General features: G+C 39.2%; 3 protein-coding genes across 4 annotated transcripts; all 3 read left to right on the top strand.

Moving 5' to 3' along the window:
* Positions 1–23,645: 23,645 nt before the first annotated feature.
* On the top strand, positions 23,646–47,768 carry AMD1 (adenosylmethionine decarboxylase 1). Its single transcript, XM_058566458.1, has 9 exons — positions 23,646–24,075; positions 40,377–40,463; positions 41,454–41,580; positions 42,625–42,727; positions 43,856–43,898; positions 44,002–44,146; positions 44,268–44,360; positions 44,444–44,599; positions 45,533–47,768. Exons 1-9 carry the CDS (start codon positions 23,966–23,968, stop codon positions 45,671–45,673), a joined length of 1,005 nt encoding a protein of 334 aa, XP_058422441.1. The 5' UTR covers positions 23,646–23,965; the 3' UTR covers positions 45,674–47,768.
* Positions 47,769–79,127: 31,359 nt separating this feature from the next.
* On the top strand, positions 79,128–86,251 carry GTF3C6 (general transcription factor IIIC subunit 6). Of its 2 annotated transcripts, none has more exons than XM_058566455.1 (6): positions 79,128–79,221; positions 79,883–79,963; positions 81,006–81,069; positions 81,171–81,215; positions 82,762–82,875; positions 85,885–86,251. In XM_058566455.1, exons 1-6 carry the CDS (start codon positions 79,156–79,158, stop codon positions 86,184–86,186), a joined length of 672 nt encoding a protein of 223 aa, XP_058422438.1. In that variant the 5' UTR covers positions 79,128–79,155; the 3' UTR covers positions 86,187–86,251. The 2 variants fall into 2 exon arrangements, with proteins under 2 accessions (XP_058422438.1, XP_058422440.1); XM_058566457.1 differs by lacking the exon at positions 79,128–79,221 and adding an exon at positions 79,239–79,555.
* Positions 86,252–100,836: 14,585 nt separating this feature from the next.
* Positions 100,837–134,919, top strand: RPF2 (ribosome production factor 2 homolog). Its single transcript, XM_058566454.1, has 10 exons — positions 100,837–100,930; positions 102,989–103,121; positions 105,967–106,004; positions 112,439–112,478; positions 115,467–115,548; positions 116,206–116,282; positions 119,927–120,026; positions 128,284–128,386; positions 133,634–133,778; positions 134,540–134,919. Exons 1-10 carry the CDS (start codon positions 100,908–100,910, stop codon positions 134,717–134,719), a joined length of 921 nt encoding a protein of 306 aa, XP_058422437.1. The 5' UTR covers positions 100,837–100,907; the 3' UTR covers positions 134,720–134,919.
* The last annotated feature ends 9,260 nt before the right edge of the window (positions 134,920–144,179 follow it).

The following is a 144,179-nucleotide window of genomic DNA, read 5'->3' as shown; positions in this document are numbered from 1 at the left end:
CCCACAGTTGCATTAACTATTTCAATTAATACAAAGTCTAATAAGATGCTGAACAATTAACTACTCATTATACATGCTGTGAAGGCTTTACATTAGTTATCTCATTTAATCTTCAAAACAACTCTATAGTAAGTTACTACCAATACAATCTCCATTCTGCAGATGAGAAAGCTGAGGAAAAGAGAGGTTAACAAATTTGTACAATGTCACTTACCTGGAAAGTGGCAGAGCTGAAATTTGAATCCAAATGCTACACTACCTATCATTTTGTGTGCAAATTATGTAAGCCAGAAATCCTGAAAGTTTTTTTCTTTATTTTATATTGAGCTTAATTCTGTAATAGTCCTGTCAATGAGTAGTTTATTTTGAAGTATTATAAAAACAAACCCAAACTTTTTATCAGATGTCATAACACAGAGCTAAATGTCATGCTACATTTTCATGCACAGCTATAATCAAAATATGTTTTCTTCATTATTTCGGGTGAAAAGCAATGTTTTTCCAAGTTTCCCTAATGGGAATGCTTACCTAGGAGATTGTCTGCAACAGAGATTCCTGGGCCCTAATCAAGACTCAATGAATCAGGATGTCCAGGGGAGAGACTTGATAATTTGAAATTTGACAAGTGGCCCAGGTGCTGGGGATGTTTGGGAAACCCTAGTATAGAGGAAATGGGCTCCTGGATCCTACATGCCCTTAGCTTGGCTTAAGATTTATGTTTTTCAACTTTTTGACTATCCCTTTCATAGAAACATGTACTCTTATCACTCCTTAGAAATTTAAAAAGTCATTTCATGATTTTAATATGGTCTATGATGAAAAGCTGATTTTAAATATAAAATATTTTAGAACTATTATTAAAAATGTTAGTTCAGGGCCGGTCCCATGGCTTAGCGGTTAAGTGCACGTGCTCCACTGCTGGCGGCCCGGGTTCGGATCCCAGGCACACACCAACGCACCGCTTCTCCAGCCGTGCTGAGGCCGCATCCCACATACAGCAACTAGAAGGATGTGCAACTATGACATACAACTATCTACTGGGGCTTTGAGGAGAAAAAAAGGAGGAGGATTGGCAATAGATGTTAGCTCAGAGCCGGTCTTCCTCAGCAAAAAGAGGAGGATCAGCACGGATGTTAGCTCAGGGCTGATCTTCCTCACAAAAAACAAACAAACAAACAAACAAAATGTTAGTTCAGGGGCCGCCCGGTGGTGCAAGTGGTTAAGTGCACGCATTCGGCTGCAGCGGCCCGGGATTCGTGGGTTCGGATCCCGGGCGCGCACCAATGCACTGCTTGGCAAGCCATGCTGTGGCGGTGTCCCACATAAAGGGGAGGAAGATGGGCACGGATGTTAGCCCAGGGCCAGTCTTCCTCAGCAGAAAAAGAGGAGGATTGGCAGATGTTATCACAGGGCTGATCTCCTCACACACACGAAAAAATGTTAGTTCATTTTAATATGTTGTTTAATAATATCAATCACATACATGTTCCTGTTTAAGGGAACACAATAAACATTATTCCTCTTCACCACCTGAGTTCTGAACTAAATGAGAGATAAGACAAAGAATATGCATATGAAGAACCAAGATATCCTCTTTATTAATGGTAAAAGCAGATATTAGAGAATATAGCTTACATCTGTGGCCATGTGGGCTTCTTAATTCTGAACTCCAAAAGTAGGCAGATTTGCCCATCTTGTCAAACACAAGCGGCTTCTGCCATACGACAGTACTCAGACGCTCCTTGAGGCTGCCAGCTCTCAGGAGAATGGAAGAAGTGAGTGGAATACACAAACCCAGTTTCCTCCCCCAAATACAGTGACCAACTTACTAACCTTTGCTGGGAGGCATAGGGGAGAGTAGCAGGGATTAAGTTAGAGAAACCTTCACAGGAGAGGAAACATTTCCCATTTCACAAGTGATGTATGCTGTTTAATTTACTTTAAATTCATTATGTTTAAAAAACAAGTATAGTTTGTTGATTTTAAAAAATCTTTAGCATATTTTTGTTTTTAGGACAAAATATGTATAAAATGTAGACTGAGACAAAGCTTCATGTTATGGCATCAAAAGTAAATAAAAACCAAACAAACAAACTTGTTTGTATGTCCTGATATAAGAATTCATGAATTTTTCCCTTAAAAAGTAATGTCATTTATTTTTATAATTTCAGGTGCTTTGTTTCTAACTGCTATAAGAGAAAAGGTTTTAAGCAGTTTTTTTTTTTTTTAGCTGATGAAGATTCACCCTGAGCTAACATCTGTGCCAATCTTCCTCTATTTTGTATGTGGGTTGCTGCCACAGCATGGCTGATGAATGGTATAGGTCCACACCCAGGATCCAGGCCTGAGAACCTGTGCCACTGAAGTGGAGCGCATAAACTTAACAACTAGGTCATGGGGCCAGCCCCAGGCTGCTATTTTTAAGCACTTCTCTGTGATTAAACACATTGTGGATAGGAGTGGATTTTTATTCCCAGTAAAAGACTAAACTTTTATTCCCAAACTGCATTGACTAAACACTATAGTTCTCTAGTTCAACACTTTTAAGTGCTAGGGACATCTTAATGTACCATATGAGATTTTGATTAGATGACTACAACAGAAACTCATGGGGAATTGTATAGCATAGTGATTAATGGGGAAGGTTCTGGAAACAGGCCCAGATTTGATTCTGTAGCTTACTAGCTGTATGACTTTGGCCAACTTATTTAACCTTAGTTTTACTATCTGTAAGTAGAGATAATGACAGTATCTTCTTCTTAGAACTTAAATGAGATAAAGCACATAGTATTTAACATCATTCCAGTTTGTATAAATTAAGTACTCAATAAATATTAACAGTGTTTGTATATTTTAGGCATATTAAGTTTACCAGAAAAAAAAAGGAAAGTTATCCGAATAGGATAGGGGATGAACAGAAAAGGAGATAAATATACAAAAGTAAATAACAGATGCAGCTCACTTTAGACAATAATATGCTTTTTTAAATGTGTATAAATCAGATTAAAGTCAAACTAAGAGCTTCTTGTTTAAAAGGGAACTCTGGTAAATTCTTTATTCTTTTTTTTGTGTGTGTGAGGAAGATCAGCCCTGAGCTAACATCCATGCCAATCCTCCTCTTTTTGCTGAGGAAGACTAGCCCTGGGCTGACATCTGTGCCCATCTTCCTCCACTTTATATGGGACGCTGCCACAGTGTGGTATGACAAGCAGTGCATTGGTGCGCGCCTGAGATCCAAACCCTGGCCGCCAGCAGTGGAGCTCGAGCACTTAACCACTACGCCACGGGGCCAGCCCCTAGTAAATTCTTCTATAACATCATATACTTTCCAAAATTTATTATACAGTTATTCATGTTTAGACTTCCTCCCTACCATCCTTAACAATTGGGAAATAGCTGTTTTGTAACCCATAGCTGTATCAAATAAAGGCTCATATTCTAGACTTATCTTTTTTTTTTTAAAGATTTTATTTACTTATTTTTTTCCTCCCAAAGCCCCAGTAGATAGTTGTACGTCATAGCTGCACATCCTTCTAGTTGCTGCACATGGGACTCGGCCTCAGCATGGCCAGAGAAGCAGTGTGGAAGTGGTGTGTCAGTGCGCGCCCGGGATCCGAACCCGGGCCGCCAGCAGCAGAGCACGAGCACTTAACCGCTAAGCCACGGGGCCGGCCCAATTCTAGACTTATCTTAAAAATAAAATGCAACAGTAATATATAATTCAAGGAAGTACTGATTTTGATCTCTATACTTTTTCATTTTTGTAACATCTTCTTATGGAAACCTCACAATATCAATATCGAAGTCTCAGTTTTATTTATTTATTTATTCTATTGCAGTAACATTGGTTTATAACATATAAATTTCAAGTGTACATCATTATATTTCAATTTCTGTGTAGATTACATCATGTTCATCACCCAAAGACTAATTACCATCCATCACCACACACATATGCCTAATCACCTCTTTCGGCCTCCTCCCTCCTCTCTTCCCCTCTGGAAACCATCAATCCAATCTCTGTCTCTATGTGATTGTTTGTTGTTGTTTTTATCTTCTACTTATGAGTGAGATCATATGGTATTTGACTTTCTCCCTCTGACTTATTTCACTTAGCATAATACCCTCAAGTTCCATCCATGTTGTCACAAATGGCCGGGTTCCATCGTTTCTTATGGCTGAGTAGTATTCCACTGTGTACATATACCACATCTTCTTCATCCATTCATCCCTCTACAGGCACGTAGGTTGCTTCCAAGTCTTGGCTATTGTGAGTAATGCTTCAATGAACATAGGGGTGTGTGTATCTTTTTTTTTATATATAATTTTATTTATTTATTTTTCCCCCAAAGCCCCAGTAGATAGTTGTATGTCATAGTTGCACATCCTTCTAGTTGCAGGTGTGTGTATCTTTACACATTCATATTTTCATGTTCTTTGGATAAATACCCAGCAGTGTAATATCTGAATCATATGGTATGGTAGTTCTTTTTTTTTTTTTTTTTAATTTTTTGTTTATTGCAGTAACATTGGTTTATAACATTGTAAAAATTTCAGGTGTACATCATTGTACTTCTATTTCTGCATAGATTACATCATGTTCACCACCAAAATTCTAATTACAACCCATCACCACACACATGTGCCTAATTATCCCTTTCACCCTCCTCCCTCCCCCCTTCCCCTCTGGTAACCACCAATCCAATCTCTGTCCCTATGTGTTTGTTTATTGTTGTTATTATCTACTACTTAATGAAGGAAATCATGCGGTATTTGACCTTCTCCCTCTGACTTATTTCACTTTGCATTATACCCTTAATGTCCATCCATGATGTCACAAATGGCTGGATTTCATCGTTTCTTATGGCTGAGTAGTATTCCATTGTGTATATATACCACAGCTTCTTTATCCATTCGTCCCTTGATGGGCACTTAGGTTGCTTCCAAGTCTTGGCTATTGTGAATAACGCTGCAATGAACACATGGGTGCATGTACCTTTGCAAATTGGTGTTTTCAAGTTCTTTGGATAAATACCCAGCAGTGGGATGGCTGGATCATATGGTAGTTCTATCCTTGATTTTTTGAGGAATCTCCATACTGTTTTCCATAGTGGCTGCACCAGTTTGCACTCCCACCAGCAGTGTATGAGAGTTCCCTTCTCTCCACATCCTCTCCAACACATGTTGTTTCCTGTCTTGTTAATTATAGCCATTCTGACGGGCGTGAGGTGATATCTCATTGTAGTTTTGATTTGCATTTCCCTGATAGTTAATGATTTTGAACATCTTTTCATGTGTCTGTTGGCCATCTGTATATCTTCTTTGGAGAAATGTCTGTTCAGGTCCTTTGCCCATTTTTTAATTGGGTTGGTAGTTTTTTTGTTGGTAAGATGCATGAGTTCTTTATATATTTTGGAGATTAAGCCCTTATCAGAAGTATGGTTTGCAAATATCTTCTCCCAATTGTTAGGTTGTCTTTTCGTTTTGTTGATGGTTTCCTTTGCTGTGCAGAAGGTTTTTAGTTTGATGTAGTCCCATTTGTTTATTTTTTCTATTGTTTCTCTTGCCCGGTCAGACGTGGTGTTTGAGAAGATGTTGCTAAGACTGATGTCGAAGAGCGTACTGCCTATGTTTTCTTCTAGAAGTTTCATAGTTTCAGGTCTTACATTCAAGTCTTTAATCCATTTGGAGTTAATTTTTGTGTATGGTGTAAGGTAAGGGTCTACTTTCGTTTTTTTGCATATGGCTATCCAGTTTTCCCAACACCATTTGTTGAAGAGACTTTCTTTTCCCCATTGTATGTTCTTGGCTCCTTTGTCAAAGATTAGCTGTCCATAGATGTGTGGGTTTATTTCTGGGCTTTCGATTCTATTCCATTGATCTGTGTTTCTGTTTTTGTGCCAGTACCATGCTGTTTTGGTTACTACAGCTTTGTAGTATATTTTGAAATCAAGGAGTGTGATACCTCCAGCTTTGTTCTTTTTTCTCAGGATTCCTTTAGCTATTCGGGGTCTTTTGTTGTTCCATATAAATTTTAGGATATTTTGTTCTATTTCTGTGAAAAATGTTGTTGGAACTTTGATAGGGATTGCATTGAATCTATAGATGGCTTTAGGAAGTATGGACATCTTAACTATGTTAATTCTTCCAATCCAAGAGCACGGAATATCTTTCCATTTCTTTGTGTCTTCTTCAATTTCTTTCAGAAATGTTTTATAGTTTTCGGTGTACAGATCTTTCACCTCTTTGGTTAAGTTTATTCCTAGGTATTTTATTCTTTTTGTTGCAATTGTAAATGGGATGGGATTCTTAATTTCTCTTTCTGCTACTTCGTTGTTAGTGTACAGAAATGCAACTGATTTTTGTATGTTGATTTTGTATCCTGCAACTTTACCATATTCGTTTATTACTTCTAAAAGTTTTCTGGTGGATTCTTTGGGGTTTTCTATATATAAAATCATGTTATCTGCAAATAGTGACAGTTTCACTTCTTCCTTTCCAATTTGGATCCCTTTTATTTCTTTCTCTTGCCTGATTGCTCTGGCTAGGACTTCCAGTACTATGTTAAATAGGAGTGGTGACAGTGGGCATCCTTGTCTGGTTCCTGTTCTTAGAGGGATGGCTTTCAGTTTTTCACCATTGAGGATGATATTAGCTGTGGGTTTCTCATATATGGTCTTTATTATGTTGAGGTACTTTCCTTCTATACCCATTTTATTCAGAGTTTTTATCATAAATGGATGCTGTATCTTGTCAAATGCTTTCTCTGCATCTATTGAGATGATCATGTGATTTTTATTCTTCATTTTATTAATGTGGTGTATTACGTTGATTGATTTGCGAATGTTAAACCATCCCTGCATCCCTGGAATAAATCCCACCTGATTATGGTGAATAATCTTTTTAACGTATTGTTGTATGCGATTTGCTAGTATTTTATTGAGGATTTTTGCATCGATGTTCATCAGTGATATTGGCCTGTAATTTTCTTTTTTTGTGTGTTGTCCTTGTCTGGTTTTGGTATCAGGGTAATGTCAGCTTCGTAGAATGAGTTAGGGAGCTTCCCCCCCTCCTCAATTTTTTGGAAGAGTTTGAGAAGGATAGGTATTAAGTCTTCTTTGAATGTTTGGTAGAATTCACCAGGGAAGCCGTCTGGTCCTGGACTTTTATTTTTGGGGAGGTTTGTGATTACTGTTTCGATCTCCTTACTGGTGATTGGTCTATTCAAATTCTCTACTTCTTCTTGATCCAGTTTTGGAAGGTTGTATGATTCTAAGAATTTATCCATTTCTTCCAGATTGTCGAATTGGTTGGCATATAGTTTTTCATAGTATTCTCTTATAATCTTTTGTAATTCTGAGGTGTCTGTTGTAACCTCTCCTCTTTCATTTCTGATTTTACTTATTTGTGCCTTCTCTCTTTTTTTCTTGGTGAGTCTAGCTAAAGGTTTGTCAATTTTGTTGATCTACCCAGCAGTGTAATATCTGAATCATATGGTAGTTCTATTCTTAATTTTTTGAGGAATCTCCATACTGTTTTCCATAGTGGCTGCACTAGTTTTCACTCCCACCAGCAGTGTATGTGTGTTCTCTTCTCTCCACATCCTCTCCAACACTTGTTATTTCCTGTCTTGTTAATTATAGCCATTCTGACGGGAGTGAGGTGATATATCATTGTAGTTTTGATTTGCATTTCCCTGATAGTTAATGATGTTGAACATCTTTACATGTGCTTCTTGGCCATCTGTATATCTTCTTCAGAGAAGTGTCTGTTCAGCTCTTTTGCCCATTTTTAATTAGGTTGTTAGTTTTTTTGTTGCTGTGATGTATGAGTTCTTTATATATTTCAGATATCAACCCCTTACCAGATATATGGTTTGCAAATATCTTCTCCCAATTGTTAAGTTGTGTTTTTGTTTTGTTGATGGTTTTCTTTGCTGTGCAGAAGATTTTTAGTTTGATGTAGTCCCATCTGTTTATTTTTTCTATTATTTCACTTGCCTGTTCAGACGTGGTACTTGAAAATATGCTGCTAAGACTGATGTCGAAGAACATACTGACTGTGTTTTCTTCTAGAAGTTTCATAGTTTCACATGTTACATTCAAGTCTTTAATCCATTTTGAGTTAATTTTTGTGTATGGTGTAAGATAATGGTCTACTTTCATTCTTTTGCATGTGGCTATCCAGTTTTCCCACCACCATTTATTGAAGAGACTTTTCTTTCTCCATTTTATGTTCTTAGCTCTCTTGTGGAAAATTAGCTCTCATTTAAGATGTGTGGGTTTATTTCTGGGCTCTCGATTCTGTTCCATTGACCTATGTGTCTGTTTTTGTGCCACTACCATGTTGTTTTGGTTACTATAGCTTTGTAGTATATTTTGAAATCAGGAAGTGTGATACCTCCAGCTTTGTTCTTTTTTCTCAGGATTACTTTGGCTATTTGGGGTCTTTTGTTGTTCCATAAATTTTAGGATTCTTTGTTCTATTTCTGTGAAAAATGTTTTTGGAACTTTGATAGGGATTGCATTGAATCTGTAGATTGCTTTAGGAAGTAGGACATTTTAACTATGTTAATTCTTCCAATCCAAGAGCATGGAATATCTTTCCATTTCTTTATGTCTTCTTCAATTTCTTTCAACAATGTTTTATAGTTTTCAATGTACAGATCTTTCACCTCTTTGGTTAAGTTTATTCAGAAGTCTCAATTTTAGTACTTAAGACCCAACACAATGCCATAATAGGTACTGATGAATAGTTGTTGAATGAATGAATGATTGGATTAGTTAGTTAATTCATTAATACATAAAGATGACACCTAAATCTAATAGTGTTCTGGGAAAAAAATAAGACTAACAAGAAAACTTTGTAGGTATAAGTAACCATATCATTCTTAAACTACCTGACCTTTTAGAACTAATATTTGAGGTTAGGAATTCTCTATTTTGCCTCTCTGTGTCCACATAATATTGCAACTCTTTTATTATATTATGGAATGATTGTGAACCAGCACAAGACTCAAGTTTGTGTCATCAGATAGGCCCACCACACAACTGTACCCAGATGTTACTTAGCAACATTTCTCTGCCCCTCTTTCTCACCTCCTGTTATGAAATCTGCTCAGAGGCTGTGAAACTTGGCAGGAGTGAAGGAAAATCCAGTGACTGATACTTTATGTCCAGGAATTTTCGGAGGCTATAGATGACTTAGTTTTGGATGATGGTTTTTGTTTTTCTTTCTAGCTTTTTCTCTTTATTTAAGGATTAGAACATATATTTTAGAGAGTTTACTGCACAATGGAAGATTCGGAACAGAAACGTGTTTGACTGGAATAGGGTTCTTTAGCAACGGTGATGCCACACCTTAATTGCTAACGGCGGTACTGTTGTGAAACGTGAAACTCCCCATCCTATCAAGTTAAGCAATACACTACTTCACACTGGAGACTTGAATTTAAATGAATTACAACTAACTTCTATGTAGGTCAGCAAAGTGCATAAAAGGGAGAATAAATGAGTATAAAGGAGAAAGGAAACACTCCTTTCTATATAACTCCTTGGGTGTAAGTATAAATCTGAGTGGATAAAGTAAATACTCTCATAATTATAATTCTGAGTGAATAAAGTATATGCATCAATTCCAGCCTATTTGGACAAAGCTAAGCTAAAATTACTGCAATACCTTGTTCAAATAATTGCTTTCTTGAGCCAGCCCTGATGGCCTAACAGTTAAGTTTGGCACACTCTACTTCGGTGGCCCTCATTTGGTTCCCAGGTGAAGAACCACATCACTCCTCTGTCAGTAGCCATGCTGTGGTGGCGGCTCACATAGAAGAACCAGAAGAACAAACAACTATATACAAGGATGTACTGGGGCTTTGGGGAGGAATAAGGAAGAAAAAAGGAAGAAGATTGGCAACAGATGTTGGCTTAAACAAATCTTCCCCTGCAAAGAAAAAAAAATTGCTTTCTTAAAAAAAATTAAGCTTTAAAATATCCTTTGGAAAATTAAAGTAATAATTAGATAAATTGAAGTGATTATCTCTTTAAATATTATTTTTCTTAGGAAAAGCTTATGTTCCTTTTACTGCTAAGTGAAAGTAATGCTAGATGTGAAATAGGTTGTAGAAATATCAAAGTGAATGAAAAGTTTCACATTTGGTTTAGGTATGAAATGAAATAAACAGTATTGTGACTTCACTATTCAGAGTAGATAAGAATTAGATTGTCATATGTAGTTAAACTCATAAAATATTCTAATTTTTAATTATCCAAGGGTAGAAATAATTTATTTCCTTTCACCCAAAATATTGATGATTTTCATTTTTGGTCTACCTTACTTTCATAAGGATTTAAAGATTGTAAATAGTTTGACAGATATATAAATAAATGTATGGTTTTTATTATCTCAGAATTTGAAAGTCATTTAAAGAGGAAGCTGCTTTAAAAGTTCATACTTTGTGGGCCAGCCCTGCTGGTCTAGTGGTTAAAGTTCGGCACTATCACTGCTTCAGTGGCCTGGGTTTGCTTCCCAGTCACAGATCCACACCACCTGTTTGTCAGTTGCCATGCTGTGGCGGTGGCCCACATAGAAGAACTGGAAGGACTTACAACTAGGACATACAACCATGCAGTGGGGGGCTTTGGGGAGAAAAAAAAAAAAAAGGAAGATTGGCAACAGATATTAGCTCAGGGTGAATCCTTCCCTGCGTAAATAAATTGATAAGTAAGTAAATAAAAGGGCATACTTTGTGATATGACCAGATACCAATGTATCCATAATCATCTGATGTTTGCCCATGCAAAAAGTTAAGTACTTTACTATTCTTTTTTTTTTTTTTTTTTTTTTTGCTGAAGAAGAAGAAGATTTGCCCTGAGCTAACATCTGTGCCAATCTTCCTCCATTTTGTATGTGGGTCGCCGCCACAACATGGCCACCAACAAGAAGTATAGATCCAAGCCCTGGAACTAAACCTGGGCTGCCAAAGTGGAGCACGCCGAACTTAACCACTAGGCCATGGGGCCAGCCCCACTACTTTACTGTTCCTACCAATGGGATCTCCCCCACTTCATATTTTTGTAATTCTTTAGAATTTTGTAATTGTCTACATTTTGTGGAATAAATTCATTAGTTTACACTGAAGTGTATAAATTCCTAGTTTCATGCATTTTATGTATACTCCTTTGAAAGGTCCTAATCTCCTTTCACATACTGCTAAGTACACAGTAGACACAGCAAAATTTTTCTGCGTTGAAAACTACAGTTGCGGATTTTGAATAAGTAATACTAAACTGGTTCTGTAAAAAATGTGAAGGTTAGGTATGTTTGTGAATGTCTACCTGGGGAGGTTCTCTCTACAGTCTCTGAGTGCGTGGCTGAAAATTCTCTATTTTGATAATTTCTCAGCAGAGGCTTTCTCAAATAGAGATCTCAATACCACATAGTTCGTTAAAATAAGGTTTCAACAAGGGACTAAGAAGAAAAATCCATTCCCGCACAAAAAATGTAATCTTACATTTTTTAAAAACAGGAAAATAATTTAAAGGAAATATCTTGACTGTGATGTAGAGCAGTGTTTTCAGCATCTGGTGGTGGGGAGCTGAGAGTATTGCTGTCCAGCAAAGCATTATCAGTCCCTTTAATTATGTCAATGTACGAGGGAGAGATTTATCTTGTTTTTACACTTTAATTTACTGAATGTATTATGGTAATAATTTTAAACAATAACTTTCTTCATTGTAAATTCCCCATTATTGTTTTAGAATCTGGTCTCTCTGGCAGATAGAGTCTATCTAGGTTGATAGTTTTAATCAAATTCATTTCTGTTTTTGCAAAATTCTTTTTTTTCCAGATTTTTAAGAATCCTTAGATCAAGGAAATAAATGAAAAATTTCTTAAAATGTCCATGTATATTAAAACACCATAACTATATATATTAAATCTACAGAAAAACTTATGGTTGGCACCCGGCAACCAAGATTTAATAATTTTACAAAAGAGTACTGAAACAACAAACCATAATAAATTTAATAATTTTATTACAACATTTACTCACAAATAACAGTTTGATATAATCATAAATTAATAAGTGGTATCAAATTATATAGACTATTCATCAGGTGGCTGATCCTCCGGTTTCTTCCAACGTGTACCAGAACTGCTGAGGAGCAGGTTGAGTCTTGAAGAAGGTGATCCTATAAGCACCTCTCAATCTCTGTAACTGGAAGGATCCAGACGTCTCGTCTGCAGAATATTGCAAGGAAATGTGTTCTCTCTGGTATTTCCCTGCTCCCAACCAACTTAAAAGAGATTGCAAGGGATCTGTAGGATCCGGGTTGTTACAGAGAGGTATGAAAAAGTAGAGGTGTGGGGTGCCAAAGATGAACTCTTTAAAACTGTTGAGTCAGGGATTCTTTGGTTACAAGTGAAAGGAAGCTATCCAAATTAATTCAAGTACAAAGGTAGTGATTAGAAGTCCAGAGAATCTCATGGATCCCAAACACAATTATAAAGATCATCGAACTTGTCAGACCACTATTCTCTCCATCTTTCACTAGGGCTGTATGATTTCTGCTTCCTTTGGCACATCCAAAGGATTGTGGCTTGTCTCTGAAGACCAGATTTCTCAGTTTATTTGCATGTGTAGAGCAAAAAATGGCTGCCACTCCTGAGTCTACCTGACCTTACAGCTCTAGTGTCCTCCACAGAGTTACTGACTCAGTGTCTAGGTCTCTGAGTTCAAATAATCAAGCAAAAGAATCTGATTGGGTTAGGTGTTCTCCCCTGGTCCAATCAGCCGGGGCTCAGGAGACAAGGTGTAATAGAAGTAGGGCTGCCCTTTCCAGGGACTATGGGAAGAACAGAGTCTCTGAGAAGAGGATGTGAGTGGAGATGAAACAATTAATATCTCAAGTTCCCAGATACCGGATAGGTTGAAGTTGGACTTTCTCAGTTGGTTCAAGTCTCTTTCAAGTTGAGATTTCAGGCTATGGATGGCAGAAGAGTCAGATCATATCATTATATTCTCCTTATTTCAAAACAAGGCAGGATGTTGGTATGTGGCAGGTATACCTTGGTCTGTCAAAATGGGAGGGGCCGGGTGTACTAAGGGTTCTTGGTTCCCAACTACCTCTCTAGCTTCCAGAATGAGTGGAAGATTTCAGTGACCAATGAAAACCTGTTTCCAGATGCCAAAACAGCTTTTATTCTTCAGCTCCAAATAAAGATGTCCTAAGAGAGATAACATATTGATAGTGATAGTCTATTGCTCTAATTATTCTAGTTATTATCTTTCTCAAACAAGAAGAGTACAAGAGAATAAGCCATGAACAGAACCTAAACAATTCTTTGGTATTTTGGTTTCTTGCCCGTATTGTAATACCATTCTATGTGTGATAAAAACAGATTTTACTTCTGATTTTTAATTCTTTGTAGAGATCACTTGCTTTTATTAATTAATTATTAATAGGTTATAATAAGCTGTAGTGACAATTTGCTTTTACTAACTCTTTGCATGAAACATGATATATTCAGTTTAGCACAGTGCCTGTCAAGAAACCTAGGTATCAACGTACAGCATGGTGACTACAGTTAATAATACTGTATTGCATATTTGAAAGTTGCTAAGAGAGTAAATTTTAAAAGTCCTCAACACAAGAAAAAAGTTTTTGTAACTATGTATGGTGACAGATGGTAACTAGATTTATTGTGGTGCTCATTTCACAATGCATACAAGTATCGAATCGTTACATTGTACACCTGAAACACATATAATGTTATATGTTAATTATACCTCAATAAATAAATAATCAATTGACCAAAAAACAAAAGAAACCTAGGTACTGCCTGAGACTGAGTATACAGTTCTCAGTTAAAAATACTTTTTCCTCAAAATTTTGAAGGTATTGTTCCATTGTCTTTAAGCTTCCAGTGTTGCTGGTGAAATGTCCAATGCTTTCTGTTTTTTTATCCTTTGATAGTGGCTTTTTTTTACCCCCCCTATGGAAGATTTTAAAATCTTTATCCAAAGTGTTCTTCAATTTCACAATTATGTGCCTTGGTTTGGGTTTGTTTTTTTATTTTTTTTTCATTCATTTTTTCATTTTTTTTTTTCATGTGCCCCATTCATTGTGTGGGGCACTAGGTGAGCCTTTTCAATCAATGCCCTCTTGTTCTGAAATTTTTTATGATATTATTTTTTTGATAATGATAATTACCTCCTCTCTCTTTTTTCTTTCTAGAACTCTTACTATTTGGGTAATACTCTTGGATTGATCAACCGATTTTCCTATCTTTTCTCTCCTATCTTTCCTCTCTGGCTTGTCCTACTTCCTTAGAGATTTCTTCAAATTTATCTCTCACTTGTTTTACTTTCTTAATCTCAGCTATCCTATTTTTTTTTTTTCGTGAGGAAGATCAGCCCTGAGCTAACATCCGATGCCAATCCTCCTCTTTTTTGCTGAGAAAGATTGGCCGTGAGCTAACATCTGTGCCCATCTTCCTCTGCTTTCTTTATATGGGATGCCACCACAGCATGGCTTGACAAGCAGTGCATCAGTCCGCACCCAGGATGCGAACCTGCGATCCCCAGGCCACCAAATAGGAGCATGCGCACTTAACCACTTGAGCCACTGGCTGGCCCCTCAGCTAACCTATTTTTAATTTCCAAGCACTCTTTTTTGTTCTTTGAACATTTCTTGTTTATATAGTATTCTGTTTTTGTTTGTTTTGTTTTGTTCTTATGGATAGAATATCTTCTCTTATTCCTATGTAGGAATAAGAGAGTATCATTATGGTCTTTTTTTCTTGAAAGTTTACTTCTACTTCCTACATTATTTCTGTTTCTTCTGGTTTCCTTTCTTTCCTATTTGATCTCTGTCTCTTTAAATGTTCAAGGCTTTCTTCAAATATCTGATACTTGGCTATTAGTATTTAAGTGTGAAGCACTACAAAACAGATTGTAAGCTCTCGGCTTCTGGCTTTTGGGCTCATCACAGGAAGACCAAGTTGAGTTTTTCTTATTGAGCTGAGCCTCAAATGTCAGTTTAGAGATAGAGGTCTTTCACCGGGAGCTTCTCAGTTTCTGCAGAGTAGAGGCCTCCAAACTCTGGGAGGTATAAACTTAACTCTGCTTTCTGAAATCAGACATTAGACTTGGGGGGAGAGGGAAAAAGGGGCTAATTTTCCCTAAGAATTTATAAATTAAATATTCAATAGAACTTACTTCCCATAACACCTGACTCAAAAATTTACCGTAAGCAATAGACATAATAACTGAATTTCTGTAAATATTTGTCCTCAGAAAATGTGGGCTTTTTAATATCAATCTGACAGGTTTTTTGAGATAGAGTAGCTGGTGGGACCCAAAAGATTAAAAACTTCTACTCTAAGAAAAGTTTATGTCTACCAGTGGCATAAGAAGACTAGAGAAGAGTTAGGGGTTTGGGGCTTTAAGTTACAGCTATAAAAGGCTTTTAGAAGCTACAGTTTAGATAACAATTCTGTGAACTCGGGAACCAATATCTTAGACCCAGAAAGAAGGGCCCTGCATGTCACAAATTTACCCAAGAATGCATTTATTAAATAGCACAAAGGCGGGGGTGGGGTGGCGGGCAGCTGGGCTGGTGGCACAAGCGGTTAAGTGTGCGCACTCCGCTTCGGAGGCCTGGGGTTCGCCGGTTCGGATCCCAGGCGCGCACCAACGCACCGCTTGGCAAGCCATGCTGTGACGGCGTCCCATATAAAGTGGAGGAAGATGGGCATGGATGTTAGCCTAGGGCCAGTCTCCTTCAGCAAAAAGAGGAGGATTGGCATCAGATGTTAGCTCAGGGCTAATCTTCCTCACAAAAAATAAATAAATAAATAGCACATGGGTACCTCTGTCACTTGGAATCCAGTGCACAGTACAGCATAGTATGACTCATAAACTTAAATATCCATTCTGGGACACCACACCAATTAGACTCCAGGGAAATACTTCGCCACGTCTCTTAGCCTGTCCACAATACAAAAGGCAACTGAATACACATGCCACAAAGGTTTATGGTTATGGTGCTGTTGACATAGGAGAAAGAACTTGCTTTGGAATGTGGGGAGGATTTGAATGGCAGGAACAATTAGATAAGAGAAAAAACAAAATACAGGCATTAACTTGTCAAATTCTTCCTCTCATTGTGAATGCAGTAGTGTTTGGCCTAATGAAGTATCTTTTTCTAGTGCTAAGTATCCATTTTCTTGCTTTTCTCAGAGATACTCACAAATTAGGATGAAATTTTAAATAATTGAATATGGTGGCTGAGAAACATTTTGCAATACTGAATACTGTTATGGTTTTCTTAAATTTGTGTATATGTAGGTATAGACATAACATATATGAAGTGTGATATAGACTCTTTACATTAGTGCCAAAATGGACATATTATACCAGAATTGCAGACAGTTTAATTTTCATAAAAATATTTAAAAAGATTTCATTAAATTTTCAAAAATTAAATTTAAAAACTTTATAATTGTAAATTTAAAAATTATTACTACTAATTATATTTATTGTCTTTAACAGATAATTATACATTTTGGAAGAAAAACAGCTTTCTGAAATATCTGAAGAGAGTTTTAATTTGTAATTTTTAAAATTTTAATTTATATTTTATACACATTCAAAACAATCACTTTTTTAATCTTTTAGATGACAGAATGAGTACAAGTTGAGATCATGCTAGAAAAGAAAATACAAAAGTGGAACTCAAAAGTGGTAAAAAAAAAATCTCAAGAGAAAAAAAAACTTCAAAGAGGTTATCTGCTTAAATATTTAAAAACTCAGACAATGAATGTGTTTATGAACCACATGAAATTTGCGAACAGCACATTACAAAATCTTTGTTTATTGAATATTTAAGTACTGATGAAAATGAGTAAGAAAATTCGGTTGGCATATATTGCCAGGACAGTGGTCAACTACCCTGTTTATAAATGGCTTTGTTCATTTCCATTAAGTCCATTGTCTATTTTTTCTTATCTTTAACTTTATATCTGTTGTTAAATACTTTTTTTAAAATTTTTTATTTTTTTCCCCCCAAAGCCCCAGTAGATAGTTGCATGTCATAGCTGCACATCCTTCTAGTTGCTGTATGTGGGACGCGGCCTCAGCATGGCCGGAGAAGCAGTGCGTCAGTGCGTGCCCGGGATCCCTGCCAGCGGCGGACAGCACGCGCTTAACCGCTAAGCCACAGGGCCGGCCCTGTTGTTAAATATTTAATTCAGCCTAGGAAACATCGTCACTAAATTTGTTATATTCTGAGTTTCTTATTCTGTCTTATTAGTTTCACTTTCTTCTGTTACTTGTCTTTCCCCAATGTCTGATAAGTTGAAATTCCATACGGAACATTAAGGGGAGTCATTCCAAATAAAACTGCATTTTCATTTTTGGCATATTTCTTCTTATCCACATCAGTCACACCAAAGGGGTCAAACAGCCTTTGGGACAGATGACATCTGGGCACTTTTCTTTCACAATTTATTGTAAAACATCTCAGGCATTGCAGTGTTGTTCCCCCCTTCAGTACTTTCGCGTCTGTATTTTGCAATAATAATACCATACTTTTCTCTCTATGTTGTTCTACAGTTTCCAAAACACTTCTATCACTTATAATCCCAATGAAGCCCCACAACAGTCTTGGGTAGTGGGACTCACGTTTATATTAGAGAAAACCATGTTTTCAACACCATTATAGTGACAGATTTGTGAGAACCAGTGGTGTACTGGTAAATGTTTAACAACTGCCTCTTGGAGGGTATGGAGAGCACTGACTGTAGTCCCCAATTTCCCTGAAGTAAATACTCCCACCATGGCCAATTTCAAGCTACCAATATGGTGTCAACTGCTCCTAAAACTTCTGGAAACTTAACAAACGGCTCTTGCAAACAGGAAGAAGCCAGCTCCAGCACACCACCCAGTCACTTTAAATTCAATCCAAAAGTATATGAAAATTTACCTATGTGCCTTGTTTTGAGATTGGGATATCAAAATAAAAGATTTGGATGTGCCAATTTAGTTGGCAGATTAAACCAATAATGAAGCTATGAAGTGGTAAATTATGTGGTCTTAATGACAAATGCTTTGGGAGTTCTCAGAGGGTGGTGAGTGTGGTGGGTAGGTTCTAAACTGGCCCTCAATGATCACTGATTCTCTGTAGGCATGCGCTTGTGAAGTCTACGCCCCTTCTGTGTGGGTGGACCGCGTGACTTTCTCCTAACCTTAACCAATAGAACATGGCAAAGGTGCAAAGGTGATGGATGCCACTTCCTTGATTATATTAGATTGTAACTTCTGTCTTAACAAGCAGACTCTCTGTTTCTGGCTTTGATGAAGCAAGCTGTTAATGTTGTGAACTAACCTATGGAGAGGCCCACATGGTAAGGAACTGAGGTCCTCAGTCCAATAGCTTGTAAGGAACTGAATTCTGCCAACAACCATGTGAGCTTGGAAACAGATGCTTTCCTAGTCAAACCTTGAGATGAGACTGTGGCATGGACCAATGCCTTTATTGCCGCTTTATGAGACACCGTAAGGCAGAGGACCCAGCTAAGCCATGTGCAAACTCCTGCCCCGTACAAATAGTGGATAATAAGTGTGTGTTGTTTTAAGCCACTAGGTTTGTGTAATTGTTATGCAGCAATAGATAATTAATACAGTCAGGGTATGTGCTGGAGTATTGTCACAGAGAATTTTATGTGGAGTTGTAGTTTGTATCGGAAATTGAATAAGATTTTGATAGTATAGAGAATGGGGGAGGGGACTTTGAGGGCATGTTGGGAGATAAAGTTAGTTTGAAAGAGTAGAATCTATTAGGAGGGCACTTAAAAATTCATTTATTCATTTATTCAACTAATATTGATTTAATACCAATCTTATGCCAAATACTTCTTTTGGGCAATGCTATACAGTATTGAGCAAAGACAAGCAATGCTTTTTGTAGCTTAAAATGTAATTGAGGGTGAGAGGGAGGTGACAATCAACAAACAAGTAAGTACAAGAGAACAATAAGAATTATACAGAAAATTAAAGCAGAATGGTGTGTTAGGGAGTGACTAGATGGCTACTGTAGATTAAGTGACAGGCATGACAGGCCTCTAGATTGTCCCCCACATCCATTCTCTCCCTCCTTCCTTTTAGTAATAGAATCCTCCAAGTTTTGACCAGGCAACTAGCTACCCAGGTAGCAACCCTACTTCCCTGCCGCGCATGCAGCTGGGTGTGAACATCTGACTAAGTGAGCAGAAAATATGTTACGATTTCCAGACCTTGTTTTCATAAGGAAACTGTTTTTTTTCCACTTTCTCTTTTTCTGCTTTTTCCAGGCTGGAGTGTAGACAGTTGTGGGGCAGCTTCAATCATGTGAATTAAGATTGTACCCTATGGTAAGAACAGGCTAGAAAGAACCTGAATCCCTGAATGATCTCATGGAGCAGAGCTGCCCACTTACCTGTTACTACCTGCCTACCTCTGGCTGTTATGTGAGAGAGAAATAAACTTCAATCTTTTTTTGAGTTACTATATTTGGGGATCTCTTTGTTATAGTAGCTTAGCCTGTCCCCCACACTACAGGTGACCTCTCGCAAGAGGTGACATTTAAGCTAAGACCTAAGCGACAAGGATGAACAAGCCATACAAATGAAGAAGACCTAAAAAGGAGAAAGGTCAATACACCTGGGTCACAGGGTGTGAATGGTGGAGATGAGCTTGGAGGAGAAATAGTCCAGGACCAGATCATGGAGGCATTTGAAAGCCAAGGTAAGGAATTTTGATTTTAAGTGTGATGGGAAACCAATGGAGAATTTTAAAATATTAAAATGAGAAGTGTTATAATTGGATTTATATTTAAAAAATCACTCTAGCTGCTCTGTGGTAAATCATCTGAGAGGACCAAAGTGAAAGCAGAGAGACTGGTTAGAAAGCTACTGCAGTAGTCCAGGGGAAGCAATTTAAGTGCTCCAAACTAGGGTCGTGGCAGCAGTGAAGATAGAAGATAACAAATTCTTGAAATGTTTTAGAAGTATCATCCACAAGGTGAATGATAGATTGGACGGGTAGGGACAGTGCAGGAGATAGTGGAATCAAGGATGGCTTTGGGCTTGAGCAACTGCTATTTCATGAGATGGTTGCTGGGTGAAGGGTGGGCCATAAGGAAGCAAGAACAGAGGCAGAGAGGTCAGCCAGGGAGTTTGAGTTCAGGACAGCTAAGTTTTTTGTTTGTTTTTGTTTTTGTTTTTGTGGGGAGGAGCCAGATTTTGCTGTGAAAAGGAACAGCTCTCTTTTAGTCACGTTAGCTTTAATATGCTTATTAGACATTCAAATAAAAATGTCAAGGATGCAAGTGTGCCAAAGGTCAGGAATTCAAAGGAGATGTCTGGGCTAGAGATATAGATTTAAAAGTCATTAAGTTATGGATGGTCATATGCCACGGACTGGGTGACAAAAGTCACTTAGGGAGAACATGCACGTAAAGAAGGGGGCGGACGAGAAGCCAAGCACACTGCAGCGGTGGGAAGAATACCCAGATGTATAGGGAAAAACAAAAGAGAGGTGTTACAAAAGCCTGGAGCACCGTTTCGAGAAGGAAGGTGTAGTGAATTGTGTCACAAGCTACTGAAAGACTGAGTAAAATGAAGAGTGACACCATTCTTTGAACCATTGGCTTTGACAAGATGTGGGCCTTGAGAAGTGCCATTTCAGTCAAGCGGTAGGGAGAAATACCCATTTGGAGTGTTTGAAGAAGAGATAAGGAGGGCCTGCCCGTGGCTTAGCGGTTAAGCACGCGCACTCCGCTACTGGAACCCCAGGGTTCAGATCCAGGGTGCACACTGACGCATCGCTTCTCCGGCCATGCTGAGGCCACGTCCCACATACAGCAACTAGAAGGATGTGCAACTATGACATACAACTATCCACTGGGGCTTTGGGGAAGAAAAAAAAAAAGGAGGAGGATTGGCAATGGATGTTAGCTCAGAGTGGTTCTTCCTCAGCAAAAAGAGGAGGATTAGCATGAATGTTAGCTCAAGGCTGATCTCCCTCACAAAAAAAAAAAAAAAAAAAAAAAGAGATAAGGAGGTGAAGACCAAAAGCATAGATGTGTCTTTATGTCTTCTGGGGGTTTTGCTGTGAAGGAGAGCAAAAAAATTGGGTGATAGCTGAAAGTGGAAGTGGGGTCAACTGTGGATTTTTTAAAGATTTAGGTAAGATCTCAATAGGAAGGATTACTAACGAGAATAAGGTGGAGGTGGGGTACAATTAGAGGTGCCTTAAGAAGGCCTAGGGGATGGGAATCTTTTAAGTCCTTGAAGCAATCCTTTATGTTCAAAGTGCAAAATGTTCAATAAGCCGTTTTTTTTTAAGTGGGAAAGTGGGAAAAAGGGTCACTTTGATAGAAATGGGACTGATGATAAAGGCATGATGATATATATTTTGGATATGTTAAGTTTAGAGAAATATTTAAATAAGAATTTACTGACCAACTTAGTAAATAGTACAAGAGATTTGGAGCTTCAAGATACTAATGATGCTTAAGAAAAATAATATATTTTACAAAGGACCAGTCCAGTTGGTAGACACTATTTCAATTATCCTATATCAAATTAACAAGGACTTACCTTGCCAAGATTCCTGGCACTTTTATACTAACTTAAATTGCATTGGGGAAAAGCATAATAGTAATTGAAAAGCAACTAATTATAAGCAATTATAGGCCAAATTATGTTTATACCACAATTAGTGTTTGAGGTGGTTTAGTAGACTGAACCTTCACTTCAATAAGCAACCATCAAATAATTGAATAGCTTGTAAAACACAAATACTTCTTTTATCTTTATTCCAAGTATAACCACCACATTCTTTGAATTATTATTATTATAACATAAGCAACATTATCTTTTGTCCCAATCCCCAGTTTGAGTTGCATGCTTTTAAAAAACACGGCCCGAGTAGGACATGTACCTACGGGACAACATAGCTTCTTTCAACAGGTTTCATGGAGATATGTGAACAAATTCAGTTGTTGTTAGACAAGTACTACCCTGCAGGGAATCTGCAGTGCAAACTGAAACCGTGTCTTTTTTTTTTTTTTTTTTTTTTTTTTTGTGAGGAAGACCAGCCCTGAGCTAACATCTGAGGCCAATCTTTCTCTTTTTTGCTGAGGAAGATTGGCCCTGGGCTAACATCGGTGCCCATCTTCCTCTGCTTTATATGGGACGCCACCACACAGCATGGCTTGACAAGCGGTGTCTCGGTGCACACCGGGGATCCGAACCTGTGAACCCTGAGCCACCAAAGCAGAGCGAGGCACTTGAGCTGCTGAGCCACTGGGCAGGCCCCAAACCGTGTCTTTTTTATTAGGTTTTTCATGCTTACAACATCATCTTGTCTCACTTTTAGTTGAGGAAAGTCTAAGGGATGATAAGGAAAAGTCTTTTGTCTTGTGATAATTGTAATTTTTATGTCAGGTTGGGGTTTTTTCTTCTATATTTCTGAGTAAACGTCATAACTTTGTTACCACATTTTTGCCACCTTAGGTTAAACTGACTACGACTTGACAACTATTTTACACTTTACGTTCATTACCGAAATATTAGACTCATGGTTCTTTAAGCCACCACTAGTGATAGCTCTGGATCCCTGTGATATTAACTTCCATGTAAATTCTGAAGCACGTGAGATGATAGCACTGTAAATTTTGGGGGGGGGGGCTTTCAGTTAGTTTATCAGTTTGAGAAAATTCAAAGAAAAATATTATCAAACAATTTCAGATTACGTTTAATAAATCAGTTTCTAGAAATAGTTTTGCAGAATAAATTCCCACCAGTTGACCTAATGGAGTACGGAGTTGCCAGTTCTTCAGGGCAGCTGCCGCGCTCGGCCAACTCCGAGGCTTGGCGAGCCACATGGTGCGAGGTAGGTAGAGCCGGAGCCCTCCGCGGCTGGGCGCCACGTTGCTTTTTCCCTTTTTAAATAGGGACACAACGCTTCTGGCTATTGTGTAAACGGGTCGAGAACTGCGTCCTTTCGCACATCAGCTAAGGCGTGAGCAGAATTAACGCGCCTTCTAATCCGACCCTCGGCAACATGTGTGTCCATGCACAGAAATGTTGACTTTTAATGCCTGGCTTCGTTCGCCTTGGGGAGACACACTTTAGAAAATGGCCAAGTAGCCCGGCGATCGCGGTGAACTGCACAGGATCAAAACCACCACGCCAGCCCAGCAGTGGCCACCGCCCCCGCCGAACCCCGCCAACCCTCCAAAGGACCCACCCATGTCCTCTGCTAACCAGTTGTTTTATGCAGCTCTGCACAGCCTTTCCCTACTCCGTTCCCGCTCTTCCCACCCACTCTGCATTCGACTCTCGGCTCCTAGTACCCAGCCGGACAACACAGCGCCGTCTCCCGCCCAGGGGACAGCGCGAACCTGAACCGCACAGTGGCGGGCAGCTCCCCGCGCTCCCTGCAGGCCGACGGCCAGCCAGCCGCCACTCGGCGCCTGGTGATTGACAGGGGGCTGCAGCAATGGGCCGCAGGGGCGGGAGGCTGCGTCACTTCCTGGCCTTTCGGCGGAGATGGGCTATATAAGGTCGGTGCTCACGCAGCGCCCTCGCTTCCACAGTATGGCCGGCGACATTAGCTAGCGCTCGCTCTACTCTCTCTAACGGGGAAACAGCGGACTACAAGAGACTGAACTGTATCTGCCTCTATTTCCAACAGACTCACGTTCAACTTTCGCTCACAACAAAAAAAAAGCCGGGAAAATTTTATTAATCCTTTTTTTTAAAAAAAAGTTAATATAAAATTATAGCAAAAAAAAAAAGGAACCTGAACTTTAGTAACACAGCTGGAACAATCCGCAGCGGCGGCGGCAGCGGCGGGAGAAGAGATTTAATTTAGTTGATTTTCTGTGGTTGTTGGTTGTTCGCTAGTCTCACGGTGATGGAAGCTGCACATTTTTTCGAAGGGACCGAGAAGCTGCTGGAGGTTTGGTTCTCCAGGCAGCAACCCGACGCCAACCAAGGATCTGGGGATCTCCGCACCATCCCAAGGTGAGTGCTCGGGGCTCTCGCCCACACTCGAGTCTGGGGGCTGTGGCCGCCTGGCAGGGACCAGCCACGGGCGGGGTCGGGGGCCGGGTTCCCGCAGCCTTCAGGTGGGGCAGGTCCGCGGGCGGGGTCTTGTCGGCTGCTGTGGAGGGGGCCCGGGGGCCGCGGGGAGCGGCCGCGTCCACGCGGGGCCCGAGCCGGCTTCTCCCGCCGCCGTTGCCGGGCCGGGCGCCGCCCGGGGGGAGGGGAGGAGGCCCGCGGCTCCGCGTGCTCAGGTAACGCGTGCGGGGCGGCGGGCGGCGCCGTTCGGGGGGTCGGGCGGCCCGCGCCTCCCGACTTTCCCCTCCGGACTTCGCGGTCCGGGACCCGGGTAGGGGGCCGCGCGTGCCCCCTCCCGGCAGGTGTGGCTCGGCGGGCTTAGTCAGGCGCTAATTCGGGCGTGCCCGCCGCGCGGAGCGGAGGAGGGAGGGAGCGGGGCTGGAGCCGGCCTCGTTCTCGCCGCCTGCGCCGGAGGAGGGGGCCCTGCGGCCGGGGCTCCGGGGCTGGGAGCAGGCCTCCCGCCCGCGGTCCGCGCTGGCAGCATGTGGCGCTGGGCTGGCGGGGATTGGGCGGGAGCGCTGGTGTCGCAGTGGCTGGGCCCCACCGCCGCCCGAGCGCGCCCTGCACCAAAGCCGTCTCGGGGTGGCCCCGGGCGACAGCGCGGAGCCCGCCGAGGCTCGTCCCCGGGTCTCCTGACCTTGGGCTGTGTAACCTGTTAGGGAGTCGGCGGGGTCCGGGCGAGGGGCGGGGTGGAGTAAGGTTTGCCTGCATGGACGGGCTGGAGGCCCGGCGGGCCCGGGACATAATACCTTTAATGCCTAAGCCTGCAAAGGCATCTGGGGCCCCAGCCTCCCTCCCGGCAGTCACGCGAGAGAGCCGCGCTGCCCGCGCAGAGGAGGCGAGGGCGTCCGGTGCTCTCGGGAAATGCAGCGCCGGCGACTGCCGAGGGCTCCGGGCCTGTGCCCCGCGGCGCTCACGCCGCAGCCGCCCCTCGCCTTCCTCGGCTCCGCGGCGCACGAGTGCGGCGATCGCGGCGGTGCGGCGCACGACCCGGCGCGGCCGCTTCATTGAGCGGCGACGACCAATGAGCTCCCGGGCCCGGTCGGGAGCCTGGCCCAGGGTGTGGGCCAATGGGCGTTTCAGGAATGTTGGCTGCGCTCGCCGCCGTCCCGGACAAAAAGCGACTGGAGAAGGGAATCCAGGCGGACACGTGCTGCCGGGACTTTAAGGCAGTATTTCTTGAGGGGTTCTCCTCTAGAAAAACGTAATCGAGTTAGCCAAAATGTCACAGGTCTCATTTTTCAAGCTTTGTGCGACACTGTGTGTCTCGTATAGCCCTTTACTATGTGCAAGGCTCAGTTCTGGCACTTTATATGTATATTATAGGAAGCAGTTACTTTTTTTATAAATATGCAGAAGCTTAGTATTTCCTCCATTTCACGGATGGGAAAACTCCCTGGTGTTGGTAATATGCCTTGGGTAAAACGATTGTGATCGGATAATCTAGAAAATCTTGTCAAGAACTAACGAGTAAGAACTGCCTTATAAAATGAATAAGAACTTGTTTTGCCCTGGGTCTTTAAATATTTTGAAGCTTTATTTGTAAGCACACGTTTTTAGTGAAAAAAGGATTTTTCCTCCCTAAGTTCTTGGGCAAAAATGCCAGAATTTAAGCTTGGGGTTTTTTTGGTTGTTAAGAGTTCCCTGAGTCAAGGAGGAGAGAAAGGCTTACAAAAGGGCAGCTTGCTTGCTTAACATGTTTAAGAACCACTTTTCCTTTGTACTTTCATCACCTGAAATTGTTTTACTGCTTCACTGTGGCTCTTAAAATGATGAAAAATTAAACCTTCAGGAACAGAATATTTTGTCAAGTTCGTGATTTAGTGCGGTACAGTTTATAGACATTTAAGATTCGTTAAGCCACTATTTTGAGAGTTTACTACCACATTTCAGCTGTTGTCAATACAGCGAGTAAGAACTGGATTTAACTAGAGGTCCATTGGTAACCTTCATAGGAACATTTTTCAGTGATCTGTCAGGCAAGGATGGGCTGGTTAGGTTATTTACTAGAAGGTAAGTACCTGAAAATAGTAGATGCTTAATAAGTCACCTAAAATGAATGGCCTTGCAAGAGGGAATCATTGGAGTCTGGTCTCTGAGGAGAATGGGGTGCGGGCCTCAGCAACCACAGAAAGATTATCAGTCATCTAGAAGAGTAATGCATAACGGAGTGGTTAAGTGCATGGCCTCTGGAATGTCTAGATTTAAATTCAAGTGGTATGTAATAGCTGGCTGTGTGATGGTTCCTCATCTCTAAAATGGAGACAGCAGTGGTACCTACTTAATAGGGTAGCTGGAAGGATTAAGTGGGTTAATATATGTACAGTAATACTCTTAAGTGTTATCGTCATCTTTGTTTTTGTGTCTTTGCCCTCAAGGACAAAATCTTTTTATCTTTTCCCTTTTTTTTTTTTAAGCAAACAAGGCTGGAGAAGAAAGTATATCAGGTTGTAGTCTAAAAGGTGACACACTAAAGGGTGCTGTAGCAATTTGACGCATTTTTATTCAGGTAGAGGAGTGTCACTGGTGAGTTCTAGATTGCTCTATTATATTAATTTTTCGATGGAATAATCAGTCTTTAGTAGCTTTGTATTTATTTAATGATGTAAAAATTTGAAAGCCTAAAAGTTCTTGCTTGTCCTTGCCTCACATCCCCTCCCTCAGTAATCCCATTAAAATGTAAATAGACTAAAGGTCATAGTTAAGATATTAACAGACTGAATTAAAATGAACAATTACAATTTATACTGTTTAGAAGTGTTCATAAAACCTAAGGACGTGGAAAGGGTTGAGATTGAGAAGGTACAAATGTCCTAGGAGGGCATCACTACAGGTGCTAAAGAGATTAAAAAGATAACAAGGATATCGTGGGAAAACTAGAAAAATACCTTTCCACTATTGATGCAAGAAGAAATAGAAAATCTAAATAGTCCTGTAACCATTACATAAATTGAATTAGTCATTAATCATCCCATAAAGAAAACTCTAGGCCCAGATGGTTTCTCTGGAGTATTCTCTCTAACTTTCGAGGAAGAAATAATTCCAACCTTTTCCACATATTCTAATAGTAAATAGAGAGGGAACACACTTCTCAGCTCATTTTTGGATTTGCGTAATTTTGATATCAAACTCTGGCAGGATGTGAAGGAACCAGAATTTTCATGCACTGCTGATGGAAATGGAAAACAGTACAACCACTTCGGAAAATGGTTTGGCAGTTTCTTAAGTTAAATATACATCTTGTCATATGATCCAGCCAATCCACTCGTGTATTTACCCATAAGAATGGGAAATATATGTCCATAAAAAGACTTTTACATGAACGTTCATAACAGCTTTATTTGTAATAGCCCCAAAACTGGAAACAAATCTCTATTAACAGGCAAATGGATAAACAAATTTTTGATATATCCATACAATAGAATACTAGTCGGTAATAAAAAGAACTGGTATTGATAGATACATGCAACAAATAATTGTGCTGGAGTGAAAAAATAAGCCATACAAAAAGTACTATACTGTAAGATTTCATTTCTATAAAACTCTAGAAAATACATGCTAATCTGACAGGCAGATCAGTGGTTGCTGGAGGATGGGAGTAAAGGGAAGGGTGGATTACAAAGAGGCATGAGTGACCTTTTGGGGATGATGGAGGTGGTCACTATCTTTTGGTGATAGTTTCATAGGTATATGTTTATGTCAAAAATCTTGTAGATAAAATGTAAATGAAAAGAGTAGAATTTGAAGTTCTATAGCACAGATGAAAATACATGGGTGCATGCCTCCAATGAACAGAATCTGATCATTTTTGCATAGTAACTTCATCTTTTCAGTGATTCCCACCTTATATATGGCTGAATTGCCTTGCTGATAGAAATAATTAATCTAGCCATTGTTGGCATATGTGTTGTATTTACTGCTACAAACTAAAGGATATGTAAGCCCACCCCCTCGCATGTATGTGAACCTATCAATTAACATCTGTTCTAAATCACCTTAGAGCATTGTATGCCGGAATAACAGATGGATATGAATTGGAGAATTTTGAAAGCTGCTGAAATGATTTTAGAGAAAAGCTGCTATCATCAGGTGTATGGATCAAAAAATATTTAATTGAAAGCAGTGTGGGGTTTGAAGAATTTGTAATTATTCCGAAGACTTGAACCAGGAGAAGAAAACTAGGGTTATTTTGAAGGACATATTCAGCAGAGTTTGAGGACTTGGTAATCTACCAAAGAAAAAAGTATGGTATGCAAAATCTGGCTATTAGTAAAACAGCTGATCTTACGAATACAGATATTTTGGTTTGTTTTTTTTTTTTAACTTTTTGTTGAAGCATAACACAAAAAGTTGTGAAAATCATAAGTACATGCCAAGTTTTCACAAACGGATGACACCCATGTAACCAGCATTCAAATCTAAGGAAAGTAACTAGTGCTAGCTAGAATTCCCCTTTGTACCTCCTTCCAATTACTGTCCTCTCCCCGCCCCACCTAGAGGAACCACTATCCTGACTTCTAATACCACCATAGATTAGCTTTCCCTGATTCTGAACTTTATATAACATGGAATCATTTAGTATGCATTACGTAAGACCTCCTTTAGTCAATATTATGTTTGAGGTTTTGTAGTTCATTCTCATTGGTGTATAGTATTTTGTGTCAATATACCACAGTTTATCCACTCTACTGTTAATGGGTATTTGAGTAGTTTCCAGTTTGCTGATACAAATACATTGCTATGAACACTGTTGTACATGTCTTTTAGTGAACAATATGTATGCATTTTTCTGTTAGATAGACATACACCTAGGAGTGGAATTAAGTCGTAGGGTATGCATATATCTAGCATGAGGGTTCCAGTTGCTCCGTATCTTCATCCAACGCTTAATGTTATTCTTTTTAATTTTAGCTGTTGTGGGTATATAGCAGTATATATTTCCCATCAGATAATGGAGTTGAGCATCGTTTCATATCTTTATTTGCCATTTGGATATTTTTTGTGAAGTACTTGTTCAGGTCTACTTACCTATTTTTCTTTTTCTTTTTTTTTTTTTTTTTTTTGAGGAAGATCAGCCCTGAGCTAACATCTATTGCCAATCCTCCTCCTTTTTTTTTTCCCTTTTTCTCCCCAAACCCACTGTAGAGAGTTATATGTCATAGTTGCACATCCTTCTAGTTGCTGTATGTGGGATGCCACCTCAGCATGGCCGGACAAGCGGTGCATCGGTGCATGCCTGGGATCCGAACCTGGGCCGCCAGTAGCAAAGCGCGTGCACTTAACCGCTAAGCCACGGGGCGGGCCCCAGCCCCTACTTACCTATTTTTCTTTTGGGATGACTTTGCAATTTGCGGCAGTTCTTTATGTATTGTGGATGGATTCTCTGTCCAATGTGTGTACTACAAATATCTTACACGGTCTATGGCTTCCTTTTTCATTCTGTCAATATCTTTAGAAACAGAAGTTCATAATTTTAATGTAGTCTAATTTATCGGTATTTCCCTTTTAATCGTTAGCAGTTTTTGTATCCTGCTTAAGGTCTTTGCTCATCCTAAGGTGATGAAGATATTCTTTTTTTTCTCCTAAACTTTGTTTTACTTTTCATATTTAGATCTTCAATCCATCTGGAATTGAATTCTTTTTTTTTAATATGGTATGAGGGAATAGAATGCACTTGATGCAAAATTGGCTAACCTTTCCAAGCTTTAACTTCAAGTCAAGCTGGAACCCTTTCTGAAGGTTCAACCTTTCCTATTAAACATTTCCCACCCTCCTGTAGGCCATTTAGTGGAGTTTATTTTGAGTGTAATCTGAACAAATTACATAATATTGAGAATCTCTCTTACTTGATTTTTCAAGGGAGACAAAAGGAGCACATTATATAGTTTTTGTTTTTAGGAAGGAAAATCGTGTCTGGTATGGCTTGGGTTAAAGAAGACTGATTAACAGGGTCGGCCCCGTGGCTTAGCGGTTAAGTGCAGCAGCAGAGCATGCGCACTTAACTGCTAAGCCACGGGGCCGGCCCAATGTTGTGCTATTCTTTCTCTTCTTCCCTCAAATTTTATAAGCTAAAATATAATTTTCAGTAAAGGACTGGGGGCAGTTGCAAAGATAGATAGTAAATCACACCTCAGCGTTAGCTTTCTCAGAACTCCTGCCTCACCTGACTACATCATTGCACAGTATTGGAGTATCAGTAATTTACATTGAAGGAATTTACAACTCATTGCCAAAAAACCTTTTAGTGTAAATGTTTTGGAGTAGAAAAGCTTCCCATTGAATTAAGCTTCTCATTACATTCCTCACAACAGTTTCAAAAAAGTTGGAACTGCTGTCTCCAAACTACCTTTGCTTAAGAAGTACACATTGAAAGTAATAATCAACTCAACCTTGCAGAAGTTATACTGTTTGTGATTTAAATTTGGGGTAAACATTTGAGATGGAGAACTTAATCCTGTGATTATAATTAGCAGTGCATTCTGGGTTGATTTCTTTGAACAAAAGGGGGAAGGCTTAAATCCCTGGATATCTGAATTAACTGCCCTGGGAAGGCCTCTTCAGAATTTAACTTGTGGTCAGCCTAGGCTTTGCTGAAGAATAATGTTATGTTTTAGGATGCTTTTGATCCAAAGACTACTACCTTGCGTAAGTTGTAGAGGTCTGAAGATAATGTGGTAAGGAGAGTCTCTGAAACAGGCAGGTCAGGCTGTTAGCAAAGGTCACAGTTGAGGGAAGCTTCAAATAGTTGTGGCTTTGGGGGCAAACCAGCGATTTTTACTCTGAGAAAGTACTCCATTAGAGGAACCTAATCACGTGGAGGCCCTGTGGCACATTTCGAGGTACCATCTGCAGAGTGTTTGACCTACTGGACCTGAGAGGGTAGAATTCAACTCAGCTCTTCAGGCGATAAGAGGGAAACCCTGCTCTAAAGGGTTTTTTCCACTTGCCAGCAGCCTTCTGTTCTCCCAGTCATTCACTCTTTTTAAATTGCGGTAAAAAAAAAATCTAACATTAAATTTACTATTTTACCCATTTTTAAGTGTATAATTTCAGTATTGTTAAGAATATTCACATTGTTGTGCAACAGATCTCTAGAACTTCTTCATCTTGCAAAACTGAAACTATACCCATTAAACACTAATTTCCCCTGTCTCTCCCCCCAGCCCTTGGCCACCACCTTTCTGTTTTCTCTATGTTTTTTGACTACTTTAGATATGTCATATGAGTATATGAGTACCTCATATAAGTGGAATCACACAGTATTTGTCCTTTTGTGACTGGCTTATTTCACTTAGCATAATGTCCTCAAGATTCATCCATGTTGTAGTATGTATGTGCATTTTCTTATCCATTAATCCCTTGATGGACATTTGGGTTCCTTCCACCTCTTGACAGTTGTGAATAACAGTGAACATGGATGTGCAAATATCTCTTCCAGATCCTGTTTTGAATTCTTTTGGATATATACCCAGAAGTGGGATTGTTGGATCATATGGTAATTCTGTTTTTAAGTTTTTGAGGAATATCTATCTGTTTTCCATAATGGCTGCACCATTTTCATTCCCACCAACAGTGCACAAGTGTTAGAATTTCTCGACATCCTTGCCAACATTTGTTATTTTTTGATAGTAAATAATCTAGTGAATATGAGGTGGTATGTCGCAGTTTTGATTGGCATTTCTTTTATAATTAGTGATGTTGAGAATCTTTTCATATCCTTGTTGGCCATTTGTATATCTTTGGAGAATTGTCTATTCAAGTCCGTTGCCATTTTTTAGTTGGGTTATTTTTGTTTTAGTAGTTCCTTATATATTCTGAATATTAACCTTTTATCAGATGATTTGCAAATATTTTCTCCCACTCTGTAAGTTGTCTTTTCACTCTGTTGAGTGTTATCCTATGATGCGTGAAAATTAAATTTGATATAGTACCATTTGTCTATTTTTGCTTTTGTTGCCTGTGCATTTTGTCATATCCAAAAAAGCATTGCCAAATCCAACGTCTTGAAGCTTTTCCCTGTGTTTTAGGAGTTTTAGTTTTAGGTCTTAATTTAGGTCTTTAATCCATTTTGAGTTCATTTTGGTGTATGGTATGTGGTGAGGGTCCAGCTTCCTTCTTTTGTGTAGATACCCGGTTTTCCCAGCACCCTTTGATGAAGAGACTGTCCTTTCCCAATTGTGTAGTCTTGGCATTTTTGTCAAAGGTTATTTGATCTGAGGTGTGTACTTTTTAAATTACTTTTTGCATTAAAAAATGTAGTTGATTGGCCATTTTAAGTGTTATTGAATCAGATGATGTATTATTAGACCACTAGACTCTTTTTTGTGTGTGTGAGGAAGATTAGCCCTGGGCTAACATCCATGCCCATCTTCCTCTACTTCGCCACAGCGTGGCTTGACAAGTGGTGAGTAGGTCCGCGCCCGGGATCCAAACCTGTGAACCCTGGGCTGCCAAAGGAGCATGCAAACTTAACTGCTATGCACCAGGCCAGCCGCTAGACCACAGACTCTTTAAGAAAACTTTAAATATAAATTACGGCATGCCATTAATGTTTTGTTTTTCAGGTATAGTAACTAACATTAATGATTCAGTCCATTTACTGTCATTTCTAAAGAGCGTAGTATCTCTTTGGGATCATTTATCGTGACCTGATAGTATTTTTAGTATTTTAAATACCTACTTTTTAAGTTAATTAGGGTTTCTCAACCTCAGCACTGTTGACTTTTCTGGCCAGATAATTTTGTATTGTGGGTAACAGTCATGTTCTGTATATGGTTTAGTAGCATCCCTGGTTTCTACCCGCTACACACCAGCACCACCACAACCCCCAGTTTGACAACCAAAAATATCTCCAAATATTGCCAAACGTTTCCCGGGTGGCAAAAACATCCCCTCGTCTACCACTGAGTTAGACCAATGAGGAGTTGGCGACATTTAAATAAAGAAAAAGTAATTCAAATCAGGAGATATTTTGGTTTACCTGTGAATTTCTTTGCGTTTTATAAGCACCTAACAATTGTGTAACACTTTTTAATACCTTTTACAATATTTTCTGATCACTAAATCAGTATTATGTGATTCTGTAATATGAACACATCCCCAAATTGCCTTTATTCTGCTTCATATCAGTTTATGATTTATTTTGTGTGTGTGTGTGTGAGGAATATCAGCCCTGAGCTAACATCTATTTTTTTCCCCCTTTTTTTTCCCCCAAAGCCTCAGTAGATAGTTGTATGTCATAGTTGCACATCCTTCTAGTTGCTGTATGTGGGACGCGGCCTCAGCATGACCGGAGAAGCGGTGCGTCGGTGCGCGCCCGGAATCCGAACCCGGGCCGCCAGTAGTGGAGCGCGCACACTTAACCGCTAAGCCACAGGGCCAGCCCAGTTTATGATTTATTGAATTCATCTATGTTTAAAACTTAAGAAAAATAGCAAGGATTGCCAAAAAGACCAATTTTGTAAATTAGTTTATAGTATAGACTAGCGGTTCTCAGGGTAAATGTTAATGTGTTTGGGAACAAAGCACAGACACCTTCCACCATCATTACTGAGCCTGCTGTGACATTCTAACTTGATACTGTCTCCTTTTGAAATCACAAATATGTAATTGAGAAAAATGTCTCAGTCAACTGTATGAAGTACTTTGTTCTTTTCATCATTAAATTTGGACACAAAGCGGGGCACTGAAAAAACCTTTCCTCTAAAACAGGAGTCAGCAAACAGTCTATTAAGGGGCAGAGAGTAAATTTTAAAATTTGCAAGGCAGACAGTCCGCTGTAACTACACAGCTCTGCCCTTCTAGGGAGAAAGCAACCATAGACAATACATATACAAGGGAATGGGTGTGGCTAGGATCCAATAAAGCTTTATTTACAAAAGGAGGCTTATTTTCCCCACAGAAATGTGATAAAATAAAACTTGCTGAAATTCTCAGCTGTATTGGTGTTTGTTTTTCACCTTTCTCTTAGCATCGTATTGACTTAGTTTTATTTCTCTGTCGCATCTTTCTTGCCCCTTGATTAATTATTTTTTTGAGCCTGGCACCTCTCTTAAGATTATATCTTTATAATCACTTGGTTGATAGACCATCCAACTGTGTTTGTCTTAGGATGTTTCAAGGCAATTGGCTTTTTGTGTGTGTGTGTGTGTGTGTGTGAGGAAGATCAGCCCTGAGCTAACATTCATGCCAATCCTCCTCTTTTTGCTGAGGAACACCGGCCCTAAGCTAACATCTATTGCCAATCCTCCTCCTTTTTTTCCCCTTTTTCTCCCCAAAGCCCCCCAGTAGATAGTTGTATGTCATTGTTGCACATCCTTCTAGTTGCTATATGTCGGACGCTGCCACAGCATGGCCTAACAAGCAGTGCGTCAGTGCACACCCGGGATCCGAACCCTGGGCCCCCAGTAGCAGTGTGCGCATTTAACCGCTAAGTCACGGGCCCAGCCCCCGGCAATTGCTTTCTTTCATACTGTGACTTTGAAAAAATAGTGACTACTTGAGGGTTTCTGTTAGGAATAGTTAACTAATGATAAATGAACATAAGACTATTCTGGTTTCCAACAAGATGGGATAAGCACTCTACTCTGTCTCTTACTAAATGCAACTAAAAACCCTGGACGGAATGCATGGAGCAACTGTCTGCGTACTCTGAAAAGTAAATGTTAGCAGATGAATGGGAGAGGGAAACCAGAACTCAAAATACCACTGAAAGCAGCCATGATTTCCTGTTTCTTTTTTTCTCTGATATCTTCTGGGCTGGTCTCAAAGGCTGCCAGAAACCCAGAACTGCACACTAGGTGCAGACCAGAGCTCTAAGAGAGGTCCTCTTTTTCTGGTCTGCAGAGAGGGAGTGCGGAAAATCTTTTTTGTTTTGTTGCTTGGCTTTTTTTTCTGTTCCCTCCTGCCACTGCTCAGTAGCAGTTTTGATGGCCAGGCAGATAGATGCCTAAAATTGCAAGAGCGATTTGACCAGAGGAACTGTGGTCCCAAGAGTGAAGAACATCAGGGATATCGATGTTATTCTTTGCCCTCTTTGTTGTCTGTCCATTTGGCCCCAGAGGGAGAGACAGTCACAGGCAGCCTGCTGCAGTGGAGAAACTAAAGCCTTGGATGTCTACTAGAGGACCAAGAAGGCCCCCAGCCCCTGAGCCAGAGATTGTTTGAGAAGTTATGGAGAGGAGAGAGGTGAAGAAAGTGATCCCACAAAGATTTATATGAACACCCCTGAGCTACCCATGTATGGATCGGACCCTAAACAGCATATCAAAGGCTTTGAAAACTGATAGATCACCTCCCAGTCCCACCTGGCCACTGGATGGCACATAAGAATCTTGGACGTAGCTGAATACCATGGCAAAGGCTTTCATAAGTAAACTGAAACCACAACGTGATCCATAGAAGTTGGATAATAACTTGAAGACTGAACTTAACCAGTTGCAATTCCCTGCTAAAACAATTTTTAAAAATCAACATGCTCCTATTCCTATATATACACAATGGAATACTACTCAGCCATAAGAAACGATGAAATCCAGCCATTTGTGACAACATGGATGGACATTGAGGGTATTATGCAAAGTGAAATAAGTCAAAGGGAGAAGGTCAAATACCCTATGATCTCACTCATTAAGTAATAGATAATAACAACAAACAAACACATAGAGACAGAGATTGGATTGGTGGTTACCAGAGGGGAAGAGGGGAGGGAGGAGGGCAAAAGGGATAATTAGGCACATGTGTGTGGTGATGGGTTGTAACTAGTATTTGGGTGGTTGAACATGAGAACATGATATAATCGATGCAGGAGCAGAAGTATAATGATGTACACCTGAAATTTATACAATGTTATAAACCGATGTTACCGCAATAAACACAAAAAATAAAAATCAACATGCTCTATAGGATTTAAAGAAGATTTAAAGTTATATAACATGATCAAAATGTCCAGGATACAATCATAAATTACTCATCATACAAATAACCAGGAAATTCTCGGGATCTCTCAAAGGAAAAGACAGTCAACAGGCACCAACTTGAGGTGATGCAGATCAAGATTTAAAAGCAGCTATCATAACCATTCTATAAGAAAAGTGATCACTCTGAAAATGAAAGTCCTAGCAGAGAAGTAGAAGATGGAACTTAAAAATATAAAAACTGGTGTAAAAAGTTTACTGGATAGGCTTTAGTACAATAGAGATGATGGGAGAGTGAATGAACTTGAAGGTAGGTCAGTAGGAATTATCCAGTCTGAACAACAGAGAGAAGAAAGATTGGGGGAGAAAATGAACAGAACCTGAGAGACCAGTGGGACAAGCCAAACAGTTTAACATTTTGTGTCAGCACATGCCCAGAAAGAGAAGAGAGTGCTGCAGAAAAAGTACTTGAGAAAATAATCCACGTCTAGGTTCATTATAATGAATGGGTTCTATAAAACTAAGTTGTTTAGCAGTGAAATGAGTAAGCTTCATTTATGTGTACATTAAAATAAGATGGCATTTCAAGTAGAATATATAATATATCCATAGTTGGTTCACAGGATAATTCTGTTAAATGAATCTTTGTCTGTCTTTTCAAGAACTTGCATCTAAATACCTGAGCTGTTATGGCGACAAACTTAAAAAACAGTAAAGGATCACGTAACAGTAATTTTAGATTTTAAAAATTTAAGGCTATTTGTGGGTTTCTAGCAAGTCTGTAAGAACCTAATCAGAATAATTATTTATTGTAATTATTCAACAACTATTCAAATATTCAGGACCTGTTATGAACGAACTGGGTTAGGCACTAGGGATAGAAATAATAAAACACACAGTCCCTAACAACATGGAATGACTAGTGAGATTGACATGAATACCAAAATAGCCACACAAATAAAATACTTTGGTAAGCCTTCTGAGTTTTAAAACCTTTTAGTAACAGATTTGACCTGGCGGGGTAGTGAGGTGACTTTTGAGCTAGAAGAAGGGGGCTGGGGACGAGGGTTCTGGGTAGGGTGAAATCATTCCAGCAGTACTCAGAACAGTCACGGGTTACATATGTTGTCCCAGCATAATTATAATGTTCCTTTTACCCTCAAGTGGGCTTGATTTGGATGGACAAGTTTATGGTGCCCTATTTCTAGGAAGAGAGGATAGTTTGTAGAAAAGCCTGGTGTGACTGAAGTATAGAAAATGGAGATAGATTTAGTTATCCGTGTATCTGTGAATGTATGCTTTATTTATTTCGATTGTTCTTCTGGTTCGTTATCTTTATATTATAAAACTTGTCTGAGTCAGATGAGAACGGGGATACCAGGAAATTAGATTAGATAATAGAGTAGAAGGTTAGATAATGATTTATTCTCTAAAGAGAGTAAAACAGGATCTTTCTGAAATAAGGGACACCAGGTACTGTTGAGGGGTAGAGTCACTATGAAAACAAAGGTTAAAGCTTACACTGCAAGAGAGATCCCTAGCCCTTTAAGCTCTTTTGCCTACCAGACATCTTAATGCTCTCCAGCAAAAGAATGGAATATTTGGGTAATCTGACCTGGCCAGGAAAGAACTAAAAAATACTGACATGAGGGAGTTCCCCAGCGAAACAGCTCCGAGTGCCCTACGTTGAGGCCCACAATAAACAAGCCCCATCCATGGGCGTAGACTTTCTGATTAGCTAAGTCTTAGTACCCTATTCTTGGCCAAGAATCGCATACAAGAAATGTGGAAAAGAGACAGTTGGAGAACATCTGAGGATAAATGCAGATTAGTGCATAGAAAACAGAAGCAAATGGAAAAGCAAGATAGGTTTTAAATCCAGAGAAAACAAAAGTTTTACAGGAAAGAAAAAGTTAATATTATATCATCTAGCTCAGCCATGGAAAATGTTTAAAAAGCCTTAACATAAATAGTGAATATAACTGAGAAGGGGTGATAGGAGAGGATTCATTCAGTATGTCAAGTGGGCGGAAAAGAATATTTGCACAAGTGCTGAATTCTAGTGGGAAGTCAGTGGGCAATGATATTAGCAGGTAGCATTATTGAAAGAAAGGTCTGAATCAGATAAGCTCTGAAGAGGCCCCTGTGCTCCAAAATTTTACTTAATGCTTCTAATATTTAAAATGGGTATTATTATTTACCTTCCTATTCAGTATTTGAATTCTTATTATCCAGTAGGTAAATTTTGTATGCATCATGTAATTGAATCTTAACAGTCATGTGAAGTAGGTTTTATTACCCACCAGGTAACCAAGCCAGGGGTAACTGCAAGGAATATCACAAAGCAGAAAAGTTAATAGCTTTGGTAAGAGCCCCATGTTTAAAGCATATTATTTGTGGAATTGAAATACCATGGGTTCTGAAATGTTGTTTGTACATTAGTGAACTTTGAGTCTTAGAAATATGAAACTTACAGCCACTGCTTGGCTACCTAAAATACGAGGGTTAAAACAATCTATAAATTTGTTTTACTCAGAGCTAGGTCTTAATTGCAAATTTTCTTCCCCTAAACAATAAATTGTACCATTTTTTTAAATTTGAAACAAACTGCAAAAACATGGCCCAGTCTAATGTGTATTTTTTCTTTATATAAACAATGATTAGCCTCTTTTAAAAAGAGAGCTAATTGTTAGCGCTTTTTTTTTTTTTTTTTTTGTGAGGAAGGTCAGCCCTGAGCTAACATCTGTTGCCAGTCCTCCTCTTTTTTGCCGAGGAAGATTGGCCAACATCCATGCCTATCTTCCTCCACTTTATATGGGACGCCGCCAGAGCATGACTTGACAGGCGGTGCATCGCTGTGTGCCTGGGAATCCGGGCCTGCGAACCCTGGGCCACCAAAGCAGAGCGCGCGCACTTAACCGCTATGCCACTGGGCGGGCCCCTGTTAGCTCTTCTTAAAAATTGCTTGGTAAAGTTATGGGCAGATAGGCTCTAAAATCATTAGCAAGCCTAACTCATTTTAAGTTTTTCGGGTGGGTCTCAGTACTGTTCTGTTTAACTTATTTACCCATCTTAGGAATTATTGCCTTCTGTGATTGGTCCGACTGGGCCAGTGACAGTTTCTTTTAGCAGAATGGTGAAACAGGCATAAAATTCTAAAAGGATTCCTTGGTGCTGTGCTTGCCTTTTAATATGAAAGAATACCTGTTTTTTTGCTGGCTATGCTGTTGAGGATTTATTTCCCTTACAAAGTCTTCACTGGAAAAGAAAACGTTAAGCATAATAATGCCATTTTCTTGAGTATAGAAGAAGGACCTGCCAAATATTAAGAGCCTTAAAATGTTTCTAGCCTTTAATCTGGTAATTTTACACTCTCCCATGGAACTATTTTATGTTGTCTTTCTGTTTTATAGTGGACACACTAAGGAGAAAGCACTTCCTTAGGTCTCAGTCAGGTAAATGAAGATTAGTTTATTTAGTTATGCCCACATGCTTCCATTTTGCTGTCTATTGCCTCTACTGTAGACTTTTCACTTTGTTGAGGGAGGCATTTTCTCATCCCATTAGAGAGCTGCATAGTATTCCCAAGATCTTAATGGGTGTGCTTGTATTGTTGAATTGCCAGCCAAAAGGATTTTTCATTTTTTTTTTGATAATGCTTCTAGACTTTTAGATACCACTAGGTATTGTGATTGGCTGCCGGTTTGATACCAGAAAGTAGTATCTAAACAGTGTGAGTACCAGTTTACTCTGTCAGCCTTTTAAAGCTCTTTGCCAATCTAATTGGTGAAGGAAATTATGCTTTTTAAATTGTCATACATATAGTAAGGTTAAAAATCTGAGAATTTGATAGGGAAAAAAAGTATTTCATTTTAACTTGCATTTCTTACACTTACTAGTGAGAGGTAATGATTTTTCTTGGTTAATGGGCCTTTTGCATTTCCTCTGTATGTGGCGTTTTCATATTGTTTTGTCCATTTGTCTTTTTCTTAGTAAACTGCAAAAACGTAGTCTAATTTCCAGTTCGCTTTTTTGTTTTTCATATATAGCAAAACTTATCCATCTTCGGTGGCTATGTCAATATATTTAAACTATTTTGAAACAAAACTAAATTGTTAGTATTCATAAGAGAAGCTGGAACAAGAATGTGATAACAAATATAAAATAGGGGATCTTAATCATTGGAAAACTCATTTTAAGTGTGAGAGCTTTGTAATTTTTATGAGAGTAGGCAAGTACTGTTAGGAATTAATCATCCTTTTTTTTTTTTTTTTTTTGGTTAAATAATAGATCCGAGTGGGACATACTTTTGAAGGATGTGCAATGTTCAATCATAAGTGTGACAAAAACTGACAAGCAGGAAGCTTATGTACTCAGGTAAGTCCTGTAGAACAAATGTAAGCTAACCGATTTCACTCTGCATCATACTTTACATGTAAGGGCAAACCGTTCCTCTGGATCTTAGTTCTATTATCATTTTTGGCATAAAATAAAATGTTTACTTCAGGTGTCCCTAGGCAAGTAGCTTTTGAAGTCTTACCTAATAGCTCTTCAAGATGGTTGCCATCTTTACCTCCTTGTAGTTAGCAGGAACTATCTGTAAAGGAGCATAGAATGGCATTGTACCTTTACCCTCGACCTCATATATTAAATCCTTTTTAGTATATGCCTCTCAATATCAGAACTTCAGGGAAAGTGGAAATTAGCTTCACCATACAAATAGGAATGCTGTGTGTAAAAGAAAGCCATTCAGCCTTTTTAAAGGCACAAAGTTAATTTATTCAATCAATATATTGAATTTTTATAGCTCATATTATAATGGACATTGGGGCTACTGGATTGAATGAGGTGCATACAGCACTTGCTTTTTACTAAGCTTGTGTTTGGCATATACAGATGTTTGTCAAATGCTTATTATGTGCCAGGCCCTGAGGATATAATGGTGAGTATAAATAAACATTCCTTTCCTCATGGAGCTTATTATCTAGTGAAAGAAGTAATGAGATGGTTACAGAAGTACATGTGAGAGTGGGTGGTACAAGATGAGGTGTAAAGTATGAATTTAGTAAAGAACGTCCTAGGATAGGTGAGGTGAGGAGGAAAGTATAGTAGAAAAGAGGATTTGTGAAATGAGCTAATGTGCTTTATACATAATTCAAGGCCTGTTTCTGTGGGACTCGAGAACCTTAAATGGATTTTTGTATAATAGAAAAGGAAGAGTACTGGAGTACATTATTTGTTTCCTTGAGATCTTAACATGTAAAATTACTAGCCAGATATTTGCATAATTATAGTCCAGTAATAGATTAATTGCATCTCAGGGGTACATAAACATCATTATAATATTGTGACTTTTTTCATCTGCAGTGAGAGTAGCATGTTTGTCTCCAAGAGACGTTTCATTTTGAAGACATGTGGTACCACCCTCTTGCTGAAAGCACTGGTTCCCCTGTTGAAACTTGCTAGGGATTACAGTGGGTTTGACTCCATTCAAGTAAGTGATCAAAAAACTTGATTTAATCTTTTTTTTTTCCACATATAAATGTTAGGGTTCTGGATATGCCTAGTAAATAAATTTGTATGCTTACTGCTTCAGTTGTAATGAGTAAGGATGCTCGCACTATCGGAGAAAGAATCTTCTGCCTGTTGCTCACGAACAGCAGAAAATATAGAGGGAGCAGAGAATGAGTTGGGATAAAACTCCAATGGGAGAAAGAAATGAAGAAACCAGACATTTTCAATGGTTAACTCCTTGAGTGTGGTTACTATTAACAGTAGAAAAGCTAGGAAGAGAAGGAAAAGCAAGGAAAATGATCCAGTCTTGATAATGAAGAGTTATGTTAAAGAGCAACAATCAGTGTTGGGGTAAATTCTGATAGCAGTCAAGAATTAAGGTGTTTATACCTAAGGTATAATTGTTCTGACAAACAGATGTTGATTTTTAATATTTCAATTAGGGTAAAGGACAGCTTATCATTAGGACTTAAAACAGTTTTTGTTAATTATTGGTCCTTATAAGAAATGTAAAGCAATATGTTGTTAATTTTTTGATCACTGACTCTTTTGAAACTAAATGTACACATGTTCCCCCAAAAAAATTTTTGCTTACATGCCTATTCAAAAGCTCAGTAGAAACCACTGCTCTAGAAATAAATATACCTTGTCTCTGCAGTTGTTATGACCCCATCAGTAGATTGGGCATTTTTTAGTTTCTAGAAACTCACTGATGCAATCTACATTGTTAATGCTCTGTTCAGACCCTTCACAGCTTAAAAACAGAGTTGCCCTATATAACACTAACTCGTGGATATTGGTCTGAAACCTTGCTCTCTGACACAGTGGCCTTCATTTTTGTTGTTGGCCAGCAAAGGACTGTGTATCTATTAAGCATATTAAAGGAAAAACATTATGGTAAATGTCATTGGGGAAAATATTTGTAGAAGTAGAGTTTTGATTTTGATATGCGTATGTAGAAAATAGTTGATTTGTTTAGGAAAGGTGATAGAATTCTATGTATGAAGTTGTCTGTCTTTTTTAGAGCTTCTTTTATTCTCGTAAGAATTTCATGAAGCCTTCTCACCAAGGGTACCCACACCGGAATTTCCAGGAAGAAATAGAGTTTCTTAATGCAATTTTCCCAAGTAAGTTTAAATAAACAGTTGAAACCTATTTTCTTAAAGTTAGAGGGTATATCCTTTCAGAGATCTTTTATATATGAATGCATATGTATGCCAATATAGCACATTGTGTAGTTAAGATAAATGTATCAGTATAGCTGATTACAAATTTTAGAGTATGTCTGTGTATGCCTCAGGTCAGAGTTGAAATGATGGACAAAGAAAATGAAGGAATTGATCACCTGCCAGAAAGAGAGTTCATCTTCAACCAGCCAGTTGCTCTAATTTATATCTAAGTTAGTGGTTATGAACGCTGTGATCCCTTCTTCCAGAAAAATGCCCAATGACTTCATAAACCTGTGCTAAGACACTGGTCCGTGTTAAGAAACTCTGGTCCGGCATTCTGTACAGGAATTGAGGTGGCTTAAAAATGATCAACACAATGAGATCATAGTGTCACTTCAACCAAATTGACCAGATTTCCTTCCATCCATTTACTATGCTTTTATTTATTCCTTTTTCGGCTTCAAGGTTAGGGAATTATAAAGATAACACCCTTATATTCTAACACCTGTATTCTAGATGAGGCTGAAAACCTAGGATGATTTTAGTATCTTGGCACAAAGTCACTCACAGGCATGATTTAAAAAGAAAATCAGATTAATACCTATTGTTCTTACCCACTAAAACAAAAACTATACTAGGCTATGTCAGTGAGTGCTGAGTATAATTTAGTGTAAATATCTATCAATTGTTAATTTACTATGTTGAATAAGGCTTTGAAACAATATGGAAAGGAGGATGTATTAGACAAAATGACTTGTATTTACTTGGGAGAGTAGATAAATGGGTGACCAAATTCCATTTCCTAATGGAGTTTTAGGGGAGAGTGAGCCATAGTTTTTCTCAGCACCGTTTAGACTGACTCACTGTCTGAAGTATATCTTTAAATAACAGCCAATAAAATATTTTTTTTTAAAAGGGAGGGGGAGGATCCTGCCTACTTATAAATTGACCCACTTAAATTTCCCTTCACTGATGACATTTCTAATGGGAGGCAAGTAATATCGTCCTAGCTGTTGGAAGGCTAGGAAGAAACCATCCTATCAAATAGCTCTGTTACATTTATTTTACATTCTCCTCCCTCAACAGATGGAGCAGCATATTGTATGGGACGTATGAATTCTGACTGTTGGTATGTTGGACACAACTTCATCGATTTTTTTTTTTGTACTATATAGCATTTGTTTTAAACTGCCGATTGTCATTTTTAGAAACTATTTTTTACTTTTACATAGGTACTTGTATACTTTGGATTTCCCAGAGAGTCGGGTAATCAGTCAGCCAGATCAAACCCTGGAAATTCTGATGAGTGAGCTTGACCCAGCAGTTATGGACCAGTTCTACATGAAAGATGGTGTTACTGCAAAGGATGTCACTCGTGTAAGATTTTAAATAATAATACCTCTGGATTCTTCTGTGTGGGGACTAAATCTTTTGTTTAACTCATTCTCAGTTTGGTTTTCAAATTTGTATGTGACTCAGTCTTTTGCCATTTTTCCAGGAGAGTGGAATTCGTGACCTGATACCAGGTTCTGTCATTGATGCCACACTGTTCAATCCTTGTGGGTATTCAATGAATGGAATGAAATCGGATGTAAGTAATAATATTTTGCTTAATGATTATTTAAATATTTCAGTGTACCCTTTCCATTATTAACACAAAAACTATTTCTCTAGGGAACTTATTGGACTATTCACATCACTCCAGAACCAGAATTTTCTTATGTTAGCTTTGAAACAAACTTAAGTCAGACCTCCTATGATGACCTGATCAGGAAAGTTGTGGAAGTCTTCAAGCCAGGAAAATTTGTGACCACCCTGTTTGTAAATCAGGTAATTCCTTTTGTTATTGACCATAAAACCTCACAGGAAATAAGGATACTGAGGCATGTCATAAAATGTATTCTAAGATGGCACATACCAGTCAGATATCCAGAGGTACCACTAGTTGAAGTTATTGGTAGATGAAAAGCTTGGTGTGTTTTATTAAATGTCAGTTGGTCCTTTTTTTTTTTTTTGTGAGGAAGACCAGTTCTGAGCTAACATCTATTGCCAATCCTCCTTTTTCTCCCCCAAAGCCCCGGTAGATAATTGTATGTCACAGCTGCACATCCTTCTAGTTGCTGTATGTGGGACGCGGCCTCAGCATGGCCGGAGAAGTGGTGCGTTGGTGCCCGCCCGGGATCTGAACCCAGGCCACCAGTAGCGGAGGGCGCGCACTTAACCTCTAAGCCATGGGGCCCGCCTTTTTTTTTTTTTTTTTTTGTGAGGAGGTCAGCCCTGCGCTAACATCTGCCGATCCTCCTCTGTTTTGCTGAGGAAGACTGGCCCTGGGTGGGCTAACATCCATGCCCATCTTCCTCCACTTGATATGGGATGCCGTGCCACAGCGTGGCTTGCCAAGCAGTGTGTCAGTGCGTGCCCAGGATCCGAACTGGCGAACCCTGGGCCGCTGCAGTGGAGCGCGTGCACTTAACTGCTTGCGCCACCAGGCCGGCCCAGTTGGTCCTTGATTTATATCTAGCCCAATTGATGGGCTCCTCCTGTCTTGTCTGTTTTCCCTGTTGACAGACAGGGGAGGGTGGAGGGGGAGACTGGGACTCCATAAGATGTCCCACTCCATTCAGCCCATGAGAAGGCAGCTAAAATATTCAAATGCCGCAGTTTCATTAAGATAGTAGTCTTAAATGTTTATTGCATGACTTTTGTTTGAAAAGACTTCTGCAGATTGGAAGCACTAATGGTTAATTTCAATTTTTTCCCCAGAGTTCTAAATGTCGCACAGTGCTTTCTTCGCCCCAGAAGATTGAAGGTTTTAAACGTCTTGATTGCCAGAGTGCTATGTTCAATGATTACAATTTTGTTTTTACCAGTTTTGCTAAGAAGCAGCAACAACAGCAGAGTTGATTAAGAAAAATGAAGAAAAAACGCAAAAAGAGAACATACATAGAAGAAGGTGGTGGCTGCTTTTTAGATATTGATACCGGGGGCCATGCTTTCCATAACCACCACCTTGTAGTTGCAGAAAGCCCTAGATGTAATGATAGTGTAATCATTTTGAATTGTATGCATTATTATATCAAGGAGTTAGATATCTTGCATGAATGCTCTCTTCTGTGTTTAGGTATCCTATGCCACTCTTGCTGTGAAATTGAAGTGCATGTAGAAGAAACCTTTTACTATATGAAACTTTACAACGCTTGTGAAAACAATTCAATTTGGTTTATGCACAGTGTAATATTTCTCCAGGTATCATCCAAAATTCCCCACAGACAAGGCTTTCGTCCTCATTAGGTGTTGGCCTCAGCCTAACCATCTGGGACTGTTCTATTAAATTGCTGCCAGGATTTTGCATCCAGTTACCTCCACTTTCTAGAACGTATTCTCTTCTACTAATGTTATTGAAACCAATTTCTACTTCATACAGATGTTTTTTGCAACAGCAATTAAAATTTTTCTTCCACGAGTCAAGTCCTCTTAAGAAGATGATTGTAGTTATCCATTTTGTCTATTACTCTTAACGTTATTGCCTCCTGCACTTGTATTCCTTTAATTGATTTCATTCCTCATTATGGTGTCTCCCCTTCCAACCCCCCACCCCCCCAATAAAGCAATACACTTACACTTGGGTTTATACTAATCTTATACCCCAGAGCGGGAAGAAGGGTGGACCCTGGGCTTAATTTTCTTTTAAGGTCAAAGGAGTTTGGCCTCCTTTTTATTGGCATGGGCTCTCTTGGGAGATAATGATGAAAATAAACTTCTAGTGTTGTTTATCAAGAAAGACACATAGATTGATATTAGGGTATGCTGGCAGAACTATATGGGAACTGTGTGCCATTCTGTGCTCTCCAGTAAATGAGATTAGCTTCTTGTGAGTACCATGCCTTTACTAACGTGCTAAGTAGTTGTATAAAAGAATCGTTATCGCTAAGTGTATTAGCAAAGAGATTTAAGATAAAGGTTGTATTGGATTCAATAAGTCAGGTCAGCTCAGGTCATTCACCTTAACTTTTATTTTAGCACCCATTTCCACTAATTTCTATTGATAACACGATAAACTTTGGTTCAAAGTGGAATTGGTGTCTTTGCCATCTTGTGACTACAAGTTCTGTGACTTGAGATGGTTGTGATAGTGTTCTGACTTTATCTGTTCCTCTTACTGGTATTCCTTTCACCATGGTTTCATAGGATCAAGTGAATGGCTGCCCAGAATGAGAACTATTCTGGTTATTCATACACAGTGAAGCAGAATGCTATCCATAAAACTTAACATATAAAATTCCAGAATAGTCAGTGGGAAATGACTAGAAATACAGGCTTTCAAGAGTTGGCATCTTTTAGCTATATTTGCAAATACTGTGAGATTTAAGCAGCTGAGGAAACAGCAAAGTTGACTAAATTTTGTATTTCTTGTCCACAAAATTTTTTTATCCTTTCTGGATTGATGCAGTGATGTTTCTGTTCCTTCCGTATTTATAAATGAAACACTTTTTTTTAGTGTTTCTAAACATTAAATCTACTTGGTTTGAAATCAAGTGGTTGGAACACTTTTGACTTTTATTTTAAGCATGTTGTTGATTGAAAGTTTCATTGAAGAAGCTTTCAATCAGTGGATCAGTTTGATTCTGTAACTAGTACACAGTACCTAACGTTACAGTGCTGTTTTGAGGACCAATGCTCAAAGTGGATTTTGTTCTTGAACAGTGTCCCAGTAGATTTGATGACATTTGTTGGCTTGAGGTCTGATTTTTTTTTTTTTTTCGCTAATAGATTTAAGATTTCTACCTAATGTTGAAAAACTGCACAAATTTGTATGGAACAAAGCCTAGGAAAAAAAAAACTGTAGATTGAATAGTAATCTAAATGAATCCTAGTATGTATGCTAGAGGAGGGAAAATTTTGGTGCCATAATTTCTCTCTTCGTGGTGTTGGACTTAAATCAGTCGAAATGTATTTCTGTACCACAATTTAAGCTTCAATAAAAGTTTGCTTAATTCATTGTCTAGTGACATTCAGAAAGTTTTCTGTTGATGTATTTTTTTAATAGTATACATGACCAAATACTAGATGTCTGAAGTTTTTATAATTAATTGAGGAAATCGATATTTATTATTTTTTAAGATTTGTGAGAATATCATGAAGACATAAGATCTTTAAACTCCTGGGAGAATATCTAATTAGTTTGTATTCATATTTAAACATTTTTTGTTAGTGACTATATAACTGAAGCTCCAAAGAAATATCTGGGGTATATACCAGGGCATCAAAGAGTAGAAGGGTGAGTAATAAGAATATATGTGAGGTTGGAGCTAGAGGAAGTCACAAGTTTGAAGGTGGAATGTTCCAACCTTTATTTTATGGAATAGGCTCTTAATGGTGGGGTGGGGGAGGAACAAGCTGTAAGCTTCCCTTTATTCCATTCATGGTTATTTCTGTTAGCTAGAACAAAGTTATAAGCTTGATCATTTTGCCATGCCAGGTGATCATTTATTTGGCAAAGTTTCAGTTTTTCAGTCTCATGTCTACAATAAGCTGAAAATGAGAATCTCATAAAAATGTATATTCATATCTTAGAATATCTAAGAATAAGTTTATTAGAGAATATTTTCCAAAATTTGAGTAAAAGAAAAGAATTGATCCTAGAAAAGCCCATATGTGTCTGATACGTACTTCACAAGGTTCTTATACAGGAACAGGTAAGTGAGTTTGGGGGGACACTAATGAGGAATCATTGGGTTAATTGATCAGATTTCAGGCACATAGGTGGTAAATGTGATATTATACTATCAAAGATACAGGACTTTACTTACTATTAAATAAGTACTCCCCACCTTCAAACTTGACATTCTCATCCACCCTTCTCTTCCTCCTGTTATAATAGAAGAAGTACTCTTCCTTGGGAAGGTACGAATGGAATCCCATTCGTACCTTAAGTGACTTTGTAACTGAGCTCTAACTGAACTCGCTTCAAACTGCTTCCCGTAATCCGTCATTTTCCTGGATGCTCAAACCAGAAATCTAGGATGAAATTGAGGCAGGGTCATAGTTAAAGGTCTGTGATGTGACTAAGAGGGCAAGAACACCATTGTTGGAAAGTGTCAAGAGATGTCCAATAGGCTGTTGGGTATATGAGCTAGGAGCCCAGGAAATAGATGAAGATTTTAATTGGAGAATTTTCAAACATAACAGAGTAAACGAAATAGTATATCAAACCTTCGTACCCTAGCGTCAACAATCCTCAATTCTGCTTTGGTACATCCATCTATTCACTACACACACATCTTTTTTAAGATTTATATGAATTGAAATACAGAAATCTTAACTACATTTTTGGAAAATGGGTGCACTTTTTAGCCCACAGCCATATCAGGACAAAGAAGGTTCGCTTATCCCTACCCAGGTATCTGAGCACCCCATCCCACCCCTAAGGAGAACCGCTCTTCCGCTTTTTTTCATCATAGACTAGGGTTTTATTTCCCCCTCTGGAACTTGATATAAATTGAATCACGTAGTATATACTCTTAGACAATGCTTTCATTTAGTATAAAGTTTTTGAGAGATTGAACCATGTATTCCTTACTGTTGAGTAGTATTCCACCATATGAATGTACCACAATTTGTTTTTCCATTCTCCTGTTAACATTTTATTGGTTTCCAATTTTTGGAAAATATGAATAAAGCTGCTATGAATATTTGCATACAAGTATTTTTGTGGCTTCTGGGTGTGTAGTAGTACCTCATGGTATTAATCCGAGTAATTTCCCTGATAAGTTTTCTCAGCAATGTTTTGTATGATGCTTTGTCTTTGTCTTGCATGGTTTTTGATTAGTTCTTAAGTATTTTAGGTTTCTTGATACTGGCGTCAATAGAATTATATCTTTTTTTGATTGCTAATTTATAGATCAATTAAAAAATTTTTTTTCGTCTTGTATCATGAGACCTTGCTAAAACTCACTTTTGTTTTCCTTATTGCACTGATAAGGACCTCTAATACATGTTGAGTATAAGTGGTAAGAGCAGGCTGCGACTAAGGAAGTACTCCAGGTGGTGGAAGGGGGCATCTGAGAGTGAGTGCATCCTTGCATTTTGCTCCCTAGGGGCTTTGCTTGCCTAAGTCTTATCCTAGTCCTGTATCAAAGGCAGACTCCGTGTCCCAGTTTTAGGAAGAAAACATTCAGTATTCCATCTGTGTTTGCTGTGGGTTTTATGTGGATGCCTAGATAGATGTCTGTCATGTGGTCTCCTGTTTATAGTTGGCTGTTTTTCTCATGAATGGGATTGAATTTTGTCAGATGCCCTCTTTTTTGCATCCATTGAGGTGATCGTATAGTTTGTCTCCTTTATTCTGTTAAGATACTCTTCCTGTCATTGAGTTTAGTAATGGAACCTGATGACTGAAAGAGGCCCGTAAACATTGGGTGCGGAGATGTCTCAAGTAACTCCCTAGGGTAGGCAGGTAGAAATGATACGGCCCAGATTCACACTTTGGCTCGTTGTCTTAATTACCACGCTGCCTCTCAGCTAACCCAGCCTTTTTTCAGCAAGTCTCCCTTTGACGCCTACCCAAATCTTGGGAATTCTTTTATTTCCCCTCCTACTTTATTTACAGTTTAATTAATTTCCCCATCCACGATAGCATCTTTGCTTCCTTTGGCTTCAGTTTTAGCATCTTAATATTAAGGGAGGTTGAGATGAACCCTGGAGGTTGGAGAAGTCTCCTCCGTGAACCTGTTGATGTCCTTGGCCTTGGCGCTCCGTGCAGGTTCGTGGTACCGTGAGGCCAGCCCTGACTGGGACACAAAGCCTGCAAAATAAGGAGAAAAGGAGACCAGTGCTGGTGGGGCCTTACGGAAATAAATACACCAATTCAATGCTGGTGGCTTGGAAAATAGTTCCTAGGGAGGGTAATCTGGTAACACATTTTTAGCTTGAAGTTCTTCAAAACATGCATATACAGCCATGTACAAAGTCACATGTAGAAACAACCTACATGTCAAAAATTAGGGTGCTGGCTAATGTCTATGCAATTACATTAAATTTTTAAAGCACGTGTGTTCACTATGATTATAACTAGGTAAAACTACGTGAATGTTCAGTCAGTTAAAAATGCTGAGAATTAAATGCAGGTCATGGTGCTAGATGCTGAAAATATAAAAATGAATGAGCCATTGTCACAACCCCTTCAAAGATCTAATTCTGGGAGAGGAAGTAGACAAACGGTGATGATAGAGGCATGTGCTCAAGAGCACAGAGAGTGTTGCCTAAGGAGGTTGGGAAACAGTTAATAGAACTAACAGCTGTAGGAATCCACTAAAAAGCAAGGATGTGGCATTCTAAGGCAGATCTTTTTTATTTTACTTTTTTCAAAGAGATGAAAGTGAATTGGTTGCTTTAGAAATTGTAAGAATCTAAGAGTGGAGGTGCTGGGTGTGGAGGGAGGAGGGGAAGTGGTTAACATGTTGGTAGAAAGATCATGGTGGGTGATAAACTTAGATTTCAGCTTCTGTTCAACCCCTGACCCCGGGAACTACACATGGATTGATTCCCTTACCAGGAGTATTGGCTACTGGCAGCTCACTGCTAAGTCACTTTCTAGAAATTGTTCTCAGCTAAAGACTTCTGTATAATAAGAAAAATACTTGAAGAAACTTAATTTGGTAGGAAATGTAGAGGGGCGAAAAAGATAATCCTGGAGGGAGCTTTAAAATGGATTGCAGAAAGATAGGCTGGATGTCAGGAGACTAGTTAGACTACCGCAAGAGGAGAGGTGAGAAATGTTAGGGCGAATGTGATGAAGTCGCAGAAACAAAATGATAAGTAGGAGACACTAAGGAGGTAAATGTAGAAGACCTCGAGTTTTCTGGCCTGGTTCTACTGACAACTCAGGAGAGGGAGAGGACTGAGATAGAAGATAATAGGTTTGCTTTTGGCTATGTTTTGTGTTAATGAGCCAAAAAGTGGATACCGAAACTCAAAATTTGCTATGTCAGGGTTGTGGGATTACGGGCACTTTTCATAAAGAGTGTCGAACCTTTTCTGCAAGCCTCTTAAATTTGTTTACTTGTAATTTTGAAAAATTGGGTAAGACGGTAAAATAAACCTGTGCGCCTGCAGGAAGTTGGTAAAATAATCGTACATTGAATTATGTTGAAGCTGCCACAACGCATAGGTCTGTGTTCGCGTGATAACATTTTTATAACATTCCAGAAAAACAAGTTACAGAACAATAGTAAATGGTCATCTTTTTTGTTTTAAACACAATAGCCATTTGTAGATGTGCACAGAAATGTGGAATAATAAATACAGGAAGCTCAACAGTGTCATCTCAGTGATGAAATTATGGGTGTGTGTTTTTACTTATTTCTACTACATACGTGAACTATTTGAGTAGTAAATAAAGCTATCTAGCAAAAAAGTGTCCCTGCTGTTGCTCCCTGATTCCCTTGAGCCACCTATCCTCATCTATACTGTGCAATGATAGTAGCATGCGAATCAGAAGCCAGAGCTCCCGCGGGGCATACAGCCCTGTGGAGGCATGCTGAGCTGAGCGTACTGGATTTCAGCCCTGGCGGGGAAATAGATTGGACGCCAAGGTTAAGGTAAGACCAGGTAGGTTCAGCGACTGAGGCCAGTGGCATTCACACATTGAAAGAGACGTGACTGGATTGATGCAGGAATCACTGGGCATTTTTCTGATGGAATTGGGGCATCATTTAGTGCTTTTCAAATTTTTGACATGGACTGGTTTTTATTTCCAATCTGTCACAGATTATCAAATTTTGTAAACTGCAATAAGTCGATTATGAAAATGAGTTTTTAAAGAGATAGGCTGATTTTTTCTTTTTTTTTTTTTCGTGTGTGAGGAAGATGAGCCCTGAGGTAACATCTGTTGCCAGTCCTCCTCTTTTTGCTGAGGAAGACTGGCCCTGGGCTAACAAACATGCCCATCTTCCTCTACTTGACATGGGATGCCACCACAGCATGGCTTGACAAGTGGTGTGTTAAGTCCACACCCGGGATCCGAACCTTCAAACCCAAGGCCGCCAAAGCGGAGCTTGGAAACTACCACTATGCCACCGTGCTGGCCCCAGCCTGATTTTTTTAAATTAATGAATTCAGCAGACAAAATTACTCTGCCAAATAGTTATAAAAAGTAAACGCCCTCAGTTTCCATACTTGTTGAAAACTGGTAACAGTCTGTGGCTGACAGCAGTCAGCAGACACTTGCAGCGGTGATCTAGAGCTTTATGAACTTCAAAATGTAGACACTGGGGAGGCATGGCATGAGGACCGTTTTCCTGTCTTTGTGGAATTCATGCCACCCTGATCCGAATGGCATTTTGGGACCAGATGCTGCCCCCTCCACACAGCTCATTTGTTCATTGGTTGGTCGTTCAAAAACGCTTGAGGGCCAGCCTCGGTGGCCTAGTGGTTAAGGTCAGCACACCCTGCTTCGGTGGCCCAGGTTTGGTTCCCCAGGGCGGTCCTGCACCACTCGTCAGTGGCCACGCTGTGGTGGCAGCTCACATACAAAAAGAGTGAGATTAGCAGCAGATGTTAGCTCAGGGCAAATCTTTCTCAGCAAAAAAAAAAACATTTGAGTGCTGGTAATACCTGTCCTGAGGCGATGAACCCTATTTGCTAAGGCAGAATAATTCTGGGTAATTTTTAGAAGTTTTCATTAGATATTTATAAAACATGATACTAAAATACAAGTGATGGGGCCGGTCTGGTGGCGTAGCGGTTCAGTGCGCACACTCCACTGCGGCGGCCCGGGGTTCGCAGGTTCGGATCCCCGGCGCGCACTGACGCACCACTTGTCATGCCACGCTGTGGCGGCGTCCCATATAAAGTGGAGGAAGATGGGCACAGATGTTAGCCCAGGGCCAGTCTTCCTCCACAAAAAGAGGAGGATTGGCAATGATGTTAGCTCAGGGCTGGTCTTCCTCACAAAAAATAAAACATAAATAAATAAATACAAGTGAAATAAGGAAGTGTGACACCACCCACTTCCTTGAAGAACAGAAAGTTCTTAGAGCTGAAAACTAGCTCTTCCCATTTAAAATCATTGTTACTATACTGGGGCAAGACTGCTCGAGGACACTGTAGAACCTAATTAAAGCAGGTGCTTCACAATCTAACCTTTCTTGAACCTGATAATTAGGATCAATAAGTCTCTAATATAGTATAGTAACTAACTGTTCTGTGCCCTGGAAGGAAATTTAGTCAAGTTTTTTCTTAACCAAATTATCAGATCTTAACACTGTGGATTCTCCTTTTAAAAACACTACATTGTCACTAAATGGCACTTATTTGTGATCTATTACCTGTTGTGTGGTCATAATATAAAAAGCTATCGTGTTATCAGAGTAAACAAAAAGAAGCCTTTATTTCCATTCAAAAGAATGAGGGAGACAGTGGGAGTGAAGACCTGTTAAGTATTGGAGGCAACTTGTGAAGAGAGTCTTGCTACAAAAAGTTTGTTGTCAATATTAATTAAATCATTGCTGAACTTTAAATTGTTTTTAACTACGTGGTGTAGTCTGAAGGTTCCACTACCTTTTGTCTCCCTCTAAACAGCTCCTCCTGTGCCTGCCCTGGGGCTACCCAAGAGTGTCACTATTAGTATATAACTCTTAAGTCAGCATTTTAACGTACGGCTCCCACTGAAATCAATCCACAAATATTTACTGAGCAGACGTACAAGACATGGTGAGAGGGAAAAAAAAAGTATAAAACTCCGCTCAAAATCTTCCAATAGTTCCCCATTTCAAGCCAAAGTCCTTTCAGTGGCCCACAGGACCTTACAAGATCTGTCTGTCCCCTCCCTCCCTCCTCTCTGATCTCGTCTACCTTCCCCTTACTCACCCCTCTCCAGGAATACTGGCTCCTTGCTGTTCCTAGAACACGTCAGTCATGATTCTGTCTCAGGACCTTTGCATTAACTGTCCGGGAATGCTCTTCCTTTAGATATCTACATGGCTCATTCCCTCCCAACCCAAGTCTGTTTAAATATCATCTCATTAAGCCCTATCCTGACCATCCTATTTGAAACTGCAACTTGACCCCAAAGCAGTCCTAATGTCCCTTAATCTTCATTAGTTTTTCCCATTAGATACTAAGTAATTATTATTATTATTTTTGTGTGTGTGTGAGGAAGATCAGCTCTAAGCTAACATCCGTGCTAATCCTCCTCTTTTTGCTAAGGAAGACCGGCTCTGAGCTAACATCTATTGCCAATCCTCCTCCTTTTTTTATCCCCAAAGCCCCAGTAGATAGCTGTATGTCATAGCTGCACATCCTTCTAGTTGCTGTATGTGGGACGCGGCCTCAGCATGGCGGGAGAAGTGGTGCGTCAGCGCGCACCCGGGACCTGAACCCGGGCCACCAGTAGCAGAGCACGAGCACTTAACCGCTAAGCCACTTAGGGTGGCCGGCCCCTAAGTAATTATTATTTATTGTCTAGCTGCTTCTACCAGAATGTAAACTTTGAGGGCAAGGGTTTATGTCTGTTTTGTTTATTTCCCAAGTGTGAAGGCCAGCTTCCAAGATGTCCCCCAATGATTCCCACAGTGATAGGGCTGACTTATGTAGTCAATAGGATACAGAAATTATAGAGTGAGACTTCCAAAGATAGGTCATGAAAGGCATCTTGGAAATAAATCCTCTAGACCTAGTTGAGCCTTTGTATGACTGCACTCCTAGCCAACATCTTGCCTGCAACCTGACACCCTGACCCAGAAGCACCCAATTAAGCTGCTCCCAAATTCCAGAGAAATTCTTAGCGATAAAGTTTATTGTTTTAAGCTGCTAAATTTTGGGGTAGCTACATAGAGACAGCTCATGTACCAAGTATCTAGAATTATATACCTGGCACATAGTAGGCATTTAATAAATAGAGGAAAGAACAAAACTGCCAGAGTAACCTGACTTTCATCAGAATTAGCCAGGATTATTGTCACTTAGCAGAAACAACGTAGGCTTTCACACAAGTGGACATGGAGTAGGTAAGTTTAGGAAGAGAAGCTGGGGATGGGATGCGATGGAGCGTGAAGCACTGCCTGGGGAGAGGGAGGTGATTCTGCTCCCCCAGAATTCCCAACCGTCTTTTGTTGCCAATCATGTCTTACACCCCAGCACATTGTGGGGCACGAAGATCAATTTTTGAGCATTAATAAAGATGCCTAGGGTACCATCTCTGCCATTTTGCCTATATAAGTTATAAATAAAATATGGTATAGATAACTTTTTCTTCTTTAAAAGTTGGAGATAAACTTCTGTTTCTGGCCAAGATGGAATAAAAGGGAAAGGATTTGCCCTCTCACCTGAAACAACTAAAAACCTGAGTAGTATATATATCACGATAGTTTTTAAGGTGAACAACAGGCAGTGAAGGCAAGTGAACTCTAAGAGAAGGAAAATAAACAAGGTAAATTGTTATCCCAATGTAGTGTGTGGGAAGACCTCAGGTTGTGACACAGTGTGGGGAACCCAGGTGGTTAGCAGTGCGCCTGGGTTGAGAACTTGGAGTTGTGTATTCTGGGAGGCCAATGCAGCTCGAGTTCACAGGATAGAGGACCACAGAAGAGGGATACAAAGAATCTGAAGATGTCCAGAGGATTCTTCTTGAATATGTAATTAAATATTGATCATTGCATGTGTGTGATGAAACTCCCAGAGGCTGAGAAAAGAACCACCTGAAAGGATTAAAGGGAACAATCCTTGGAGCTTACAGAGACCTAGTAATAGTTCCTGTTCCCAGCAGCTGGACTAAAAAACTTCATAATTCACAGGACATTAGGTAGAGTAGTCAGAAGGTAAAATTAGCCCTACACCAAATGCTTCTCTGCTCCTGCAAAGCAAGACCCAAAAGGATCAAATTGTTTCTAAGTAACTTAACTGCATCCCAGAACAAAGCTCAAGAAATTAACAAGGTATAATTTACACTATCATCCAATACAAAATTACAGAGCTTGCAAAGAAGCAGGAAAATACAACCCACACTGAAGAGAAAAATCAATCAAACCGGACCTAGAAATAATTCAGATTTTAGAATTTTGAAGACAGCAATAGAAGCTATCCAAAATGAGACACAAAAAAGAGTGGAAAAAAGGAACAGCATCAGTGAGCCACGGAGCAACTTGAAGAGGCCTAATATACACATAACGAGTTCCTGAAGGACAGAAAAAAATATTTGAAGGAGGAATGGCTGGAAGTTTCCCAAATTTCACAAAAACTAAAAACTTCCAGTTCTAAGAACTTACAGTTCAATAAACCCGAAGTGCAAGAAGCATGAAGAAACATGAAATTGCTTAAAATCAGTGATAAAAAGAGCTTAAAAACAGCCAGGGGAAAGATACATTACCTGCAGAGGAAGATGGTAGCAGATATCTTGTCAGGAACAATGCAAGCCAGAAGACATCGAAGCAGCATTTCAAAGGAATGAAAGAAAAACCTCTAAACCTAGAATTCTCTACCCAGTGAAAATATTTTTCAAAAACCTAGGTGAAATAAAGACTTTCAGACATAAATCATTATTAATTATTAGGAAAATGCAAACTCAAACCACTATGAGATATTACTACATATCTGTAAGAATGGCTACAATTTAAAAGGTTGGTGTGTAGAATCAACCCAAATGTCCATCAACTGATGAATGGATATGTATATCCATACAATGGAATACTATTCAGCCATATACAGGAATGAAGTACTGATATATGCTAAAACATGGATGAACCTTGAAAACATTATGCTATGTGTAAGAAGCCAGTCACAAAACTCAACATATTATGATTCCATTTGTGTAAAGTGTCCAGAATAGGCAAATCTATAGCAGATTAATCCAGAAAGTAGATTAGTGGTTGCATAGGATTGGGGCTGAGAGCTGTGGGGAGAATGAGAATGACCGCTGATGGTTACAGGGGCTTCTTTTGGGGGTGATGAAAATGTTCTAAAATTGATTGTGATGATAGATAGCACATCTCTGTGAATACACTATGGTGTATTTCATGGTATATGATACATTTCATGGTATATGAAATATACCTGTCGTTTAAAAAAGGTTGAAGTGTTTGAGAGAATGTGTAGCAACTGGAACTCCCATACACTGCTGGTGGGCACACCAATTTGAAAAATAGTTTGTCAGTTTCTTAAAAAGTTAAGAATACATCTACCACATGAATCAATTGTTCCATTCATATATTCACACAAGAGAAGTGAAAGCATATGTTCATACAAAGACTTGAATGTTAAATTCTTGGTACATATAGCACAGATGAATCTCTAAATAATTATGAGTATAAGAAGCAGACAAAAAAGAGTACATATGATTCCATTTATATAAAATTCTGGAAATTCCAAACTATTCTATAGTGGCAGAAAGTAGATCAGTGTTTTCCTAGGGAGGGGAGGTGGTTTGGAGGGGCAGGAGGGACAGATTACAAAAGGGCGCCAGCAAATTTTTAGAGGTGATGGCTATGTTCATTATCTTGATGTGGTGATAGCTGTACACGTGCCAAACTTGATCAAGTTGTACACTTTTTAGTGTGTGCAGTTTATTGTATGTCAGTTATACCTCAATAAAGCTGCTTAAAAAACCCTGAAAGTTAAAATATCGGCAACAAAACTAAATTTTCTTGTCATGGTTTCACCAAATTGGCCATCCTACTTCTGTGAAAGAATAAGGGGTTTCGTGATCCAATTTGGTTTGGGACTGAGTTTTTAATTCAGATTTAAAACATAGCACAAGCTGTCATGTCAGGCTTACTTAGTTCTACAAGAAAGCACAAAACCCCCGAAGCCTCTGGGCGGAGGTTGGCCACCACCTGAACCTGTTTCAACAGAGTGTCTATTGTACCAAGTGAAACTGCCTTAGGCGTTCTTTGAAACCTTATCTAGGAATTTTGAGGCTGAGGAGTTTTTCCCACATTAGCCAAGGCCAAAATATTTCGATTCCCTTGTTTTCGCAAACACCAACATTTTTGTTTCCCCTATATCGCATGTGCGCGCGTACGCACTTTTTCTTTGACTGTTAAATTCTGTCAAAGTTACAACTTGAAGAAAGCACACTAGTATGTAAAACATATTAAAAACTTGTGGGATTTTCTTCCTCTATAAAGCTTCTATTCCTAGGTCTCTGCTTACTATTTTCAAAACTCAGTTAATTTTAATTAATGCTCGTGCATAATATATTCAATAACGGAATTCATAAAAATGCAAAGCGTACAAAAGGGTCTAGGGTGTAAAGTCACTCTCCTACCTCTGCTTCCCATCTACTCAATTCCCCGTCCCCAGAGGCATCCAGGTTTGGCAGTTTCTTGTATGAACTGCCAGAAAGTCTATGCATATGTAGGCAAATAGACACATCCATACACACACCTACATATATGCCTTAGCACACAGTCTTACTATCTCCGTTTTTAAAAAATAATTTTAACTTTTAGATGGATAACATGCTCATGTGTTAAAATTCAGTAGGGATAATACTGAAGTTTCCCTTCTATCCATGCCCTGCTGCCATCTTCTTTCCGTCCTAAACAACCAGTGTTGTGTTTGCTTCCGGACACAGCATATGCATATATAACTGGTTTTCTACTGGTAACACAATCTTGATCCATTAGCACAGGACTTTGCCTGTTTGGTTCAATGTTTCTTCCCCAGCACACAATCAGTTCCTGGCACGTAGTACTTGCTCAATAAATATTACTGGACTGAAATAATATAAACAAAGATGTCATCCTTACCTCCTTAATCTCTCTCATCTCCATTTTTAAGTATATCTAGCAAGTCTGATGATTCTCCAATGGGAATTTTTCTGTTTCATCCCTTCCTTGCTTTTTCTATGATCACAGTCCAAGCTCAGGGTCTCGTCGTTATATGCTTCAGACTATTACAACCTCCTAAGGAATCTCCTAGCTCTCTCTCATATAGATAAACAGCTCTATGGAAAGAGAGGCCATGTCACATAATGGTTAAGAACACCAGGTTTAGAATCAGACTGCCCAAGTTCACATTCCAGGTCTACTAGTTAGAAGCAATGGGACCTTTGGGAAACAAGTTACTTTAACAGATCTTTGCCTCAGTTTCCCTGCCTGTACAATAGAAATAAGAGTGTCTCCCTCATAGGGTTGTAAGATTAAATGGGCTAATATGGAAAGCACTTACATATATGCCCCTGGCATACAGTAAGTGGTCGTATTATTATAGCAGAAATCCTCTTCCTCAAGCACTGTTTTGAATACATTGTAAGCCTTTTTCATAAACCTTTAAAGGTTTTATGAAATGTTTAAAGCAGCTCCTCATAGAAACTGTACATTATTAACACTGAGCCATAAGGCCCCTTATCAACTTACCTCCTCCTTATTCAAGCAGTTTCTTAACCTGCTGTAGGGTGTGAGCTCCAGTAATCCAGCCGGCTAACTACCATACAAGGGTCATCCACACTCACCCCAAACCTTCGCTTTGCACCATCCCACCTTCCTAGCACCCATCTTCATCTGGTCTTTTCTTCCTTCTTTCCTTCCTCTGTCCTCTTCCTGACTCTCTCTCATTCCATCAGGCCTGCTTTGACTAGTTCTGGCTCTGAGAATGGGGAAACAATTGTTTATACATGATATATTACATTTGTACTTATATGTTATACATTCTTACGTAATTTCCATTGTGTGTATACAGATTATCCCGTTAGATTATAATGTCCTCAAAATCTGCTTGTCTATTCTTTTGTTTCTCTGTACAATATGTTTACAATTAATTCATGGAAAAACATTTTTATTTTCTCTCTCTTTTTTTTAACATTTAATCCTCCTCCCAATCCCCCGGCTTCCTGGAAAACAAAGACAATAAAATACAAAGAAGTTTATGCTTGGGTATGGGCTGAGACAGGCTGCAGGCGTCTGGAAGGGAGTCCTGTACCAAGGAACACAGGAGCAAAGCCACCACTCCCAAAGCTCTTTCCTCCTAGAAAACAAGTAACTGAAGTATTTTGGGCGTTTATTATAAGCAACTGACCTAAACCCTTAACAGTAAATCATTTATTATTGATCATTATGATCACTGTGATCATCATCAAACATTTATTTAGCACCTTTGTTGTGAAAGCACCTCACAGGATACAGGGAGACATCGAACACTTCTTCCCAAAGATAAATTAAAAATCTAATGTGCTGTAGAGCCATTTTGTCACCCAATAAGCTAAGCCATCTGAGTGATACAAAAAATAAGAAGAGGGCCGGCCCCGTGGCTTAGTGGTTAAGTGCGTGTGCTCCGCTGCTGGTGGCCCAGTTCGGACCCCGGGCGCGCACCAACGCACCGCTTCTCCGGCCATGCTGAGGCTGCGTCCCACATACAGCAACTAGAAGGATGTGCATCTATGACATACAACTATCTACTGGGGCTTTGGGGGAAAAAAATAAATAAATAAAATTATAAAAAAAAGTAAGAAGAATCTATCATCAAAGGCTGTAACAACCAATCAGTGCTTCATAGAGAAGGATCTGACCCCTGAAGAAAGGCTCAAATGTTTAACGAGCATAGGGAAAAGCAAATATTTATGTGGTAGATACTATACAAATATTCCTTAATGTGAAATGCCATTTAAAAACTAGGTTTCATTATTTATAGACAAAAAGATCATTCAAATGACGTTCACTGAGTATCTACTATCTGGAAAGCACTACCCAAGGTAGAATGGGATGTAGACATGAATGGGGTGTGATCCACACCCTGCAAGAGATGACAATATAGTGGAGAATACCAACATGTAAATGCTTACTCATAACTTGCAGCATGAAGGAAGCTCAGAGAGCCGGAACCCCGAGATTGGAACAAGGATTTCCTGACCGTCACACTGTGGTGTAGTCTATCTCTAGAGCATAGCAAACCCGTTTAATGGCAAATTCTGGCAAAATGTTATAACTGTGGATGACATCAGGTGAATAACAAAGTCCCTGGTACGGTGCTCCGGAAGTCCGCTGACCTGCATTACTGAATGTGAGGCTGTGTTATTCCATCATCCTTATCATTATTCTCCCAGTCGCTGGTTTGTGTCAGCTCCTTGTCTCAGCCACTAGGCCTTTTCGTTCCTGAAAAAGCATTAAGCAAGCTGTGTGGAAGGGACCTTAGTACTATCCAATCCAATTTTCTCATTATATAAACGAGGCAGCCAGGGCCTGTTAAAGAACTCGCATAAAGGTCTTGAGGCTTTTTCTTTCCTTCATTTCTTTAAGGAAAAAGGCACTTATATTTAAGTTTTATATTATAATTTGTCATTTTTGAACATTTCTTAAACTTCCTGTCTCATGACTAATCCAACATGTGACATCTGTGACAGAAAGTTAGCGCTGATATCATTGAGTGCTCTAAGAAACTTCCGCCGCCCATCCCCACATCCCCATCAGCAGTGTAACACTTTCTCTCCATGCCAGTTAAAAAAGAACCTTTGTTATTTCTCCTAAGAGAACGTCAATACTATCAAACACAATAATACACAAGAAATTTAAAATTACTTTTTATTAGTATATTTTACCTTTTCTTCCAAGCCTTAACTTTAAACGACACGCACTCGGATTGGTAATGTACTTCTGAATACAAATATATGTGGTTTTAATGTTAGGAATATTAGAAGAACTGAGGTTGCTTTGTTTCCCCGAGTCAACCCTTTTTTGCTCTTTTGTACTGAATTTTTATCCAGTTTACTACAAAACTGGAATTTTGCAATTGTTCCAATTCATCAAATACATATCAGTCTCCTACGATGTGTACTGTTTTATGTTTAACACCCAAGGATAACACCATACAATCATAAGCAACACATGGTCCTGTACTCTCAAATTGCTTATCAGGTACTGGACAGCGTTTCATGGGACAGGAGTTCATGAAAGATAAATAGATGCTGTTAATTTAGCATTATGTGAGTTAAATATTTTTTATTCTTTTTAAAGTGTATCTAAAGTTATCAAGGGCTTATGAAAAGCCACTGGGGATGCCCATTTGTGTTCCCAACCTACCAAAGTGACTTCCATATAGAAAAACATATGATGAATCTTTACAGGAGTCTGTGGCTTTGAAGCGAGCACCTCCCTCCTTAAAACAAAACAAAACAAAAACAAACCAGGTGTGTGAGTTAACACCTGAGAAAATAAATATAAACTAAAAAACAGAGCATGAGAGAATCCAGTTAGATGATCCTTGTGGTGTTCATTGCTTATATAGTAAAGATGTCACTTTAAGCAAAGAATGAGGTGAAACAAAATAAGAGGAAGATCCAATGACAACTACTTTTAATCACGTTCTTTTTTAAAACTACCAGAAGATTTGTATTTAATGTTGGATGCTCTTCTCCTTAACTAGTTGCTATCCTACATCTCAAACTACGAGTATTTCATACTCAAAGTATGAAAAGAAACATTATCTCTGTGGGGAAATCGCAGCATCATAAATCGTAGTGCAAACTAATCAAACTGCATCATCAACTTTTTAATTTATTCCACATTCATGAACACATAAAAGAGCCTCATGTACCTGGGGAGCTTGATAAATGCTCACTGACACTGCATTTCTACAGCAGGCAATAAGGTGAGTAGGGATTTTTTTACCGGTAGTCTTTTGACTATCAGCACAACAAAAATTAAGTGCATTTGACTTGTGTTCACGTCATAAACTATTTTTTTTTCAGACCTCAATTAACCAAAGCCACATTGGCACCAGAAAGATGGCAGTACCCTCCCAATAGTAGACATTACTGAAACAGTAAGTCATGTTCTGTTCACATAGTAGGAAGCCAGTTTCACATCGGGAAGCACAGAATGATGAGTTATAACTAAGGTTTAGACAGCTTTCATAAATTCGTCCTCTTAAATATGAGAAATAAGTGTGTTCTAAAGGTTTGTGCTTAAAACCAGGAATAGGGTTTAATTGTTGTTAAAAAATTGTTGCTATAAAACTCTCTTGCTCCTGGAGATGAGCTTGGCTTATGGCAGGCCATTTTGCTCTCTGATTATTCATGCTGATCTGTATAGTGATGATAACTAACTTCCTACACAAGGATGCCTTGTTCATAAAGGATAGCACTGGAAATCCAGTCTGCTTAAATAAATGCCAAGTATTATTATTGACCCTCTGTCCCCTTTGGCTACTCAGAGCTCCAGTGGCAGTTTTAATATAAGGGCACCTGTGTGAATTGTCCACTGTACCCTTAATGTAATTCTCACAAAATCTATGGCTGTTGATGCCAGGATTCATGTGGCGATCTGGATAGAATGTGTACTCAAGGTGACAAGTTAAAGACTTTCCTTAGTACTGTAAGCATCCACTGAGTGTTAACATCATTTGGAAGACAATGCAATAGAGGCAAGAAAGAGAGACTTCTTAAAAGACCTATTTGACACCCTCCAGTTTCATTCCAACTTCAACAAAAACAGAAACAGCTAACACAACCGTGAAACTGCTGAAAACAAAACTGAATCCTTAGAGAGTTCAGGACTGGTCATTTTAGATCTCTGATTTGAATCTTTGATCCTTTGTCTATAAGCAAATGCAATTTTATTTTAAACCCTCTTCTCGCTCTGAAAGACAATGCTTCATTGTATAAGGGGAAAATAGGGCAAAAAAAAAAAAGAGAGAGAGAGAAAGAGAAATCTTTGTTGAGCTCAGCAACTCTCAAATGAGCAAAATATGGACACCTTTTATTCTTCCATCCACCAGGGCACCAATGTACTCTTTAGTAAATATCTATTGAACGCAAAGACTATATTAATTGTTCTTACGGCTAGATTTTTATCTATCATTGTTCAAGTCAGAAGATGCTACAGTTTGAAAATGATGCTATCAACAATGATTATTATCTATCTGAGTGGGTGTTGGTGAAAAGACCGATACTGGATTACTCTACAGTTCCTGGGTGTGGTATAGTTTTTCCAGTTAAGAATTAAGGTTAGAAGGGCATCATGTCTGCAACTTACTCTTAAATGGCTTACAAAAAAAAGTGTATATGTAAATAGAAATATAGAAATATATATGTATAACGTTAGAATGTGAAGACTATCTGCGGATTCTTTGTACTATTCTTGCAACTTTTCTGTATATCGGAAATTAGATTTAAAAATCTTTAAGTAGAATTTAGGTTCATGGAAGTGAAATATACTTTTTTTTTTAAGGTTTTTTTTTTTTTTGTGAGGAAGATCAGCCCTGAGCTAACATCCATGCCAATCCTCCACTTTTTGCTGAGGAAGACTGGCCCTGAGCTAACATCCATGCCAATCTTCCTCCACTTTATGTGGGACACCGCCACAGCCTGGCCTGACAAGCAGTGCATCAGTGTGCGCCGGGGATCCGAACCAGGGCTGCCAGCAGTGGAGCGCGCGCACTTAACCACTACGCCACGGGGCCAGCCCCTGAAATGTACTTTTGATGAGTGATGGAAAATTAGAATCATTTTTAAATTGAGATATAATTCATATACCATAATGAAATAATTTTTAATAGAGAATTGATTAATTAAAACCGATTAAAATTATGATCCCAAATTATTATGAAAAATGTGTCTTCACAGAAACTTTAAAAATTTTATCTTATTGTTTAACAGCAAAGTTTCTATTATATTCTCATTAGATGAAATACTAGAAAATAATTCTTTATGTTGTTATTGATTAGCTTGATTGTCAGAAATAACATCAAAAAAGTAAAATACCAATGGCATTTAAATTTTTGGCTTTCAAGCAAAAATTTGTTTCCCCCATTTTATCTCTTTGTTAAAAGCAAAATTAACTAAATTCCACAGGTTTTACTCTTGACTCAACCACTTACAAGTTTATTGACCTTAAGTAAGTCCCTCAACCTCTCTGGATCTACCTTCTTTATAAAAATGTAAAGAGTTGTATTAAATTGTCTAGAAGTTCCTTCTAGCACTAGCATTCTATTATAAGTTCCTTTTTACAAATAGGGAAATAGAAATTCTAATTAATCTTAAGTAACTTTCCAGAAGTCACATGATAAGAAGAAAGCCTAATTTAAAAAGAGTCAGTTAAATGTTTCCAGTCTGGATACAAACACCAACAAAGAGTCCATTGTAGAAAAACTGTCCTAAACTTCCCAGGCACACCTGCTGTCAAGGATCCATCCTCAAGCCATCAGTTGCCAAAGCTCATCCCACCCAAAGGGGTGGGGGATGGGGAGTTATAAACGCTCTGGTTTGGTCTTGGGAATGTTTTCCATATATCCGAGGCTAGCAAACCTCCTGGAGAAGACAGTAGAAAGGAAGACGAGGCCCTGGAATCAACGTGATCTCCGCAGAGACTGGGGACAAGAGATGACTTGGCCGTAGGATTGCTGCTATAAGAGGCTTTGTGTTTTGTTACCCTTTGTAGCTACCCAAAAACTTTCTAGTAAGTGAGAAAACACGTTAGACTCATTTGAATTCCTGCCCTTTCTATGCGATTTAGATTACGGGGAAGCTGTAGCAAAGACTGAGTACTGATCTCTGGCTCACCGGCATGTGGTACAAGAGCTAAGCTTTCTTTGTGTGGGCTTGCCCTGCAATAAGGCAGTATCCTGGTTTGAAGTGTCTACTTCTCTAAAACAGAAAAGGAGAAAGGAAAGAAAGGACAAACTCTGTGGGTTAGGTTTCCTACAATAAGACAGGCTTTATAAGAAATGTACTATGTTGGGAAGCGGATACCCATAACTCTGATAATGGCAAACATACATCGTGTTTACACTATCAAGTTCTCTTCCAAGCACCTTACATATAGTGACTCATTTAATCCTCACAACATCTTTAATGAGATAATTATACTCTTCTTCCCATTTTGTAGCTGAGGAAACTGAGGCACAGGGAGGTTAATAGCACGCCCAGAGCATACATTTAGTAAGTGAGAGAGTTTGATGAACTCAGGCAACCTGGCTCCAAGGTCCATGCTCTTAACTGCTGAGCAGCTACCTTCGTAAGCCTTATTTGCTGGTCCTACCTTGTACTTGGAGCAATGATGCTCAAACTGATGGGAGCATAAGAATCACCTGAGGCACTTGTTAAAGTGCATATTTCTGGTCCTTACACCCAGCCACCCAACCTCACCCCCACAAGATTCTGATTCCAGTTGGTCTGTGGTGTGGCTGAAGAATCTATATTTTTAGCAAGCATCCCAAGTGATTCTGATATAGGGGATCCAGTACCACACTGAGAAATACTAACTTAGGGAAAGAAGATTCTTTCTTCTAAAGGAAAAACATTTCTCTTTAAAGTTTATTCATCCACGCAAGAAGCATTTATTAAGTACCCACTGTAAACTCAGAATTGTATTAATTCTGAAGTCCGTGTGTGTGAGACTACTTCAGATATTGGGTCCAAGCCATGCAGGAACTTTTACTCTTATTGCAAAGGCTAAACATAATACACATTAATTCCTTTTGAGTAATTAACAAGCATTTTCTGAACGCTTAACACGTGTCAGTCACTTAACACATGTAAACTCCTTTAGAGAAGAAATAATGTAAACAGTGGATGCGTAAGGGTCAAAAATAAGTAAATCCAGTCAAAAATGCTCAAGGAAGAGTACACAGTGCAGAGAGAGGCTACTCAATTGAATTGTCTACAATGTAACCCTCAAAGCTGTTTGGATTTAGAATGACTTTTAAATTCTAGTTAAGTTTTTCCCTCAAATTCCTCTGAGTTAAACCAGTCTCACATTATTTAATTCATCCATCTATCCATTCATTCCATAACCTTAATGAACCCACAACACTGTACAAAGCCAAAAAATTAACTCAAGGCACATACAATCAAGTTGAGAAAAAAATACACATATACCAACCAACGAATACAAAGTAGAATGTGAACAATATGATTCAAAGCTGAGTTTAAAAAAAAAAAAAGCTGAGTTAAAGATAAACTGAGGCATATTAACATTTTTAAGAGTTTATTTCAGCAAAAAATCAATTGGAATCAGGCAGCGCCAAACCGGAAGTAGCTATGAGCACTCCACGTAACAGGAGCTGGGGAGAGACTTTATGGAGACAAGGGGAAAGCAAAGTAAGGCAATTGTTGATTGGCTAGAGCTTAAAGCCTACTTGGTTGTTTGTGATTGGTTTGGATTGTGATTGGTGTCCTTAGGTTTAGATTTCGGAACCTTGAGGCATTTACAGGCTTAGATTTGGGTTTGCTTACTGTAGGCCACCACTGCCTTAGAGCCACCTCTGTCTAATGGCCTCCCTGTTTAATTCAGCAGGTGCATACAGAAATTCATAGGAAAGGTGGAGCGAGGGCCTGGCAAATATTAAGCGCCCAGTGATGTGGGCTGAGTGAATGAATGTAAGATTAGAGTAGGTTAGGACAAGTTTCTTGGAGTGAGAGAAGTAATGGGCGGGGACTGAGAAGGAGCAGGGGTCACCGTGGCAGAGCAAATGACATTAGCAAAGGCCCAGTGGCCAAAAAAAAACACAGGATGTAGAGTTTCAACAGATTAGCTTGGTTGGAACACAAGGGTTAGTTGGTGGGTGAAAAGGAAGAGTGTGAGGTTTGATACCGTATGGGACGTTCTGATAAGAGCCAGACTCTCATAAATTAAACATTTGTAACACCCTAAGTATAACAGTTTTGTTCTTAGACCTTTGACTTCCTTTCTTGAAATGTATTGATAATAAAACGTTAATTCTACAAGACCAAGCTATTTAAATAAGTAATATTTTGTAAATAGACGAAAAGGAAATGCCATCAAGATGATAAAGCAAAATATAATGGTATAGGCAATGTCAGGGATGGAAAAAATTTAGAGATTATTTCTTCTAATTCAACCCCTCTTTTACCAGACAAGAGGTCGAGGATCCTGGCAGAGTAGGGTCCTGTCTAAGGTACTGATGAGGCCAGGCTAGGCTGCTGCCTCATTTACCACCGGCTGATGAAATCTTTAATATTTACAACTCTACCTGAATTGCATAATTGTTATTATTTGAAGATCAATATGAAAAATGTGAAACATATAAAAAATTATAAAAGAAAAGATAAAGACACCATACACAGAAGATGTTGAAATCTCAGGATGGGAAGTTAGGATCTGGATTAGGACAGTAACTGAGGGAAATGAGAGGAGAGGCGAAGAGACATTCCAGGTGAAAAAGTAATAATCCTTTTTCAGAGTGACTGCCTGAATAAGGAAGCCAATAAGAAAGGTCAAAAAAAAGAACTCCAAGTATGAACCTGATGGTTAAGTTTGGAAGTTGTTCAGTTGTTTAGGAGGAAAGGTAATAGGGTTAAAATACATTTCATCAAAAAGTAATTCTTTGCAAGATGAAAAAGTTTTGGAGATTGGTTGCACAACAAGTAGTGAATATACTTAACTACTGAGCTGTAAACCAAAAAGTGGTTAGGATGGTAAATTTTATTTTAAAAAATAAAAATAAGTGCCCATAATTTTTTTTAAAGGAATTCTTTTTATTAATTTAAACTTTCGCCTGTCTACTTGGGATCTATATCAGCTTTTTATGTTTTAGGAACACAGATTCACTCAGGTCACCTCAAGTAATGGGAAGTCTACCTATTTTAAGGATACACGTGACAATAAAGGAGATAAGAATATCAGAAGAACCTAAGAATAGCAATATGATTGGACTTCAGTTGGGAACTAAAATGAACATGGAACTGGACAAATTCCATGCACAGTTAGGGACTGAGTTCACTTGTCACTCTTGGCTGCGGCAGGAATACAGTACTTCTCCACCGTAGGGTGCCACCATTCCCTTCTGTCGCTATGACTACAGCCAACTACCTCATTTAGTTATAGCTTCTGCTTACTCATAATTCCAGCTTACTCATAGTCTCTCTATAACCGACTTTCAGCTTCTCTCCCACAATCAACAGGCTGATTGTCTCTGTATGTCCCAATTCAAATTCTTGAAAGAAAAAAAATCTGACTGGCCTAGCTCAATTTTCAACTTGTGTGTGCATCAGAATCACCTGGAGAGCTGGTTAAACCACAAATTGTTGGGCCCCATTCCCAGTGTTTCTGATTTAGAAGTCTGGGGTAGGGCCTGAGAATTTGCATTTGTCACAACATGCTGACTACACAGGTCTGAGGACCACACTTGAGAACCACTGGCCTAGTGAATCACTCTTTTGTCTGTCTGGACAGAGCAGCTGGGGCTCTACCTCATGTCACCAAAATCCTACTTCTGAACTGACTCTCATGCTTATAGCTGGAGATTTTTTTAAACTTCCTTCTCTTATTGGCCTCTTCATTTAGGCAGTCACCCAAGCCCTATTGCTTTTTCAACTGGAATGGCTCTGACTTCTTTTTTCTTCTTGTAAATTTACTTTCTTTATTTCTTTATTTTTTTTTAAGGAAGATTGGCCCTGAGCTAACATCTGTAGCCAATCTTCCTGTTTTTTTCCTTTTTTCTCCCCACAGGCCCAGTATGTAGTTGTATATCCTAGTTGTAGGTCCTTCTAGTTATTCTCTGTAGGACACCGCCCCAGCATGGCTTGACGAGGTGTGCATAGGTCCGTGCCTAGGATCCAAACCAACGAACCCCTGGACGCCGAAGTGGAGCACGCAAACAACCACTCCGCCACCAGGCCGGCCCCTCTGACCTCTTCTTTTATTTTCCTCAGTCACAGCCCTAACCCAGGGTCTCATCTCCCCATACCTAAATATGGGTATTTTACAGAAAGCTTCCCTTTCCAAGCCACCCCCCTCCTGCACACACATATCTGTTAAATTACCTTTCCCACTGATAGCTCTCAAATGCTTTGTCTATTGGTTTCCTTTGCCTAGCACATTAAACTAAATTTTGCAACACCTCTAAACTTTTTGCTTTTGAGTCAATAATATTTAAATGCTTGCTTTTCCACATTGATATTTCCTTTCTATCATGACCTCCTACCCTTTCCCTTGAGGCACTCACCTATCTGAATCCTCTTAGAACCAGATTTTAGGAAAAAGCTTCAACTTTTTTTATAAAGATTCCTCTAGAATTTAACCTCCAAACCCTCTGAAGTTCCGTGACTACATTTCGACTACTAACGACTAGCTCCACCTAACTTTATTCCAGGGAGCTCAAACTCAGTGTCCAAAGCCAACCTCAACATTTATCCTCTCATACTAGTTCCTCCTCATGTTCCTATTCCTTTAAAACAAAAACAAAAACTCCCATTTAACCAGTCATCCAGGCTCTTAAGTGTAGTAATTTGGATTTTTCTCTCTATCTGCTCCTCCTCTTCTCTCTCTTCCCCTCATCCTACTCCATCTAATTAGAAGCCAAGTTCTACAGACGCGACCACACATAACAGGGGCTGCTGAGACCTGGCACTTCTCCAACTATGAATGTCATCATGATGTTCCAAGCTGTCATTTACTTTTGACCTAGACCAGTGTTTCTCAAACTTTTCCACAAAAGTACTTCTAACAGCAGAGACAATATGAAAGGTGGAAAGGAGGGTCCCCTTAGGGCAGGTAGCCCTTAGCAGCTTTTAAATTTTTCTGTACCCACTCTGGCGAAATTTCTTGGGAGCCTCCTGTTATGAGGTGGATTTTGCATTCTCCTCCGTCTATTCTTGTTTTAACATTAAAAGAATAATGTTAGTTACTTGTCAATGAGCCAAATTGATGCTTTAGAACATTTTCTGTGTTTTTCAGGGGCCTCATATAGGTAACCTGGGCCATGGTTTGAGAAGGACCCCTGTCAACTCCACCTGGTCTCACTGCCCTCAGTGTCTCTAGGTGCCATTTTACTTCACCATGGCCTAAAACATACTCCAGTAGCTTCCCATAGTGCTGTGCTGCTACCAAATTAAATATAAACTGCTTTCTTTTGAATTCACAGTCCTCCAAAAATGATCATTCCGATCTTTTTTCCAATACTAAGTTACTTTCTAGCAAACTGAAATACCTTAGTATGTTCTCAGCACTGAATTGACTCTGGTTGTTGGCAAATGGTTGACTTCTACAGCCATCTAGCACGGGGGTTCTCAAAAGGTGTTCCCTTGGGGCTGGCCCAGTGGCGCAAGCAGTTAAGTGCACGCACTCTGCTGCAGTGGCCCGGGGTTCACCGGTTCGGATCTCGGTCGTGCACTGATGCACCGCTTGGCAAGCCATGCTGTGGCGGCGTCCCATATAAAGTGGAGGAAGATGGGCATGGATGTTAGCCCAGGGCCAGTCTTCCTCAGCAAAAAAAGAGGAGGATTGGCAGATGTTAGTATAGGGCTGATCTCCTCACAAAAAAAAAAAAAAGGTGTTCCCCAGACTAGAAGCTTCAGTATCACCTGCAAACTTGTCAGAAATGCGCATTTTCGGTCTTGTCCTATACCAGACCTGCTGAATCAGAAACTCTGGTTGTGGGGCTGAGTAATCTGCATTTTAACAAGCCCTCTCCGTGTTTCTGATGCAGCTGAAGTTTGAGGGCCACTGGTCTAGCATTTAGTTCTCAGATCTAAAACAGAATAACAAGGGCTAGCCTGGTGGCGCAGGCACCGTGGAGCAGGCGGAGCGCATGCTCCGCTTCGGAGGCCCAGGGTTTGCAGGTTCGGATCCTGGGCGCAGACTGTTGCACTGCTTGTCAGGCCATGCTGTGGCGGCGTCCCATATAAAGTAGAGGAAGATGGGCACCGATGTTAGCCCAGGGCCAGTCTTCCTCAGCAAAAAGAGGAGGATTGGCAATGGATGTTAGTTCAGGGCTAATCTTCCTCACAAAAAAAACAAAAAAACAGAGTAAGAATGGATATATTAAAAAGAAAAAAAAAAAAGACCTTAACGGAATATAAGCTATTATTTAAGTGTAAAATGTTTATTTTTAGGACAAAATGTTAATACTCACTAAAGGCTCTTTTACTAGAATTCTGCTACTAAATATATTTTTCATACAGGCTCTTCTTGATTTAGAAAATGTGTTCTAAAGGAAGAAGAGCCGAGTAAACAATTTTTAATTCATTTGTCTCCTCCTAGTGGCAGGCTTTTAAATATTGAGCATGACATCCCATTTACATTTCTCAGTAATCATATTTCTGAACTTGTTTCATAAGTATCCTCTTATTAACTACAATTAAAATCAATTGGCTCTCCCCACCAAATTAAATAGATTTTTCTCTATTAGCTCCAACTGTGGGTACAGAAAACCATGTAATTTGTCTCTGACATGGTTCTTTTAAATCTAACTTGTAAATTTTCCCTCATTTAGTTACCCATAACTTCTTAGCAGTAGAACTTCATTGGTACTTAGAACACTTTGAAATGAGCCTTCTTCCTTTACAGGAGTCAAGAACACCCAGGTGTTTATCCTTTACTCCTCTCACTCTAATCCCTTTCTTGCAAGGCCCCAGGAACCACACAAGGTCTCCAGGGTATTGGGATAGTCACTGCCACCAAATCTCTTTTCAGTGAGCACTTTGAGCCCTCAGACTCCCAGGCTGTGTTGACCTAGAGTGTGAACAAATTCCTTTGACTCTTAAAACCAATAAGACAAGGTTTGATTTGCTTCCAAAAGAGTTTATTGATAGGGCAGGATAATTTGTGGAGATACTAATGTCCTACATTTTCCCTTTTATTCCTTCCTAGCAGGTAGCCAGACCATTCGTATTGCCTTGTCTGGGATGGCTAAAGGGTGGAAAGCTGAAGCTGCTTGAAGACTGCGCCTTTTCCCGTGTGTTGTTAGAGTCTGAGCTCACTGAAGAAATTATGCCAGATGTCTGAGAGGGAAAACGGGAGGAGTGCCTTTCTTTATTCAAAACTGAAGGAGGGAGGCCAGCCTGGTGGCATAGTGGTTAAGTTTGAGCGCTCTGCTTTGGCGGCCCGGGGTTTGCAGTTTCAGGTCCCGGGCATGGACCTACACGTCACTTGTTGGCGGCCATGCTGTGGCAGCGTCCCATATACAAAGAGGAAGATTGCCATGGATGTTAGCCCAGGGCCAATCTTCCTCACCAAAATAAATAAATAAAATTTAAAATTGGAGGCGAGAATGGAGATTTCCTTAGGCTGGGAAGGAGTGTAAATTGGTGTTTTCTCATTCCCCTAGCAGCACTCTGGTGAGGTGCCAAGACCTATGGTCTGCTTAGAAAAGCTAGACCTTGTGAACATTGATAAAGGGAAGTGTCATTTATTTATTTATTTTTTGTGAGGAAGATCAGCCCTGAGCTAACATCCATGCCAATCCTCCTCTTTTTGCTGACGAAAACCGGCCCTGAGCTAACATCTATTGCCAATCCTCCTCCTTTTTTTCCCCCTTTTTCTCCCCAAAGCCCCAGTAGATAGTTGTATGTCATAGTTGCACATCCTTCTAGTTGCTGTATGTGGGACGCCGCCTCAGCATGGCCGGACAAGCAGTGCGTTGGTGCACGCCCGGGATCCGAACCTGGGCCACCAGTAGCGGAGCGTGAGCACTCAACTGCTAAGCCACGGGGCCGGCCCCAGAAATGTCATTTAAAATGGAGTCAGGAGGCCATAAGGGAGAGCTCTCATGCAGTACCACTCCAGGTCAATTACAGACCCCAAGAAAACGAAGTCCTCAACAGGAAAGAATAGTCAATTATAGGAAAACAATGTACACTGCATCCCTAACAGAAATGACTACTCCAGCGACTCAGCCAATGAGAAACCATCACCACCCTGAACTCCTGCTTTTCTCCAATGAACTTTCATTCAGAACAACCCCTCCCAATTTCCTCCTTTTTCTGTATAAAATAACATTCCTCTCCCTCGTTTGTTGGATTTGCCCATGGTCTGCCATAGTGCGCACATCCCAAATTGCAATTCTTTGGCTATTCCCAAATAAACTTGTTTTGCTGGTAAAATAACTAGCTATTGTATTTTTAAGGTTGACATCCTCTAAACATCAAGGTTCCCAAACATAGCAGGAGTTCCCATGCTCTGCAGAAACACAGTCTCCGCGTTTCAAGGATCTGTGTGGCTTCAACCATGGGAATCGCAGCAGCAACCAGTGAGGGCTGAAGATGAGTATATCTCCAAATACTGCATATGATCTGGCCGTGTAAGGGGAGGGGGCTGACAGATTAAGTTTTCCTGCCATCCTGATGTGACAGGGGCTCAGTCAAGTTTAATTTGATTTAAAGAAAATAAACATGTTTTTTCTTCTACATCCAAGTTTTTGGTTGCAATTCACATACTAGGAAATACAGCGAAGGACAAAGCAAAAAGAGATGGAGAATACAGCAATGGACAAGTCTGCAGAACAAGGGATGCCGATCCTAACGTCACTCAAGTCTTGCCATAGAATGATGGGGCTGACCCAGTTTTATTAGGTGTACAGCTCCCCAGTTCTTTGTCTCCCTTTCAACTCTATTAAGGTTGGATGCTCCATCTCATTCTTCTGACCCTAACGAGCTTGCTGCGGGGGTTGGCATCTCTACCAGGTCTGCTAAGGTTCTCCCGCTTTTCCCAAAAAGATAATAAAGAGAGTGAAATAAGTCAGACAAGCAAGTTTCCTAAGTTTCTCAGTCTCAGCTTTCTAATGTGTAAAATGTAAGTTAGACTGATGAGGGCTGCGATTTAGCTTGTCTGCACTGGCAAAACCATACCAGTTGTTAAATGACTGAAACGCCTCCATATCAGTCAGCAAAAAGCAAGCACCCCAAGCCTTTAGCTGGCTCCAGACCTCCCCATAATCCAGCTTTCTCATGACCCTACTCTAGTGCGGCTGAGTGCTGTGCCCTACACATTGTTCAATATTGCAAACATCACTCTGGAAAATAATTACCTCTTGAGACTGTCGTGAGGCTTAAAGTGGGTTCAGCTAAAACAAGCTAATGACACTTGACCCTGACCAACCTCCTGCCATCAGATGTGGGTTCTTAAGCCATCTTTTTGGATCCAGAGCCAAATGATACTTCTGCTATGCAGCTGCCATGGTGTCAGGCCCTGCTCTGGCCTTCAAAGATTTTTCCTTCAATCAGCCAAGCAATTTTCTCTTCCCTGTTCAGTTTAAAACTAGCTGCTTCTGCTGTTGTTGTTTCTTTAAATAACAGCTTTATTAACATATAATTCACATGCCATAAAATTAAAGTATACAACTCAGCGGTTTTTAGTATAGTCACAGAGTTGTGCAACCATCACCACTAATTCCTGAACATTTGCGTCACCCCCAAAAGAATCCCTACATCCAGTAGCAGTCGTTCCCATTCCCCTTCCCCCCAGGCCCTGACAACCACTAACCTACTTGCTCTCTCTGTAGGCTTGCCTATCCTAGACATCTTGTATAGATAGAATCATTCAACATGTGGCCTTTTGTGTCTGGATTCTTAGCATAATGTTTGCAAGTTCATCCGTGTTGTAGCATGTATCTGTACTTCATTCCTTTTTATTGCCAAAGAAGATTCCATGGTATAGATATACCACATTTTGTTTATTGTTTCTATTTTTATTTTTTAATTTTTTAAAAATATTTATTTATTTATTTACTTAGTGTGTGTGTGTGTGTGTGTGTGTGTGTGTGTGAGAGAGAAAGATCAGCCCTGAGCTAACATCCATGCCCATCTTCCTCCACTTTATGTGGGACACCGCCACAACATGGCCTGACAAGCAGTGTGTTGGTGCACGCCCGGGATCCGAACCCGGGCCGCCAGCAGCGGAGCACGTACACTTAACTGCTATGCCACGGGGCTGGCCCCTTATTTTTTAATTTTTATTTATCTTTTTGCTAAGGAAGATTCGCCCTGAGCTAACATCCGTGCCAATCTTCCTCTATTTTTTAGTATGTGGGCTGCCAGCACAGCATGGCCGCTAACAGAGTGGTGTAGGTTGACACCTGGGAACCAAACCTGGGCCACCAAAGTGGAGCACACTGAACTTAACCACTGGGCCACTAGGGCTGGCCCAATTGCTTCTATTTTTAAGTGAAAATAATTAAGTCTTTTTCACTTGGCATCTGGGCCTTATTATCTTTTTTAGGATTGAGAGTAGAAGGTATTAAGAATGGACTCCAATTACAGACCATGGAAATTCCTCCCAATCACCAAAAGTCTTCTTTTTCTCCCTCTCTTAAAGCTGATGCTGATGGGTTATTCTGCCCAGTAAGTTTTTGTTTCCTGTCTGAGAGATGTTTCAACCTTTAAGCTGATTTTCAAAGGGCACGAGCTCTTGGCCATGTGGCCAACATAATAACGTCTTCTTTCCTTCCAAGGGAATGGCTTTTTAGTCTATGTGCTATGTTATAATATTTAAATTACTTTATGGATTTTGTATACACATGTTTTTGTAAATACCTAGAATATCTCTGAAAGGATACATAGAAACTGGTAAAAATGGTTGCCTATAGAAAGGGGAGCTAGGGGACAGGGATGGAAGGCTTACTCTTTACTCTATATCCTTTTATAAATCATTCAAAATAAATAGAAATAATTACTTCAGAAATAATAAAGAAGAAGCAGCTTAACTAGAAGTATGAGTCTTGCTTATTTGAAAGGGAATCTTGAGTTATTACATCAACTTTGTAAAACACACCTATTTTCCTTTTTTTCCTTTTCTTTTTTTTTAAATAAATTTATTTATTTATTTATTTTTTTCCCCCAAAGCCCCAGTAGATAGCTGTATGTCATAGTTGCACATCCTTCTAGTTGCTGTATGTGGGATGCAGCCTCAGCATGGCTGGAGAAGCGGTACGTCTGTGTGCCCCCGGGATCCAAACCCCGGCCGCCAGAGGCAGAGCACGCGCACTTAACCGCTAAGCCACCAGGCCGGCCCGCCTTTTTTTATTTTCTTGAGGTCGTATTGGTTTATAACATTGTGTAATTTCAGGTGTACATTATTATATATCAGTTTCTGTATAGACTGCATCGTACTCACCACCAATATTCTAGTTTTTATCCGTCACCCATACATATGTGCCCCTTTACCCCTTTTGCCCACCCTCTCACCCCCTCTCCCTCTGGTAACCACTAATCTGTTCTTTTTATCCATGTGTTGGTTTATCTTCCACATGTGAGTAAAATCATACGGTGTTTTTCTTTGTCTGGTTTACTTCACTTAACATAATACCCTCAAAGTCCATCCATGTTGTTGCAAATGAGACAATTTTGTCTTTTTTTATGGCTGAGTATTATTCCATTGTATATATATACCACAACTTCTTTATCCATTCGTTAGTTGATGGGCACTTGGGTTGCTTCCAGGTCTTGGCTATTGTGAATAATGCTGCAGTGAACATAGGGGTGCATGGATCTCTCTGTATTGTTGATTTCAAGTTCTTTGGATAAATACCCAGTAGTGGGATAGCTGGATTGTATGGTATTTCTATTTTTAATTTTTTGAGAAATCTTCATACTAAAACACATCTATTTTCATTCCTCAAGCCTTTGCACCTGCTGGTCCCTCAGCCTGAATTGTCCTCCTCTTTATCCTCCCATTACCCCAATAAAATCCGACAACTTATGTAATTTTTCAATTTACAAAGTACTTTTAGATACATGATCTAATCTTCAAATAAAAAATACACAGTAAGTATAAATGTTTTTATTCTCACTTAATAAATAAGAACACTGAGGTTGACAAAGTGTACCAGCCTGTGCCAGATCACAATTATTACATTTCAAAGCTAGAATTCGAATCTACAATTTCAACTTAAGCTATGAAATCCTATCCATTTAATGGGGCAGCCGGGTAAAAATGTACAAAGATGTTTACTAAAATATTGTGTAATATCAATATTACACAATAAATACAACGCAGTTACTAAAAATTATGACGTAGATCTATATTTATCATGGAAAAACATCCATGATACTGTAAATAGTGAGAAAAGCAAGTTAAAAACAGATGTACAATTTTGAACACATTTTTGTAAAAAAAGGTGTTTGTGTTTGTACAAAGAAGCTGAAAATACACATACGAAATGTTTTTTAAGTCATAATACTCTAAAATTTTGTACACTACTACTAATAGATTAGATGCACATTAAATGCTTAACACGTGCGGAATACTGGGCTAAATCTATTTTATATATATTATCTCATTTAATCCTCACAATAACCAACACCTCAGGGCTTGCTCCTAACTCAGCAGAACCGTTCACATAGCAGACTCCAACGCTCATGCTCTTGGGAGCTAGACCATCCCGTCTCACATACAAAGAATCAGAAGAATCCATGAGGTTGCTTTAAGAAAATTCTGTTCAAAACTTCACTTCCCCAGGTCTCTTAGTATTCCCATCACAATTTGTATCTCTTATAGCACCTAGGGCACACTGATTAATGTATAATCGGTCGGGTCCCTTTATCTACCTCTCCTACATCCTCCGCTCTGGCAGGCGTGACGCCCAAGCCCACTCTCCAGCGCGGGGCTCTGTGTGCAGTGGGCGCTCACTGTGTGTTTCATTGAAACGTGCCCTGGACTTGGCTGGGGGACCGTGAATTGAGGATTCGTGCTCCCGCGATATTAGGAATTCCTCTCCGAGAAATGGAGGGTCGTGCCAACATCAGGCCCTTCCGTTTCCCTCGAGGGCACGCGGCGTTTTCCTCCCTCGTAGGTCCTCTCCTCCCACCTGCGCGGGGAGCCTGAGGGTTCCCTAGGTCGCAGCACCTCCCCAGCGGGCAGAACCCCCCGCCACTCTCAGGAAAGGACCGAGGACGGGGCCTGGGCGGCCTGCGCGGGGCCACGGAAGCGGCGCTCTGGCGTGCCGGCGGGAGCGCTTTGCGCGGCCAGAGCCGCAGCGGGCCCCGGGGAGCGGCTGCCCGTAGTCAAGATGGCGGCCCTGCGCGGGCGTGGCCGGTGACGCTGAGGCCCGAGGAGGGGCGGGAACATGGCGGCTGCCGAGGAGCCGAGTCAGGGGGACGGGGAAGAGGAGAAAGAGGAGGCAGTGAGTGCTACGCCGAAAGCTGCGCGGCGGGCCGGTGGTGGCCGTGCGGGCTGTGTGCGGGGAAGGGAGTCCGGGGTGCGGCGGGCGGGCGGGAGGCCCCGCGGGCGCGGAGCGGGCGAGCGGCTGGCCTCGGCCCTAATTGCCACACGGTGGTTGGAATGGGGAAGTGGGGGCAGTTCCCTTAGGTAACGTCGTCTGCTTGCTCTCATTGAAAGCAGGTTTTCCCCGAGGTGGGATCATTGCCCTGGGGATCGTGGCTCCTTTGTTATTTGCCTCTTCTGCACGCACCCCGCGGGCTAGCGTTGTAACCCCTCTTTCTTCCACCAGGAGCAGTTGGTTTTGGTGGAATTGTCAGGAATTATTGATTCAGACTTTCTCTCAAAATGTGAAAATAAATGCAAAATTTTGGTGAGTCTTCCAGAATTGGGGGATTGTTGTAGATTTTCTTAAATTTAAAACAAGAATGAATGGTGAAATACCTATCTCCAAAGATTGATCTATTCATTCCAAGTTACAAAGCTGTGAACTCTAAGGCTCATCATAGAAGTACAGGGACTATGGTAGCAGATGAGAGAAAATGCCAGACATTGCTTGAGTGTCTGAATGTGTGGCTGGAGAGAAAGTTAACGATTTGGAGGAGGCAGCATTTTGATACGGAACAATATATTTTTTAAAAAATGCGTTGTTTTAGAAAGCGAGGGGGGAGAGAGAAACACAAAGTGAAGAGAGGACAGCCAGATATGCATACAGAGGTTAAACTGGAGAAGGGAGAGGAGATACCTACTAAGAAAAGACTTCAAAGACCTCACACTGCTGTTGACTTGAGCTATGGTATCATAACTTACCATCTGTCACTTTACTTCAAAATCTTTGAGCTATCGTTGGCAAAACTTCTGCTGTTCTTACCTTAAACTTGAAGCGGATGTTGATTGAAATAGACCTTGCTACTTGGGTATGAACTAAGCAGTCTTCAGGTTGTGGCTGCTGTGATCAGAGGATGTTTTAGCTTATCCTGTACTTGCTAGGATAAGACGCTCTAGAGTTTGGGAGATCTGCATCCTTGGTAGCCGAGTTACAGGTGGAAGGCTCTTTCTTTCTTAACTGAGACCTAATTGGCATATAACATTGTATTAGTTTCAGGTGTAGAACGTAATGATTTGATATTTGTAAATATTGTGAAATGATCATAATTTGTCTAGTTAACATCCATCACCACACATAGTGACAATTTTTTTTCTTATGATGAGAACTTTTAAAATTTACTCTCTTGGCAACTTTCAAATATACAATACAGTAGTATTAACTATAGTCACCATGCTGTATGTTATATCCCCAGGACTTATTTATTTTGTAATTGGAAGTTTGTGTCTTTTGACCACCTTTACCCATTTTACTCCCCACCATCGCTTTTTTTAATGATGATTTTTTATGATCCTATATCGTGTTGTAGGGAATTGACACTGAGAGGCCCATTCTGCAGGTGGACAGCTATGTCTTTGCTGGAGAGTATGAAGGTAGGAGGATGTCGGGTACATGAAACTCCTTTTTTTTAATATGCTTTTCAGAGAAAGTACCTCTGTTATTTTCAACAAGTTGCCTTCAATTTTTTCTGCAGACACTCTTGGGACTTGTGTTATATTTGAAGAAAATGTTGAACATGGTAAGTGATTGATATGCTAACAACTCTTTTTACTATGAAATATTTCTAACATACTTATGTACACTGAATATTAAAATTAAACATCTCATGTACCTATTGTCTAGCTATGTCAAATCTTACCATTTTGCCAGATAATTAAAAAACATTCCAGATACATTTGAAGCCCCTCGTATACCCCTCTCCAAACTTATTTCCTTACCTTCTGTCTTCAGAGGCAATCACTCTCTGAATTTGGTGCTTTTCTTTCCTATACCTGATTTTATATTACATATGTATGTATCCACAAACAATAAATAGCATTTTTATATATATTCAAAGTTGATATAAATTACAGCATACTATACATATCATTCTACATCTTTTTTCAGTCAGAGGTATGTTTTGAGATTTATACCTGTTGATATATATAACCCTATTTTCCCTGTTGCTTCTTATCCCATTTGTGACTATACCACAATTTATTCTCCAGTTAATGGACATGTTGGTTGCTTCCATTTTTATTAGTAATTATTAATTACTACTAAAATTTATTGAGTGCCTTCCATATGTCAGGCACTATTCTAAATGCTACATGTATTAACTCATTTAATCCTTACCACAAGCCTATGAGGTAGACACTATCATTATCTTCATTTTATATTTGAAGAAACTGAAGCACAGAGAGGTAAATAACATTCCCAAGGTCACACACGAAGTAAATGGCAGAGCCAGGATTTGAACCCAGGGGGTTTGCTCCAGATCCCACGTTCTTAATTATGCTTATAACTCACTACAAAATGCTGCCATGAATATTTTATGTGTCTCCTTTGCATATATGTAAAAATATCTTCAAGGTATACATTTAGAAATGGAATTGCTAGATTGGTGAGTGTGTATATCTTCAACTTAACTTTTAGGTTCAACCATATGAAATTTTGGCTGAATATTGACAATTTCATATGGTTCAACTTAATAGATATCACTATGTTGCTTTCTGAAGTATAGTATCAGCTTACACTCACAGTAGCAGTGTATGGAAGTTTTCAGTGGGCTTCACATCCTTAGCTCAGACTCTTATCGTCCCTCCTGTCTGTGTCTGCAGTTTTCTATAAAGCTGTAACGCCAGGCAGCATGTTAGCAACGGTATGTCTCAGCCTTCTTTCATGACGGGGAATATCCTCACTCCAGTCTCTGGCTTCAAGTAGTCTGCCTTTGGTCCTTCATTTTGAGTGATAGAATTTTAGACCTCATTACCCTGTAAGGCCAAATTCTTGGCCCCCAGTTTCCTACTTCAGGGCTACAGCCTAGGAGGCCCATAGTTTAATCTCACTCAGAGCTTTGTCTTTCTGTGCCCTGGAGGTGTGTGTTGTTTTTGAGTCCTGTTGTACCTTCGGTCGTTACGTATTTTATCTCTCATTTCTCTGTACTTGGAGCAGGAGGGATGAGTTAAATCTTGAACTTACTACCCCATCTTGACAGGAAGTAGTTTAGTCTGTTGGGGCTTAACATGATTCTTTTATTTGATGGCATCAAGCAGTATAATAATTGAGTTGATTTTATGTTCTAGTGGATGCAGAAGGCAATAATAAGACGGTGCTAAAATATAAATGCCATACAATGAAGAAGCTCAGCATGACACGAACTCTTCTGACAGAAAAGAAGGAAGGAGAAGAAAACATAGGTTGGTTCACTTAGTTTTCTGAAAATAGATGATTTAATATTGGCTCTGATAATGACACATTGCTGCCAGGACATTCCTTGTACTTTGTAGTAATAACTATATGTAATATGTTAAATATATTAAAACTGAGGTGCTCCATGAAAAGTACCAAACATAAATTTAAAATTCAGTTGAATTCTAATATAGCAGAGGGCACTGGAAACATATAGGAAATCTCTGTCTGCTTTGCATTGGAAATAATTGTGAGGAATTTGCCAAGAAACTTAATATGATTTCCAACCCCTAGTGTGTGTGTGTGTGTGTGTGTGTGAGTGAGAGAGTGAGTGTGTATCTATGTCTCTATCTCTCTCTTTTATAATAAAAACTTCCTCATAAGTGGTGAAGATATGATAGCAGTTCTGGGTTCCCAAGGTGTAACCCCAGAGATCTCCTGAAACTTTTGGCAGCTGCAGTAACCTTCCCCAGGAGCTCACAGCTGGAAGAAGCTGGCTTCGTACGTGAGGGAGGGACTCGGACTCTGCGACCACGGTTGTTACTCCTGAGTCTAGTTCTTAATTAGCATGCATTTAGCCTTCTCCAGTTGCTGCTCATCCCAGACTAGAGGCTTTAGACCAGTGCTTCTCACATCCCTAACAGGCACATGTTTGCTGAGATGAACAAAGAATCACTTGATGGTTTAAAAGCTCATTGCTCAAAGACACATTTGAAACTCTAGTAAATATGACTTTAGTGATGAATATATTTGTGGCTTGGTAGCTTTATTGTATTTTAAGGAATAAACATTTGAAGGTACATTAATCGTGTAGAAATTAATAACACCAACTACACATTCAACTACATAACAAATCTCTTCTTATGTATATACCAAAACTATCCCCTTTGTTAGGCATTCTGTGAAAATAACAGGAAGAAGGAGGTACTTGAAGTTCTAGAATGAACTTGAAAGGCAGATGCATATCAGATAAGCTTAACTATCGTTTAGGTACTCTTATTAAAGGAAATTATAGAATTTCCTCTTCTGTAGTCTTTATTAATCTGATAGATCTTTGGGAAGATTTGAGTGTTTTGCTTAATCACATAAGTTAGTAACCAATTGTTCAAGGCTGTATTAGTTATCTATTGCTGCAAAAAAAAATTACCCCCTCCATGGGGTGGGCCAGATGGGGTAGTGGTTAAGTTCTTGCACTCCACTTCAGTGGCCCAGGGTTTGCAGGTTCAGATCCCGGGTGTGGACCTATGTGCTACTTATCAAGCTATGCTGTGGCAGGGGTCCTACATAAAGTAGAGGAAGATGGGTGCGAATGTTAGCCCAGGGCCAATCTTCCTCAGCAAAAACAGGAGGATTGGCAACAGATGTTAGCTCAGGGCTAATCTTCCTCACAAAAAAAATTACCTGTAGACTTAACAGTTTAAAACAACAACAAGAAAAAACACTATCTTAGACAGTTTCTGTGAATCAGGTATTTGGGAGCATCTTGGCTAGGTCTTTCTGGCTCTAGGTCTCTCATGAGGTTGCAGTCAGTATGTTGGTTGGGCTGCAGTCATCTGAAGGCCTGAGTAAACCTGGAAGATCAGATCATAAGATGGCTCACTCGATGGCTGGCAGGTTTGTGCTGGCCGTTAGCAGGAGGCCTCAGTTCCTTGCCTCCACATAGTACCGTTTGAGTGCCTGCCTGACATGGCAGCTGGCTACTCCCAGATCAAGTGATCCACGAGAACATGTCTTATGAACTAGCCTTAGAAGTCACATTCTGTCATTTCTGCAATATCCTATTCAGTGTGGGAGGGGATGACACGGACATGAAGGTGAGGATCATTGGGGACCTTGGAGGCTGGCTACCAAACATGGCAGTATGCTAGAGGCAGGCAAAGTAGACAGGAGATGTGGTCCTTACCTTCCGGTAACTTGCACTCTAAAGTAAATCACATTGAAACAGACATGGATGAATGTGACTCCACACCTATTTCATTCAACTTATGTTAAGTATCTGTTAGGTGCCAAGTATTACGCTAAATAACAGTAAAGGATGGCTTCAAGGTTTTGAATCTGGGTGACTAGGAGAATGATGCTATTGCAGGAAAAAAATAAGAAAGTCAATAGTTGAAGCTGAACTGGAGGGAAAAGGACTAATCAATTTTTGATAGGGGGAGACTTTATAGGAATAATATATGAGAAGACATGGGATCAGCAGTGAGGAAGTTTCGATAAACAGCTGCAGAAGAGTTAATTTATGGTGGAGAATAGGAGCAGACAGATGTGTGAACAGGGTGGCAAGATATGTTGGGATATCTTAGAGATATCTGATGGAATTTTGAAAATGAGAGTAAACAGCTTGGGCTTGCTACAGAAATAAGTGAGGATCCACTGAAAATATTTGGCTGAAAAGGTAATAAGAATAAATGAAAAAATGACTAGCATTATTGGAGCAATTCTTGATTATAGGGGTTCATTGAGGGGTTGGGCCTTTGACTATGAGTATGGAGAGAAACAAAAATTTTTTCAAGTTTTTTTTTTGGAGAGGTGTCTTATTTCACAATTGGATGTTCCAACTGAAAACGACATAAAAGTGTTGACTTGGAAGATGATAGGACAGTATCATCCATTGTATTACGAAAACTGAGTGGAGGAGAAAATTGTAGGGAAGTGACAGTTTTCTTTACTGTAAAGCATGAGGTGGCAGTGAGAGCTCAAATTGTCACTCAGAATGAGTTGGGAATTGAACTGTGGAAAAAGGACTTGGAATAGTAACTGAATCTGATTACTTTTAGTGATTTGGGTGATACATACCCTGTAAGCATCCCAAGGTCTCCATGTGAGATGGAAGTTACATAATTATTTATCAGTAGTTACAGGCACCATGTTGCTTGGTTTATGTTTGAGTTTTACTTTGACATTTATTCATGGGATGAATATTTAAATTAAAGAAAAATATACTTAAGTAACTAAGATTCCTTCTTCATGTTTATTTCTTGGTTTTTCCTCCCACTCCTTACCCCCTCCCCCATTAGGTGGTGTGGAATGGCTGCAGATCAAGGATAATGATTTCTCCTATAGACCCAACATGATTTGTAGCTTTCTACATGAAAACGAAGATGAAGAAGGTGTAGCTCCAGCCTCAGATAAATCTTTGGAGTTGGAAGAGCAGGAGATTCAAATGAAGGATAATTCAAACCTGAGTCATGAACAGGAGAAACCACCGCACCTGGAAATAGAGGATTCTGGTCCTCTTATTGATATCCCTTCTTCTGAGACAGAAGCTTCTGTTTTTATGGAAACTCAAGATGCTGCCTTAGAAATGACTCCTAGATGAAATGTTTCTCATAGTAACTAGTCATGAACTTTTTAGAGTTTTTGTATAAAATAATTGGCTATGTAGCTTTCAGTTGTTCACCATTATATTATTTTTGTTGGCTATATACATATTTCTAATTATAGCTACAACTTAGTATAACAGAATCATTAAGGACCAGGTATGAATTGAATTTTTAAAAATATGGTTTAAATGACTATAGGGACCGTTCTCTGATGAGTCCTTTACATTAGAGGTTTTACTAAGGTAAGTGTATAAGTTTTCTATGGCAGCCATCATAAATTACCAACCACAAACTTAGTGGCTTAAAACAACACAGATGTATTTTCTTACTGTTCTGTGTGTCAGCAGTTTGACAGGGGTCTCACCTGGGCTAAAATCAGGGTGTTGGTAGGGCTTTATTCTTTTCTGGAAGGGGTTGTAGGGAGACATTTCCTTGTTCATTCAGTCGTTGGCAGAATTCAAGTCCTTGCAATTGAAGATCAAGGTCCGATTTCCTTACCGTCAGCTAAGGGCCATTCCCAGCTTCTAGAGGCTGCCTGCATTCCTTGGCTTTTGGTCCCCTTCTCTTCAAAGCCCCAGCAATGGCAGGTCAAGTTCCTCTCATGCTTAAAATCTCTCCTGCTGCTGCTTCCATCATCCTATCTCTAACCGACCCTTCTTGCCTTCCACCTTTAAAGGTCTGTTTGATTACATTGGGCTCACCTGGATGACCTTTCTGTTTTAAGGTCTGTAACTTTAATTCCATCTGCAAAATCCGTTTTGCCATATAACTTAACATAAACAGGCATAAAACTGAGGATTAGGGCCTGAAAATCTTTGGGGGGCCATTTTCCAGTCTACCACAGTAAGTATTATATCTAGGAACAGAAAAAGAATTCACAAGTGCTTAAAGATAAAGGTCAAGTTCCTGGTGTGCCAGCTGTAATTCCATTCCTTTCCCACTTGAGAAAGATTACTGGAATTCACCTGTAACAGTCATTCTGTTATGGTGATAAGCTAGATCTGCTCTAATTTGTATTTTTTAAGTAAATTATTCACAAACTTTAATACTTTGTTACAGGTTGAACTATATGAAATTGTCAATATTTTATTGTTTCTAACTATAAAAAGCAGCAATTTCATATGGTTTAACCTGGTACTAATATGTTAAAACACCTCACATTAATTATATCTTATAACTGTTGGAGATATAACTGTTTGTTGTGACAGAGAAGTAATGTTCTAGGATGAGGAATTTTTTTCTTCAATAAGTTTTATAACTTTTTACAAAACAAACAACTTAGCTTGATTGAAACATTCCAAAATCATAAGCACATATATCTTCCCAATTTTTATATGGCTTTTTTAGCCTCAGCTTTTGTTAATAAAAAGCTTATTTTCCCCACCATATGTATGTGTAGGAGAGACTGGTAATTATCTGTCCCAATATCTAATCTTCCTTTTTTTGCTTTGTAACAGAATCCCAGAATTTATTCAGGTTATCAATGTGCCCAGCTTTCCTTACATGTATACATGGCCATATGACTAAGTTCTGGGCAGTGACATGGAATTAGAAATGTTGAGAGTTGGATGGTTCTGGGAAGTTTCCTTGAACTTTAAGGTGTAACAGGAAATGGGCCAGCTCATCTTCTCTTTTCTCCTGCTGGAACATGGCTGTGGTGGCTAGAGCTCCACCAGACTTGTTGGACTATAAAGTAACCTTGGAAATAGAAGCCATGAGTGGCAGAGCAATAAGATAGAAGATTGGATCCTGATACTATGATGCTGCCCTAGACTGCTATGAATAGAGGGTTAATAAAACTCTTTCTCTTTCTCCCTAGTAGAATGACCACGAGTTTACTTTTCAGCACTGTTTTCTCTGGAAACCTACTAGACAAGGTAATAACAGAACGTCAGCTGTGACACCAGGCAATATTGTTTATGATTTAAAATTACCCCTTATTGGTAAACTGTAGCTGGACCAGGACGACTGTGACAAGTGCTGTAGATGTCCATTGGAAAACATGGGCTTTGGGCTTCCTTAAGTACTGTGTTTCTTTTTGCAAAGATTCCTGGAAGCCACCCTCATGGGCTGTGTTCAAGAGATACTGATTCTTGGGAGCATGAAGGTTCTAAGCCAGCGTGGCTTCTGCACCCACCCAAATGATCTTGTTCCTTTATACCTGAGCTGACACTTGGGAGGCTGGAGTAAAGACTCCTGCTGAAACAAGAATCCTGCTGCTCTGCTTTTTCCTATGAAGTCAAGTGGGCTTAGTGCAAGTTGGGTCCCACAAGGTTTGTTGGGTCCTGTGAGTGAGTGTCATTCCAAACCTGTGACTACTGCTGCTGTTTAGGCAGAGAAGGCATTGCAACCACCTACCTCTGACCTTTTACATGAGACAGAAATAGTTTCTCTTGTTTAAGTCACTCTGTAATAGCCACAGTTAATCCTAATTGATACAGTATGCATTTTAGAAAACTTGAAAAATGTAGAAAAGTATAAAGGAGTGGAAGATTGTTGAGATTTGTAAACTTGTAAAAGAAACTGATCTAGACTATGAGGTAAGTTATACCTTAAACTGAAGAGGAAAATGAAGTCATAAATTCTGAAGAGAATATATGTTTTAGCTTCTTACATGTTAATAAGATAAATGTTTGGAATTTAGTGAAATAAAATCTTATTTTTCAACTATGAAATATTTTGTAAGACTAGAACTTCACATATGAATTTCTCCACCATTGATTTGCCTTAGTAACTTACTAGGATTACGTACAAGCTAATCTTGGAACCAGTCTCTATGTAGCTGTCATACTAAATACTACTTCTGACACTGAATGCAGTGGGTGGCTTTTACTTACAAATAATGATGTTCTACTCAAAAGGATCATATTGTTAAGATGTATCATGGAGAATTATTCATTAAGGCTGTGATAGAAATGTTTGAAAGTCCACCCATTTTTCTTTTGTTTTTATTTTGGGGGGGGTTGGGGGTACTGGTATTTTGTATCTGAGTTTAATGTAGCCATACTTGCATAACATTAATGAGAATGTCAGGGTAGTAGAGGTTCTAGTTTTCTCAGATCCAAAATAAGATTTCTTTCACTATCATGTCTTTTGTGTGTGTGTGTGAGGAAGATCGGCCCTGAGCTAACATCTGCCAATCCTCCTCTTTTTGCTGAGGAAGACTGGCCATGGGCTAACATCCATGCCCATTTTCCTCCACTTTATATGGGACGCTGCCACAGCATGGCTTGACAAGCGGTGCGTCAGTGCACGCCCGGGATCCGAACTGCCGAACCCCGGGCTGCCGCAGCGGAGCACGCGCACTTAACCGCTTGTGCCACTGGGCCAGCCCCTCGCTATCGTGTCTTAACAAGCTGTCATTTCCTATTCATATTCCATGCTCCCAATTTGTGATTGTTTTAGTTTCCTACTGCAGCTCTAACGAATTACCACAAACTTAGTGGCTTAAAACAACATAAATTTATTATCTTTTAGTTCTGGAGGTCAGATTCCAAGATTAAGTCTTGGGGGATAAAATAAAAATGTTGGTAGGGCTGCATTCCTTCTGGAGCCTCCAGGGGAGAATCCATTTCCTTGTCTTTTCCAACTTCGAGAGGTTGCCTGCATTTTTGACTTGAGGCCCCTTCCCACATATTCAACGCCAGCAATCAACATCATCAATCAATCAATATCTTTTTCTGACCTCTGCTTCTGTCATATCTCCTCTGACTCTTACACTCCTGTCTCCCTCTTAAAAGATCCTTTGTAATTAGATTGGGCCCACCCAGAAAATCCAGGATAATCTTCCTATCTAAAGATCCTTAACTTAATCTCATCTGCAAAATCTCTTTCACATATAAGGTAATATTCACAGATTCTAGGGATTAGGACATGGGCATTTTAGGGGGCCATTATTCTGTCTGCCACACTTTGATGCATAAATTGTTCTGAGAAACAAATGAGGTGAGCTCTATGATTGCCCCAGTATACCTCCTGGAGAGAGTTTCCGTGTCACGGTGTAGGGAGGGGGAATCCAGATGGAGTCCAGCAGTCTCTCTGAGTTGAGGACACAGAACTGGGAGTCCAGGGAGACCAAGCGGACTGGAGTTTGCAGAGCAGAGTAGCAGAAAGGGGGGCATGTACAGAGAAAGCTCCAGAGATCTGCAGGGTCTTCCTGGAGGCTTCAGCTGACTACTGATCACAGGTGTGTTAGAAAAACCCTGGGGTAGTGAAAGGAGCCATCTGAACAATCCCTGGAGCCTGACAGTTCCCAGCCAGAGTAGAAAATCTCATAATTCATGGGGCATGGATAGAGTACTTAGAAGGGTTTTGGCTCAGTAGTGAAGCAAAATTAGCCTAAATAAGGCTCTCACCCCACCTAACAAAGCTTAAAAGCAAGACCTGAAAAGATCAAACTGTTTACAAGTAACTGCATCCCAGAACAACACTCGAGTATTTTTAACATATTCAGCACCCAGCAAGGTAAAATTGACAATGCCTGGCATTCAATAAAATATTATCAGACTTCTGGTTTCTGGTTTGGCACGTAAGAAGCTGGAAGTCATCACTCTATCCTAACAAATAAAAATGGAAACTGAAAACTCAACAATTCTCCTAAGACCCATCAGAGAAGTGAGGTCACAGGGCAGACTGCTGGCCCCAGAGTTAGAGAGAGAGACAAGTGAATACAGAGAATCACAACTACCAGAGCAGAAACCCACGAGCACAAACCTGGGAGAACCAGTGCTGGCATCGGAAAACCTGAACTATGATTGATGGAAAACCTGAACTATGATTGATGAATTGCTAGAGGCTCAATGTGGACATCTCTGAGAATTTAAAACCCCATGGGGTCTGAGTCATTGGGGGCCCCCACACTTTTGTGAATTGTACCTCCAAGAGTTAGACCAGGTTCTCACAGTGAATATTGGAGAAAAATTCCTTTGTGCTCCTAGCATGGGGAGGGAAAAAGGAACCATTTTCTTTTTGCGTGTGTGTGTGTTTACAAAGCATCTTTCTTTTTTTTTTATTGTGAAATTTTTGTTGTACATTATTATCAGTCACCATATAAGTGTATCCCTCCACCTCTTGTGCCCACCCCCACCCCCCTAGACCTTGGTAACCACCAAACAGTTCTATCTGTCCGTGTGTTGGTTTATCTTCCACATATGAGTGAAATCATACACTGTTTGTCTTTCTCTTTCTGGCTTATTTCACTTAGCATAATACCCTCCAGGTCCATCCATGTTGTTGCAAATGGGACAGTTTAGTCTTTTTTTTATGGCTGAGTAGTATTTCATGGTATATATACACCACATCTTCTTTATCCAGTCATCAGTTGAGGAACACTTGGGTTGCTTCCACTTCTTGGGTATAGTGAATAATGCTGCGATGAACATAGGGGTGCGTGAGCCTCTTTGGATTGTTGATTTCAGGTTCGTTGGGTAGATTCCCAGTAGTGGGATAGCTGGATCACAAGGTATTTGTATTTTAAATTTTTTGAGGAATCTCCATACTGTTTTCCATAGAGGCTGCACCAGTTTGCATCCCACCAGCAGTGGATTAGGGAGGAACCATTTTCAAATATGCCAGAGCATACTGTTCTTAACAATGTCTGCCCTTAGGAGAAACTATTTAACCAGCCTAACTGACCTGGGGAAAGGGAAATACCCAACTCCAGCCCACTCTAGTGATTCTGTTCCACTAAAGAGAAGGGGAAAAAAACAGAAGCACATGTGAAGTTGACAGTCCAGAGGAACAGGTTCACTGAAAGACTGAGTGCTCATAGGTCTATAGAACACTTCCCCTGTCCCCACACCTTACCACCATATTGCTAAAGGCCTACTTACAGTAGTTCCTTTTACCAGTACATCATGTCCAGCTATCAAAAAAATTATAAGACATACTAAAAAGTGAAAAACACAGTTTGAAGAGACAGAGAAAGCATCAGAACCAGACTCAGATATGGCAGGGATATCGGAATATCAGACTGGGAATTTAAAACTATGATTAATATGCTAAGGGCTCTAATAGACCAAGTACATATCATGCAAGAGTAGATGGGCGATGTAAGCAGATATTCTAAAAAGAACCAAAAGGAAATGCTAGAGATCAAAAACACTATAATAGAAATGAAGAATGCCTTTGATAGGCTTCTTAGTATACTGGACACAGCTGAGGAAAGAATCGCTGAACTTGAGGATATCTCAATAGAAATCACCAAAACGGAAAAGCAAAGAGAAAAAAGACTGAACAAAAAACAGAATATTGAGAAATGTGGCACAGCTACAAAAGATGTAACAGGGCCCAGCCCTGTGGCCGAGTGGTTAAAGTTCTGCGAGCTCTGCTTCGGTGTCCTGGGTTTGCGGGTTTGGATCCCAGGTGCAGACATACTCCACTCACCAGCCATGCTGTGGTGGCTTCTCACATATAAGGTAGAGGAAGATTGGGACAGATGTTAGCTCAGGGTGAATCTTCCTCAGCAAAAAAAAAAAAAGGTGTAACAGATGTGTAGTGGGAATTCCAGAAGGAAAAAGAGAGAAAGGAATAGATGACATATTTGAAACAATAATGACTGAGAATTTCTCCCAAGTTAATGTCAGATACCAAACCACAGATCCAGGAAGCTCGGAGAACACAAGAGGATAGATGCCAAAAACTCTACACCTAAGCATATCATTTTTCAACTACAGAAAATCAAAGATAAAGTAAAAATCTTGAAAGAATCTAGAGGGAAAAAAACACCTTACCTATAGAGGAGCAAAGATAAAACTTACATCTGACTTTTCCTCAGTAACCACGCAGACAAGAGAGTTAAAATGAAATAAAGTGTTGAGAAAACAAATCACCCTAGAATTCTGTACTCTGCAAAATTATCCTTTAAAAGTGAAAGAGAAATAAAGACATTCTCAAACAAAAATTGAGGGAATTTGTTGCCAGTAGACCCGTCTTGCAAGAATATTAAAAGAAGTTCTTTGGGGCTGGCCCCGTGGCTTAGTGGTTAAGTGCGCGCACTCCGCTACTGGCGGTCCGGGTTCGGATCCCGGGTGCGCACCGACGCACCACTTCTCCCGCCATGCTGAGGCCACGTCCCACATACAGCAACTAGAAGGATGTGCAGCTATGACATACAACTATCTAATGGGGCTTTGGGGAGAAAAAAGGAGGAGGATTGGCAATAGATGTTAGCTCAGAGCCAGTCTTCCTCAGCAAAAAGAGGAGGATTAGCATGGACGTTAGCTCAGGGCTGATCTTCCTCACAAAAAAAATAAAAAACAAATAAAAGAAGTTCTTTGAGAGAAGGAAAATAATATGAGTCAGAAAATCAGATCTACATAAAGAAGGAAGAGCATCAGAGAAAGGATAAGTGAAGGTAAAATAAAAATTTTTCATTTTTCTTTTATGAGGAACATCATAAAAGCTAACATCTGCCAATCCTCCTCTTTTTTCTGAGGAAGACTGGCCCTGGGCTAACATCCGAGCCCATCTTCCTCCACTTTATATGGGACGCCACTACAGCATGGCCTGATGAGCGGTGAGTCAGTGCGCACCCAGGATCCGAACCCCGGCCGCCAGCGCGTGCACTTAACCGCTACATCACGGGGCTGGCCCCTATTTTTCTTATTCTTAATTGATCTAACAGATAATAGTTCATTCAAATAATAATAGCAACAATATATTTGATTATGTGTGCTTTTTGTATATATGGCTTGTTATAGAATGAATGTCTGTGTCTCCCCCAAATTAATATGTTGAAATCTTAACCCGCAGTGTGATGGTATTAGAAGGTGGGGCTTTTGGGAGGTGATTAGATCATGAGGTGGAGCCCCCATGAATGGGATTAGTGCTCTTATAAAAGAGACCCCAAAGAGCTCCCTTGTCACTTGTTCCATGTGAGGACACAGTGAAAAGATGGCTGGCTGTGAGCCAGGAAGTGGGCCCTCACCAGATACCAAATTGCAGCTGCCTTGATTTGAAGCTTCTCCACTTCTAGAACTGTGAGAAATACGTTTCTGTTATTTACTAGCCACCCAGCCTATGGTATTCTGTTATAGCAGCCCAAAAGGCCTAAGACATGTATACTTATGTACAAGTATATACAAGTGAAATGAATGACAGCAATGATACAGGGGACAGGAAAGAGAAATTAGGATTATTTTGTTATTATAAGGTACTTCAACAACCCATGAAATGGTATGTTGTTATTTGAAAGTAGACTTGGATTAGTTGTAAATGCATATCGCAAACTCTAGGGCAACCACTAAAAAATGTTAAAAAAAAGAAGTATAACCAAATATGCTAAGAAAGGAGAGAAAATGGAATCATATAAAATGTTCAGTTAAAACCACAAAAGGCAGGGGCCGGCCCGGTGGCGCAAACGGTTAAGTGTGCGCACTCCGCTGCAGCGGCCCAGGGTTCGCCAGTTTGGATCCCGGGCGCACACCGATGCACCGCTTGGCAAACCATGCTGTGGCGGCATCCCATATAAAGTGGAGGAAGACGGGCATGGATGTTAGCCCAGGGCCAGTCTTCCTCAGCAAAAAAAAAAAAAAGAAAGAAAAGAGGAGGATTGGCAGATGTTAGCACAGGGCTGATCTTCCTCACACACACACACAAAAAAACCACAAAAGGCAGAAAAAGAATGGAAGACAAAAATATGAACAAAGAACAAGGGCAACAAATAGAAAACAATAATATATATGGTATATTATATACCATGGTGACTGATAATAATTCCAACTATATCAAAAATCATTTTGAATGCCAATGGTCTAAATGTACTAATTAGGGGCTGGCCCGGTGGTGTAGTGATTAAGTGTGTGTGCTCCGCTGTGGTAGCCTGGGGTTCAGATCCTGGGCGCACACCAACACACCACTTGTCAAGCCATGCTGTGGCAGCGTCCCATATGAAGTGGAGGAAGATGGGCACGGATGTTAGCTCAGGGCCCGTCTTCCTCAGCAAAAAGAGGAGGATTGGCATGGATGTTAGCTCAGGGCTAATCTTCCTCACAAAAAATAAAATAAAATAAAATAATGTACCAATTAAAACACAGAGATTGTCAGAGTGGATCAAGATACAAGACCCAAATACAACTCCGTTGAAAGCCACTTTATATGTAAAGACACATATAGATTAAAAGTAAATGGATGGAGAAAGATATACCATGCTAACACTAATCAGAAGAAAGTGGGAGTAGCTATATTGATTTCAGACAGAGCAGACTTCAGACCAAGGAAAGTTATCAGAGATAAAAAGGGGCATTACATATTGATAAAGGGGTCAATTCTCCAAGGGACATAATGATCCTTAACATGTATGTGCCTAATAATGGAGTGTCAAAATACATGAGGCAAAAGCTGATATAATTACAAGGAGAAATAGATGAATCCACCATTATAGTTGGAGACTCTATTAGAAATGGACGTATCCAGCAGGCAGAAAATCAGTAAAGATGTAGTTGAACTCAATAACACCATCAGTCAACTGGATATAATGGACATTCGTAGACTACTTCATACAACAAGAGCAGAATATACATCTTCTTAAGCTCACGTGGAACATTCACCAACACAGACCATATTTGGGGCCATAGAACACACCTTAACAAATATAAAAGGATATAAATCATATAATGTCTGCTCTCAGACCACAATGGAATTAAACTAGAAATCAATAACAAAAATAGAGCTAGAAAATTCCAAAATACTCAGAGGTTAAACAACACACTTCTAAATACCACATGGGTTGAACAAGAAATCTCAGGGGCTTGCCTGGTGGTGTGGTGGTTAACTTCATGCACTCTGCTTTGGTGGCCCAGGGTTCACGGGTTTGGATCCCAGGTGTGGACCTACGCACCACTTATCAAGCTGTGCTGTGGCAGGCCTCCCACATGTAAGGTGGGGGAAGATGGGCACAGATGTCAGCCCAGGGTCAATTTTCCTCAGCAAAAGGAGAAGAACTGGCAACAGATGTTAGCTCAGGGCTAATCTTCCTTATCCCCACCCCCCAAAAAAGAAATCTCAAGAGAAATGTAAAAATATTTTGAACTAAATTAAAATGAAAACTTATCAAAGTTTATGGGATGCAGAGAAAGCAGTTCTTAGAGGGAAATTTATAGCACTGAATGCATATATTAGAAAAGAAGATAGATCTAAAATCAATCATCTAAGCTTCCACATTAGGAAACCAGAAAAAGAAGAGCTAATTAAATCCAAAGTAAGCAGAAGAAAGAAATAAAAATTAGAGCAGAAGTCAGTGAAATTGAAAACAGGAAATCAATAGAGAAAATCAACAAAACCAAAAGCTGGTTCTTTGAAAAGATAATAAAATCAATAAACCTCAAGCCAGGCTAACTTAGAAAAAAGAGAGGACACAGATTACTAATATCAGAAATGAAAGAGGGGACATCATTACAGATCCCATGGTCATTGAAAGGATAATCAAGGAATACGATGAACAAATCTGTCTACAAATTCGATGACCTAGTTGAAATGGACTGATTCATTGAAAGATAAAATCTGCCAAAAACTAATGAAAGAAGAAACAGACAATCTGAATAGGCTTATATCAATTAAAGAAATTGAATCAATAAATAATAAGCATCAGACCTAGATGGTTTCACTGGTGAATTCTACCAAACATTTAGAGAAGAAATTATACCAATTCTTTACAATCTCTTTCAGAAGAAAGAAGCAGAAGGAATACTTCCTAACTCATTCTGTGAAACAAGCACTACCTTAATACCAAAACCACACAAAGACGTTACAAAAAAAGAAAACTGCAGACCAACATCTCTCATTAACATTGATGCAAAAATCCTCGTCAAAATATTAGCAAATTGATGGGCCAGCCCTGGTGGCCTAGTGGTTAAGTTTTGCATGCTCTGCTTCAGTGGCCCAGGTTCAGTTCCCAGGCATGGACCCACACCACTCGTCTATCAGTGGCCAGGTTGTGGCAGTGGCTCACACAGAAAATAGAGGAAGATTGACAACAGATGTTAGCTCAGGGCAAATCTTCCTCATGGGGGGAAAAATTATATATATATATATATATATAAGCAAATTGAATCCAACAATGTATAAAAAGAATTATACACCATGACCAAGTGGGATTTAGCCCAGGTATACAAAGCTGGTTCAACATCCAAAAATAAATTAATATAATACATCGCATCAATAGGCTAAAGAAGAAAAATCACAGGATCACATCAATAAAAGCAGAAAAAGGATTTGAGAAAAATCCAACAGCCAGTAATGATAAAACTCTTAGCAACCTAGAATAGAGGTTAACTTTCTGATCTTGATAAAGACTTTCTACAAAGAAAACCTATAGCTAACATCATACTCAACAGTGAGAAACTTGAAGCACCAAGATAAAGGGGTCAATTATAAAGAACAAGGCAAGGATATCCTCTCCCACCACTGTTTTTCAACATTGTACTGGAAGTCCTAGCTAATGCAATAAGACAAGAAAAGGAAATAAAAAGTATACAGATTGGGAAGAAGAAATAAAACTGCCTTTGTTCTCAGATGACATGATCACCTATGTAGAAAATTTGAAAGCACTGAGAAAAAAACTCCTGAAACTAAAAGTGATTATAGCAGGGATGCAGGATACAAAGTTATTACACAAAAGTCAATTGCTTTTCTATAGATCAGCAATGAACAAACAAAATTTGAAATTTAAAACACAATACCATTTACATTAGTACCCAAAAAATGAAATACTTAGGTATAAATGTAACAAAATATGTATAAGATCTATATGAGGAAAACTACAAAACTCTGAAGAAAGAAATCAAAGAAGAACTCAGTAAATGGAAAGATAGTTCATATTCATGGTAAGGAAGACTCATATTGTGTAGATGACAGTTCTTCCCAACTTCCCAACAATGATCTATAGATTCAATGCAATCTCAATCAAAATCCCAGCAAGTTATTTTGTAGGTATTGACAAACTGATTCTAACGTTTATATGGAGAGGCAAAAGACTCAGAATAGCCAACACAATATTGAAGAAGAACAAAGTAGGGGGACTGACACTATCTAACTTCAAGACTTACTATAAAGCTACAGTATTAGAGACAGTGTGGAACTGGCAGAAGAACAGACAAATAGGTCAATGGAACAGAATAGAGAGCCCAGAAAAAGACGCACATAAATATAGTCAATTGATCTTAGACTAAGGAGCAAAGCCAATACAATGAAGCAAATGTAGTCTTTTCCAAAAATGGTGCTGGGACAAGTGGATATCCATATGCAAAAGATTGAAGTTGGACTCCTATCTCATGCTATATACAAAGATTAATTCAAAATGGACCAAAGGCCTAAATATAAGAGGTAAAATTATAAAACTCTTTGAAGAAAATATAGGTGTAAATCTTTATCATCTTGGATTAGGGAATGGCCTCTTAGATATGACACCAAAAGTACAAGCAACAACAACAGAAAAATGGATAAATTGGACTTCATCAAAACTGAAAACTCAGAGAAAGTCAAATACCATATGATCTCACTCATAAGTAGAAGATAAAAGTAACAACAAACAATCACTTATGGACGGAGATTGGTTTGGTGGCTACCAGAGTGGAAGGCGGGGAGGAAGGAGGATGAAAGGGATGATTAGGCACATGTGTATGGTGATGGATTGTAATTAGTCTTTGGGTGGTGAACATGATGTAATCCATACAGAAATTGAAATATAATGACATACACCTGAAAAAAAAAAAGAGCTATATTATACAAAAAAAAAAAAAAACTGAAAACTTTTTTGCTTCAAAGGACACTACCAAGAAAGTGCAAAGACACCTACTCAATCGGAGAAAATATTTGCAAATTATAAATCAGATAAGAGACTTGTATCCAGAATATATAAGGAACTATTACAACTCAACAATAAAATGAGAACACAATTTAAAAATGGGCAAAAGATTTCAATAGACGTTTTTCCAAAGAAGGTATACAAATAGCCAATCAGCCCATGAAAAAAATGCTCAACATCCTTTGTCATCAGGGAAATATAAATGAAAGCCACAATGAGATACCACTTCACATCCACTAGGATGACAATAAAAAAGACAGATAATAGCAAATTTTGGTGACGATGGGAGAAATTGGAACCTGTGGTTGATAGACTAATGCTCCCCCCAAAAGATGTCCTTGCCCTCAACTCAGGAATTTGTGAATGAATTACGTTACAAGGCCAAAGTGAATTTGCTGTTTCATTAAGTTAAGGATCTTGAGACGGGGTGATTATCATGGATTATCCAAGTGGGCCTCATGTAATCACAAGGGTCTAATAAGAGGGAGTCAGTAGTGTCAGAGTCAGAGAAAAAGATGTGACAATGGAAACACAGGTTCAATTGATGCCCTTTGAAGATGGAGGAATACCAAGAAATGCAGACAGCTTCTAGAAGCTGGAAAAGGCAAAGAAACAGATTCTCCCCTGGAGCTTCCAGAGGGAATGAAGCCCTACCGACATCTTAATTTTTGACCTGTAAAACTAATTTCAGACTTCTGACTTCCAGAACTGTAACATAATAAATTTGTGTTATTTTAAGCCACTAAATTTGTGGTAATTTGTTACCACAGCAGCAATAGAAAAACCAATACCACTCTTACATTGCTGATGGAAATATAAAATGGTGCAGGTGGCAAATAGTTTGGCAGTTCCTCAAAATGTTAAACATAGAGTTATCATATGATCCAGCAATTCTCCTCCTAGAGAATTGAGAAGTCTACACAAAAACTTGTACATGAATGCTCAAAGCAGCATAATTCATAATAGTCAAAAAGTGGAAACAACCCAAATGTCCATAAATTTTTGAATGGATAAATAAATGTGGTATATCCATAGAATGGAATATTATCTAACCCTAAAAAAAGAACTGAAGTACTAATACATATTCCAACATGAACATATACATGTGTAAACATAGTAAGTGAAAGAAGCCAGACACAAAAGGCCACATATTGTATGAATCCATTTATATGATATGCTCAGAATAGGCAAATCCATGGAGACAGATTAGTGGTTGCCAGGGGTTCGAAGGAGAGGAAAATAGGGAGTGACTGCTACTGGGTTGGGGGGCTGTATTTCCTTTTGGGGTGATAACAACATTCTGGAATTAGACAGTAGTGATGGTTGCACATCTTTGTGAACATACTAAAAACCACTGAATTGTACACTTTACAGAGGTAAAATTTCATACTATGTGAAGTATACGGCAAATAAAAAATTGGAAAAAAAGTCACGATCAGCAGTGTGATTTTCTGCACACCTTTTATGTGCCAGGCACTGTGATAGTTATAAACCCTGCCTCACTGATCTTACAGTTCAATCAATAGTGCACATTTCACATGGATATTTTTAGTGACTATGTGACTACCTACTATGCTATCAACCCTTCTAGCATCCTGCGGGATTCCCAGAAGAATAACACCTGGTCCCTGAAAACCTGACTCTGGGTACACATACAGATGTGTACATCAACCTGCTAGCGGCGGTACTACTTAAACTGTTAACTTCGGGAGAGAGCCAAGGCAAAAAAGCGTAACGAAGGAAACCAGGCGCGACCCCACCCAAAATGGCAGCTCGCATCTCTAAGGGTCCGCGGCGCAGCGGCCCCAGGAAGTGACGTGCGAGGAAGTTCCGGTTCCGCCTCTTCCGGGGCACGGGCGTATCTCGCGGGACTGCGCGGTGCACGTGTGTTGCTTCGGTGTGGGCTGCGGTCGCCATGGACGCTCTGGATCGAGTTGTGTAAGTTGGCTGGCTCCCTGTCCCGAGGAAGGTTGGGGATGGGGCTCTTGTGACGGGAAGGAGTGATGTAGCCTCTACCCCTCGCTCCGCGTGTACCACTCTCCTTACTCACACCGTTTACCAGTCGGGCCGGGTCGGGGCCGGTCGACCTACTAGCCTGGGTCTCCTTCGGTTCGTGCCGCCCCCCGGGAGACAGAGAGCGGGGAAGCCCAGAGTGGGAGCCACGGGGTGGAGGTGGCGCAGAGGTATTGTCTGCTTTTGTCCTAGCCAGTTAGAAACGTCTTGGTTTCTGTCTGAAGCAGTGTGAGGGAGGTGGTGGAGGGAGGGTTACGAGCACAGACCTCGGAGTCTGACAGATCTAGGTGACAGGCCGGGCGCGTCCATTTAAAGCTTTGTGACTTTGGGGTATTTAATCTCCCTAAGTCTCAGTTTACTCGAAAATCGCGTTCATAGTAGCCAAGGAACTGTGAGAATTATTTGCGAGAATGTGTGTAAAGCCTTTGCTGCAGCACGTAGAAATGCTCATTTGCTTTTTGTTTTTCTCCCCGCCTTGTATACGTCTCCGAGTTATCCTTGATAACTGTTTGTTGATGTGATGTCTGTTTTAAATTCGTTCGATAAATATTTTTTAATCGCCTAAATATTCTCAGTGTTATTTGCTGTGATTTTATTGCGATTTACCTGGGTTAACATGTCATCAAAAACAACAAATTCCTTTAGTCATTAATTCAGATATTTTCGCACATTTGCTATATATTTCTCTAGATGTGAGGACTGCAAATATCCGTAAGACTAGTTTACAGTTTAATTGGGGGCAAACAGCTAATAAAACGTGTAAGGTGTTACTTACATTTGTTGCTGGCTAGTGAGAAGTAACAGACCACATGGAATATAATGCATATAGCACTTGAATTGCCATATAGACGCTAAATGTCTCTTGATTTGATTTAATAAATAATATGTCTTTATCAACCAGTAAATGATTAGAAGCTTTATATGTGCTTGACATTTTATCTGGAGAGGAATTTTTAAAGTATGCATGGTAAACTAAAGTGTGTGTATATTCTGTTTTTCTTCTCAAAGTGTCCGTAGGACTGGAAGAAGTAGGGAGGGTCATAGTTATTTAAAAAAAGAAGAATTCTTTTAGTAGATGGCAGAGGACTGTTGGAAAAGCAACATGCTCACTGTAGTGGAAGCAGAGGTGAAACCCTTTTTCTGAACAGAAATGTATAAAAACGTTCTATTCCTGCTGTTACATCATAAAGTCAGAATAATGAATTTGTTTTCTCTTCATATTTTGCAGGGTAATTGGTCTAGATGAATTCTTAAATCTAGCTCATTTTGAAGATTTGCCTACTTACAAGCTATATGACCCTGGGCAGATTACTTCTCTGGGCTCAGGTGCCTCACCTGTAAGATAAAGATAATTGTACCTGTCTTGGTGAGGGTAAAGCCTTAATAGAACCACTATAATGTGTCAATCATTATCATTCCCTTTTTGTGGAGTAATGTTTGACTTCTCAGCAGTGATGTTGGAGTGGGATAGTGTATACTTCCTTGGAGGCATTGTGGTCTTGAATCTGGAGGAAAGATAAGCAGTAGTTAGCCTCCCTATGTTTAGTAACTGCCCACAGGTTGATGAGCAGTTCGTGTGCAATTGTTTGTGTTAGGATACAGGGTACAGTTTGATTGCTTTAAGATCGAAGAAAAAATAATGGAGTAAAAATAGCAAGAGTATTCATTTGAGTCCTTTTTTTTTTAATAAAAAAAGATTTAGAAAAAAAGCGGTAATGAAAGAATGCTGGGAATATCAAAATCTAAGTTCTCTTGAAAAACTAAAAGCTAATAAAATTAGCACTTATTTAACAGTAATAACTGAATGTTCTTTACTGCTTATCTCCCTAAAAAGTGAGATTTTGTTTAATGGTGGAATCCTAACTGATAAATGTTATATTATAGTCTCTGTTGATTTTTAAGATTTTGCACATTAGTCAAGTCATGGTTTTGTAATGTGAGGAAAACGTTTTAAGTTGTTATGAATTGTTATTTTCTGAACAGAAAGCCCAAAACGAAAAGGGCCAAGAGATTCCTTGAGAAGAGAGAACCGAAACTCAATGAAAATGTTAAAAATGCCATGCTGATTAAAGGGGGAAATGCAAATTTAACAGTGACACAAGTACTTAGAGATGTGGTACGTATATATACTTATTTTTAAACTGGTAGTGAAATCATTTTAGGAAATGTTCAGCAACTAGTTTGCACTGCTGGAGAAATACATAGATAAGTTTGCTTTACCTTATGAGCTGCCAGCTTTAGAGAAAAGCTAAAGTTGGAGGTTATTTGCCTTGCCAAGGCACTGACTGCTGGTTTTCCTTAAAGCAACTAGTTCCCTTAGTAAATTTCGACTGTTTCCAATTATGGAGTTTGGTTTAGTCACATTTAAGGCACATATCTAATTTGTAAAGTGAAATAACTGCATATTACTGTATATATTTATTCCTTCACCAACACCAGTTACTGTGCTAGGTGCTCGGGATTAACAGTTAGATAAGATGCAGTCTCTCCCTTCAGTGAGCTTAGTGAGGGAGACAGACAAGTAAAAAATTATAGAATTGTGAATTAAGTGCTGTGCTGGAGACATGCACAGAGTAGGATGGCAGGCAGAGTTAAAATCCCATAGGGGTAGCCACACACAGGATGGGCTCCCCAGAGATGACACAAGCTTCCTTTTGAAGGAGGAGTTGGAGCAAGAAGGAAGAGAGGAAGAGGAAGAGAAGGGCTTCCAAGGCTGAGGAAAAAGCTGTGGAGAAGGGGGTGTGAAGGAGCATGATGCATTTGGGGAACTGCATATAATTGGGGATGGCTAAAGGAGAGTGGGCTAGATGAAGCTAGAACAGGCAGGGATCAGACAGTAACATGGAGCTTGAGCTGTATTCTGAAGGCTCTGAGGAACCATTGAAAGATCTGAAGTGAGAGATATAATCAATCCTTTTAATTGGTTTGACTAGACAGGGTTGAGAGCAAATGGAGAAAACTAATCAAGCCATTGCTGTCAGCCAGTACAGAGCATCTGGAGTCTGGTGGCAGTGAACATGAGAGATGACCAGAGAGAATAGATGTTGAGGGTAGAAGAGTTTGGGCAGGAGTAAGAACTATTACTTACCAGGATTCTGGCTTGGATGCCTGATGAGTGACAATGCCAATTAGAGAAAATATCAGGTGGAGCAGGTTTGGAGGAAAAGTGATGTATTCAGTTTAGGACATGTGATTTAAGTGAAGAAGATAAAAGCTCTGTTTTTTTCTACCTCTGTAGCCTGGTGTCTAGCCCAGTGTCTGGCACATAGTAAGTGCTCAATAAATATTTAATCAGTGAATGAAAGGCATAGTCTGTGGAGTTATCTAGTAGATAGTTGAATATTTAGGCCTTGAGTACAGCAGATAGATTCTTTGAGTTAAATCAACTAAGTAATTGAATAGATTTTTAAATGCTTTATTTTTTTTTTAGTGAGAAGATCAGTCCTAAGCTAACATCCATGCCAATCCTCCTCTTTTTGCTGAGGAAGACTGGCCCTGAGCTAACATCTATTGCCAGTTCACCTCCTTTTTTTTCCCTTTTTCTCCCCAAAGCCCCAGTAGATAGTTGTATGTCATAGTTGCACACCCTTCTAGTTGCCGTATGTGGGACATACGGCATGGCTAGACAAGCGGCGCGTCGGTGCGCGCCCGGGATCGGAACCCGGGCCACCAGTAGCAGAGCGCGCGTGCACTTAACCACTAAGCCACGTGGCCGGCCCCTGAGTAGATTTTTAAACTTGACTAAACTCCCTGTGCTTGTTAAATATGATGGTCAATTCAGATATCAGTGTCTAAATGGGCTCATCCTTTTTGATATGTTTGTCTGAATGTCATTATATTGTTGGAATAGTGCCCCTGTCCTCTGAGAGCAGCACAATATTACAGATTATTACAATAGTTAACACTCATATTGATGACTCTGAGTTGTCAACAAAGTAGTAATTCATTACACTGAGGCAGGGAAACATTTGGTCAAGAGTCATCAAAAGTTTTAGTACTTAAAAAGATAGATTTTCCTGGTGAATTTCCTTTGTTCACCAGCTCTGATAGTTGATGAATGATCATCTCACCTTATTTTTCGTTGTTTCCCTCATTTACCCTTTCTCTAATACAAGGTAATGCCTTAGATCTTTGTTATTTCCTATGGTAGAGCATAGGACCATACAGGTGATAAGTGATTATTAGTGGATGGGTGGAAAGAAGTAGGATAAAAATGAAAAGAGGGTTGAATAACTGGAATTTTTTTAAAGGGCTGTGTCTCTGGCTAGTAATCTGATTGTCATCTTTGTGACTGTTTCTCAGTTCTGTTATCTCCAGACAACATTTCAATTCTGTCAGCCTTTCCTTATAGGATTTATTCTTTCTGTTTTCTTCTGCTCTACTTTCTACTCTCAAATTGTTTGCCTGGAAAGAAGGGAATAGGTAGAGTTTAAATCAATGAAGGGAATCATTTAAGTTGGATAGCCTCTTGAAAGGACATAGAAACCTTTAATTAAGAAAGTCCATGGGGCCAGCCCTGTGGCCAAGTGGTTAAAGTTCCTCATGCTCCGCTTTGGCAGCCCGAGTTTGCTGGTTTGGATACCAGGTGTGGACCTACATCACTCACCAGCCATTCTGTGGCAGCATCCCACATACAAAAAATAGAGGAAGATTGGCACAGATGGTAGCTCAGGGCTGATCTTCCTCAAGCAAAAAAAAAAAAAAGAAAGAGGAAGATTGGCAACAGATGTGAGTGAAGGGTGAATCTTCCTCAGCAAAAAAAAAGAAAATCCAGTCTAGGTTAGAATATTAAGCATGTGTTGCAAGTTGTTGTAAGTGATCTAAAGGAAGCCAAGCAGAAGACATCAGAATAGGATTCAAGGACCAGGATAATCTTGTATAATGATTATTATAATGCTTTATTTTTATCTCTGCTTTTTAGAATGTGTTTTGTTTTGAAATCTATAAATTATGTTTTACAGTATGCACTGAAAAAACCATATGGTGTTCTGTATAAAAAGTAAGTCATGACTTCTTTTACTTTACTTTAAATTATATTGTTCCATTATAAAAGTAACAACCAACCATTTTGTGGAATATTTAGGAAATATTTTTTTAAAAAACACTATAGGGGCTGGCCCCGTGGCATAGGGGTTAAGTTCAGCACACTGCGGTTTGGTGGCGTGGGTTCGAGGGTTTGGATCCCAGGCATGGACCTACACCACTTGTCAGCCATGCTGTGGTGGCGACTGTTATGAGAGGTTCGGGGGATTCGATCGGAGACGTAAAAGCAACTTTCCACTCCAAACAAATGGACTGAAGGTATATTTTATTATATAGAGGCTAGTAAAGGCTATAGTCTGCAACAGAATAGGTCAGGTATTAAGAGGGAAAAACATCAGCTCGACTGGAAAGGGAAAACACCCACATCGACTGAAGAGAAATGACACAAATCAACTGGAAAGGGAAAACACCCACATCGACTGAAGAGAAATGACACAAATCAACCGGAAAGAGAAACACCAGGTTGACCGAAAAGAGAACACATCAGATCAATTACTTCACAATAAATCAATTACTTCACATCAAATCAATTACTCACGACATCCACACCCCACTGCCGGGAGAGTTCTGTCAATCAACACGGCTGGGCAGGGATCACACGTCCTGAGCAAGGCGTCCCTTCCACAGGTGGAACTCTCACCAGGGCTCAGTTTCCAGCAGTTTTTATACCATCAGTAATTTTCAGAGTAAGCAGTTACAGAGTTTGCAGAGCAAGCATTTAGTGTTTTCATGCACAAATGGTTATCAGTGGTGTACGTGCACTGAGCCCCCTGGCTATCGTCCCAGCCCAGTAGTTGTGTATGTGCGTCGTTCTCTCTAGTTATCGTCCCAGCCCGGCACAGATGGCCAGTCCGTCCCGCGCTACGACACCCAAAGAGCCTTGAAATGTTACAACTTGCAACTCTCACTGTGGGAGAAAGGCCAGTTCCCACCACACAGAAAGCAGCTTTATATTTCTTTGTGTGCTCGTGGCTATAGGTCAATGGAATGGCCAAACATGGCTGTACTTATGTCAAGACAGGGACCCGCATACAAAATGGTGGAAGATTGGCACAGATGTGCTAACATCTGGGTGATTCTTTCTCAAGTAAAAAGAGGAAGATTGGCAACAGATGCAAGCTCAGGGTGAATCTTCCTCAACAACAACAACAAAACAAAACAAACTATAGTTGCTCACATACATTTTTTTTTTTTTTTTGTGAGGAAGATCAGCCCTGAGCTAACATCCATGCCAATCCTCCTCTTTTTGCTGAGGAAGACCCGCCTTGAGCTAACATCTATTGCCAATCCTCCTACTTTTTTCCCCTTTTTCTTCCCAAAGCCCTGGTAGATAATTGTATGGCATAGTTGTGCATCCATCTAGTTGCTGTATGTGGGACGCGGCCTCAGCATGGCCGGACGAGCAGTGCACCAGTGCGCGCCCGGGATCGGAACCCGGGCTGCCAGTAGCGGAGTGTGCGCACTTAACCGCTAAGCCATGGGGCTGGCCCCCCCTTACATACATTTTTAATTTATTTCCTTCAGTCTATTTTTTCATTTGTATTGAATATTCTTACATAGTTGTAATCATGGCATATATATATATTTTTGAAATAAAATATGTATATTTGTATACTTATATTTTACTTACAGAAAAGCTGCAAAAATGGTAGAGTTCCCATATACCCTTCACTTAACTTCTCCTAATGTAACATCTCGCATAACTATAGTACAATTATGAAAAGTAAGAAAGTAACATTGGTACAGTTATGTTAACTACAGACTTGATTTTGGTTTGTACCAGTTTTTCACTAATATTCTTTTTCTCTCCTGGATCCCACATTGCATTTAGTTGTCATGTCTCCTCCAATTTGTGACAGTTGCTCATCTTTGGAGACCTTGTCACTTTTGAAGTGTACTTGCTAGTTACTTTGTAAAATATCTTTCAGTTTGGATTGTCCTGAGTTTCTCATGAATAGATTGAAGTTGTGCATTTTTGACAAGAATACCCCACAGTGATGTATTTTTCTCAATAAATCATAACGCGGTATATGATGTCTTACACTGGTGGTGTTAACCTTAGTCAAAGTGGTTACTTTTTTTAGTTACTATTAAGTTATTAACTTAATAACTACTATAACTTATTAACTATTAAGTTAACTATAAGGTTGCTGTTTTTCCCTTTGTAATTAACAAATGTTTGGAGGAGATACTTCGAGACTATGCAAATCTTCTTTCTCTTCAAACTTTTGCTTATTTTTAGCATCCATTGTGGATCTTGTCTTTTTTTTAATTGAAGTAACTGGTTTATAACATATAAATTTCAGGTGTACATCATTATATTTCGATTTCTGTGTTGATTACATCATGTTCATCACCCAAAGACTAATTACCATCTGTCACCATATACATGTGCCTGAACACCCCTGTTGCCCTTCTCCTTCCCCTCTTCCCCTCTGGTACCCACTAATCCAATCTCTGTCTCTATGTGTTTGTTTTTTGTTGTTTTTACCTTCTATTTATGAGTGAGATCATACGGTATTTGACTTTCTGACTTATTTCACTTAGCATAACACCCTCAAGGTCCATCCATGTTGTCGCAAATGGCAAGGTTTCATCTTTTTTATGGCTGAGTAGTATTCCATTGTGTATACATACCACATCATCTTTATCCATTCGTCCCTTGATGGGCACGTAGGTTGCTTCCGAGTCTTGGCTGTTGTGAGTAATACTGCAGTGAACATAGGGGTCTGTGTATCTTGACGCATTCATGTTTTCATATTCTTTGGATAAATACCTAGCAGCGGAATGGCTGGATCGTATGGTAGTTCTATTCTTAATTTTTTGAGAAATCTCCATGGTGTTTTCCATAGTGGCTGCACCAGTTTGCATTCCCACCAGGAGAGTTCCCTTCTCCCCACATCCTCTTCAACACTTGTTATTTCTTGTCTTGTTAATTATAGCCCATTTTGACAGGTGTGAGGTGATATCTCATTGTAGTTTTGATTTGCATTTCCCTAAAAGATGTTGAACATCTTTTCCTGTGCCTGTTGGCCATGTGTATATCTTCGGCCATGTGTATATCTTCTTTGGAGAAATGTCTTTTCAGATCTTTTGCCCATTTTTTAGTTGGGTTGTTAGTTTTTTTGTTGTTGAGCTGTATGAATTCTTTATATATTTTGGATATTAACCCCTTATCATATATATAGTTTACAAATATCTTCTCCCAGTTGTTAGGTGGTCTTTTCATTTTGTTGATGGTTTCCTTTGCTGTACAGAAGCTTTTTAGTTTGATATAGTCCCATTTGTTTATTTTTTCTTTTGTTTCCCTTGCCTAGTCAGACATGGTGTTGGAAAATACCGGTCGTTGCTTCGACCGATGTCAAAGAGCTTACTGCCTATGTTTTCTTCTAGAAGTTTTATGGTTTCAGGTCTTACATTCAAGTCTTTAATCTATTTTGAGTTAATTTTTGTGTATAGTGTAAGATAATGTTCTACTTTTATTCTTTTGCATGTGGCTGTCCAGTAGTTTTCCCAGCACCATTTATTGAAGAGACTTTCCTTTCCCCATTGTATGTTCTTGGCTCCCTTGTCAAAAATTAGCTGTCCATAGATGTGTAGGTTTATTTCTGGGCTCTTGATTCTGTTCTATTGATCTGTGTCTTTTGTGCCAGTACTATGCTGTTCTGATTACTATAGCATTGTAGTATGTTTTGAAATCAGGGAGTGTGATACCTCCAGCTTTGTTCTTTTTTCTCATGATTCCTTTAGCTATATGGGGTCTGTTCTTGTTCCGTATAAATTTTAGGATTCTTTGTTCTATTTTTGTGAAAAATGTTGGAATTTTGATAGGGGTTGAATTGAATCTGTAGATTGCTATAGGAAGTATGGACATTTTAGCTATGCTAATTCTTCCGATCCAAGAGCATGGAATATCTTTCCATTTATTCGTGGCTTCTTCAGTTTCTTTCAACAGTGTTTTATAGTTTTCAGTGTACGGGTCTTTCAGCTCTTTGGTTAAATTTATTCCTAGGTATTTTATTCTTTTTGGTGCAATTATAAATGGGATTGTATTCTTAATTTCTCTTTCTGCTACTTTGTTGTTAGTGTATAAAAATGCAACTGATTTTCGTTTATTTTGTACCCTGCAACTTTACTGTATTCATTTATTATTTCTAAAAGTTTTTTGGTGGATTCTTTAGGGTTTTCTGTGTGTAAAATCTGTGTGCAAATAGTGACAGTTTCACTTCTTCCTTTCCAATTTGGATCCCTTTTGTTTCTTTTTCTTGCCTGATTGCTCTGGCTAGGACTTCCAACATTATGTTAAATAAGAGTGGTAAAAGTGGGCATCCTTGTCTGGTTCCTGTTCTGAAAGGGATAGCTTTCAGTTTTTCTCCATTGAGTATGATATTAGCTGTGGGTTTGTCATATATGGCGTTTATTATGTTGAGGTACTTTCCTTCTATATTCATTATTTATTTATTTGTTTATTTTTAATTTTTTTTGGTGAGGGAGATTGGCCCTGAGCTAACATCTGTTGCCAATCTTCCTCTTTTTGCTTGAAGAAGACTGGCCTTGAGCTAACATCTGTGCCAATCTTTCCTCTATTTTGCGTGTGGGTCACTGCCACAGCATGGCTTGATGAGTGGTGTAGGTCTGCGCCCAGGATCCGAACCCGCGAACCCAGGCCACTGAAGCAGAGCATGCCAAACTTAACTACTACGCCACTTGGCTGGCCCCTATACTCATTTTATTCAATTTTTATCATAAATGGATCCTGTATTTTGTCAGATGATTTCTCTGCATCTATTGAGATGATCATATGATTTTTATTTTTCTTTTTGTTAATGTGGTGGCATCTTGTCTATAACAGTGATTACTGTGGTGTCCTAATGGTGTCCTTCTGTTTCCACCATTACTGGGTATAGCGTCATGCCTAATATAAGATATTAACGATAATGCTTTTTGAAAAGTTTGGCAAAGTGCAATATACAGGTTTAATGAGTCTTTACCTACTTTTGGTTTATTTTTTTAAATTAAGAAATGAAAATGATATTTTGTTTAACTTGCATTTTTCATGTTTCCAACATGTCATGTTAGCTTATTTGTAAATTGCTGTTAGCTATTAATCATAAATGTTGCAATAATTTTTCCTGGTTTGTTTGGCTTGTAATAATTTTTTTAAATACTTTTTCTTTTCTGATAAAAGTAATGTATATTTATCTTAGATAATTGGGGTAATGCTTAAAGGAGTAAATAATCACTCATAGATAAGCACTGTGTATATTTTGACATATTTTTTCCCAGTATATTTTTTATATCTATACATCTGTTTTATTCTTTTAAACAAAATTGAGATCGTGTTGTTTATGATTCTGTTTTTCTTTAAATTCTTAAAAATGAATTATTTTATAGATACTTTATTTACAATGATTTAAAATCAGAAATTATGCAGTGAAAATATAAACACATTCTTCCCAGAATAACCACCACCATTAGTTTCTTATATATATTATAGAATTTCTTTATGCATATTTAAGCAAATAAAAATATATATTCTTATTTCTCTTCCTTTTGCATGAAAGATAGCATGTTCTACGTTTCTCTACCCACTGCTTCTCCATCTCCACTACTACTGTTCCTGGTTCAATCCATCATTTTTTTCTTTCTGTCCTGGGTTTCTGCAACAGCTCCGTAGTGACTCCTTTCACTCTTGCTGCACCACATTTCATTCTCAGGTAGCAGGCAGAGCAATCCTTTAAAAAGAAAATTAGAATCCAGTCATATCACTGTTCTGCCTAAAACTCTCCAGTGCTTCCTGTTGCTCTTTAATATCTACGTTCCTTACCTTGACCAACAAGGCACAACATAATCTGGGCTGTATCTGCGTATTTGACCCATACCCCACCTTTATCCCTTAGCTCACTAAGCCCCAGTGACACCTGCCTTCTTTCTGTTTCTTGAATAGTCTGAGCTTGTTTCTGTCTCAGAATCTTTGCTTATTTTATTCTCTTTTCCTAGAATACTCTTACCCTCAAAACTTTTCCATGGCTAGCTCCTTATTTATCAGGTCTCAGCTCAAATAGTCATTTTCCACTCTTCACACTAACAAAATGACCTATTTTACTTCTGTCACAACCATTATTTTTGAATCTGTTTATTTTTCACTGGAATGTAAGCTCCAGGAAAGTACAGATCTTGTTTGACATGGTGTTATAGTGTCCCTATCTCCTAGAACAGTGCCTGGTACATAATAGGCACTAAATAAATATTTGAACCAATGAATATCCTTCTGGCTTCTTTTTTCGATCATCTGAATATGCAATTTACTTAATATATTACTTAATTATTATGGGTGAATTACTTATTAAGATTATTAAAATTAGGGCCACCTTTTTTTAATATTCTCAGGAAAAATATTACAAGACCATTTGAGGATCAGACATCATTGGTAAGTACAAGGATCTTTCAGATTTAAGAGAGCATATAAATGATTATTCAGACTACTTCATGCAGTACTCCTAATTTATGATTTTTTTGAATTAGAAATCATCCTGTGAGGGAATTGTGATGTAAAATGGAGAGAAATAAGACTTTTATACTTTCAAAAATAAGAATGTAGATCTTATATTTCACTATGACTAGTATGTATATTCACTGCTTCCAAATACTATATTGATAGAATTTTTAAAATTAAATTACATTTTAGGTACATAATTAATGAATTATCAAAAAGAAGCTTGTTATGGGTCTATTTTATAAAGCAAGTTTGATTTTAAAGATTTGACTTTTTGGGGGCCGGCCTGGTGGCGTAGTGGTTAAGTGCGTGCGCTTTGCTTTGGTGGCCAGCCTGAGGTTCACAGGTTTGGATCCCGGGCGCACAGCTACGCACCGCTTGTCAAGCTATGCTGTGGCGCCGTCCCATATAAAGTAGAGGAAGATGGGCACGGATGTTAGCCCAGGGCCAGTCTTCCTCAGCAAAAAGAGATGGATTGGCGACGGATGTTAGCTCAGGGCTGATCTTCCTCACCAAAAAAATAAAAATTTTTGACTTTTCTTTCTTCAGATGTTTTTAGAACAAGGAACACTACCTGAATTATTGCTAACAATTGTCAGTCGCTTTACTAGAGTTAGTCAAATTTCTATTTGAGTGTATTGGCAACCAAAACTAAATAAAAAAGGCTAGTAAATGAAATCAGAAGATAAAAGGTGATATATAGGCAGTGGTGAATGATGAATGGACTTGGATTATGTGATGATATTGATTTCTTTCTAAAGAAAATCTTAAGGGAATAAGTGGTTTAAACTGTTTAAATTGGCTTTAAAAAAAATCGGAATGTGATTATGTTCTCTTGACAGGAGCACGTTACTTGTTTTTTCTTTGAGTTAGTGAATTTAAAGAAGAACTTTCTGAATAGAATCTCCGTAATTAATTAGAAGACTAAAATTGAACATCTTATCCTAATGTGGCAACTAACTGCAGTGAAAATTATAATATATTAAGAAAAATATTGGCAAAATAGACATTCAGTTTTTTACAAAATTCCTTTCATTGCAATCTTGAGTTTTCCACAGTCCTTTGTTGAAGAGCGTGAAAGTAAAAATACAGGGCTTCACCCAGAATTCTAGCTCTTCCATATACCACTTATTGAGGACTGCTTTTGTTTTGTGGCACCATGATGCTTTTAGTTAAGTAACCACTTTGTAGCGGTGTTATGCTGTAAAATCTGTAGTATTGTGTACGTCTTTTATAATCTAGCGTTGATATAACAGCTTTTCCTACACTTGAAATTAATAAATCTTAGACGTCTAGAGCTCAAAATGGCTGTGGAAGCAGTGGTTGGAAATGTGGTTGAGTTCCTCCTCCTAACCCCCCGCCCCCCAATCACACAGTTCTTACACTGTAGTCTTAGAACTGTGCTTGAGAACAAGAGTTGGCAAATACACCTGTGGGCCAAATCCCTGTTTGTGTGAGGCCCATGAGTTAAAAATGGTTTTTACATTTTTAAAGGGTTTTTTTAAAAAACCTAGAATAATTACTTTTTGGCCTTTTGCAGATAATTTGACTATCCTTCTTCTAGAATTTTAACAAATAAAAAGACTATGAAGAAGAATGACAGATGAATACTATATGTATGTGAAAAGTATTTTTATGGAAAGCTTTGGGGTATTAGTCATAACATAAGAATGTAAAAAAAAGTTTTAAGAAATCATTTTCATTGACTTGAACATTTAAAAAACATTTTTTGAGCACCTACTTTGTGCCAGACATGGTATAAGGTACTGTCACAAAAGACATCTCACCTGGCCCTTGCAGATTTTTGCAGGAGGTGTTATTGTCCCTGTTACACATGATAAAACTATGCTAAGAAAAGTTGGCCAGATCCTATAGTAAGTGGCAAAGCCAGAATTCTTGCATCTTCTGTCTCTGCATCTAGGCAAATGGGTAGTTGTTTGCCCATTTGCTTCTGCTTAAACACTGGAATGAATGATAACCAAACTAGGGCCCCACACCTCAGGGATTCTTGTAACCAGTAAAGAAAAGTTGAGGATTATGGTTGTTTCATCTGTTGTTTAATTTTTTGTCATTAGTTTAGGAAGCTTTTCTAACTAGGACTAGACTAGAACGTGTTGACTCTAATTTTTGTATTGAGATTGGGAATCTCAATAAACTGAATCAAAGTTATGTGAGATGTAGAGAGTGTAGGCCTCAGATTAACATGAGCTGTCTAGAATTGGAACTTCCATAACTGTATTTCCACTTCTCTCAAATCTGTAATGAAAGTCAACCATTTTTGAGAGCCAAATGGAGAAGGTATCTCTTACCAGTAGGAACATCATAGATCTGTCAGACAGTCCTTGCCGGCTATACAACATGAAACTAGTTACAGCTGGGGTGGCGTGGAGCTTCTAGGGCAAGATTGCTGCGTGTATAAGGTTTGCAATGAAAAGTTGCTATATGCATTGTAAATTCATGAGTCCAATTATAAACATCCAAAAAACACCATTTTGATTAATTCGTGTAGGTCTCCTATGTATTCATGTGTGTTTTAAATGCATACTAAGATGTGCCATTGATGATATCAGTGATATCCCATGAGTAAAGGCATTTGTTCAGCAAATGAAATAGTTTGTGTACAATTCCAGAATAGCTGCATAGCTGAAAATAAATGGTCTCATTTTATTTATTAACCTAATAGTCTTCACATATTTTTAGTCTTGAACTTACATCTTTTTTGTAGGTACCCCAAATCAGAAAACTTGAAGTAAAAAGTTGGAAATAAAGTCCTTTTCCTCTGTTTATTCCTATCTAGTTCATTAAGTCTTCATTAACTTCCACTGAAAAACACTGATATACTTTTTTTTTTAGTTCAGAGGTATAATTCCTAAGGTTCATATATTTATGCATTGATTGGGTAGAATTTCTTTGGTTTTACAGGAATTCTTTTCAAAGAAGTCAGACTGTTCTTTATTCATGTTTGGCTCCCATAATAAGAAGCGGCCAAATAATCTAGTAATAGGTAAGTATCATTTATGTTTTAATACTTTGATTTATAGAGTCAGCTCTGTGACTCAGATTAATTGATGGTCTTGAGGATTCAGGAATAACCAGTAAGCTCTAAGCTAGTTTTTTTTGCCCTTGTGAGTTTGAATAAAATTTTCTATCTACCACTCTGCAGATAAAAAATGGGCATGTAAAGATTACCCTACCTCAAGTTGTAGATATTTTTCTAGTATAAAACATATATATCCTAAATCAGTATTAGAGTTAGAAAAAAACAAAGTGGCATACCTACCCACATAAGTTAACTCTTTTGTGTAAATATCTGTTTAATGAATAAATTTGAGAAAGAACCCTTGCCTGGGTGTATTGAGACTTGGTCTGACATGCTCATTAGCTTAGGCAAGCCCTTTACCCTCTGTGGGGCTTCATTTACTCTTCTGTAAAAGAAGAGAGTTTGGCTAGTGATCTCTAACATCCTTTCCAGGGCCAAGATCACAACAATCTCTTTTAGGTAGGGTTGAAAACTTAAGAAAGGGAGGACATGTTTGGAGGATATAAGGAGAAAGAAAAGAGGCAGATATTGAAACATTTTGAACATGCCAATAAATGGGTACATATAAGGCAGCTGTTTGAGAAAAATAAATGCTTAAAAGAAAACGTATTTTCTTTCTAGGTCGTATGTATGACTACCATGTGCTGGATATGATTGAATTAGGTATCGAGAAGTTTGTATCTCTAAAAGATATTAAGGTAAGATACTGATCATAAAAGTTAAAAGCCCTTTGTCATGTTGCTCTTGGGGAATAGTGACATCTTGTGGTGAAGAGTGCCAGTACAGTTTTGTAACTTAAATAAAAAAGAACTTGTTTAAATAAAAAAATTTTAAAACTTATTTAAATAAAAAAGAACTTTGTTGTTTTAAGAGCACAATTTCATTTTACATTTACTTTGAAAAGAGGAATATATTTATAGTGTATAACACTTGTGTGGATGTTCTGGCCCTTAGACTTCAGACTGTTACTGACTCTTGTCTAGGCCCATAGTTTAAATGCTATCCTCTCCCTCTGAATTGTCACAGCATTTATTTTATGGAACCTCAGAAATACCAGAATTTTCAGTGAGCCCTGTTCTAAACCTAGGAAGCTTTGGCTAATCCTACAGTATTTTGGCTGCCAGCTGCCAAATTGCTAGCTCAGTCCTCCCCTTGGGGACTTGCATTTTGTGTCTCCTTTGTTTGAATGGAAATATGAAACGAAAAGTAGTACGTAGTCTTAGAAAGGCAAGAAAACTGTCCTAACACAGCTCCTGGGTCCAAATTGGCCTTCTGCTCCCTCAAAACTCTGCTTCTGGCTTAATCTACTCCATCAAATACATTATTTCCCTCAGACCTCATAGCTGTCCTATGTAAGGCTTATTGTATTAGATTTGTATAGATTTGTGAGATTGAGGCCCAGAGCGATTCCATTGGTGACCTAGAGTCATACATATAGTAAATAGTATAACCAAGATTAGGACTCAGACTTGGAAAGAAGGGAGATTGAATTTTATAATGGAAAGTTATGTAGCTTCTGAGTTTATGGATTGTTGAGGCTCATGATATAGTTGAAAGAATTATAGCAAACATATAATCCCTCCTTTTCGGAGCCTTTCTCTAAGAAGAGGACATGCCTTCCAGGTTTCCTGTAGGTTTGAAAAAAGGCTCTTATCAGATCCCCACTTAGTCAGCTACACTGACTTGTACCAGCTTCCTCAGGTACAAGGTAGAATGGTGCCTGAGATTGGAGTTAGAGGCAGAACACTTAGAGGCCTGTCTTGGGAAATTAGGTGACGTTTGTGACTTGACAAGTCAGTTACTTCCCTGACTCTCAATTACAATCAAATATTAAATAAGTAAAACTACATTAAATGAGATATGTGAAAATGCTTATCAGTGAATATAATATATTGGAAGGTGTTTTGTAAAAAGTGTGTAAGCTGTGATGCTTTATTATGGTGGAATCCGTCCATTGTTATATTACAGTTTCTCTTTGGGGCCATGCACAAATCCTTGGAGATAAGCAGCAGATCCCCATTTTACCTTTACCACTGCTCCTAGCTTGGTCACCAGTTAGTGGGCATGAGCGCTGGCTGATGCATGTGTGCCAACCCCTCTACTCTCCACTTTTAAGCAAAGAAATACTTCCATCACTGTGTAGCTTCGAAACTGGACCACAGAACCATTATTGTTTGTCAGGTCTCACTCAAGAACTGTTTACACTGAATACTAAATATTCACTGATGGAGCATATCCATAACTATAAAATTCATTAATTGATGAGAATATGCTTACATTGGCAATCCCAACATAGACTATTAGCTAGTCTTTCACTTTTTACCCCATTATTTGGTTACAAGCTTATATTTGTAGTATGTTTTGGACTTGCAAAGTGTATGTTTTGTTACACTTTCCTTTTATATTTATTTCTTCAATTCTACCTCCTCTTTTTTAAGACATCTTCACCAGGTATTTCTTTTCTCACTTGCTTATTTTGGTTGCCAAGCATCATCCCTCTGTTAACTCTTAAGCAACAGGTGATTAGCCTCTAACAGGGAAGTTGAGTGATTATTTTAGGAGCCTATTTTCTAAGATAGCCAAACTTCTAGGGATGGTTATTCTACATAAAATAAGCCTTAATGAATGAGATGATGAAAATTTAAGGCTAGTTGATTTTATTTTAATAGGATGAAATACATTGCAACTGCCTGGGGATATCTTATTTGAAAAGTTTGTATATAATTTATAAGAATTATTTCCTTCTTGTTCTTTGTTTAAAAAAACTTAATTCAAAAAGTTAGTTCAGGGGCGTAGTGGTTAAGTGCACGCGCTCCGCTTCAGTGGCCCGGGGTTCGCAGGTTCGGATCCCCGTCGCGCACCGACGCACCGCTTGTCATGCTGTGGCGGCGTCCCATCTAAAGTAGAGGAAGATGGGCACGGGTGTTAGCCCAGGGCCAATCTTGCTCAGCAAAAAGAGGAGGATTGGCATGGGATGTTAGCTCCCGGCTGATCTTCCTCACAAAAAGAAAAAAAACAAGTTAGTTCAAGGACTTCACATAATTATAGTGTTTTTAGTATACCGTATCACAGTATTTATATATTTTGAATGTTTAGTGCCTTTCAGACTACTTGAATAAAACTCATCTCTTGTGGTTTCTTCTAGTTCAGGGTCTTCACGTTGAGAAAAATGTCAGTGATCTACATGTTAAGTACTGTGTCACATAACTTGTTTAGTTATATTTTTATGATGTGTATACTGGGTCATGATTTAAGGTAATATTTTTTATTACTGTGCATTGTGGTCAGGATGGTTCGAAAGCCAAAGTTGTAGTTGATGTTGCCTCACTTTCTCTTACCTCCTGTCTACTTAAATAGCCCCCATAGACCTAGGAGTAGCAGTGGAGGGTCAGGCAGGCACAGATGGAACATGGAAGAGTCATTGGGTCTCCAATGTCCATTTAGGCCCTCAATCAGACAGACAGATCGTAGGCACATCTCGTAAGTATAGACAGTTAAAGTGCGGAGTTTGGAAGCAGAGAATGTCAACAAGAGTGGTCATGGTGAACAGGGAAACAACAGGCTACCTCTTGTCCTAGGGCAGAGGATATTTGTTTTTTTTGTCTTGTTTTTCTGGATTTTTTTGCTACATTTGGATAATGCTTGACTGATGTTAGAGCAGAGGTACTAGAATCAATGGGAAGCTCAGACCAGCAACCATTCACCATCCTCCATAAATCAATCCTTCAGTTAAAGAATTTTTTCTGTTTGATTTTTTTCTTCTTCCACTTTGGTGGCTTTTAAGTCCTCTTATAACTCATATCACATCCTTATTGGTATAGAAAATCCAGAACTGGACAAAATAATATAGTAAACTTCAACCCTGCTGGATGAGGATTGCCCACACTTTTTCTAGCTTGTATAAAATTATATTGCTTCCGTGTGCATGTTTAGTTCCTAGTTTAGTTTATAGTAGGAAAGGCACAATGGTACAAATAATTCAAAGAAATTAAATTTATTTTGACTCTGGGATGCTGGCTATTAGAGGGCTATGTTTGTTTTGTAGCAGGTTTAGCTTTTTATTTACTGTTTGCATTGAATAATGTTAAGAAGTAGTTTACATCATTCGTCAACCACTTATTAATTTGGCAGTGTGAGGGAGTGGAACAAAAAATTATTTTTTAGTATAAAAATCTGTACGTTTAAAAATCCAAACTCTGTTTTTTAGTCTAAAATTAGTATTCATAGACATAGTTTTAGGACAGTTAAGAAAATGTGAAAACAAATCACTGTATTTTAAAATCAGCATATTAACGGTTTAGACTTGATAATTATATAATTACAATTTTTTTTCATTTCACAGAATAGCAAATGTCCTGAGGGAACAAAACCTATGTTAATATTTGCTGGTGATGATTTTGATGTAACAGAAGACTACAGACGGCTTAAAAGTCTTCTTATTGGTGAGTATGTTAATACTTACTATCTGCAGGGGGAGTTCAGGTGGACAATCTAAGACTGTCATTGGGGCACTTTGCCACTTCACTCTAGGTGTACAGCTTTTTCTTTCTCCTTTTTCTCTCTGATCTCTTTTCTTTTTTTCTTTTTTTTTTTTTTTAAGATTTTATTTATTTTATTTTTTTTCCCCCCAAAGCCCCAGTAGATAGTTGTATGTCATAGCTGCACATCCTTCTAGTTGCTGTATGTGGGACTCGGCCTCAGGATGGACGGAGAAGTGGTGCCTCGATGCGCACCCGGGATCCGAACCCGGGCCACCAGCATCGCAGCGCGTGCACTTAACCAGCAAGCCACAGGGCCGGCCCCATCTTTTCTTTTTTTCCTTTTCATTATTTTCTTTATTCCCCACTAGCAGCAGGGGAGAGTTAAAGGGATGTTATATTTTATAGATCATTATTTATTTTTAGTAACTGTGGTATCAACCTATTTATATAGCATTTTACACTTTATAAGATGCTTGTACCCATCTCCTGTCATTATTATCATTAAATTTAATTTAGAAAATTGAAAAGTTAAATTTTCAAGATTGTTATACATCACCCACTTCCAACTCAAAAACCTCTGTTGTTTTTCTTAGTCTGATATATAAGGCTTTTCACGTCATAACCCCATATAACTTGCTTTTATTTATTTATTTATTTATTTATTTATTTATTTATTTATTTATTAATTACGATCAGCCCTGCGCTAACATCCGTGCCAATCCTCCTCTTTTTGCTGAGGAAGACTGGCCCTGGGACTGGCCCTGGGCTAACATCTGTGCCCATCTTCCTCTACTTTATATGGGACACCGCCACAGCATGGCCTGACAAGCAGTGCATTGGTGCATGCCCGGGATCTGAACCCGGGCTGCCAGCAGCGGAGCACCCACACATAATCACTGTGCCACGGAGCCAGCCCCTGCTTTCTTGATCTCCCCTAATTTCCTTCATCCCTTTTCCATTAAAAAAGTGGTTTGTTGAAAGTATACTATGCCCATTCCTATTGTCTTTTCTTTTTTTTTTTTTATAATTTTATTTATTTATTTATTTTTTCCCCCAAAACCCCAGTAGATAGTTGTATGTCATAGCTGCACATCCTTCCAGTCGCTGTATGCGGAACGCGGCCTCAGCATGGCCGTAGAAGCGGCGCGTCGGTGCGCGCCCGGGATCCGAACCCGGGCCGCCAGCAGTGGAGCACGCACACTTAACTACTAAGCCACGGGACTGGCCCACCTATTGTCTTTTCTGATTTCATTCTTATTTATCTGGTTTCTTTGGTTCTTGCAAGTTTCAGATCAAGTTTCTTTCCCAGGAAACCCTCAATGACCTCCCCAGCTCCTTTCATTTCATTATATTCATCATTCTAAGTGCCAGGCATGTACTAGGTACTTTATATATATTGCTTCATTTTCATAATAACCTTGTAAGGTTGTTTTATAGATGAATTATTCTTAATGAACTATGCTGGTTCCTAATGATTTATGTAATGACTACATCCTTGCCTGTATGTTCACAAGTCACCTTCTTAAAATCCAGTCTAAAATCCAATGACAATTGTCATTGTCTGGGATTGACATTAAATTACTAGTTTTAAACCCTTTTTTCTCCTCTTTTTTGAAAAGCTGGCATTTTTGTTCTCCATGATTTCTTAAAGGTTACTAATGCTTAATAGTCTGTGATCACATCTGCCAGCTCTTTTCTACCTCTGGAAAGTAATTTAGTTTGTCCCTAGAGATGTGAAGTCTTGTGATACTCAGCATTTTCTCAAGTTTAAGTAATCTATTCCATTTGAACTTTTCTTGCACCATTTTTACAAGCTATGCCACACTTTTTTGGTTGCCCTTCTTTGAGATTTTTATATACATTGCCCTAGATCGCTTTTGAAAAGTCGGTGGAGTATATGTTATAAATAAATTAAATTATTTACATGCTCTTTACAAATCTGAGCTGACCAAAAAAGGTTTGTGGGCAGACTCCTTGCTTTCGTTTTTCCTTAATTGGGATTTTGTTGTTAGTACCATTGAGTGGATTCTGACTCCTAGAGACTCTGTAAACAGCAGAGTAGAATGCTACCCGCTCTTCTTGTGCCATCCTCTCACCTTCTGGTGCTATGGCAGCCAATACTATTCATAGGGTTTTCGTGACCAATTTTTTTTGGAAGTGGTTGGCTACGTCCTTCTTCCTAGTTTGTCTAGTCTGTAAGCTCCACTGAAACCTGTCCACCTCTCTCCTGCTATTTGAAATACCGGTGGCATAGCTTTCAGCATCACAGCAACATGCAGCCACCACAGCATAGCAACCAACAGACTGGTGGTGTGGTTCCCTGACCACGAAGTGAACCCAGGCCACGGCAGTAAAAGTGCCGAATCTTAACCACTAGATCACCAGGGCTGGATATTGGGATTACTTATGGTCTTATTGTTGGGATTACAATTTTCAGAACTTCTCATTTCTCTTATTAATAATGGCTATTTTTTAAAAAACTGAGTACCACTGTTACCTGTTTAATACTTACTAAAGCTCTTGAGTTTGGTGACATTCCATTTTACAGATGGGGAAATGGAGGGTCAGAGAGGTTAAGAGCTGTTAAGTAGGTGAGTCAGAATCGAAATCCAAAGCCTGAGCATTTCTGCCTCTGCTGTTCATCTTCCCCATGGTGAACAATTCCCTTTCTAAGTCTTTGCTATAGGTTCTTACCTGTACTTTTCATGAATTAAAAAAAAAATTCATACATGAAAGACAATGACCAACATTTCCTTCTTCCACTATTACATACCCTGAAGTATCAGGGGTGTTTTTCAAAACAGCTAAGATTGCTGTTACTTGTATTCCATTGGCCCAGATTTCCTGCCTTTTTCCCCCTAGTTCTTCCCTATAGTTATTATTTGTCAGTGAGGGGAGTACTTATACTGTAATTTGTTATAACAGAGAGGGCTTTGGTTTAAATGGTTTTCGTAAAAACTTTATTATATTATTTTCTGCTTCCACTAGGTGGCAGGAATGACCACATAATGCAGCAATGAGGGAGTGGGAGTGAAAACCAAAAAGGAATCTGTGGAAAGAAAAAGAAAGAAACGTAGAGGAGTGGAGTGAGATTGTCAGGCACCAAGGGAAGTTGAGTTTTTAATATAAGTATGAAGTAAGACAGCTGCAGACTTCTTGGTTTATGTTGTGTGTTCAGATGGAATAAAGTATAGCAGTAGGGAAAGAGAATTTTATCAAGGACTTTCTTCCTTCTAGGAAGTTCTTTTTTTTTTTTTTTGTAATTGGCCAGAAGGAAAAGTTACTTCAGTATTTTCATGCCAGGTACTCACTTTGTTCGTTCTGAATTTTGCTTCTGTTTTGTTTTCTTAAATATTGTATAGTTTTGTAGCTAATCTTAGTGGGTTCTGCTTTTCTTTATAGGAAACCGGTAAATAACTATTTTTAGGTTCAGTCCATCCTAATTTTTAGGGTTACTTTTTTATATGACTGTTCATTCTAAAGATGATAGTAAGTCAAGTAAAAGGTTAGTTTTATTAAATGTTCCTTTAAGGCCTACCGTAAATTTAACTACCTTACTGGGTTACTTTTTCTTCATTGCCCTTATCTACATCCGTGGTCACTGTTTTAATTTTTTTAACCTTTCTCATCTCCTAATTCTTATTCCACTTGAAAAATATGTAATAATGAAAACAACTACCATAGACTAGGTCAGGTAATTTATTAAATTGAATACCCTTTCTACAGCCCTACAAAGATAATTGTAGTAATGTTCTCAGGCTACCATAACAAGATACCATAGACTGGGTGGCTTAAACTTCAGAAGTTTATTTTCTCACAATTCTGGTGCCTAGAAGTCCAAGATCAAAATTTCTGGTGAGGACTCTTGTTGGCTTCTTGCTGTGTGCTCACATGACTTTTCCTCCATGTGTGTGCAGGGGAGGAAGGGAGGGAGAGAGACACAGAGGAGAGAGGGTGTCAGCTTTCTAGTGTCTCTTCTTATAAGGTCACTAATCCTGTGGGATCAGGGCCCCACCCTTACGACATACCTCATTTAACCTTAATTACTTCCTCAGAGGCCCCATCTCCAAATAAAGCCACACTAGGGGTTAGGGCTTTAACATATGAATTTTAGGAACACAAACATTCAGTTCATTATGGTAATATTATTCCCATGTTGTGGATGAAGAAATTGAGACTAGTTAAGTTACTTGTCCAGAGTGAAGAGCTAGTAAGTGGCAGAATCAGGATCTTGTCTATTCTCTGACTCTAGATCCCCTGGTCTTTCCCATCAGCACTGTGGTCAACCTCCTGTGCCCTTTCCCAATGTATTTACTCATGGAGACAGCCACACTTGAGATCTTATCTGTGCTTGGATTTGATCCACTGAAAAGTCCAAACTGGGGCTTTCCTTTTGACTGTAATCAATTTGTCTTCTGCCTCTTCCGCCCCCTTACTTCTCTTTAACTGGGTTTTTATCCTTATCCCTATACTCATAATATCTCCCTTTTTACCTCAACCATCATTCCTGCCCATTTTAGGGTCAGACTTTTGGGCAGTATTCTGAGTTTTGACACATTTTAATCCGTCACTCCTTTGATATTTCAGACTCCTCTTGTGCTTTGATTTCCTCAGTCCTGGAATCAGCTATTTCTCTAAGGAGCCTTGGGTTTTTTGTAAGTGAGAGATTATTTTAGAAATCACAGTCTGGGTGCTAGGGATTTTTTCTGGGTTGGTCATTGTTTTTAAGCTTTGTAGTGGACAAAACTATGAAATATGTTTGTTTGTTAAGATAAAATACATCTTGAGTTCATACTAAAACTTCTAACTCAAATTTAGGGCAAAAAGGATCTTCACTTAGCTTCATTGACCTCACATATGTACCTTCTTTCATCCATGACAAAAATCCAGATTCTCAATGACTCCAAAATAATTATGCATTTACTTAATACTGTACTATACATATAATAGTCTCAGAATAAAATACCAATCCAATATTATACTGATCTTATGCAGTTGAAGGTTGTTTTTTTGTAGTTCTGTTTGTCTATAAGATATATCTTATTAGGAATATATGGTCAGTTTTCTATGTTTTGAAGTCGCTTGAAGAGTTCTTTTCTGTATGATAATGCCTCCAGCTCAATCTCAATACACAGGTTCATTTCATTTTGTTTTCAATTTTTAGGGATTACTTTTAAATTTTCTTCATTTTAAATTATTTTTAAACAACTTTTGAGGTATAATTTACATACAATCAAGTGCACATATTTAAAGTTCTAAAATTTAATGGATTTTGGCATATGTATACACCTCTGAAAACACCACTGCAATTAAGATACAGACACTTGCCATCGCCCCCCAAAATTTTCCCGTGCCCCTTGGCAATCTCTCCCTTTTCTCTATTCTAAGCAAACATTGATCTGCTTTCTGTCATTATGGATTAGTTTGCATTTTCTAGAATTTTTGGTAAATAGAATCCTACCTGGCTTGGCTTCTTTCACTGAATTTGTTTTGATGTTCATCCATGTCATTGTCTGTATCAATAGTTCGTTTCTTTTTGTTGCCAAGCAATATTCCATTTATAGCTATTCCACAGTTTGTTTATCCCTTCATGTGTTGATGGACATTTAGGTTGATTCCAGCTTTTGACTGTTATCAGTAGAGCTTCTGTGAACATTTATATGCAAATTTTTGTGAGGGCATATGTTCTCATTTCTTTTGGGTAAATACCTGGGAATGGAATGATTGGGTCATTTGAGTAGTGTACGTTCAACATTTTAAGAAACTGCCAAACTATTTTCCAACGTGGTTGTACCGTTTTACATTCCCACCAAGAGTGTATGAGAGCTCCAGTTGCTCTGCCTCCTTGCCAGTACTTGGTAGACTGTTCTTTTTAATTTTTGTTATTCTGATGGGAGTTGTATGCCGATAGTAATGTGTTTCCAAAGTCAAATCTACAGAACAAAGTAGTGGTATCATTGCAGTTTTAATTTGAATTTTCTTCTTCTTCTTCTTTTTTTTTTTCTTGTGAGGAAGATCAGCCCTGAGCTAACATCCACGCCAATCCTCCTCTTTTTGCGGAGGAAGACTGGCCCTGAGCTAACATCCATGCCGATCTTCCTCCATTTTATGTGGGACACCACCACAGCATGGCCTGACATGCGGTGCGTAGGTGCAAGCCCAGGATCCGAACCCTGGGGTGCCAGCAGCAGAGCGCACGTACCTAACCGCTATGCCACGGAGCAGGCCCTAATTTGCATTTTCTGATGACTAATGATGAACATCATTTCATGTGTTTATTGGCCATTCATATATCTTTGGTTCAAATCTTTGCCTGATTTTTTTTTGGGGGGTTGTCTTATTATGTAGTAATAAAGTAGGTGTGTGTGTGTGTGTGTGTGTGTGTGTGTGTGTGTGTGTGTGTGTGTGAGATAAGTCCTTTGTCTCTTTGTCTGATATATAATTTTTGAATATTTTCTCTTAGTCTGTGGCTTGCCTTTTTGTTTTAATGATGTCTTTCAAAGAGCAGATGTTTTTAATTTTTGTGTGAAGTCTGTTTTACCCATTTTTTTCTCTAATGGTATGTTCTTACTGTGTTTTGTTTAAGAAACCTTTGCTTATCTCAAGATCTGAAAGATTTTTCTCTTATATCTTCTCAAAGTGTTGCAATTTTAGGTTTTACATTTAGGTTTAAGATCCATTTTGAGTTAATTTTTGTGTATGGTGTGAGGTAAGGATCAATGTTCTTAAAACTTTCTACCTTCATTTCATTTTTTTTTTTTCCTTTCCTTTTCATTCTTAAAAGCTTATGGGAAAAGCACATATGCCTGTAAGGCTTGCATGACAAAAGCTGTTTTGGGGGAAACTGGAATGTACATATCTTGTTCGCCAGAATGACTGTGACTTCACTAACGCTACCACAACAGTGAACGGGGCTTTATTAACTTGGCCACTGAAGAAGAGTCAGATTTTGGCAGAATCATGGGAAAGCTCTTTATTAATAATGATCAAAATTTACATCAAAATACCTTGAAAAGATACATACTTGGTTTATACAAATATCCATGTGGGATTTTTGTTGGAGGAGTGGGGAAGTATGGTGTATACATGTGCACACACACTTGTGTCCATTTGATGCATGTTAGTGCTGTGATTTTTTTGTGGGGGAGGTTAACCACGAGAAAGAAAAAGCAAACAACAAAAGATGTATTTATCCATGCACATGGAGATAATTCCCATTTTATGAGCTGATGGGAAGAAGGAGGAAAAATGCTGAGTGGCTACAGATTGGGACACAATGAAATTTCCTGTTTACTATGTCACCTGCCTTGGGGCAGCTCTTCTTAAGTAATTGAGTTGGATAAACTTTTATGTATAACTTTTTCTTTGCTAAATGTCATTTGTATATTTCCGTTTAGCCTCCTCAGGGTTCAATCTTAGCTGTAAAATGAGGGGACCAAACTTGATTGCTGTTTTCCAAACTTCTTTCATGCTTGTCCCACCTTCATAGCTTTAGCCAAGTCATGTAGTATGCATAGTGTTGTTCACTGGAGATTTTTCTTTAAATTGACTCCTCTTTTTAAAAGGAAACTTTATGTCACTACATCACTGGAAAATGATATACAATAAAATAAATAATACATAATAAATTATATCTGTCTGTATATATTTAAAATCATCTCACGTGCCACCAATGGTATGTTTACCACACTGTAGAAAGACAGCCTACTCATTGATCTTGATGGTTCTTTTCTGGTTTAACAGTTTAGTTATTTTTTGCTCATATAATTGACGTTTCTTGTTAGAATTTTCTTGCTTGTTGGCCTCTGCCATAAAACAAAGGCCAGTTTAATAGTCAAAGTTTGAACAGCCATTTTTATAGAAATTTGCCATCTTAACCTACCTGTCTTACAGATTAAAATTTTATGCCTTGATTGACATTTTTTAAAAAGTTAACGTCCATAATAAATATGATACACTCCTATGCTGAGCATTGCCTTAGAGGAAGAACTTCAAAACTGAAAAATTCCAGGGCTCAGTGACCAAAACACCGAAACAAAGTCATGAGATTAAATGGTAGAAGGTGGGATCGCCAGACATTTTTTAGGGATCAGTTTTTGTGCTACCTGTCTTTTTAGATAAGTATTGGTACAAAACAGAGCATTTAGAATGCATTTCTTTGTAACTGACTCTTAAAAGTGTTAGTTTTTTTTTTTAACAACCTAATATGTACTTTTAGATTTCTTCAGAGGCCCCACAGTATCAAATATCCGCCTGGCTGGTTTAGAGTATGTTCTGCACTTCACCGCACTGAATGGGAAGATTTACTTTCGAAGCTATAAGTAAGTGTGTTTCTTAGCATGTTTTTGTTAATCCTCAAGGTTAGCATTTTAGCGTGACTGTTTTATGGGCCTCAAACTTAGAATTCCTGTCTGGCCAAAAGTTTGGAGAGTGCAGAATGGCAGTGGCACGGCAGCTCCGTGCTGATCCTCAGGTCTGTCATTCCCCTGCCAACTTCAGCCTCTGAAACTCCACTCTTCCAGGGCCCCGGAGCATCTAACACTACACTCCCTCTGAGCTTAGAACACTAGTTCAGTCTTGACCCTCCCTACTTTTATGCAGTATCTCCTTATTTTTTCTTGACTGGATTTAGAGCACCAAGCCACAAGTCTTAGTCCAGACAAAGCAAATCTCAAAACCCTGAGTCTAAAACATGGAGTCTGGAAGGAATAAGAAGATTCAGTAGCTAGATTCATTTTATCCTCTTTCTCTTGTGTAGGCTTTCTAGCCCTACACAATATAAATATAAATCCTAACAAGCTGATTTTGTTTACATTAAAAAGCTTAATGATATGCTACAGTTGGGCCTTTTGAGGTAAGCATGACTTTTTTCTTTTTTTAATTGAAGTAGAGTTGACATACAACATTGTATTAGTTTCAGGTGTACCATATAATGTTTCAACATTTATTTACATTACAAAATGATCGCTCTGATAAGACTAGTAACCATCTGTCATCATATGAAGTTATTACAATATTGCTGTATGCTTGACTTTTTTTTTCTTAATTAAAATAAAGTGTTGGCACTGGCTGATAGAGCCCACACTTTCCTAGAGAATACATTGACTCCCCACAAACCCCCTTCCTTTGTGCATTAAATTCAGACTGATGTCCATTTTGAGCTGTGGCATGACAGTGCAGCCAACAGCTCAGTGTTGACAGTGTCTTCTGTGCAATAGTGCTGTTTGTGTGACCATTTGTGGACTTCAGCGTTGCATCCATGGTTTTTAATTTTGTTTTTTCTTCACAATGGAATATGTGGTTGACTGGCTTACGTCCAGTGAGATATCCAAATGAAACTAAATATTCACCTCTTTTGTCAATAGTTTCCATCTTTGTCTCAACTGTATTGAGTCAGAGATGTTCAGTTCTCTTCACCATATGATTAGTACCACCACTTTTGTTTTTCTATTTTCTTCTTGTTTAAATAATAATAGTAAGGTAAAATATAATAAAATATCCACATGATTGCAAGATGTAATTAGGGATTTTAACATTATTTTTAGCTAGTTGAGATTGAAAGCCCCTTAAGTCTGTTGTTTGAATTTCCAAACTTGATTTTGGGGATTTTAAGAATATATTATAGGGGCTGGCCCTGTGGCCATTGGTGAAGTTCAGCGTGCTCCGCTTTGGCAGCCCAGGTTTGGTTCCCTAGGTGCAGACCTACATCACCCTTTGGTGGCCATGCTGTGGCGGCGACCCACATACAAAATAGAGGAAGATTGGCACAGATGTTAGCTCAGGGTGAATCTTCCTCAAGCAAAAAAAAAAAAGAGGAAGATTGACAACAGATGTTAGCTCAGGAGGACTCTTCCTCGGCAAAAAAAAAAAAATGTGTTAAAGTTGGTTACTCCTATTTATTGAACAAGAAATAAAAGATGAAAAATCACTAACATAAGAAAAATCTTTTTGAAAACTTGTAAACAGGGAGACCCTGGGGTTATAAAGGAGGTAAAAATATAAAGGTAACAATCTTTGAGAATGAGAAATGAATAATAACAGTAACTTAAAACTCTTTTGTGGTGAACAATTTCAAAGAAAGTATTCATTTGTATCAGAACTTGTATTTAGTGAAAAGAGAGATTAATTTGTAAAGAAAGAGATGCATAGAAAATAGATTGGACAGAAAATTAGCAAATTAGACTTTAGAGGAAGGATAAATGAGCAGTATAACTATATATATATCCACCCATCCACTTACTTTAAGAAGAATATAATTGCTGGAATCACTGTTAGGTTTGCCAGGCAGCTCCCATAATGGAAAAAAAATGTTGGAATTTTTCAAATCAGAGACCACAGTGTAAAATTTTAATCCCAGGTATTTCATATATGCCCTGTAATGCCTGTTAGCTATTGATCTGAAATAGAAAATGGACAGTGTGATTGAGAGCGAGCTGCTACTGGGAAAGTCACTAAACGTGTGGATCGGCTTAACCTCCAGGGGCCGTGCCACAGTTGGGAGGGGAAGAAAGAGGTGGTCCCAGGAATGAGCATCACCTCTGAGCCTAGTGACTTGTCTCTGGGCTGGGCTCAGCAACATGACATGGGCCGGGCACGTCTCAGGGCCTCCGTTTTTCACTTATAAAGTGTAGTGATACCATTTAGGTAATTCTGAGGTCCCTCTGAGATTGATAGTCCTCCTTTGTAGGAGGGAAAGGGGTGCGGATAAAGGTGGGAATATGACAGAAGTGTGTCTGACGTAGCATGGCTCCTCAGGCCTTCTTGCAGGCTGCACCGTGGTGTCCCGCCCTCTCTCTGTTACTGCAAACCAGCCCTTAAGCAGTTGGTAAAAGGTAATAGTTAATATTCACACACATTATTTGTGAAGATTAGTAAGGCTTATAAAATGGTTTTGAGCTGTTTGGATGAAAGGAACTCTGAACATGAAATTATATTCATATAACCTTTGACCTAACCTTTTGGGGAAATAAATCACAGTGTTACTGACCTCTTCCTGCATATCCTATAATAATTAATTCCTTATACATGAGTGACCATTTGTATTCCTTGGAGAATTTTATTCACTGTAGGGCCAGAGCCATTAATATGAAACAGAAAAAGCTTCAGTAATTGCCATGTTTGCCTTTGCCATGGCACTGGTTAGGTTTTATGGGGAGAAATATGCAAAACAGGAAGTGTTAGTGTACTTTTAAAAAGCAAACACAACGTTCTAGGGAAAGAGTTTAGGTAATGAAAACGGAGTGTCAGCAGAAGAGAGGGATGTGAAAGAGGGAAAATAAGGAAATTGTAATTTGAACAAGAGTGGTAATGCCAGTCTTGCTCAAGAAATAGACAAATAATATTTAAAATGTATGGAAATTGTCAATTAACATGTTTAATAGCCTGAGCCCATCTGAGAGGGAAGGAACCGGGCTCTCTTTGTCTTTGCGTCCCTGCATCTTGTACCAGCGTCTTACAGACTGAATGTCGCTTTTGGTTTAGAGCTGGTAGGAAAAACTGAGGATCTTAGATGCAGATGAGGCATATGATGTAAAAGTTCTGGGCAGTAGATATTTGGTTGGAGATGTGAAGGCCTAGAATGGAAATGTCTATCTTTAAAAAAAAAAAGTGCAGCGCGTATAATGGGATGAAGTGATGGAAATGGTTTTAATTTTGTTTTTAGTCAGTCAATGTCTAATAGTCTCTTCATTCTGCTTAGTGTGATTACAAAAATTTCTTGTAAATTCTCTATTAATACCTTTCCTCTGAGAAAGAGTAAACAGATTGTTTTTTCAAGGATTACAATTGATAATTTTAGATTCTAGATTTCACTGTTTAAAAGCTTACAAAAGAGAAGGGATGATAGGCCTATCGCCAGAAGCCATATGTGGAGAACTGAAGACTGGAGAAGGTTTCCTTCTATTTCTATCAATTGGATCTGTCAGGAAGCATACTCAGTGAAGTGATTAAGATCATTTACATAGACAGTATGGCACTGTAGCATAATTGTTCGATAAATAGCAACATATGTGGTTATTCGGAGATAATCTTATACATGCCACTCAAAAAATTACTTTCTTAGGACACCTATATAAATAAAAAAGATGCTTTAGCGGAGTTTTGCCATATCCAGTGGTACTTGGGTGATCTGAATCCATCAGGCATGCCATGAGTTGTTCTGGATCACCAGGTTTTCCATTTAGCTGAAAATAAGCATTTTGTGTTCATCAAGATATTAATCTTGATATGAGTTCAGCATTATAAATATCATTTATTTGGAGGTACTGCAAATGTGGATGCAAATGCAGAAGTATGTGTGATACGATAGTCAAATTGTCACTGCCCCTCTGTGCTTTGAATTAGCTCTTAGGGGTGATGCCCTGAACCAGCCAACTTGAGCTGCTAAAAATGTTTTCCCCCCCCAGTGAGCGTGAGACAGGCATTCTTTTAGGTCTCTTCTCCTGGAACCGCTATGAGGAAAGTAGCCGAAGGGCTCTCCTTCAGGCTCTTTTTCCCTGTGCTTGCTCCCTTCAAGTCCCATACTAATGTTCATTTTATCTTTTAATGTCAGTATAGTTTCTTTGTTTGTTTAACGCTTCTGCCCATTACACATCCTGTGCTGTTTTTTGGCCTTGTCCCATTGGGGATAAATTACTGTGTCCAATACAGCATATCTGTCACTATGGTTCTTCTTGCAGTTGGTAAATGCCCTTCCCGTGGGTGGACTGTATTGGTTGGCTGTGTGCACATGATGCACTTATGGCCCAAAGCGCTGTTAATAAGCTTGTGCACACTCACTTCTTCCTTGTGTTTGCTGCTCTCTCCAATATTCCCTACTGTGCTTTCCTCTTTTGTTCTTTCTCTTCTTTTCATGTCACCTGTTTCCTTTCTCACACTCCAGCTTTAGTGTGAAAAGGCTGATCTTTTATAAATATTGTTATTCAGTCAGTTCTTTTTTTCCATGGGGAGATCTGCCCACTGTAACAAACTGAGTCTTGCAGCGCAAATAATCTTCAGGTCTTTCAGCTCTTCTTGTGGTATCACTCACAAAAGGAATTTCCCAGTCTCCCCTCCTCCCCACTCTGTCCCTCGTATGTTTCCAGATCCAGAGCTCTGTGGACATATGGTATCCAGAAAGTTGTGGTTGTGTGATTTTAAAGTTCCTTCCAATCTATAGAGATCAGTAAATGTATGTACTATGGAGAAAAGTTGATTTTGAATGTCTTAGAGAAACAAGAATTCGTTAATCATATAAACATGTTTCAAAGGCCCAATTAAAATTATTTTTATACTTACGTAAATCTTATGTAAGATGAAGAAGTCAAATCAAAGGATTCCATTTCTTAGATAAATTATCTGTCTCACTTGCTGTTTCTCAACAATGTTGTATACTTTTATTTTTGATTTTTAAAAATAAGCGAACCAAAGAACACACTTGCCCTAAATGTATAAAGTATTTAAGAAGCTTAGCTTTTCTGAAGATTTTATGTTATTTTATGGAACTGCAATCCTCTTGAACAAAAATATTTGGAGGGGATAAGGACTTTTATCATAGTGAAACAACGTTTCTTTTTTCCTGTTTCATAAAGGTTGCTGTTGAAGAAATCAGGTTGCAGAACACCACGGATTGAATTGGAAGAGATGGGACCCTCATTGGATCTGGTTCTGAGGAGGACACATCTGGCATCAGATGACCTTTATAAGTTATCTATGAAAATGCCAAAAGCCCTCAAGGTACATAATTTGCAGATCGGTGCCATATTTGTTTGTATATTCTATTCTTCTTTCCAAAAAGGATTTGTGGCATACTACGTTAGAGGACATAGAAAAAGAGATCAATAAAATAGATAAAATTAGACTTTCAGAGCCAAGAAAAGGAGGAAGAAGCAAATAAGCCAACCATAAACAACAATAAAAGAGTTGCAGAAACTAGACTTCAAGTGTGGCAGAGAGCTTTCTGAGCTGAGACTGCCAGTTTTCAGCAAAAAAGAGAATCATTTTGGGCATTATGAAGACAGGGGATTTAGACCCCAACATGTGTAACTCATGCTTGCATACAGTGTGTTTTGACTTTTGAATGGTTTTAAAAAACATAGAAATGACGTCTCTGGAATGCCAATAAAGATTAAAACGATAGTTACAGTTCCTTAAGCTAAACACAGGAAATTCTTTTGATGCATGACAATGGTTAGTGTATTCTGTAGTGTTGCTTCTCAAAGTGTGGTCTGACGACAGTTTACCTGAGAATTGTTAGAAATGCTGAATCTCAAGTCCCACCCTAGACCTACTGAATTAGAATCTGCATTTTAACAAGATCCCCGAATGATTTGTATGTACACTTAAATTTGAGAAGAAAGGTCTATAGGACTATAGACTTTATATCATTGAAGGGCTGCTCACTAGTGGAAATTGTTAGTAAGATATTTGTTGTACACTAGGTTTTTACCAGTTCATGATAATAGAGACCATTAAATATATATATTCTTGTTTCATAGCCAAAGAAGAAGAAAAATATCTCTCATGATACTTTTGGTACAACTTATGGAAGGATTCATATGCAGAAGCAGGACCTGAGCAAACTACAAACCAGGAAAATGAAGGGGTTGAAGAAGCGACCTGCAGAAAGGATAACAGAAGACCAGGAGAAAAAATCAAAGAAAATTAAAAAAAATTGATGAAACTTAGCCAATAGCTACGGTTTTATTGTAGTCTGTTTACTTAAGAGAATTATCAAGCATCAGTCATTTCAGAGTTTTTTATAAGATTTTATTGTATATTTTTATAACATGATAATTTACCTAAACTATATATTATATATATTATGAACAGTAATGTACTATTATTAGGTTGAAAGTAAGGCTCTTATCTTGAGACATTACGACCTGGTGTGTCATTTGTTCTCTATGATATGGTATTTCCCTCTGCCCATCGCACTGCAAGGTCCCCTATTTCATTGGGTGAGTGAGTGAGGAGGGATCTCCAGAATGACCATTGGTATCTTAGAGAGTTTCTAGGTTAAGCTTTAGATAAAGGGAGGAAGCCATGGAAGGTAGAAATGGCCCAAAGGAACTGTATGCACACTCAGTATGAGCTACCTGGAAAGTTAACCCGATCTCCCAACATATACCTACAGCCTGACTTTGATTTTTACTTTTCTGTTATTTTGCATGAAATTCTACCAGGTAGAAATTCGAGATTTTAAGCTTTGTTTCTTAAAACATAGGTCTCTAGGAGAGATGTTCACTACCTGATCATTGACGTATTACCTTACTATTGATTATTTTAAGAGATTCTGCTACTAAGTGAAGCCCTACCCCTGTCTCTGAGAGAAAGGAAGTTTGTTTTTTTTTGTGAGGAAAATTAGCCCTGAGCTAATATCTGTTGCCAGTCCTCCTCTTTTTTTGCTGAGGAAGATTGGCCCTGGGCTAACATCTGTGCCCATCTTCCTCTGCTTTATATGGGACACTGCCACAGCATGGTTTGACAAGCCAGGCGTCGCTCTGTGCCCAGGATCCGAACCTGCGAACCCCAGGATGCTGAAGCGGAGCATGCGAACTTAACTGCTGCGCCACCAGGACCAGCCCCAGAAAGGAAATTTTGATAAGGGTAGAAGTGAGAAAGGAGAGAATGGGTAGGTTTTAAGACAGGGCACTTTTGGGTACTGGGTAGCCCTAGGTAGCTAAAGGTCACACAAAGGCCCTGGGTGTTTGCACACCAAGTAGGAGTAAGCCAAAGCCAAATAGCTTGTTTCGAAATTTTCTTTAAGACTGGGGCTGTGCCTAGGAAAATGGGAAGAAACTTTGCACTTCTTCCTCCTAGTGTGTTGCATGCTTGTTTTCCCTAAATGTAGAATTAGGTTCCTTGACTGAGTCCCTGGTAAAGAAGCTCCTTTAAACAAATGTAAGCCAATTATGTTGTAAAAGCACAAACACATAAACCATCATTTGTTATATGAAGTAGAAATGCTTTTCAATTCCATGTCAAGGAGCTCCTCCACACCTATGTGTGTGTGAATTTGCTGACACTAAGACCAAGCTAGAGCCTCAATTTCACCTGCTGTATCCTTTCCCTTCTCTTGTAAACCCATTCCCTCGCCTTCCCTTTCCCCATCCCTTTCCAGATGGCTAATATTTTCCTCTTGTCCGTAAAAATGAGGGAGCTGGTGTCACTCGTTTACATTTGTTGCTTGATTATACATTTAACCAAAGATCACGCAGTTTTAGATCTAAAGCAGGCGTTTGCATTTTATGTCAAAATGGGGAGAAAGGGCTAAAACGATTCATACTGTGCCGTCTGCAAGTCAATGGACAATAGCTGGGGAGAAGGAGAGCCATGAAAGGGGCATCAGAAGTGGATGCGTAGCCTTCCTTAGTGCCTGACCCCTGACTGGTCCTGCTAATGCTAACGGAGATAGTGATTCAGGAGGCAAAGCAGTGGGTCTTTCTCACCAGTCACTTACAGGAAAGACCCTGCCGCACCTTGACCCCTCTCCATCAGGAAGACCTACCCCGGTAATTCATCCAATCTTAATGTAAAGATGGCCACATTTTCTGTATTTGGGATGTTTTCGGGTGTTTTTTTGTTTTCATCATCAACTCTCATGTTTGAGATTTGGTAATGCGTCCTTCTGTTTCCTATGCAATTTTTATCTCTGATAATAGAGTAATAAGTATTTTAATGCATTCGCTTCACTAAATATAGTGTTACTGAAGTCTAATTCAAAGACTTTTTGTTGAAAAGTCTTTGTTGTAGTTGTTGAACCATCTGGAACCCTTGATCCACCATTTATATCAATGCTTTTGTGGGAAGTGCATTTTAATTTCCACGTGTCCTTGAACTTTATGACACAACATATATAAATTGGAGAATATGTATCTATTTCAGTAGAGGTGGTAAATTGCCTATGTTAAGTTTTACTTAACTTTGGATGTTAGTAGATGAGGAAAGCAGGTTAGGTTTTTTTTTATACCAAACTCCTTGTATTTTTTTCTAGGATATTAATAGTAGTACCAAGCTATATATGATTTCATACAATTTGGTTCCTTTTTATAACTTAGATGATGATACTTGTTTTCTTGGTATTGAACATAATCTAAAGTAGGAATGTTATTTACCCAAGTTAAGAAAGGAAGGGAGAAAAAAAGAACTCACCCAAAGTCAGCTTTCAATTATCTGATGATCTAGCTGCTTCTGATCTCTCCTTCCTTTCATATTATATTTTTAGCCAGTTATCCCCCATCTCAAGGGTGGGGCCAGGAAAGGATTCAAAGAAGCTTTAAAATGGAAGAAGTTAAAGCCACTGCTAAAATTTGACCAACAAAGGGAAAGTTTGTTTTTTAATGCAATTTCAGTTATTGGTGCTTTGTCCATTATAAAATTAAGAGCCTGCAAAAATACAGGGTCTTCATTATGTCCTTAATGCACTTTTAATAGGTCATAGAAATGGTCAACACATCCTATAACTGCATTAAAGGCAAATATATCCTAGCATATATAATTATGAAATTGTATAGAATATTATTTGTATCCATTGAAATAAGGTGCTATGAACGAGAAGATAGAGTGGGCTTGCTGGCTTAAGGTTTATGCTAGCTGTGAGAAGAAAGTCCAGTGGCTTTCAAATGTATGTTGTTTTCCTCTCATACCAACAACTTGAGTTGTTTAAGGGTAAAAGCAGCAAAGAAAGCACTGTGTTTCCTGTTCCACCCAGAGTGGGCCAAGTTAGGAATTTTAACTGTGCCTTGATTGAATTGGAGCCATTCTACACTTTTTCCCATGACAAAGCCCTTTGGGAAAAAGTTTTAAAATATGGGGTAAATGTAAGGTAGGCCTTTCTTTTTAGATAACGAACATGCATTTTAATTCTGTTCTTGTTCTGCTTCTTCCTTTAAACAACTTCCCTCCTCTCTCCCCTTAAATCATCTCACCTCCCACCCCCACCCTTCATGCACACTCTGGGCATCAGAAAGTAGGTTCCAAACACAGAGAGAAAGCTCTGGCACTGTGCAAGCCCTTGCTACTGGGCCAGTATGGAAGAGGACAGATAAAGGGGAAGTGGCATGGCAAAGCTTCTAGAACTCAGCAGTAAGGGCTTTTACCAAGCAAAGATCAAAGCCATTGAGCTTTAAGTACTTTACTGGATTGGAATTGATTCCTCAGACTCAAAACTGAGTTTCTGAGGGCTCAGTTAGAAGCAGAGTGGCAGATGTTGGCTCTGTGAGGCGTGCTTTCCCACTCAGCTGGGACCCAGGGCTGCAGAGGCACCTACCTCTGGGTGCCAGATCAGGGAAAGGGACCTGCAAATGATACTGGCTCAATACAGGGTTGACATAAGGGAAGCCATATTGTAGAAAAGAAACCATATTGTAACTTTGAATGACCTGATTAATCCAGCTGGATATGCACCCTCAAGAAGGTATACGTGCTCTGTAGATTTTATGGCCCCTCCCAGCTGCTATAAATTGATAACTTTGTTCTTTTGAGTTCCTTAAGAATGTGATGACCCTTGGGCAGAGTCTATGCTGATAGCCATCATCAACGACAACTGAAAGATCTGGGTATAGGGCCTTGCTCTGGTCTCTGACACATGTCCAGTAAAACAAAAGACTATCAGGAACTAAGACCAGGTGTCTGCCCCCAGCCAGAGATCAGATGATGCTGCTACCCGGAGACCAGCCGCCTATATAACTGGCCTGTAGTCTTTATTCTGTAAGATGGTTCCTTTGGATATTAATCAGCCACTTCCCCCTTGCTAGCAAGCTGTAACAAAACCCTTTCTCACCTACCACCTTGCCTCCTGACTATTGGCATGTCTTGTGGTGGGCAGACGTGCCCCCCTTGGACAGGAACACAACCAGAGTTGAAGCTGAGCTGAAGTTGAGTTGAGGGTGTGTTCAGGTAGCCCCTCCGTCTCAAACACTGCAGGTGAGCTCAGAGCGAGGAGCCTGGAGGGCAAAGCACAACCTGTTTAACTGGTGCATTTGAAATGCTCTTTGGAAGATTCACATTCATCAGCTTGAGAGGTTTGTTTCCTCAATCCTTTAGTTCCCCAGAGTCACCTGACAAAGCAGATGGCAAGGTGACCTGAGTGGAGAGATCACTTGAGGTGACAACCTGCAACTGCTTCTAACTCGGTCTCTCAGAGGCAGCTCGGTTTTATGGCACTGAGGCAAAGAGCATGAGAATTCATTGCTGTCCCCATTAGACCCCATTTTCATCCATTTGACTTGTGACTTGAAGCTAGTCTATGTCACAAATGTGTCTGAGTTTTACCCTCAGCACCTTCCTCCAGGTAGGGAGACTCGGGGAAGGATTAGAGGAATCGAGAAAAATCAGTAAACAAGTAAAGCCCAGTGGCATGGGAGCTCCTCAAATGTGGAATATGGGAGGGAGGGACAGCTGGCAGTGCAGTGTTGAGGGAGAAAGTTGTGGCATTAAAAGAAGCTGTCATCCTTTTGTGATGCTCTCAGAGGTCAGCTGAGATTTAAAAGGACAAGGACCCAATTAAAGACAGGCCACAAAACCATGGACAACAATACCACTAATTAGTGGTATGATTCTGGAAGAGTAGTGTTAAAAGTGTTAGTTCCCAGCATTTTTCCAGAAACACAAAGGAAATAAATGAGGCTTTGTTTTGTTTTATGGTAGTAGTACAATGAAGAATTTTTTTAAAGGGGCCTGATAAGGCAGGTGGTATAATACTAGCCGACAGAACTCGTATGTTATTTCCATACTTAGAAATGAGAGGAGCAGAGCCATCATGGTTGAGAAGTGGGACTCCAGAGAGTAATCCTATTCTTGCCTCAAGGTGGGTGTGGTGGTTTGGAAAGCACCTGGCTGATTGAAATGATTTGGAGCCTCAATCCCGGATGAGGACAATCAATTAGTCTTGAAGGAATTGGGGGGAGGTAGAGTGAGGCAGAGGTAGTTATCTTCTAGATTTGCCTTGGCAATATTTGGGGAAGAATCATCACATAGGTGACTTGTGAGCTCCTACTTAGAAATGGAGGTAGTCATTCTAGGAGCCAGCACTGGGTCCCTGGGAGCTAAGAATGTCAACTGATCCCCTTCCTTTTTTGAAAGGAGTACTTCTCTGGTTATGTTTCAGGCATTGTACTAGAATCGTGCCTTACATTGTATATTGTTACAATTTAGAAAACATTTTCTTTAAGATACAAGTTTGATTTTTTTCCCGATTATAAAAAAACCAAATCATTTTTCTGATTATTGAATAGAAAGTTGTAGAGAAGAAATTAAAAGTCACCTGCAATCTCACCATGCAGAGACCACTATTAACATTTTGCCATATTTCTTGCCACTTCTTGAAAATACAGGCTTGTGGGTGGTGGCCCGGTGGCATGGTGGTTAAGTTCACACACTCTGCTTCGGCAGCCCGGGGTTCACGGGCTCAGATCCCAGGCGCAGACCTATGCAATGCTCGTCAAGCTGTACTGTAGCAGCATCCCATATACGAAGTGGAGAAAGATGGGCACAGATGTTGGCTCAGGGCTGATCTTCCTCAACAAAAGGAGGAGGATTGTCAACAGATTTTGGCTCGCGGCCACTGTTCCTCACCAACCTCCCCCCCCACCCCAAAAAAACCCTTAAATTTGAGGCCAGCCACGTGGCATGGTGGTTAAGTCCAGTATGCTCTGCTTTGGTGGCCCGGGTTCACAGGTTCAGATCCCAGGCACAGACCTACACCACTTGTCAGCCATGCCTGTGGTGGTGACCCACAAACAAAATAGAGGAAGATTGGCACAGATGTTAGCTCAGGGTGAATCTACCTCAGCAAAAAAAAAAAGAGAAAAAAGACAGGCTCTTAAAATAAGAATATGATCTTACTATATTATTTGGCATTCTGCTCTTTTTAAAAAAAAAAATAAATTTTTTTAAAATAAATTTTTCTTAAACTAAAACCCATATATGGGGAAGTGCTCAGATGAGTAAATGTGAGGAATTTTTACAAAGCGAATACACTGTATAACCATTATCCAGATTGAGAAATAGAAATATTGTCAAGCCCTTTGCTTGGGCACAGAAGCCCTTTGCACCCCCTTCAGTCATTAGCCCCTCTGTGGTAGGGTTAACTTCTAGGTGCCCTGCTCTTGAAAATTAACATTATGCTTTAAGCATTTTCCTGTCATTAATTATTTTCTTGAAAACATTCTTTTTGATAGCTACATAATATTTGACTATATGGATGTGTTAAATTTTATTACTCATTCTGTTATTGAGCACTAATATTATTTCTTTCTCACATTTTTATCAATAATGTGATCTGTATCTTTGCACAGAAATATTTTTAGAAAGCATTTTCACGTGCTTATTTCATTTTATATTTAAAATATCCTGTAATGTATAGTGCAGGTGGTATTATATATAATTTCCAGTTGAGGTAACAGAGGCTCAGAGAGTTTAAGTAACCTGTCTGAAGTTACACAGCTAAAAGAAGTAAAGCTGAACCTAGAAACCCTGTCTTCTAATTCCTGGTCTAGTGGATTCTCAACAGGACATCCAAGTCTCTCAAGGTATTCTTGTGAATCAAGTGGAGAAATGTGACCTAACTAAAAAAAAGCACTTAGAATAATTCAAAGCAATTTGAAGGACTACTGTACCCAAAGAGTGCTGATGAATGATGGGTAAATCTGTGGCATCTGCAAAGGAAATCTTTATTGGCTAGCCTCAGGGCTCTGCCCTTGACTTTTGTCTCCTTAAACAATTTTATCTGCCACTTGAATGAAGACAAAGAAGACACACATTAAATTTGTGGATGACACAAAGCACTAAGAATACTAGATGACATAAATGTAAAATATCTTGGGCTATAAAATATCTTGGCAGGCTGGGATGGTGGATTGGAGCCAAAAGGAGAAATTTAGTGAGATAAATGAAAATTTCAGTACCTAGAGGGGAAAATAGGAGCATGGGATAAGAGAGATGTGGTTCTGCAGTTGGAAAACAACCCGGAGGACAAACGCAATGTCAGCCATCAGTGTGAGCAGACTTCCAGAAAGGTCCACGAAATTTAAGCTGCCTTGACAGAAGTAGAACATTCAGGTTGACTGAAATAGTATACATGAGATAGATGAGAAAGTCTGAAAATAGCAAAGCCTGATATGAATATAGCATAGTAGTAAAAAGTGAGGTAACAAAGACCCAGTGTACTCGAATCTGCTCAAACCACATCTACAGTATTGGTTCCAGTTCTGGGCACGACCCTTGGAGGAACTTGAGCTACCTGGAGTGTGTTCAGAAGATGGCGACGAAGTGATGAAAATCCCCAAACCTTGCCAGATGAGGTGGAAATAATTTACCAGGAGAAAAAAGGCATTCACTGAACAAAATTTGTTTTTATCAGCTTAATTGGAATATAATTTATGTACAGTAAAGTACATCCATTTAAAGTATATGATCTGGTGAGTTTTGACATTTGTATATGCCCATGAAAACACTGGCGCAATAAAGATGGGAACCTTTTCATTACCCCAAAAAGATTCCTTATGCTTCTTTGTAGTTCATTCTCTCTCTACCCCAAGCCCCAGGCAACCACTGATTTGCTTTCTGTCACTATAGATTAATTAATGTTTTCGAGAATTTTTTATAAATGAATAGGAGAATTCTTGTGACTGGCTTCTTTCACTCAGCATGAAGATTTTGAGGTTCATACATCTTGCTGCATCTGTCAGTAGTTCATTGTTAAGTAGGGCTCCATCAAATGGACGTACCACGTTTTGTTTATCTATCCGTCTGTTTATGGACGTTTGGATTATCTCCAGTTTTGGCTATTATGCAGAAACTGCTATGAATATTCACGTTACAAGTTTTTGTATGGACAAATATTTGCATTTTGGGGGTTGGATACCTAGGAGTGGAATGGCTGGATCATACTGAACATGCAGGTCCACTAGGAATTGAATGAACAAGAGAGACAGGTTCCCAGACGCCAGGAGGCTCCCATTCTAGTGGAGGGAGAGAGGCAGTAAAACACATAAACAAACAGGATAAGTTTAGAAACTGATAAATGATAAAAGGACAATAAAACAGAGCAATGGAGAGTGACTAAGAAGGGTCTACTTTAACTAGAACGACAAGGGAAGATCTCTCAGTAAAGGTGACATATGAGTTGAGCTGAGTCCTGAATGTGGAGAAGGAGGCAGTGTCTGAAGATTTGGGGGAGCATGTTCCAGGAATTGGGAACTGCCAGTGCAAAGTCCTTGAGAAAGGAAAGAGTTTGACTTAAGAAGGACATAGTAGTTGTCTCTGGATATTTGAAAAACAACCAGGAAGAAAAAGGATTACATTTGTTCTATGAAATTTCAGAGGCATAAATATGACCAATAAGTGGAAATTAGGCGGGGAAAAGTTTTGGTTCATTCTAACCTTTTAGTAGTGTGATCTACGGGGATAGGAAAATGACTGAGTTTTAACTTCTTTTTTGTTGTTGAGATTTTGTTTTCTTTCTCTCTTCATTTTTTTTTTTTTTTGTGTGGTTGTTGTTGTTGTTAAGACATTTCCTACTAATATGAATAACAACTACAAGTAGATGGACCTGGAACAAAACTTGCGACTCTGGTCTCTCAAAGTGAATTATTGAGCAAGTGTAAATCCAGCTTAAAAACCAAGCGCAGTAATTTGCACTAATTTGTAAGGCAATTGATAGAAAAAAAAAAACTTCCTTTTCCTACTAAGTCTAGGTTTAACAGTAGGCACTTAGAAAACATTCAAGTATTCCTTGAAAGGCTGGGAAAGGCAGGACGTGTCATCTTCTTTCAGTCGTGTGACATCTTCTATGGTTAGTGTACAAGAAAGTGTGAGAACACGTTAATAAAAATGAGGATGATCCTTCAGCATTTACCTACATCTGTCCATTTAAAAAGAATAATAGTAATTGGAAATTAAATGATACCTACCAAAGTATTAACCCAGATAAAAGATGCAATTACACAATTGGAAAATGGATTAGAAGACTAAATTATATAATTGCTTATAATTATCGTGTAAACTTAAGATCAACAAAGGAACAGAAGAAGAAGGAGGAGGAGGAGGAGAAAGAAGAGGATGAGCAGAGAGAGAAGGAGAAGGAGAAACTATCTCTCTGCCATCAGCAGCCTGCTGCTTTCGTCTGTCCAGTCT

This window comes from Diceros bicornis, chromosome 23 (genome assembly GCF_020826845.1).
Source record: "Diceros bicornis minor isolate mBicDic1 chromosome 23, mDicBic1.mat.cur, whole genome shotgun sequence".
NCBI lineage: Eukaryota > Metazoa > Chordata > Mammalia > Perissodactyla > Rhinocerotidae > Diceros > Diceros bicornis.
The sequence above is the reverse complement of the archived record's forward strand: the minus strand, read 5'-3'. Positions and strand labels throughout refer to the sequence as shown.

Excerpts from the sequence above, each read along its gene's own strand:
- AMD1 (XM_058566458.1), top strand. The coding sequence starts at position 23,966 with ATGGAAGCTGCACATTTTTTCGAAGGGACCGAGAAGCTGCTGGAGGTT. Across the intron at positions 42,728-43,855 it reads TCTTAATGCAATTTTCCCAA|ATGGAGCAGCATATTGTATG; the intron begins GTAAGTTTAAAT and ends CTCCCTCAACAG. Across the intron at positions 44,600-45,532 it reads CCACCCTGTTTGTAAATCAG|AGTTCTAAATGTCGCACAGT; the intron begins GTAATTCCTTTT and ends TTTTTTCCCCAG.
- GTF3C6 (XM_058566455.1), top strand. The coding sequence starts at position 79,156 with ATGGAGGGTCGTGCCAACATCAGGCCCTTCCGTTTCCCTCGAGGGCAC. Across the intron at positions 79,222-79,882 it reads ACGCGGCGTTTTCCTCCCTC|GAGCAGTTGGTTTTGGTGGA; the intron begins GTAGGTCCTCTC and ends TTCTTCCACCAG. Across the intron at positions 79,964-81,005 it reads AAAATAAATGCAAAATTTTG|GGAATTGACACTGAGAGGCC; the intron begins GTGAGTCTTCCA and ends ATCGTGTTGTAG.
- RPF2 (XM_058566454.1), top strand. The coding sequence starts at position 100,908 with ATGGACGCTCTGGATCGAGTTGT. Across the intron at positions 100,931-102,988 it reads GACGCTCTGGATCGAGTTGT|AAAGCCCAAAACGAAAAGGG; the intron begins GTAAGTTGGCTG and ends TTTTCTGAACAG. Across the intron at positions 133,779-134,539 it reads AAATGCCAAAAGCCCTCAAG|CCAAAGAAGAAGAAAAATAT; the intron begins GTACATAATTTG and ends CTTGTTTCATAG.